The sequence below is a fragment of the Pantherophis guttatus genome, chromosome 2, assembly GCF_059756535.1.
Source record: "Pantherophis guttatus breed Tessera chromosome 2, ASM5975653v1, whole genome shotgun sequence".
In the NCBI taxonomy this organism is placed as follows: Eukaryota; Metazoa; Chordata; class Lepidosauria; order Squamata; family Colubridae; genus Pantherophis; species Pantherophis guttatus.
Genome location: NC_142064.1, coordinates 101,674,517 through 101,809,252, shown reverse-complemented (window position 1 = coordinate 101,809,252; position 134,736 = coordinate 101,674,517). Strand labels below are relative to the sequence as shown.

Below are 134,736 nucleotides of genomic sequence, written 5' to 3'. Positions count from 1 at the left end.
TACTATATGTCAATGTCCTGTTTAATTTATTTCATTAAAATAACTTGAAAAATCAGATGAGACATGAAGTCTAAGGAAATCAATAAGTTATTTTGAAACATATTGCTCCCTCTGGGCACTCTTTGACCAATCCCTAATTTAAATGGAGAAAAACAGGCCAGAGTGAGGAAACTTTTCCCCCATAGCTTTTTTAAAATTTCAAAAGCAGAGTCTCTCATCAGTTTGGGCCTTTTGGCTTGATGTTTCATTTTTGGATTGGCTTCTCCATCACAGTTTAAGAGTTTATATGAGTGCTGGATTACTCCAATCACCAAGCCTACATGGTCTGTGCTAGTTCTATGCAGAATTTTATAGTTCAATATGTATGTTGAGTGCTACATTGGGAAAGGACACTATAGTGTGTGGTATTTAAACTGAATTTAATGAGTTTAAATGTTTGCAGACATACATTTTGAATGTGGATTCTATCTTATTTAAGAGTGAATGGGTTTAAATAATTTTCAGCTTTTCGAGTTTTCCTTTCCTTTTTATTCAACTGCAAAAAGCAAAATAGCTTAAAAAATTAAAGCAAAATTAAAGCAAAATTAAAGCAAAAATAACAGGTAGAGCCTCAGAAAGATCATTTAATGCAAGTAACAATAACTCAATCATCAAATGCCTTCCAGAATTTTTTTTAAAAAAATCATTACACATATCAACATGGGCAGGATAAGCTCCTGGGTAATTTCCCAAAGGAGACAACAATTCCACATTCTGGTGTTACTATTAAAAAGGCACATTTCTAGTGTTTGCCAATTTGATTTGTGTAAATAATGGACCATTAAGCAGAATCTGCCCTATCATTCTTCAGTTTCAAATAGATTCGTATTAACACGGTCTTTCAGATAATCTAATTCTAAGTCATTTAGGCTTTCTAATAAAAATCAGTACTTTAAACTGAGCTTCCATCACTATTCTACTTAGTCACCTTTCATCAAGTTTAGTTTCTGATCTCTCTTTCAAGACAGTTCATATAATAATCAAAAGATGAGAAGATAATGGAAAAATACTGCCAGATGTTTTCAAAGCTTTTTACCTATCCACTTCCTTTACAGATTGTGAAAAATAATGTCTGGGTTAATATCATTTAGTTACAGTGGCTGAGTTCTATGCCTTACAACTCCTGATTTTTCTCTTTCTCTCCTCCTCTCTTGGAATTCTCATATGAGAAGGTTGGAGTAGTTGTGAAGTGGCCTCCATCTTTCCCTTTGTAGATATGCCCCAGTGGGTCTCCATCCTGATGCTTCCCTGCATGTCTTGGATTGGAAATGCCATTACCCATCATTATCGAGATCCATCATGGTTTCCCCATTCTGGCTCTGCCTTTCAAAGGAATAAGGTAACAAACTTTTGGGAGCTCCGTAGGGATTGTGTAGTCTCAGACCACTATTAACTCCTCTTTTTTTGTTTTACTTTATATTTATCCCAGGACTGCACACACCCCATCCCCTAGCAAAACAAAATAGAAGAACTGGATTCATACTCTTTTAAAAACAGAATGATATTTGAAAGAGGATTTCTGGATGCCATAAATCTTGACTATTATAAACCTTGCATTGGCAAGCAATTGATACACACGGGGTGAGATGGCTTATTGTTTATGAAAAACATAGCTATTTTAACGTGTCATTCAAATAGTGCCTTGTGGGACTTCGAAGATTATATCAGGATGAATAAATAACCAAAAGGTCTTATGAAAAACATAAAAGGAAACATTTCCAAAAAACAGATTCAGGCAGGATAGACCAATTTTTGTTCAGTGATTCATACAATTTGTCAGCCAAAAGCTTGAGATAATACCAGCCCACAGAATCTCCATTAAGCATTGGAATATGATGAAAATGAAGAAAAAGAACAGCGTGCCTCCCACTGACCTAGCAGTCTGCAGTGCCAGAATTGTTAAATATTCTAATTTTAGAGATGTTATATCCTAGCATCATGTAATCTCCATAGGAGTGGTGCAAGAAGGCCATTGTACAGTTGTGGTTTCAGATAGAACAAGTGTTACAGTTCCAATGGATAAAAGTAATAAGGAAAACTGAGATTCAGGGTCTGATAGTGACAACCTCGTCTAGCCTAATGTTCTCACATTGTTTCTAACATACCTTGGAAAAATGCTATCCATGTTAATATCCTTAATAGGAATCAGTAATTAGGCCATAATTCTATTGGTAAGAATTTTTAAATTTTTATTGTTCTACAGTTTGACCATTGTAATTTGTTTTATTTGCTTTTGTCTGTAACTTCCTCAAAGAGACTACAATAAATTTCCAGTCTCTGACAAGCAAACAAGAAGATTCTTATCATAATACTACTTCTACTCTTCTGTCCTTGAAAACCTGACCTCATTCCCGTTTCAGAATGGAATATGATAGAAAGACAAAAGGGGTCTACACAGAGGTGAGCGTCACATACTGTAACAATCGGTTCGTCCGGAACCGAAAATGCAAGCGTGTGCCCGCACACACTCGTTTCACTCGCGCACATGCCTTCCACACATATGTGCGGCATCGAAAAACTGGTGATTATATAGGATGCGATAGTACCAGGAAAGCTGGGCGGGCCCAGCCACTGGTCGGAACTGCCGTTTCACCCGAACCAGTCCGAACCGGCAGCAGCCCACCACTGGGTCTACAATATATGCAGTTGACTTAGAACTGGATGCTCAATGCAGGGATAGGATCTGCATAGATACCCTTGCTTACTGTCAATCCAACAATTGACACAGAATTTTCCAAAATGAGGAATTTGTCAGTGGGCCAATCATGCTCACATGGCCCTAGGCAGCAGGCAATGGCAACCATTTCCAAAAACTTACCAAGAAAATTGCAGAGACTAGTACAGACAGTTGTCAGGAGTAACTTGAAGGCTTGAAGGCACACAAACATGGTTTGCGAAAGAAAGGTTACCCCACATTCACCAAAGATGCCCTAGCGTATTGCTTTTTCTTTTCTATGAAAGAAACATTACTTCTCAAATAGTGGGGAATTCAGGGCACTTTTTGGAGAATAAATTTCCCGAGAAAGAAATGCTTCCAGATATTTTCAGCTTCTCATTACTAGCATTGGATAACATAAAGTAAAATGTTAATGATTCCCTTTTTCATGAACCTTGGCTGTGTTTTCCGGTGCATAGTTATTCTTTCAGATCCTTCCTCTTCAGCAGTTTTTCTTACCCTTAACAACATTAAGATGCATGAGCTTCAATTCACAGGATAGCTGGCTGCAGAATTTTGGGAGTTGAAGTCCACATCAGTGGTGGGTTGCTCCCGGTTCGCACCGGTTTGGGAAAACTGGTAGTAAAAATCTCTCATCGTTCAGAGAACTGGTAGTAATGGCTGGCTGGCCACGCCCCCGAACCGGTCCCCTGGCCGCCATGTTCATCATTGCCATGTTCTTTGCGCATGCGCATCCCATTGTCTTGCAAGTCCAATGGGATGCGCATGCGCAAAGTACATGGCAACAACGGCAGATGCTTTTTCCGCCGGTACTTTTCGGCAGCCTGTGGAGAAAGTGGCTGGCAAAAAAGCCTTTTCGGAGGCTTCCTGGCCAGCCACTTTTCAGCAGCGGCAGCTGGCTGGGGGCCACTGAAAACTCAGATCAGCTTGCCTTCCCGACTCTGGACCAGCCGTCGTGGAAGGTAAATAGCCAAAAAAAGAAGCAGTGGTGGGGAGGAAGACAGGCAAGCGGGCCTGGCCACGGGGACCACGGGAAGGCAGACAAGCATGTTGGGGCCGCCCAGCTAGCGAGCTCCCTTCCCCATGGCCCTACCATGCTTGCCTGCCTTCTGGCCCAGCCAGTGGGTAGGCAGGCGGCCCTACAGGAAGACGGAGCCGCTGTGCTGGAGGTGAGAGGGGCAGCGGCAGCAGTGGTGCTGGGGGAGGGTGGCCGGATGTCTCTCTCTCTCTCTCTCTCTCTCTCTCACACACACACACACACACACACATGCCATGCCCTGTCGCCTAGACTGTCACTTCTTTTGCATTGGCTTCTCACCTCTAGCCACCAATAGCCTCCCACCGACCAGTTCGCTCCCACAGAGAGGGACTCCTCAGAGTGCCATTGGCCAAATTATGTCAGCTGGCGACACCTAGGGGGAGAGCCTTCTCTGTGGGGGCACCTGCCCTTTGGAATGAACTGCCCCCGGACATACGCAAGATCTCTGACCTCCGAGTTTTCCGCTGTGCTCTTAAGACTCTGCTCTTCCGACAAGCAGGGCTAGCTTCATAATTGAGTTTTAAATTCTGAATTCTTAAATTTTGGGGTTTAATAGCTAATTGGCCTTGAATGTAATACTTTTAATAATTTTTAAATTTAAATTGTGATATTTGTATTGTGTTTTTACCTGGCTGTACACTGCCCCGAGTCCTTCGGGAGAGGGGCAGTATAGAAATAAAATCCTATCCTATCCTATCCTATCTTTTAAAGTTGATTGTGAAGAGCTGGAAGACGTTTCCTTAGATCTCCCCCAAGTCATTGTTGGAGCATCAGAGATCTAAGAAAACATCTTCCAGCTCTTCACAATCAACTTTAAGAGAGGCGAGAAGCCAACGCAAAAGAAGCGGCAGTGGAGGCAACAAGGCAGGGTGTGTGTGTGTGTGTGTGTGTGTGTGTGTGTGTGTGTGTGTCCCTTCGCAAGGACTTGGAGGCAGCCCCTCTGAGGGAAAGAGGAGGCGGCGAAGCCCTGGCTGTCCCCCAGGAGAGGACTGCGGAGGGACAAACACAAACAAGCCCCTGTCGGGTCTGCTGCCGCTTCTTTTGCGTTGGCTTCTTGCCTCTCTTAAAGTTGATTGTGAAGAGCTGGAAAACATTTTCTTAAATCTCTGACGCTCCAACAATGACTTAGGGGAGATCTAAGGAAACATCTTCCAGCTCCTCATGATCAGCTTTAAGAGCCACGAGAAGCCAACGCAAAAGAAGAGGCGGCGAGGGCAATGGACGTGTGAGGTATCCCTCCACAGTCCTCTCCCGGGTGACAGGGCTTCACTGCTGCCTCTTTCCCTCTGAGGTTGCAGCCGTCGAGCAGGGAGGAAACGGCGTCCAGTTCCACTGCCGGGACAGGAGAGGCGAGGAGCAGCAGCAGCTGCAAAGTTGGAGGCTCTTGGAAATGTGGGGGAGGGGGGGGGCGAGAGGGAAGTGAATCTCTTCTTGGTCTTGGAGGGGAAGTTTGTCAAAATCCCACCCCTTTTTTACATGCATCCACATAAAGGGGGCTTTGTCCCTCTCTCCTTTAGTCGCTTCCCCGCTCTTCGTCCGACCCATTATTCAGAGACCGAAGCCCTGATCGGAAGAGTTTGTGGTTTGATGAGATTAAAAGAAAGGCTGTTTTTCTAGACATTTCTTCCCATTTTTTCCCATTCTCAGAAAAGTATGTTGACATAATTTATACCTCCATCTCCCCACAGCTGAGCTTTGAGGTGCCTCAGCAAGGAAGCCAGAGAGAGGAACTGCCTGTAAAGATTTAAGGGCAGGATGGATTGATGCCTTGGACAAATTCCTTATGTGTCCAATTACACTTGGCCAATAAAGAATTCTATTCTATTCTGTTCTATTCGATTCGATTCCTTTACCTTCCCACTCTGTATTATCTTCCAACAAGAAACTATAAGTTATTCTCCATAATATGAGGCCAGACAGGGTTAAGAAGTCTCTGGGCATTCCCTTCTAGATCATCCTGCCTAAAAGGGTAGATGGACATTTACCTGTCTATGTTTCCATGAGTCTCCTGATGGAGTAATGATCCTGTATTAAATAAACAAACTCCATAAGCCATCATTTGGGCCATTGCTCACATGCACATTAAAACTATCTCCCACTTAAATCTAGTCAAGTCATATGCCCCAATGACTAGTCAATCAGTGCTTTTGGGGTGGGGCGGTTGAATATTTCCCCCACATCACTTTATAGGACTATTGATCTTCTGAGAAATTGAAAATCTACTGGCAAAATAAAAAGAAAGAAAAAACCTTACTTTGCACAAGTTTCTTTTGCAGCCCAAGCCAAAATAGATGGACATTGCTCAGTGATGTCAGATTTTGGCTGACTCTCATAGGTGAGAGGATAAGAAATCAATATTCCTTTGTTAAAAGACTGCAATTTTCCCATGATGAAACAAACAACAAAGAATGCTGTGGAATCCAGGTAATCTGCACCATTTTAGATAAAATAGACCATAAAGGGCAGTGCCCAACAATTGGGTGGTGAGGAAGCCTGCACAGGAACTGGATGTAAGGGGTGCAATAAGTTGTGATGTCCTAACATTTTTCATTATTTGACAAAAGCTTCTGCATATGTTGATGCTCTGAAGGTCAAGAATTCTGAGTTTGCGACTCAACCATTAAGTGGGTGGCAAGTCCCTAGATCAGGAGTGTCAAACTCAAGGCCTGAGGGCTGGATCTGGCCTGTGGGGGGTTTTAGATCTGGCCCAGAGGGCTGCCCTAGAAACAGCAAAGGACCAGCTTGCGGTGCCTCTGCCAGCGAAAATGGAGCTCGAGAGGGCCACGTGCGGCCATCCTGAGCTCCATTTTCACTGGCAGAGGGTTGCAGGAGGGCTTCACAGCCAAAAACAGGCCTCACAAGCTCTGTTTTCTCTGGCAGAAGGTTGCAGGAAACAGTTGCAGCCGAAAATGGAGCTTGGGAGCCCATTTTTGCTGGCAGAGCACTCGGGCCATCACAGCCCCCCCAACACAAGTGATACCAAGCTGCCCACACCCACCCGGCCATGCCCCCCCCCAAAGTCAAACACAACCCTGATGTGGCCCTCAATTAAACCAAGTTTGAAACCCCTGCCCTAGATGGACCTAGGTCTGTGTCAGGGTTCTCAGTCTAGCTTCTCTTCGGGAAATGGTCTCAAATTATACTGGAAGCTACTGGTTGAAGCCAAAGACACTTTTATACCAACTGGAAAAGATTCTTCCAAGATGATGAAATATCAACAAAAAATCTCAATAGTTTGTAGTCACATATTGTGTTGACTGCAACTTACTGCTTTTATTGTACTTTGTTTTCCTATGTTTCTTCTTACCTTGCATCTACTGTAGGTAATATCTCCTGTTATATCTTTCTTGTCAATGACTAATAAAAGATTTTATTTATACACATTTACATACATATAATCTTACGTCACTATGTGAACTTTGAAGAAGCAGGATAGGAAGTGGCAATGGGAATATCATTGAAAGACCTAAAAAATCCAGGTTAGGGATAGATCATCATGGGGAAAAATCTGTGTGGTTGCTAGGAGTCAAAATCAATCAATCATGTCCCTAGGTATTCACTAAATGGTATAATAATTCAACAGATACAATTCTAGTATTTTTTAAATTTATTTTTATTAATTAACTTAGTCATTTTGAACTTAGCACTTGGATTCTATTTTTAATATTCTGTTATTCATATTTATTGTACTTCAACAAATATATTCATTCTTACTGAATTGAAATAAATGTTTCAGACTTTAAGGCATTTTATTGTTTTTCTAGGGAGCCAGTTTGGGGCAGTGGTTAAAGTTAAAAACTAGGAGACTGAGAGTTCTAGCCCTCCCTTAGGCACAAAGCCAGTTGGGTGTCCTTGTTAGGAAGTTAGCACCCACCCTTCTCCTAGAAGAATGAAATATTCTAGGAAATATTAAAAAGGCAGAATATTATACCTCCCTGGATGAGAAAAGGAGAAACATGCTCTCGGAAAGCAGCCCCCACCTTTGTTAATAGCCCCAGAAAGACTGCTGCTAACCTATCTACAAGACAAAAGGCTGGACCATCTTATCTACAAAAGACCTTCAACTCCAGGGTGATAGGATTAGCCCTCACTAAACCAATCCAAACCAGGACAAAGCCATTAAGCCATAATAGGAATTGCCCAAAGCCCCTTCATTACATCACCCAGCAAGATTCAACCAAGCCTGGGGCTCGAGACAACCTACAAAGTTACCCCTACATGGCCCCATGGGAGTCTGACAACCAATCAGAATACATTTCTTACACAGGAACAGGAAGCTCCAAGGTGGGGTCCAAGAGAGGGTATAAAACTCTCTCTCTCACACCCATGTGCTCGATTGCCCAGGACCTGAAACCATGTGGTCCTGTCCACCATTAAATCATCTTCCCAAACAGCTTCTATGTTTCCAGTGTCTTTCTCCCCACTTAGAACTGAATCCAGATGGACATTTCTTCCAATACTTGGACTGTTCACTCTCCCTCAGCCCCAGGAAGCAGGCAATGGCAAACTGCAGTACTTCTGAAAAGCTTGCCACGAAAATTGCAGGGACTTGTCCGGGCAGGTGCCAGAAGTCACAACTGATGCAAAGACACACACACATAAAATTGTTTTCCTAGACCATGTCTATGGTTTCTTCCCTGTGTTATGGGTTCCCACACTTTCTTTTTATGCTTTTATTATGTTGACTTTAATTTGTTTTTCAGTGGTCATAATAAAGACAAAGCTATTTGCTTTGAGGGAAGGGGTGGGGCTTATACTTCTGTCATTTAAACCAGATCATTCGTAAAACATTACTGTGAAGAATATGCTTTTCTTCAGTGTACATTCAAACAGATTTAGGGAACTGAGATCACTATTTAAGACTTTCCAGTTGTGCCATTTTTGTAATATTTTTATTACACAAAAAAATTAAAGAGTAAAAAGAATGGAGAAAAAAGAATAATATGGAAAAACTGAAAATAAATGAAAGAATATAGCAAAGAAAAAGAAAATATGTATACAAAAATAGTGACTTCATCTTTGTCACAACAAGTATAAACAATTTAGTAACTTATCACCTTCTCTTAAAATACAAGAAATTATTTCTTCATCTTATCTTTTATCTATAAACAAATCCTTAAAGCTTGTCATCCGGTTCTGGTCAGCAAAAGTCCGTTAACTTCAATCAAATAAATCCAATATCTATTTGTTCCTTTTATTTTTAATAATCTTAATCTTTAATCCCTTCAAATAATGTCTTAGAGGTTATTTTCTTTCATTTTTTTTTGTACCTTCCCATAAAATCCTTCAGAACTTTAACAAGTGTCTTTTGTAAATTCAATATAAGAAAGTTATGCAAATTGCTCTTTTGGTTTGCCATGTTGGAACAAAAATCTGGTTCGGTTCCAAGCCAGGAGAAAGACGCAGGAGAAATCAATTTGGAGGCAAGCTACAGGAAAGGAGGTCTTCATTTATTTAGGAATCAAAAGCAAAGAGACACAGCAATCAGACAGCTGACAGTCTGATTAGTGGATGTCTTTTTACCAGTGGTTGGTTCTAGGGCTTTGTGTTTTAAATGCCCAGATTCCTTGTGAAATGTATTTTAATCTGTTTGAGTGTGCCCTTTTAGTATTCTAATTATTGTTGCCTGACTCCCATTGTGGCTGGGAGGTCGTGCCCTGTCCTTGGAGCTGGGTGGGGAATGTAGATTTTAGGTGTCTTTGTCTCTCTGCTTTTTTAATCTGATCAATTCCAACCTTCTGTGGAGGCTGTAGCTGAAGGTATTTTGTTTGTGAATGGAATAGTTTGTGAAACTAAATATCCATTCACAGGGGCCAGCTGCTTGAGTGATTTTACTTCAGGGAAGCCTTTTTTGGGAGGGCATTTTCTTGGGGGGGGGCATTCCTTTGCTAATATGGGGGCTTTCTTATATTAAAAGGGGAAATTCTCCCTACAGGCATTTTTATCTCCCTTTTAATAATTAAGGCATCAGCCAGTTCCAGTCGTATATTCAATGTAATACCTTTTCCATATCATTTTCTTTGCTATATTCATTTTTAAGTCCATTTTCAGATCAATTCCAATCTTATCCAGTAAACCTTGTTCCTCTTCCAAAACATCTTTTAAAGACTGTCTATAAAGGCAGACACTTTTAAGATTAACCTCTGAATCCATTGCTCACAAATTACTTTCAGTGATAAAGTATTTTGTTCCATGTTGTGTTAATAAGTCAAATGTAAATGGTTTTCTCCTTTAAATGTAATCTCTAGTTCCTATAATTCCCTCTAATATCCAACGTTCAAATTGCCATCCTAACACAAGAATCCAAAACAACAGCATTTTCCCATGGGAAGTTTTCTTATAATTAATTTCAAAATCTCATTTCAAATCCATCTGGACCTTAGCCTATTTATAACTTTCCAAAATCAATGTTCTAATAATCATTTTGCTGCTTATTCCCAAAAAAGAAATGTTTCTATGTCCTTAAATTTATCTTTAAAACTTCTTTCACTAAGGATTAAAAGAAACTCACCCAGTGTATTTTAGAAAGCATTTTGATTGAAATTTTTTAATAATTGAAAAGCAATTAAGAAGCAAAGTGACTAAGACATGAGGCTCAACAGATCTTTGTGTGCATAAGGCTACATTGCAGCTATGAGCTTTGGTGGAAATCTCTCAACTCTCAGCCACTCAACTCACCAGCTGGCGGCAGAAACCTTAGTTGCTGCAGTTTACTCCTGAGGAGCAGCTGTCAATATGATATAAGTAGGCAATCGCACAACCTCTCCTTTTTTGGAGAGATTTGGCTTGCCCGAAAATCCCATCTGGCTGCTGCTTTTCCCACAATGCTCTCTGCTCCTTTGGAGACATTTAGTTTGCCATGAATCCTCACCAGAAGTCCCGCTGAGGTACCATTTCCAAAATAGGGCAGTGAGAATTTGGAGAAGCCATGTTTTAAAAGAAGATATGATACGGTTGATTTTCATGCTTCATATCAGCTATTTATCAGTGCAAAACAACTTGTTTGTTTTACATGTGACCCATTGAATTTATTTGTAGTGATAAGCCAATTCCATTTTATTGCCAAGAAAGCTACATGGACATATTCAAAGTTGCCCTATGATTGTAGTATTTGAACAGCATTATTTGGGTCATGTAACAGAAACATAAATATCTTTATACACTAAAGCACACTTTTCTTAAGAGGACAGTGCAGCTTGTGATCAAGCTGGGATATGAACAGATTACTGAATCAACTCCTAATAGAATTAGATTAAGTTAAACCCCAAATCCCTTGAAATACAACAGCCATCCTAAGCTTAGATATACAATATGCTAAGCAGCACAGGGACCTGTCTTTTAGCTCTCTGTCATTTCCCCAAATCTCCAGATGGCGCTTTGACTGGTCTGGTGTGCAATAGAAGAACAGGAAACAGCATTGATGCAGAGCATTTATGTCCTGAAGGATACAAATGCAAGGATGGGAGCTTAACAAAGAGAAAACGAGAGAGGGGGCAGTGTTAAAATCTGGAAAATTTCACTGCAGCATCTCTATTGTCATGAAAGTGAACCGTATGAATTGAGAACGTCAAAAAGCAGCTTTCTCTAATGTACCGGGAGTATTAATGATAAAGACAGAAGCAAACATGGCCACGTATTGTTCTTTGATTCCTCAAAATTTCAAAGGAAGCAAGAGAAATGACAGCTGAGCTTACTCAGAACCAATGATAATACCATAGTCTTTCAAGCAAATTGATTTAAAACAACTATAATTAATAGCCCAAACCTCAGGCAAGAGGAGGGAACGATGGATATTTTGCATTCATGTTTCTTGATAATCCATCATGTTGGGTCTGTGACCTCTAATAAAGTAACTGGACTGAAGTGAAATCTTAGTCATCCACATGTGCATTCACCAGCAGGCAAGGATTTTCCTCAGAACAAGCCCCACGTTCACACGGTACATAATACTAGAGAAATGGATAGTTGGGAAGCCCCCTATTTCAGTGTAACCAAGGGTATAAACATTAGGCCTTTCACACCTGGACTGTGAACATCTAGATGTCCATTAGATGATGAAGTTGAACTCTCTCTTTTCTAAATTCCCAGGCCATTCTGACATAGGCAGTGAGGTCTGCTCTTCCTAGTGGTGTTGCTGGATACTGCCTGCCCGCCAGGGAGATGCTGAGCTGAACGCAGACCAATCAGGTCCAGGGTTGTTGTTGGGTTTTTTTTAATGGTTCTATATCCATCAAAATGCAGATACGAAGTGAATGCTATGTTTGATAGTGCAAGATGGCATTAATTGATCCAAAAAGTGGACCCTGCACCTACAGGAATAATGCTAAGATGAATGACGATTCTGATTTATTTTGTTTATATTAACTACTAAGCAAAGACAATTCTGTGTTTCTTTTGATTAAGAACGTGTGTCCTTTGTTGTCATGAATTCTGCCTGCTGAACTCAGATCCCCCCCCCCTTATTCTACCTCTCTGGCTTTAAAGTCTTCTGCTATCTAATTGGACTGGCCATGAAACTAGATAAACCAATGTCAACTAGGTCCTGTGTTTTAAAAATGTAATGTGTATTTTTAAAGTAATGGATTAGGAGATTTGCCTTTTTTTTTTTTTTTTTGCTTTAATTTATATGCCACCCTTCTCCGGAGACTCAGGGCGGCTTACAATGCGTTTAGCAATAGCCTTCATACTTTTGTATATTTATACAAAGTCAGCTTATTGCCCCCACAATCTGGGTCCTCATTTCACCTACCTTTGAAAGGATGGAAGGCTGAGTCAACCTTGAGCCTAGTGAGATTTGAACTTGCAGTAATTGCAAGCAGCAGATATTAATAACAGTGCTTCAGTCCACTGTACTACAGGCTCTTCTTGGTATGCTTGCTCACTTACTTTATTAAATAAATAGGCCAGGCATCTTTCTCTCTCACTAATGCCACAGAGACATGCATACTGCCTGGAATTCAAAGTAGCTGTTAATAAGAGGAAGTTTTTAGCAAGAGTGGTTCCAAAAGATAAGACTGTCACTATAACACATTGCTTTGAATCTTTTACAGCAGAATCCCGGTTGAATAATGGTATGTTTTGTGAATGCTCTCCAATCAGGTACAAGGATCTCCTTTGCTTCTGGAGAAAATTGTATTTCCTGGAGACTCTCAATTCTGTGGATATAATTAAACTGCTTGCCTCCTATGTTAAAACTGGATGGATATGAAGCTGGTTTTAAAAAAATGCTACTGGATTTCAGTCTATGCTTTAGGATTAGCAATGATACTGGCCAGGTATTCTGTCCCGGGTATCAAAGCCTCTAATCAGTGGGTTCCTCTGTTTCTATGTGCCTTCCACTCATGCTGGGAAAACAATCCTTCTAGTTTTCGCAAACCTTGGGAACTTTTAAGATACATCCCAGAATACCCTAACCACCCATGCTGGATGAGGAATTCTGGGAATTGAAGTCCACAAATCTTAAAGTTGCTATGGTTGAGAAAAACTGCTCTTCTAGGCAGTTCTTTCAGGACATGTGATTTCCACTGATCATGATCCCCTACCCCATTGATTCTCGCCTGTACCTTCCCATCCAGTGTATCCATCCATCCACTAGTACAGCATTTATTTTATTTATTAAATTTATATGTTACCCATCTCACTATCCAAAGTGACTATGGGCTTCTAATAATAAATTCTCCCCAGCATTTACTTTTCTTCTCATCACTGTAGCTGAAAGATGAAAGTGGTAGAACTCTTGTCAATTTCAGGTTTTAAACAAAGCTGGGGGTGGGGGTGGGGGTAGAAATAAAAAGAAAGTTCCACTACTTCACTGGTGCAGGTGAGCCAATACTTCGGACGCCCATCTGTTAAGAGAGATAGAAGCAACTCACCCAGATAAACCTTAAGATCTTTTTTGCAAAGCATTGTGGGATGCAGGCTTTATACAGGTATAATCCTTTCCCCAGTAGCCATAGTGAAAATGAGCATCAGGAAAGGGACATAATGGTAGATCCATAGAGTGATCAATTGGAGCACGGACATTGTCTAGATCAGGAATCTCCAACCTTGGCAACTTTAAGACTTGTGGACTTCAACTCCCAGAGTTCCTTAGCCAGCTCTAGACCCCTGGTCTAGATCAAATGAAAGCCTGCCCAGAGAAACTGCACAGCCAGGCTTGTGTTGACACACCTTGGGGAGGGGGACACTTTTGAAGTGCAGCAAAAAAAGGACATCTGCCAATCTTATCCACTGCCAGGATAGGGACAAATCAAGGGGGATGTCCTCTGTTCAAGCTATCTCAATGTGATTGTTGAAACATTGTTCTCCCAGTTAGTGGGTAATCTATGTGGAAGGCGCTTACACCGAAGCCGAGGGGCAGGGCATTTTCTCTTTAATCTGTTGGGCTGGATAGCCATGCGTATTACTCAAGGTATACCACGTTAGAAGGTTTCTAGCCTATGTTTAAATAGAAGGTATTTTTAAAGCCAGTTTGACTTAGGATCAGAATGTATCTAAAGGACTATCTTCTCCCTCCTAACATGTGAGCTTTAGACTACTGGCCCGCCACAGGTAGAATTCCCTTCCCTTCCTCACATGCACCAGGCACCCACATTAGATCTGAAGAAAAGGTCCTCTTCCATTATTTTAATAGTTGCTCCCTCATTTTTCCTGCAAATTCTCTACTACTGTTATAACTTTTGTCTCTCTACTGCAAGCTGCCTTTGGGCAATGGATGATAAAGCAGAGTGAAAAACTTGTAAGTAAAAATAAATACACTAATGAATAAATAAAACCAGCAAGACACAGAATCATTATTTTGTTTTGCCCTTACACCAGTCCTTTGAGAACATTAGGCTAAGAGAGTTATTGAATAGCCGAAGGTCATCTAGTGCCTGGGAGTGAATAGGAATTTGATCTTATTTCTTTTTTAACACACTGCTTCCTTTTGTGCTATAAGTTGCTTACCAGAAAGAAATACCTACATCTGTTTTCAGAAAAGACTGGTTTTCCCTGGCACTTTTCCTAACAGTTCAGATTCAAGTGATCAAACGGTTAATGTAAGATTAACGCTCCATTTTTACCAACCAACCGCACAAATATAGCCCCTATCATGGTTGTTGTAACATGAAGACATCTTATTATTTATTTGCCAAAAACGTGTCCTCCCAACAGATTAGCAATCTCATTGCTAGCTGGGCCACACTGAAGTTGTGCAAAAGTGTTTCCATTCTATGCTGGCAGCTGGGCTCCAGTTATCCTGCTGCAGGACCATCCCTTCCCATCTGGTTGCTGGGTACAGCCATTTCCATGGCCAGTTTTTCCATGGCTTCCAGAGGGACTGGACACATCACCAGTGCAACTTGTATATGTGAGCATAGTGCATTTATGGGCTAACATCTCAACCTAATCTAATCAAGCTAATGGAACATTTAGTCTTCATGAGATCAATATTCCCATTGAGAAAGGTGGCAACCCCCATTCTCAGTCAGTGGTGGGATTCAAGTAATTTAACAACCGATTCTCTGCCCTAATGATTTATTTCAACAACCAGTTTGCCAAACTGCTCAGAAAGTTAACAACCGGTTCTCCCAAAGTGTTGTGAACTGGCTGAATCCCACCACTGTTCCTCCCCCCCCCCCCCAAATGTTTTAAAGATTATCTGGAGTAGTGCTTTTCCTTTAAAACATTCCGATCTTTTTACATAACTTGTTGTTGGAGAGAGACTGGTGCTCCTTGATTTTTAATGTTGAGGAAAGGGTACTGCCTCACCCATTTGTGACAAATAACAAGGAAGAATTACCAGTGCTTGAAAGAATCTAAACTATTTTGACTCTTGGGCTGTACACTTTTTGGTGGGACATTATTTCTGCCTCCTCTTTGCAAAGCCTTGAAGGACCTATAGTTGCAGTCCGGCCAAGAGTTCCTATTGGTTGTAACCAATGGTGAAATCTAAAATTTGTTACTACCAGTTCTGTGGGAGTGGCTTGGGGGGGTAATGTGACTGGGTGGGCGTGGCCAACTTTTTTTCCTTTTAAAACCATTTTTTCTACATTTTTTCGGCAAAGAGGTTGTAGAAAAAATGCTTTTAAAAGCCTCTGACAATCCCAGCTGAGCCGCGAGATCATCAGAGGCTTTTTTTTTTACTTTTAAAAGCATTTTTTCTGCTGAAGAGGTTGTAGAAAAAATGCTTTTAAAAATAAAATAAAAAAAGCCTCTGATGATCGCGCGGCTCAGCTGGGAATGGGGGGGCAGGGATTTTTGCTACCGGTTCTCCGAACCACCCGCCTCCATTGCTACTGGATTGGGCGATCCGGTCCGAACCAGGAGCATTTCACCCCTGGTTGTAACTCAGTCTATCCCAGCATACTGCAGAACAACCTGGGATAAATTAACCCACCAACTGACCAGGGGTGGATTCTACTTACCTTTACTACTGGTTCACAACAGGGCCGCGCACATGCACAGAAGCATTTTGATGACATCGGGGTCGGTGGGTGGAGCCTCCCACCGGTTTTACTACCGGTTCTATAGAACCGGTGCGAACCAGGGGCAACCCACCCCTGCAACTGACCCTTCGTCTTCCCCACAATAGCTTTAGCATTCCCAAGAGACCACAAAGGTTTAGCACTTCTTCTATACATGTCAATTTTTCCACATCTTACCTTCTTAGCAGCTGCCTAGCCTTCTTTAGATAATCTTTCTATCATTGCCTGCCCTGAACCAAGTCACCAAATGACCACTCAGCCCAGAAAATACAGATTCTGAGCTATTCCCACCCATCCAAAAAAATCAGAGGTACATGGCTTGATGTGAGGGGTAAGGACTTCAGGGATGCCTTAAAACCTCCCCATGTTCCAATGTGTGCAGGCTAGAACACTGACCAGTCCTGTTTTTGAAGCATAGTAAAGACAGATTCTAGAAACAGTGTTTTTCATAACAACGTATTTTCCTCCTGAGTCAAAGAAGGGAAGAATGATCTGAGGAAGTTAACCTCAGGTCTGTCTTAGTAGGCTTAGCCCAGCTTTGATATATATGCAAATCTTTCTGATCTTGTTCCTGTGCAGTTTGTTGGGGCTCTTTTTCATATTTCTTTACAATTTCTAAAAACAAAGATTACAGCTGAAACAATTTCATATATTTTTCTCATTGTCATTGCTGCCCACCTCTATTTCTCTTTCTTTCATTCTTACAATACTGCCTCCTCCCACACCTTCTACCTTTCTTAGGGGGAAAAAAGAAAATATAGCCACATATTAGTTGGGCAGCATTTAAGCTAGTAGAAGAGAAGGCTGTCTTCCAAAGACAGTTAGGAAAGCCCACGCCTCTAAAATAATTTTTTTCTCTACATTTTTAACAGTTGCAGACACTAGTTGACTTCCAGTGCTTCAGAAATTGCCATTTTGCTACCCTTCTTACCCAATAAACAAAATGGCTAACAGAAGCTTTTACACTGGATTCAAGCCAAAGGAAACTATGCTTCCTACTTTTGTACTGAGTCCCACTGATTTGAATGTCTTAGTCCCAGAGAAGTATGCTTAGGATTTCCAATCCTGTTTCATCAGCAGGCTAACTCTAGATCGCCTTCGTAAGCCCAGCATGAATCAGGGTCTGGCATACACAGGAACTCTGCTTGGATGGAAAATTCCGATTTTCCAGAGTCCCATTAAACTAGCTGGCCTGTAATTTCCAGGAACCTTTTTTTTAAAAAAAGGTTTCCATTTAGCTGTTAGCTCTGAGGATGTATTACAATTTTTATTTGACCAAGTTTCTCATTACAGTTCTTTGCTAATAATAATCTTGTATAGTATTTCTCCTACTATTTTCCCTCTACAAGAAAGTCCCACCAAAGCTGTAACCTAAAAAAACCAAGCTATCATATATTCAGTTACCAAAACATCCAGAACAAACCAGCATGGCACCAAAGTGAAGATACTCCTGGAAATAGTCTGTACTTTTTTATTTGCTTTATATATTTATACTATTTTTAAAAACAATCCACTCAAACACTCACACAAACACTCCTCCCTTTCACTGATCCCAGTAAAGCAGGAAACCGAGATGTCAAACTGTATGCCCCAGAGCAAATGTCCCAGAATCTCTTCAGAGAATTTAAGCGGCCATTTGATGCCAGATTTGCTTCCACACAGGCTACCACAACCATCTGTTGGTGCAAATGTAATTTAAACATCAGCCATTTCATGGCTCCTTAAAAATGCATTCAAGAAAAGAAAAGTAAGGAGAGAGGGAGAGGGAGGGAGGGAGGGAGGGAGGGAGAGAGAGAGAGAGAGAGAGAGAGAGAGAGGGAGAGAGAGAGAGAGAGAGAGAGAGAGAGAGAGAGAGAAGAGGGGGGGAAAAGTAGCGTTCAAAATAGAGAAGGTATAAACAAAATTACCAGAGAGGAGAAGGGGAAAGGAGCTGTAAGAAACACAAGAAGAAAATAATGGGAAGGCAGAACCATTTACACAGGGACAAGGTTGCACAGAAATACATCTGGATTGAAGAAGAAAGCACCAGACGTGGGACACCTGTTTCAACTCCCCAGCCAGCAGTTCTGTCAGTTTGATTTAGACCAGATCTTTGCACTGCCTCGGAGCCTGCAGAGAAGAAGAAAGCCTTGGAATGAGGACCAGCAGAAGTTTAACCCAAATGCTCAAGACAAGGGCTTTATAGACTCTATAGGTAAATTGCTAGAGCCCCAATGTAAGGGACTGATGAAACAGCTCAGGCAATGTTCTGCTTTTCTGTCCCATCTGCAGAAAAGCAATAGCCAGCCTTCACTGGAATGCTATCTCACCCTTTGCCCTTGGAGGCCTTCTTGCTAGCCTGGCGCTGGTTGGTACCCGGTGCGGGCTCCCGGAGTTCTGACAAATGCTGCTCAGGGTCTTGGGAGGTTGCTGCTGCTGCAGCTGCTGTTGTCACCTTAATTGTCTTCTTCAGATTTGCCACCTGCCGGGTGAAAAGAAAATGAGGGAAAAGAAACAAGGAACAGTTCCAGCTCCAAAGACAGGAAGGGTTCCCTAACACAATCATCCTGGAAAAATCTCACTAGGCATTCTCCATCCAGGTCTTAATTTAAAAATCCCATCTGGGGGCCCGTTTTGCCAAGGTTTCAGTGGATGCCTTCCAATGTGCTGCATTCAACTGGAGAGTTGAGGATGTGATTATGAAAACCACACTGTTGAGATTTCTCTCCCCTCCTGCTGACTCATACAGTTTATTAACAATACTTGTAGATCACCCCAGTGCTAATAGATTCTGGGTGTGAACAACAAAGCACAGAACCAAAGAAGAAATTATAAACTGTACATAATATAAGCAACAAATGAATGAAATGTATGAGCCAGGAAGTTACAGATATCTAGAATAATATTTTTCTCACATTGTTCATTAGTCTAAATAATTAATTTCTCCAGCAAAATAAGGATAGGCACTTGATTGTATAAAAGCTTTGCTGACTATGCTATAGATTGATTTGGAGAATAAAATATTGCTCAGATGAAATGTATTTTTTATTTTTAATATTAGTAGAGTTGTATTATGCTCAGTTTTCTGAACAAATAATAGTCACAAACTTTATCCCATAGCTCCCAGACCTCTAATAATTAAAGTATATTTGTGGAGAATTAAACTGGAGCATTTTCTCTTTTCCTACGTGACAAGAACTTTATCAGAGCATGTAAAGCAGACAAGGACCACTTTCATTGGCTCAAGGCCAGCTCTGGGTTTTATATGCCTTGTCAAGCATTAATACTCCAAAAATGGCAGGTTCTGGGAAGAGGTTTTAGGTGCTTTAATGGCCAAGCAAAATAAATACCTTAAATATCTGAAAGCTCCACATACACACTTTGCCCTCTTAAAACCTCCTAAATTCTGAAAACACACCTCTGCTTATTCTTTCAGTGTTTTCTAAGCCTGGAATAACGATGCACATCAAAATGCAACAACTAGCAAAATGGATAATTTGGTAATGCTTGGTAATAATTAAAGGTTCACCCACATTCAATATAGAATTAAATGGCTAAAAGGCAAATTAACCATGTAAAAATGAAAGAATCGTCTCCATGGAGAGGTGGACAAAGGTTTTTTTAAACAATAAATCTAATCATGTCTGTCATCCAGGTTAAAATTGCTATGATTAGCTAATAAAACATAATTCTGAATGGAGCTAATGTGACCATATTTTAAGAGTACCTTTCTGCATCTCACTTCCAAAAATGTTATGTTAAATATTTTTGGTAAGATTTGAATGATGATCATAGAATAAGTATTATAATCATCTCTTTAAAGACAATATTCACAGGTTAGTTTTAGATCCAGTTTTACTATTTGTGAGAATTGACTTTTATCAAGTTATATCTTGGAACTTAACAGAAACAAGAAAATGCCTTACATGGAGTCAGAAGTGGTATTACTGTATCTATTCAGCAGCAAGTAAGAAATGTCAGATACAGAAAACATGGAATTGACATTTTCAGTCTATTGTTGCACGAATTAATCTCATCTAAAGTAAGCAAGATAAGTCTACTGGAAGCATATTTATTAATTACACTTGCCTCAATTTCAAAGACTGTAAACACAGTACAAGAGCAATAGCAAGAAAATGACATAGCAATTGAACAAATAAAACTTTAAAAAATAATATAACCACAAGTATAATAGTAACATACATAGTAGGACTTAATGAATATAATAATGAAATCCAAAGCCCTTCCAGAACAGCCAAGGTTTTTACAACCTTCTGGAAAGCAAAGGGGGCACAAGCTATCCTTCCTTGGGGGGAGGAGGGGGGCAAACTATTGCAAAGGAGTGGAGCTACCCAAAGAATGCCTATTTTGGGGGGCCCTCCCACTTTACCTCCCAGAAGGAGGTGACTTACAACAGGTCTTCTCTGTCCATTTAGGGGTTTATAGGCAATAACCCAAAACATTTGAATTGAACTTGGCAAGTTGCTGGTAGGGTTTATGTTCCTACATCAGCTTGATAGAAAATTGCCTTGCTGAGGCAATCAGGGGCAATCTTAATGAGTCTCTGGAGGCTACAGGTGGCCACAAGTTGCCTACTTGAGCTAGACCAGAAATGTAGAAAACCAGCAGAGGCTGTCAGGTGTAATGGTGAAGTCAGTTGGAAACTGGGAGGGAGGGGGGAGAAAGCTGTGCATTGATTGCAGCCCTGCCCCTCACCTCACTCTCAATCTGCTGCTTCAGGCCCAGCTGCTGCTCTTTGTGTTGATTGGCTCGGCTAACTTGTTCTTCAATGCTTGAAAGGACAACTTCGCAGCCCTGGCACCTGGGAAGGACCAGTAAAAGTTGAACAAGCAGGAGACCAACAAAGCAACTAAGAGAGCAAACAGCATTTAGGAGAAGCTCATAAATCTTAAGACTGGGAGATCTGAAAGAAAGACTGGCTCATGGGCATCCAAGGATGGGAGAACCAACAAGGAAAGGTGCATGATAAATGTCGTGCAAATCTCATGACTTAAGTGCTTGCATCAGATGTTGAGACCCAAGCACTTAATGGCAGCATCCACTTGATGATGATGTCTCTCTCTGTGTATTTTAGCATTGTTGTATTTTGTGCTGTAGACCCCATTGGAGAGACTTCAATTGAAAAAGGGTGTACAAAGTGTTCTCATAGCAAGGGAAGAAGTGAGAGGGGTAGGAGAAATAGTCCTGGGAAAACGAATCCACAGGCATCTGTACTTTGGCAAGATTACCGCACAGGCATACAACTCTCTTCCCACCAGTGAAAAGTGTTTTTCTAAAAGTAGGATCAAATTGAATGTATACCAAGATTTTAGAGATACAGAAAAAATGTAAAGAATCTTGGCTTTCACTTTTAAAAGAAAAAAAGTGGTTGGCCCTAAAAGCAAATTTCTAGTTTATGGAAACATTTATTTACAATGTTTTGCGACATTTGATAAAACTCATACATGATGTAGGGGAGGTATATTTTTTATCAACAGAGAATATCTCTTCAAAGTTCCCGATTGCCTCTTATCCTAGTTTTAAGGTTCATAAAAGTAGAATAAATTGTGTTAGTTGGTGTAACCTATTGACCAATTCATGGGGCACAAAATTCTGGTACCGGTATTAATACTGCATACAGGTAGTCCTCACTTAACCACCTTTTGTTCAGCGATCATTTGAACTTACAACAGAACTGAATTAAGGGCCCATCTAGATTTACAACTGTCCCCCTTGCCACCAATTTCCCCCCCCTTCCTCCCCACAGCTGATCTTCATCATTGCCTTTGCCTGCCTCTCCTCTGCTGGGTTGACTATCCTGGCATGGACAGGGGATTGTGCTGTGGAACTGTTCCACAGACTGGTGGGTGAGTGCTACAGGCAGACAGGTCTGTGCTGTGCCTCATGCCACTGCTAGCAGGGTCCTTCTTTTGGGAACTGGCCAGGGCTTCCCTTTGAGGAGGAAAGACTTGGCCAGCATGTAGAAGGTGGCCAGTGCAAAAGAAGGATCTGGCTGATGCACGAAAACTTGCCCTGGCTGGTTCATGAAAGGAGAACCCAGCCAGCAGTGGTGCAGTGTATACTGTGACAAGCAGGGTTGGGCAGTGGGAGGCAGCTAGTGACAGCTGTCAAAAGGGCAGAGCTGGAGAAGAGCTGGGTGGATGGAGGAAGCTGAAGGGGAGGCAATCACTTATCATCTTCCAAAATTGGCTAGGATCTATGTGCAATTTGGTCAACAACAGGTGGGATTGCTAGAACTGCTGTCAACAAGCAGAGGGGGCCCCTTGAGGTTTTGCTTAATGACAGAGTTGCCAATCCCAATTAGGGTTATTAAATGAGGACTATTTTATATAAGTGATAAAAAGCGCTTTGTTCATCCTTGCCAAATGGTGTGATGCTGATTAGGGGATTGCAGTCCCGAATGGGGCCCCACGATCAGCACCCATTTGACTTCTTTCCACATATGCAGCAGAGCCTAAGGTCGTCTGTTGGACTTCTTTGACTTTGTTAAGAAGTATCCTCCCCAGTTTTCATAGGATCAAAGTCTTCCTTACCATTCTTGGAGCGTGCGGGTAATGATACTGAGCTCCTCCCTGCGGATGTCCCGGCCAATGCTATAATCCACCTCTAACCGCTGGTTGCGCTGGTCTAGGCTCCCTCGGAGAACATCGGCATACACTGCCTCAATCACCAAATCCTCCAGTTGCCGCACATTCTTCAGTTGGAGCTGCTCCAACAGTACAGAATAGGGGATGCACTGTGGAGGCACACAAGCTGGTGTTAAGTACAACATTCGTTTGTTTGTTTGCATTCATTAGCCACCCAATTCCAGAGGACTTCTAAACCAGGGGTCTCCAACCCTGGCAATTTTAAGCCTGGCGGACTTCCAGAAGCAAAGCTGGCTGCGGAATTCTGGGAGTTGAAGTCCACCAGGCTTAAAGTTGCCAAGGTTGGAGACCCCTGTTCTAAACAATGAGCAGAATAGGTAAGAAAAGGATAGGTAGGCTACCTTCAGCTTGGAAGCCAAGGTGACCACAGACAGGTGGCGCAGTTTGTTCTTCTGAGCTTCTGTCAAGGGAGGCAGATTCCCAGCTTCAGCTGTTCACAGACCAAAACAAAAAGGAATATTCCTTCAAATTCCCACTAGCATCACTGGATAAGATCCCATCCATTTTTTATACAATTAATCATTCCTCCAATTTTTTCCTACTTCTCATGACAGATTCAGACACCCTATATCCAGCCCCATTTTTTTCTCCTCCTTAAATAGAATAGAAACTTTTAAGTCAAACAGTCAAAATTTACTTAGACAACATGCACAGCGTTTACACAAATGTCTAGTAATCTTATACAATTTCTTCCTTCTTTGGGGGGGTCTAGAGTTTAAACATACAAATTAGCCACTTAGACATTTTCAAAACCAATGGACTGATTCCGAGACCACACTCTCCCAGTAAAAATAAAAATTTGGTGCCAACCGCAGGGTGGCCCTCTCCTTATGCAGCACAAATACTCTCCATCCATTGGGACATCCTCCAAAGATCATGGATAACAAACAGAAGACTACAGAAAGCAGGATAAAGGAGTAAGGCACATTATAGGCCACCCTCAGTCTTCTTTTAATGTCCAGCAGTTATTTCTCAACTCCATGAAATTTTTAGTCCATAACTCCTGATCCTAGAGAGGAGGGCTTCAGCATTGAATGACTTCATATTATCCAAACCCTGCTATGAAGCATTGCTTCATTTCTGTTTTCTTGGCTCTTCCATCTCTATTGGCAATTTTCTCTACCATTCCTGTTTCTTAAGGAGAAAATAAGACATACCCAGGTAATCTGAATACGTCCCATATGCAAAGACTGTAAGCAGGCGAAAAATAGGTGAGAACTCACTTTCAGCTAGCTGTAGAGGGAGAGGAAATAACAACAGTTATTTGAGAAACGACTAAAAAAACCTTTTTTTTTTTTGTTCATGGAATCTTTCACACTGGAATAATTTTACTTGGTTATTAAAGAAACTTACTTTTCTCTTTGTTTTTCCCACACACAGAAAACACAAACCCATAGCGAGCAAGAAGTAAATGTTAATTGCCCACTTTGTGAACACGTACACCCCAGGTAAACAATAGATCTGACTTTCACCAATATGATGAGCCTCTGCCCACTCTGTACCACTCAAGAAAATTATGGAGGAATTGATATAATGTACTATTTTGCCTCAGATTAAAAATCCCTGACAGAAAAATATTGGATAGGGAGAAATGTTCTAGCTAGCCTATTTGCTCTTAGACATACAGCACTAGTTTTATGTATGGAGAGTTGTTATTGTTAGGTCTATTTAATGTTATGAGCCTCCATCTGTCATCCCAAATGGTATAATCATGTATAATTTTAGTACAAACAATTTCATGGAAAATCTTTAAAACAGCCTGTTTGTTTCCTTCCGTGCAGTGCTCTTGTGGTGGGAATGCTGCAGTTTACAGATGTTCAAAATCCAACATAAATATCTAAGAAAAAAAAATGTATCTCAGACATAAAGGAAGGTTACTGGGTAATTTTGCAGCACATTTACCAATCCATCTAGCTTCTCTCACAAAAATGTGTTATAGAAAAAAGGTAGGAATTTTATAAACATCACCAAAATCTGTCTATTATTCAGGTCATTGACACTCAGAGGTTTGGCAGACTTCACAAAAGCCAAGATTGCATGCTGGATTTAAAAAATTAACCCTTTTAAATTCCCATATTCCACTGAATAAATCACCTACCATAAGTGAAATACAGGGTTATTTTCCTCCATAAATCCACTTGGACTGCTATAGTTTGGGAACCACAGATTTCAAACCACTATGTTTCATGACAGAAGGAAGAGATAAGGTTTTTCTTATTTTTAGTAAAGTTGAGGGCCCCACACTATTTCCTTCTTTATTGTCATTCTAAGCCTTTCTTTACTTATAGAAAAATTGGCCTATGAACCAAAAATTAGAGGAATTCCGTGCAAGGGCCTATGACATTACTTTTCTTTCTACACTTTTTTCCATCGTGTAATCACCAAATATTTTAATTAAAGGTATACATTTTTAGGGAGATTCATGCCTTTATGAAGGATTGGGAAGCATTCAAAGAGACACATCCCATTTAAAGGTGGTACTGGGTAGATCTATTACAAAATATATATTTACCTGGAATAAATACTGGCGTTTTAAAATTCAGCATAAAGAAAGATCAGGCAATTTGTTAGCCTGAGCAATTAAATCCCAGAAAAATCCTAAATGACTTTAGAAAACCAGTGGATTACCAAATTCAGTATGAAAAGCATTCACTTAAAAGCAATTTTATTCAGAGCTTCAATAGAAAGAAGACTAATCTCCATTCAGTACTGCTACACAAGAATTTGTCAAAGGAAGTCAGACAGAAACCTGAAGCTGCTCATCTATAGAGCAGAAATACATGTTTCAAAGGATGGGTGAACTGATGGTTCCGCTTTAAAGCATAATCTGTGACTTAAAATTATCCTAAAGTAATTATAATAGCAAAGCAGTGCTAAGAAAGGCTGCCTTGCAGAACAGAGGCACCAGAGGTCATATAAACCTAGAGAGGATGAGGACCTGCTATTTTCCATCCGGGAAGGCTGTACCATACAACTGAGGGCTTCACCCCATGAGTCTCAGTGCTCACCTCTTGAACATTTGGCATATCAAGCAGCTCTCCAAAAACATAAATACCGGGGGCTTCCAGCACTTGATGAATGAGGCTGGCCAGAGCAGCTCCACGGGCAGATCTTGCCAGCAGCAGAAACTGCTCCTGATTCTGCCCAGACACCTTCACTTCAGCTGCCATTGGGCTAGCAATCAGAATGGTTCAGGACTTGCAGCCCCCACCACCTAAAGGAATAAACAAGTGTAACAACTGGAGCTTCTCATATGATCCTGGAGCAATAGAAAACTATTGTATCACTGGGATATTTATTTATATTATTTATACATCATGTAGGACCAAACAAACAAACAAATAAAGGATTTGGGCAACTCATAAAATCAAAAAGCCCCACTACTACAATAAAATACAGTACAATGAAATGCAGTGGTGAACTTAACAGACTAGGAATACACATTCACACATATATTTAAAATATGAATACATATATATTCAGAATATGAAAATACACAGAAATATACGACACTTTGGAGCAGCCAATTCCTGATATACCTGCTCGGTGTCTAACGCACTATCAGTTCCAGGACACAACTTAGTGTCGATAATTTAAGACAGCAGAAAGCGTCCCTTCTCCGGCTACTTTTTAAGTAACTCTCTCCTAAAAAAAATCAAAGTTGTTTAACTCTTGGTTCAGATGAACGTCTCTGGGCACACTCAAGGCTGGGCATGAATGTAGCAAGTGTAATTCTACCTAACTGTCAGGGTGAGCAGGGCCCGGGACACGGGCCAGAAAAGAAGAAGTAACAGAGAGCAACGAAGCGTTTTATGGACCAAACAAGGGGAGAAAAAGGATCAGCTTCAGCGGAAAAGAAGCTGCGGCAGGGAAGAAGAGAGAAGCGCGGGAGAGCCGGTCCCAGGAAAGCAGACCCATCTTCAGGTCACGTTGGCAAAAAAGCGAGAGTGATTGAGAGCAAGGGAAAGTGCCTCTGCTGCTGCTGCTGCTGAGTCTCCCCACCAGGGACGCCCATCAGATCCAACCGGGCTCCATCAGTGCCCCAGAGCAGCCCTGCCTGCCTGCCTGCCTGCCTGCCTGCCTTCCTGGCTGCCTACCTGAGGGTCCCCTTCCCGCTGGGAGCGGCTGCTGGGAAAACCTCCAGCCAAGAGCTCTCGACCACTTCCGGGTTGGTGGCGTCACAGCTGCCCCTCAAACCCCGCCCCTTTGACCTCTCATTGGCCAGCTCCCTCCTAGGAGGGCGGGACCTCACGGCGAAAGCTTTCTAAGCGGGTGCTGGGCTCTCCGGGCCGGTCTTAGCGCTTCCCTCGGGCCGAGGATCGCTGACGGTGCCAGCCGTGCGGCGGCCACGGGCCACTCTCCCCCTTTTCAAAACTCTCCCCTGATCTCCCCGAGGTCCAAGCCTCTCTGACTGCTGCACGCCCGCAATAGTCAGAAGCCTTACTTCTGTGTGCCTGGCCGTCACCGACGTTATACGACGTCAACTTTGATTCATCGTCTCCGACAAGATCAATCAATCTTCTGAAATCACACCGTGGTCTCTTATCCCCGGGGCGGGCGATTGTAAAAAGAAAGAAGCAAGCTTGCTTCGGAACAAAACCCACACCTCCATGACCATAATAAAGAGGTTTTTTGCCTCTGGCTTCCAATTAAAACGAAGAGCTTGGTTCGAGAGAAGAATCTCGTGGAAGGGATGCGACATACGGTTCTGCCACAGGCGCCCTCCGGCCCACCTCTGGGGAGGGGTTTTGAAAACAAAGCTGAATAACTCAGAAGGGATGGATGGGTTGCATTTTTTTCAGGAGATCCTGACATGAAGAGGTTTTTTTTTTTAATGTTACTCATTGAATTTATATCATCGTTTTAGGTGCACACTGCCTTCTACGCCAGAAAGTCAGAGAAACGTGAGCAAGGATGGAAAGCACAGAAAGATCATGTGATTATTTTATTTACCTGTGTTTTGTTTTACCGGTAGCCTTTCCAGTAGGAAAAATGGAGAGGGTGGGGAGGCTGGGGAATAGAGGCATCCAGTGAGGAAGGCCTGCATCTTTTGAAACAGTGAGAAAAAGATAGGAAGTTTTGAAAAGAATGGGAGCATCGTCTCACCCCTTTTTATCTTGGATTTCCCAAATACAATACAATATTTCAGCATTCATGGAACTGATTGCAACAATTATTTTAGCAGTTGAGGTGATTCCAGGTAAAATTGGGGGGGGGGGGGGAGGAACCTCAAGAAAGTAGTAGTTGCAACTAAAACTATAATTGTGCATACTGTGTTTCTAATCATGCCTGATGGGTAGATGTTGCAGCAGAGATCATTCCCCACTGTCAGCCTTAATGGTATCAAACATTTGCTGCCTGAGGCTGCTTGTCTTGATCTGCTGAGTGGTCAGGCAATCTTTGACCGTCTTTGCGCATGCATGGGTATGCCCACTGTCCTCTTGAGAAGATATATTTGGCATAAACACCCAAATCAAATGTGAATTCAAATGAATGACTCCTTGATTTCTCTCCCAACATGGCAGTCTCTTGCTAATTCTGGTGCCATCTCAAATACCAGCATATCTAGTCTAGCATGAGGTTTCAAGAGCTGGTTTCATCAGGGAGGCCAAAAGGCCATAGCAATGCAAGAGACTGCAATATATTTCTCACATTACTACATAGACACAAATGAGGAACCTTTCAGAGGAATAAGAGGTTCCAATAGAGCAAGCATCAATTTTTATTGCCTTTGGGTGGGTGGGTTGGTTTATTATTTCAGCTGGGGTGTAATTGGGGGGGATTGCTTATCACTTACTGTCATCTAATTCTAATGGGATTGTACCCATTTCATTGTTACGATTGCAACTTGCTGAAATAAATAATCCAATCAAAGTGGCTGTGACCTATGTAAATGTGGGCGGCATTCACAGACAGAAGAATAAAGACATCATTTTACTGTGGTGAGGCAGCCTTTCTCAGTCTAAAGTTAAACGAAGACCAAGTTATCCATTCTGTAAGAAATCCAACTCAGTTGCTTCGCTCTGGCATTTTCATTAGAAATTTGTTCTGGAAGCATGATAGCTTTATGATACACTCTGCTTGATTTAAGAAACAAAGTTTTCCATACTATTTTTAAATGCTACCATTTTTTTAAAAAAAATTCTTTGCTTGTACCAAAATAAATCATTCTTTCACTTTTCACATTTCAGTAATCCTTAAAGGAGGCACCTTGCAAAACCAGCAGCTTTGTAAAGGAAATTTGGAAAGTCATACCAAATAAAACATACTTTGAAAGCTGGGCCTTTTCCAAGTGGTCATATGCATGGCTACTTTGCATTCAAACATCTATTTGGGAGAGGGGGGATAACATATGACTTAATAATGGACTTAGCTATTTGCAAGTAGATGTAAAATTGCCCCAGGAAATTTAGAATTTATTATGCTAGAATATTGCTAAATCAGGATAAAGCAAAATCAAAGTGGTTTGATGAATACTCAGAAGGACTTTTTGTGATACTGTAATCACTGCATCTTCCTTAGCCATGGGAAATTCATCCAGTGGCTTGAACAAGTCATCATCCTGCCTTCTATATGACTTGACATAAAGCTATATTTTGTGGAAGGCAAAGTACAGATGTGATGACCAGAGCTGGCGCTGCCACGCAGCAGGAGAAAATGACTTGTTTTCTGAGTGATATAAGCTGTAATGGGGCATACGTTTTGATCATCATTTCAGGCAGCAAAATAATTTGCTCACTATGGATAGCCAGATACCAGAGAGTGTTGTTACTATTTTTCACAAGCCTTTTATTTGCAGACAAGAATAAGGCATAGTGATACTGAAGATCAGAGATTTCTGTCTAGTTGGATGGAAATATTTGCCAGAAAGCAGCCTTCTGTAATACAGCTGGTCTTTGGCTAACAACAGTTTGTTTAGGAACCATTCAAAGTTACAATGGCACTGAAAAAAAGTGGCTTATGACCATTTTTCATACTTACGACCATTGCAGCATCCCCATGGTCAAATCCCCATGATTTATATTCAGATGCTTGGCAACTGACTCATATTTATGATGGTTGAAGTGTCCTAGGGTCATGTGATCACCTTTTGCAACCTTCTGACTAGCAAAGTCAGTGGGGAAGCCAGATTCACTTTACAACTGTGTCACTAACTTAACAACTGCAGTGATTCACTTAACAACTGTGGCAAGAAAGGTCATAAAACGGAGTTAAAAACTCACTTAACAAGTTTCTCACTTAGCCACACAAATTTTGGGCTCCATTATGGTTGTAAATTGAGGACTACCTGTTTGTCAGAGACAGTGATAGGGTCATAAAGTCTTTCTTTCTTCACTGAAGTATGAATTTATGCTGCTATCCACTTATCTTTCGATCTGTAGGAACTATACTGGCATGGAATCTGTGGTTCCCAGATACTATTATGTCTGTTCCCAGGACTTGCTAGTCACCTAGCTTCCCTCCAAAGCAACAGGTGACAAAATTTAACAAATTGGACATTGCCTTGGGACAATGTCAGAATAAGAAAATGTGTGCTATGGTACTTATAGTACTACAATGCTGGGACAGCTAAGGAGGATTTAAGCCTGTTTCCGCCAGGACTGTGATTGTGCCATGGTTAGGTATTGGAGACACACCTATATAATCTATGAAGAAGATAGATTTGCTTCCTATCAAATAAGGCAGCGGTTCTCAACCTGGGGTCGCGACCCCTTTGGGGGTCGAACGGCCATTTCACAGGGGTCGCCAAAGCCCTCTCCCCCCCCACGCCTTCACTCACCCTCACTCTCTGCCTCTGTTGGATCGCCAGCCGTTCGCTTACCCTGCCCACTCCCAATCTATTGCTGCCTCCTGAGTCCCAGCTGATGGCTAGAGGGAAAAAAAGGGCCACCCTACAGCTGATCAGTGTTAAAAGAAAACAAATGAGTAGACCGGTGCCTGCAAAAATAGAAAAAAACAGCCCCTTTCAGCTTCAGGATAGGTTAATTAGCACAAGTTGATTAGATCAGCCTCGACTCTCAGCTGATTTGCTCTCAGCTGTTTTGCGGAGGGCTCTGTTGCTAGCTGCAAAAAAATCTCGAGCAGATTTTTTCCTCCCTAGCTATGCTGAAAAAATGAAACTGAAAGTAAAACAGGGTCTTTGCTGCAACGTGACAAAATGAGGCAGAGAGAGATTTCTTTTTCTTTTTCCTCAACAAAAAAAGGTAGGTGCAAAACTGCAAACAATGGGAAATTTAGGGCAAAAAGGAGGTTCAAGATTTTAAAACACAAAAGAAAAAAAGCTCTATTTAACTAGAGAATTGTAATAATTGAGATACTATTAATTGTATATTGGGTTGAAAGCAGAAATAACCATTCCTCCAAACCACAACCAATAAGTTGTGGTTTGGAGGAATATATGGGGGAAATTATTTGGTTTATTATTATTGGTAAATATAATTAATTGATTTGTAAGAAATTGGATTGCATGGAAATAATTGGAATATTCATGTTCATATTGATTAATATACAAAAAAGATAGTTATATAACTAATTGATTTATATTAAAATGTTGAATTTGTATTAAACAACTGTATTACATAATTACATAATTAACCAATGTGAGGATGGATATAAAAATAGTTGACAATGCGAAGGGGTATCATATAGAATAGAAGGGAAAAATTGAATTTGATTAAGATTAGAGATGAGAATGAAGGGTAATATTGGTTTTTTAAAAAAATAGATGAGGAATAAATATGGCAAAAAGGAAATATAGAAATTGTAAATTTAATTGAAATGACTAAACACTGTTTAAATTTGTGAACCGGCCAAATACTCTGTTCAAAGTAAATACATTGTATGTTTATATGTGTGTTTCTAATTATTGCTATTTATTCATATTTGTTCTCTTTTATTCTTTAAAGTTTAAAGAACATTCTTTATCTTAATATCTTCATATTTGTTTGGGGTTGGTTTTCTTCCCTTTCATCTTTTTTATTGTACAGCAATCTTTCTCCTCAAACCTACCACCTCTCTCTTTTCTTTCCTTCTTACTTTCTCTTCCCCCCTTCTCCTCCCTACTTCCTCTTCCTTTCTCCTTCTCCTCCTCTCTTCCTCCCTCTCTTACCCTCAATCCTACTCTAATTTCCCTTCCCTTCCTTCATCCCTCTCTATTGCTGTATCCTTTTATGCATATGGACTACTCAGAGGGCTGAAAAAGTTATTTTTGACTGGTCCTCGCACTTTTGACCAGTCCTTGAACTTACCACTGTCCTCACATTTTACGTTTTTGCCCTATCTTGTCACCATGGTGAAGAGAAGCAGTTGAGAAATGAGTGACACGGTTGTTAAGAATGCTACAATGGGCATAAATGATGACCAGTCATAAGTGCGAAGACCGGTCAAAAGTGCGAGGACCTGTCAGAAATCACTTTTTTCAGCCCTCTGGGTAGTCCTTTTGTGCACATGGACTACTCAGAGGGCTGAAAAAGTTATTTTTGACTGGTCCTCGCACTTTTGACCAGTTCTCGAATTTACGACTGTCTTCACATTTTACGTTTTTTGCCCTATCTTATCACCATGGTGAAAAGAAGCAGTTGTGAAATGAGTAAGATGGTTGCTAAGAATGCTGCACGAGCATAAATGTGAGGATGGTCATAAGTGTGAGGACCAGTCAAAAGTGCGAGGACCTGTCAGAAATGACTTTTTTCAGCCCTCTGAGTAGTCCCTATACACATAGCCATGGTCACCCGGTCACATGACCAGCTAGCCACGCCCACCCAGTCACATGACCTCCAAGTTATGCCCACAAAATAAGCCACGCCCACAGAACCGGTAGTAAAAAAAATTAGAACCCACCCCTGGTTGGGAGTCACCACAACATGAGGAACTGTATTAAAGGGTCACGGCATTAGGAAGATTGAGAACCACTGAAATAAGGGAAATGTCTTTCCTTTTCACTCAAGGGCTGATCTAAAAAACACTGTTAACTAGAACAACTACCTCCACCAGATTTTGGAGGATTATGTATTCTCAACCAAGAAATAGCTAGCCTTGTTTTTCTTCTGCTGAAATAAATCTCGGCTTGTACTTCTCTTATAAACCAAATCCCATTAATCCCAAGATTTAAGAAAGTATGAAATACATTTGTACCAGAGTCGTGTTCCAGTGGTCTAGCTTTTTCCCTAGCAGCTGGGAGGCTCAGTCATTTTAGCGTCTCCACCTGAGGCACAACATTCAGGTGGCACCTCAGCCAGACAATAGGGGCACAAATAGGCAGGACACGTCTCTGCAGGAATCCCGATACAAAGAATGGAAACAGTGCAAAGGTATTGTGCTTGCACATATTTGATCTTCTACTAATTCGCCCTCAGTGGATTAGAGCTGAGATGTCGTGAGCCCCATTATTACAGCCCTGCAGAATTAATAGGCCTTTGTCTGTTTGGAGTGCCTGACTCATACAATTCTTTCTACCCTATTATAAAGAATGTGCAAAATCACCATTAACACATGTGCACCCAAAATTGCCAGAGAGCACAATGCCAAACTCCAGGTCTTGCCAGGCCCCTTTCCCTTCCTCTCTCTCTACCCTTCTCCCTCCAAGCCTGCTTAGTCTGAGGTTTTATCTCACCATCGATCCACAGTGCTCACATTCTCCGACACGCTTGCTGCTTTTCATTAGTCAGATAACACTAAGACCGTCTCAACATCCATCTCAAGCTGCCTTTCCTCTTCTCTCTTGATTGGCTGCTTGCCCAGACACATTGCTCCTGTCTTCACCTGCACCTGAAGTTCCTTTCTGACTCCTCTGGAGCTTCCCAAACCTTCTATTCCCAGCTGAGCTACCAAAGCTGCTTGGGTTATTGTTTATTTTTCAGTTTCATGACAGACCACATTTGCTCTCATCATCATCTGTTATGTAACCCTCCTCCCACTTAGACCTGAAATCCTTTACTGTAGTGGTCAAGGCCTATACTGAACGCTTATGAGGTAGTTGCAGGTTTCCAAGCATGGCGGAGGGTGGGGAGGAGAGGGCGAGGGGTTGTTATTATATATGTGGGTCAGCTTGGATTCATTTTATTTCACTGTAGTTACTACTCTAGTTTCCTTCTGTTGGTCTTATACCATATAAAAACCAACATCTAGGTTTTTAACCTAGTATTAACAGTATTTCCCAAAGTACCTGATATGTTAGTGCTATGCTGAGTGGTTTGAATGAATGGAATCCATCCTTTGTTTTGTGTGTGTCTGTGTACACACAACACTCGTCTCCCATTTATGCAAAGGCACAAGTGGTGAAAAGTGTGCCTTTATCATCTCATCAATGGTCATTAGGAAAGAGGCTTTAGTCACTAGATGAATTCTAATTCACTGACTCCATTCAGGATATCAGCCATGAAACATTTTCTTTGAATACGGCAAAGCAACAACTGGACTTCCCAAACAGGCTGGCTTCCGCTTACCATCTACCTCCTTTACAGCTGAGCTTAGTGCTTAAGAAAGATGGGGAAAAAGAGCAAAATTTAGGACGCTCTTACCTATCAGCACCCAAGCAGGAATTCTAGTTGATTTCTCTTCAACTATCCTCTCTGCAGTGAACCTTCAACATGTGCTAAAAGGGTCTTATTCAAGGATGTAATAAGTAACATTGAGCAAAGCTGACTTCTTCGAGGTTATTTGGAATTATTGGCATGTATTGTTGCATTCTCTTGTTTTACTTTAGGTACCTTTTCTCAGTAAATTCTTATATCTTATGTTCAGTATTTTCATTGACTTAATAAGAAAATTCCTGATTAAGGCATTCTCCACATTCAGGAATGCTTTATAATACAACTATCTCTTATGTTTCAGGACTGGTGGAAGGATTTTTAATTTTGTATTAAAATTGGCTTGGGACAGGATCCAGAGCCTTCCTTTCCCTTCTCGTAGAGCTGAACTAAAGGAAGAAATCTTGGGGGAAAGGGAAAGGGATTTCCCAGCCAAGGAATCACAAGGTGGCATGAGACTCTGTAACTGATGGCAGCCTATCCTAAATATGTTTCCCTTTGGGAAAAGGGATCTGCCAGTGAGGCTTTAAATTACCCCATGATTTATTATACAGGGTCAGGGGTGCTTGAAAAACTTTAAAAGGATATTTAGTCATAGTGGGTGAACAGGGACTCAACTTTAAGGATGAGGTTTTGTGATGAGTCTATCAGTTCTGCAATCCTGCCTCCATAAAGGATCATTGCAATAAAGCTACCAGTAACACAAGCTACCCAGAATTTGCTATAAGATGAGCAGCTATATAAAAAACACAGCACGGCACATATTCCTATTGTTAGGATATGGTTTGAGCCTAACAAGTTGTCCAGGCAATATATGTGTTCTGTGACTTTAATATGAATATGTATTGTGTGACTTTAAAGTTTTCCTGCTGATTCATTGTAATGCTGAGTCATGCTGTAATTAGATAATCACTAGCTGTAAACGTATTTAAGAAAGGTACTGTAACGTATTCAGTTGATGATATGCTACCATAGTGTGTGGAGTTGCTATAATTGTGCTATCATCATTGGATGGATCTGCTACCATCGTGGTTTCTGAACCAGAGTGAGTTTGTTATTCTAACCAACTACTGTTTGTGTGGTAACAAGATATCTGTATCACTGGACTGATTTAACTGGCAAAGACTTGGATTGATTTAAAAGACTACGAGATTGTTTTTTCACTATAAAATAAGCTTTTGATAAACCAGTTTGCACATCTCTTATTCATTGCTCTCAGCAACGTTTCTCTGTGCTCTACACTCTGCTGGTTGGTAACACAACAACAATATCCTTAACACCTACATACTTCCTGTAAATAATAATAGCCATTTCTACAAATGTTTTTGTGACACTTTGCAGAGAAATACATCTAGTATGGTCTATATTCTTGTCACCAACTGCAGTCCACTTTATTAGATATACAAAGAGAGATGCAGCATAAGGTGCTGCCCAGCCCTGCCCTTGCAAAGAAGGATCTTGTCCTTGAGCCTGTCTCTCACACTGGGCGGTTCTCTGAGGCCCTACTCAGCACATGTGTGCTGCCTCATTCTGAGAACAGTCAGTCATTCAGGAGCCACATGCCTCATTCTAAGTTAAAGAGATTGTGAAACTGGAAGCTCAGGTATAACCTTGTGGCTTCCGCCCTCACAATGTTTTCCTTCCCCAGAATATGGCACTCAAGAGGCAGGCAGTTCAGTTACTCTGTATACAGTAAGTGAGACTTCTTGAACTGCATGAAATAGACATTTGTGGATGGGTAGGGGCAAATTATAAAGAGGATCAGATGAAAATTAGATGCATAATATATAGACCATGAGGATTAGTGATGCTTGCTTCTAAAAGTCCATGACTGATCTTGGAAAAGCTAAATGGAATTAGTCCTGGTTAGCATTCAGATAGCAGATCCCTAGAAAGTTCCAGGGTTGTAGTCTGGGAAGTTGAAAAACATCGCAGAAGAAGCCAGTGGCAAATTACTTCCTTATTATTGTCAAGAAAATGCCATGGATGTGATCATGCAAGCATCAAACTCAGGCCTGCATCCTTATTAACATAAGTAGTGTAACAAATATGTTTGCTTATCTTCAGAGCACTGGAAACAGGACCACTTAATGATAAATTGCCTTCAACCACTCAACTGTTTCCTGATGAGATAAAGGTTTTTTTTTAGTAGGATGGCCATCTAGAGGTCAGTGACAATGCCTTGAAGAATTGAAATATTTCCTGCTGGTTAGGTATATTGTCATTGTCAATGGCAAATTTGTCTGCATTTATTTGCTTGCTTAATGACTGGCTATTCTGGTGGCAGATAATGCTCAAAAGTAAAGATCTATTGTTGTACTGGTGGCAGATAATGCTCAAAAGTAAATGAAAGATGAGCTGATGGTGCAGATTATCCCTTAACTGCATTGCAAGAGGAAATAGAGAATAAAATTAGCATCTGGCTTTGCCACAGATTTTCTGTGGTAGTGTAACTTTTTGTTGGGAAAAATGTCATATTATTCTGCCTGAAAGTGAACTGGATGCAGGAAAGAGTTCCTGGGTGATGCCATCACATTATCCATTCTGCTTCCTCACAACTTGGTCCTGATACATAACTGGGTGATCTTAACCTAATCATCAATTCCAGCCTCACTTCCTTTGTAATACAAATCTTAGGTGAATGTCAAAAAATCCAGTGGATTAATAGGCCCTACCTTCACCCACTCCTCAGTGGCAGACTTGGCTCTTAGTCGCTCCAATTTCTCATTATCTGCCTATGCAGGTTTTCCTCAAGATTTTTACTCTTTGGCTTTTTCTACTTTGAAGTGGAGAGATTCTGAAGGCTTCTTGGTGTTTGTAATTGTATAATTTGGATCCTTGCTCTTTTATTGACCTTTTCTATGGTTGAGTTTTTTCAGCTCTGTGCATTTATAAATTGTAATGAACACACTCAGAAGAACCTGAAAAGGACTGAAGGCACTTGAAGGTTGAAGCTCCCCAAAAAAGAAAAAGGTCAAACACTGAAAAAAGATCATTACATTCTTTGATATGCATGATAAGATACAGTTGCGGCATCAAGTCTGTCAATTGCAAAGACAAAAGATCCATTGAAATGGTTTGCTGAAAGATTAAGCACTGCATATGGACTAATAGTGTATGGTTTATTCATAAAATAAAACTTTTGGACATATTTTTAAATAGTAATTTAATTAAAAATAATAATTACAACATTTTAAAGTTTTGGACATATCACAAGAGACCTGATGTTGAAAATACAGGCAAAAGAGAACCCTAGAATTTATAGTATATAATTCTAAAAAAATGGGTACTGTCCTTCAGGTCTATTTCCTCCACTCATCCTGCCTCCATGGGGATCCCAGAAAGCAAAAATAGTAATCTCCCATTTTCAGGCTATTAGGGAATGGGGGTACTTCTCCTGAAATCCAATCAGTTCCTATTTTGTTAGGTGGCAGCAATTAATAAAAAGAGAACTGTTTAAGTGGTCTTTGAGTATTAATGCTCCTGTTATTTTTGCTTTTGATTCGTTGTTTTATGATTCTGTCTGTACTTCAATCATTACTTACAGTTATGTAGAATTATTTATACTATGGATAGTTCATTTTTGAGACTGTAATCCACCAGGCATATCTTAATTGTGGATAAAATAATTGAACAACAACAAAAAAAACCCAACTCCCAAATAAAACATGAGCTCCCCATAACATAAACTTTTGAGATCAAAAGAGTCAAAGGTACATGTTACATACACCCTACATAAAGTGCAAAAATGCTGGCATGAGAGATAATTATACACATACACCGACATAGAATTACTCAAGTTTCACACCAGTATGTAGCCATCATTCTGCAGATATCCAAAACAAGAAACATTTAGCCAATTGAGCTTCCTGGGGATTTTGTCTTCTCTTGCTTTAAAGCAAGTTTTTAGGCAAAGTAAGTAGCATGAACATCAACTACCAATATTTTGAAAGCTAGAGAAATGAATTTGTGGGGAAGAAAATATTGCCAAAATGGGGGCAGGAGGGGTGGGGCTTGGATTCATACCACAGGTAATCAGAACAGTCGTACTATCTGGTACAAACATATTGTATTTAAGGTGCCTCATTTTGAAAGAGGCTTACATCCTGTCCTCTAAATCTCTACATTCAGGAAAACTTCTGGATAACACACGATTAAAGCATGATGGAGATTAATAAAATAAAAGCACGGCAGATTGGAGATTACTGAAAAAAGTATTGCTTCGTGTGTTGCTTCTTCTGTTTCCATCCCCATCTTTGCTTAAGGCGATGTGCAGGGGGCTCTGAAGCAGTCATTTGTCCTCTTTCTAAGTAGATACAAACTTGCTTTGCTGTAACAAATTCCTCAGAATATTAAGCTGTTTTCTAATTCTATCCCTGTGCCACTGTCATCTCACAGCTATGAAGAAAAGCATCTAGCAACATCTCCACAACCATTTCTCAGAGCAGCAACAGTAATCTATGCCAGGCTGTCTTGCTTCAGATTATAAGGAAGGGTTTATGGGACTTCATAGTAAAAAGCATGATTGCCAGGAAGAAAGCAGCCCCAAGAATTGGTTCCCAAGTTGATAAGGATTCAGGAGATTGCATTGTAAAGAGTCCGTGAAAAGACCTGAAAAGGTTGTTGAAAAGAAAATTAAAAAGACAGCAACCAACTGGAAGAGTGCTTGATTGGTGGAATTCCTGTTCCCCATCTCTTTCTTGGAACCAGTAACAACAACAGCCTTGGATTGGATCACGCCTGTTTTGATTAGCTTTCAGGAAACAAAACAATGCCAGACACACTTAGAGTATGTTTCTCAACCTTAGCAATTTTAAGATGTACGGACTTAAGCACCCACAATTTCCCAACCCAGTATGGGGACATTAAGATCTGGCCCAAAATGGGACAGTCTTCCTATAGAGGCAGCCTACCTCCATCTGTGGAGCTTTTTAAAAAGAAGCTAGACACCTGTACCTATTCTAGTTTAATTGGTTTTCATTCACATTACAGAGATATGGACTAGATGATCCTTCTTTCTGTGATTCTATATGTTTCGGATAACAGCTTCAGGGATAAGAGCAGCAAGGGAAGAAGAATGACGTAATTAATAAGAACTTTCTGAAGAAGGATGGAACAGCAGCAACAGAAAGGGATGTTCATGCAGAGATATAAGGAAATGGAAGGTATTTGATAAGATGAAAGATAAAGTTAAGGACCTTGTACTGAGTCTGAGATTAGAGAAGCAACTGAAATGGCCATTTCCCTGCTGCTTTGCTTGTAATTTTCTCAGGAGCATAAGTCTGGAACAAATGGCCAAAACCTTATTTTGCTATTACTGTTGTAATGATTTTTTAAATGCATCTTTCATTTATATTTTAAAATCTTCTTGTAAGTCACCAGATGCAGACAGAAAGATGGGATGCAAAAATTAACAGTGAATTTTATGCTAGTTTCAGGGAACCTTTGATTTATGCTGGAAAGGAACATTATATCAGAGAGATGCAAAAATGGCTTTCACAGAATTGATTTCAGTTTAGGTACATCACAAATATCTGTGGTTATTCTGCTCACATAGTCCAAATGGCATATTTGCAACATGCCTAAGGATGCAATTCTGTACTGAAGAGCAACTGTCTGAATGATCTTGGGAAGCAGCAAAAGGGTCATTCTGTTCGTGTAGACAGAGCTATGCTGGCACATATTGCCAATGAAATTGCCCTGAAGGTCCCCAGATCATTGCCCCCATGTAGCTATTCTTCCAACACGATGCCCCAGAAATGCCACGAATATGTTACAAATATACCTCTAGATATATCAACAGACCTTTTACTCTCAGTGAGGCCAAAAGAAGAAACAAGTCTAAAGACACTGCTTCATTAGAACATTATACTATTGTTGCGAGTATCAGCAGCAATATACTACATATACTACAGCAACTGGTGACATTGAGCTATGGGCAGCCATCTTAGTGAGTAAATGAGGACATGAGTGGAAACTCATCAAATGGCTGATGTATGGTCAGAACCGTCTGCTCAGCAGCTGTGGATAATAAAACCAAAGTCACCTCTACACAGCAACTAAATAAATGCCAAGGCAGGAAAAGAAATGCCTTTGTAGATGAAAGAGAAGCCAGTATTGCATCTGACTATTGTGTGAAACTCTTCCACCTGGAATGGGCAAAGACAAATTATGAGGCGAATAACAACATTCTCATTATAATTTTTTCCCACCTGCCATCTATTATCCATACATGCAGGAGATGGCATTTCTGAAGCAAAGATTTATCTAGATCAGTGTTCCTTAAACTTCTTTCTCCCTCTCAGGACCCTTTCCCACTTTTAAAAAATTATAGAGGACCCCAAAAGAGCTTTTGTTTCTATGGGTTATGTTTATTGATATTTACCATTAAAATGATTATTAAAAATTGTTTAAAATGATACGTAATATTGTGTTATACCTTAATGTAAGCTGGTAAATAATTTTGATTTCATAGACCCCTGAGAGGTTCTTGGGAGACCCCCAGGGATTCTAGGACCACATTTTAGGAAACACTGGTCTAGATCAACACCATATTCCTGGAAATCAGCCGATCATCTTACGGACGTGAAAAAGGAAGAAGACAGTGATCCGATCTCCTTATCCGGGATGCAAATGTACTAACATCTTGCTGTATAATGGACAAGATCAGAGAATGGACATTTAGATCTTAAAACATCAGACAGCTGGACATAACAGAAGCTCCTTCTCTAAGAATAACCATCTTGGCAGCTAACTTAACCCAAGAGAGACTAAAAGACTCTATCGATTCGGTAACCATGAGACAACCTGTGTAATTTCCCATCTTCTCCATTAACACTCACCTCCTTTTTGGGCTATTGATCAAAAGCGTTATGAAGTAGAATGAAGGGACTGGTTGAAGGAATTAAAAACAGATTAAACTTTATTCATGCACCATGTTTTGTATTGTCTCTCTCGTCTCCTGCAAAAATACAATAGTTTATTAATATATTTAGGTGATTTGTTATTTGATAGGATAGGACCGGGGCATGAGTTCTGTACTGCTTCTGAACATTTTCTCACCCTTCACAAATACTGTGTCCATAACAGGCGCTTCTCCAGATGTTCTGTATCTCTTGACTTGTATACTTCTAGAAAATATTTCCATATTGCTTGTCATGTATTCCATATCCAAGTGGTGTAGAATACAAGTAGTCCTTCACTTATGACTACAATTGAGCCCAAAATTTCTATTGCTAAGTGAGACAGTTGTTAGGTGAGTTTTACCCTATTTTATGGTCTTTCTTGCTACAGTTGTTAAATGAATCATCACAGTTGTTAATTTAATAACATGGTTCTTTTGTGAATCTGGCTTCTCCGTTGACTTTGCTTGTCAGAAGGTCACAAAAAGTGGGATCACATAATCCCAGAACACTGCAATCTTTATAAATATGAGTCAGTTGCCAAGCATCTGAAGTTTGATCATGTGACATAGGAATGTTGCAATGGTCATAAGTGTGAAAATGGTCATAAGTCATTTTTTTCAGTGCTGTTATAAGTTTGAATAGTCACTAAATGAACTGTTGTAAGTCACGGACTGCCTGTAATAAGATTCCCAATATCAACATGCATTATAAATAAAAACAAGTGTAACTATATAGCATAATAAGTAGCCATAAATTAAAGCATTAATCTTCACAAATTTCTAGCAGCTGAATTTTTAAAAAGCTTTCTGCATATGTCTGAACTGCAGCTGAGTCAGCAGTTATTCTGTTTCTGGGGAAAGCTATTCTAGAAAGTGGACATGACAAGAGTAGAACTATATCCCACAGTAGGATCTGGGCTGTTCTGTATGGGAGGATGGAAAATCTTAAACATTCTGGTCCAAATTTTTTTAGGTAATCTCAGTTTTATATGAGAGCAAAGCAGCAGTTCTCTCAGGGGTGGTTTATATGGTTGCAGCAAGGCAAAATACAATCTCATCTCTGCAGCTTGCACCAGCTGCAGCTTCCAGATTTTACATAAAAGCAGTCTTATCTAGAGCACCTTGCAACAACAGAGCTGAGAGGTTACCATCTGTCAACCTTCTGAGGTAGCCAGGTTTGGAAACAGAGCAAGAATTTCAGGAACATCATTTTACTATGCTAGGGTATAACAACAAAATCTTGAAAGCCTACCAGAATATTTCTCTACCCCTCTGATGCCAAACAGATTCAAAACAAAGTTATTTCAAGTTTCTTTCTCATACCTTTGCCTGTCTCAGGACTGAGTTGTCATTTAGTTTCTGCTGATGGTTTTTGTCTTCCTTTGTCAAGGTTGCATCTTCACTTCTCTATATCAACACACAGACCATAGAGCCTAAGATATTCCTGATTGGACCAAAGCCAATGTTACCAACCAGAAGTAATAAAAGTTCTGCTTGTCAACACAGATCCCTGAACCTTCAGTTCACCTCAGCTTCCTACCTGACCCTTTAGAGGGAATCTGACAGGCTTTGAGGGTGTCCAGATCAGGGAAGGGACTCCACAAGACCAGAACTAAGCTTTATTGAGATTATTTAAGATACTCTTGATTGTATTTTTCCTCCCCTCCCTCTTATAATCCAGTGAGTCAGGGAGCAGCAGCCTGAATCCCTTCCTAATGCTACCTCCTTTCCTAGGGCTCAAGGCATGCTTCTGCTATTTTTGTTTTTGTAACAGCTTCTGAATACTTCCTTCAAGGCCATATCCATGGCTCTCTACAGAACTGTATGATTATGGAACAAGCTGTTCCATCCCAATTTCTTCTCTATTTGTCAGTGAATAATTTTACTGACACATTTTAATTAGGGTTTTATGAGGTCCGTTATACTGAGCTGGCATTCGCATGAGTTGTCAATTATTTGCCAGTGATTAAGGCAAATCATCAATCATCAAGACCGGTGCTTCTGGATTTATCCATAGTATTTGATCCAAAAATTTTACTACGTCCTTTTAGTTCATTAAGCACTGTTGATCCAGTTTCTCATTGGTTTCTATTCTACATTTCCTGTTGCATAAGTTTAGTTTCATGGGGAGTTCTTTGTTCTTCCATTTATCTGTGGTTGTTTGGGTAACTGCACCTTGCCCCATTCTTACTGACCTGTGTGGATGCAAGCTGGATCCTAAATTCATTTAGAAATTTTCCGTGCAAATTTGGATGCTTGGTTAGGGTTGGGGTTGGGGTTAGGGTTAGGGTTAGGGTTAGGCAGCTGGTGAAGTGTTCAGTCAGGCTGGGCTACAGAATGCCTCAGGCTTCTATTGGACAAAACAGTTGTACCTTCCCATCCCTGGAGCATCTCCACTGTAGGCAGGCATGTGAGGATTACTATTTGCAAGGATATTTCTTTTCCTTTCCTTTTTCTAGCAGCCTCTTTCTCTCTTCTGCAGCCTCTGGGATAAACTGCAAGGCTGGGGGCAAGATGGCACTTAAGAGCAGAAGGGTGGTGGCTTGTAAAACAGCTGACTTCTCTTCCTTCCAAACTTCTGGGGGCCAAGAGAAAAATTGCTACAAGACAATAGATCTCTATTCCAAAAGAGAAGATCTAGAACTCAATATTCCGTTAGATCTCATCTTCCATGTTTGCACATCATCCTTTTCCCTCTGCCTCCTTCCACCTAAGACTTAAAAAGTTCCATCTAATTTGAATATTATAAATTCCAATGTGTAAAGAGCAGAGATTACGCCCTTGAACATAATCTGTTTGCCTCTTTCTCTCTCTCCCTCTTTCTTCTTTTAAACTTCCCTTCAACCTTTCAAGAAAAGAGAGAAAGAAAAACCGATTGATTGATCCTTCTCTCTGACATTCACATCATTAAAAAGGGGGTGAGAGGGAAAGTGTTTCATTGTTCTGCTTGTGAACTTGTAAAAAGAGAAAGAAGCTCATTTGTGAAGCAAGAGTAAACTAGAGAATCAATAGCCCAGGTCCAAAAGACCCTGCAGGGCAATGATTATTGGCCTAGGAGTGTAAGGGGGGAGGGGGCGGGTTCTGGCACTGCTTCACACAGCAGCCAATCGAAGTGCAGGGGGTTGCCTATAAGGAAATAAGCCACAGCAGGCAAAATAGACTGCGTCACTTGGGCAGAGAATCCGACTTTGGACAGAACAATAGTATGTGGGCAGATGTTGCACTTATGGTGGGCTGGGAAAAAAGTGAGGTCATACATGTTGGATCTTGCCCTCTAGAAACAGTTGTTGTTATCCTGCAGATACAATGGAATAGATTGGCTGTGTGGACCAGTACTCAGTATACATGCCACTAGGTTCTTTAATTTCTTTTCTTTTTTTTCTTTTCTCTCTCTCCAATTTCAGTCAGTTTTTACTGTTACACCTTCACTGACAGTATCCATGTATATTCTTCTGTCCTGGTTTTGGATAAGAGGTATGTTTTCCTCCCCAACAGGATGTCTTTAACACCTCCTTAAATTTGAGTAAGGCTGAGCTTTGTTTGTTTGTTTGTTTGTTTGTTTATTAGTTTGTCAAACATGTACAAGATAGCAGGTATAAATATGAACATGGACATGAACGAAGGAAATGAATACAAATAAATGGGGACAGTAAGACAGGATGGTAGGCATGCTGGAGCGCTTATGCACGCCCCCTTTTATGGACCTCTTAGGAATGGGGTGAGGTCCATGGTAGACAGTTTAAGGTTACTGCTTTTCATCCAAAACAATCTCCTTCCCCCACTTCTATTGCCTCTTTTTCTTTTTGAGACCATTAGATGTGGACATCTTCCATGATAGAGACTGACTGACTTACCTATTACTTGCTTACTTATTTACTCCATTCTATAGCTACCCAACTCAACCAAGTGGGCTGCTTACAATTCTAAAATCATAAAATAATTTTAAAAAAATTAAAAAGCAGTAAAAGAATAAAAACATCTACAAATTTTAAAAAAATCAGTACTCCTCATCAATAAAGATTTTTAAAAAGTCTTTAATCAATAAAAAACCCAGGATCCTGTAATTTTCATCTTCTAAATATTGGAAAATCTTTTTAAACAGCTAAGCAGTCAGTTAGGAAACATTTGCCTCTTAATGCTCCTAAGGGATGCCTCACCTGGTCTCCTGCAATAGCTTTTTGGTAGAAATATCTGACTCTGCACTGTGTCTTTTCGTTTTATGGTCCTGGATCTTCTTCCAATTCACCTCTACTTATTTCTATCAACCCATACATCGGTTGAGTCTTCAGAAGCATTACTTTTTTAAATTGTTGCCACTGATCTCCTGGGTCAGGCATTTGAATAATTTTATAAAATGTATGCTTCTGTGTGCTCAGCTCATGTGTGCAATCAAGTGTCAGGGTTCCAAGTAGCATGCCCAACAAAAGAAAACTCCGAGGCGTGAGTTTCCTCAAAGTTACATTTTATTAGAGATGTCATATTGGCACATCTGGGAAAACCCGAATCTGAAAGTTTCCAGGTATTCCCCAGCCAAAGAAAATTTCAAGTCCCTGCCCAACATCCACATGTCCATCACATGATCCAATCAAAGCACTGTCCCAACTGGAGATGCCTCCCAGGTCCAGCCTTCCAGGTGCAGGGCGAAATGGCCTTGACTTTCTGAGAAAGGAATGTTATTATGACTATATATCACCCATGCTCGATACAATCCCCCTGCCAATTTCCCACAGCAGTAAATTTGGCAGGCCTGAAGGCCCAATTCAAAAGATGGCTTCCAGGTCTGATATCAAGGCCATTTCAGAATGGCACTTCCTATCTAGTTCCTACCCTATGGAATGGATGCCCCTACAATCGGAGTCTGATCTCCTGAGATTTAGAAAAGACATCTCTGAAATTGTGACTGAATTTGATATAGATTTAAATTATGGTTCTCTGGGATTAGCAAATGTTTTAGATTGATTATTATATTATAATAGTGTTGGTACCAATCAATACTGTGTTATATTTTTATTGCCTTTTTCATATTGCTCTTAGGTACCATATTGCACTTGATATAAGTGCCATACATCAAATACTAATACTAGCTCATCTAGGCCAGGAAAATTCCTTATTTCCTGGACTGCGAAGTCAACCATCTGCAGCACCTCCATAGAAACCAGCCTCAGAAAGCCCACCCCCACCCAGCTCACCAGGCATGTCCACAATCTCCTCTAATTCAGCTATTACACAAACATTTTACAAGGAATCTCTGGAATATTGATGTTCTCTATCTTCAAATGACAATTCCAGGGATTTCATGTAAATGTTAAAAGATATTACAGATATGCTATTTCCTATTATTGTCACCACTTTAGTTGCAATCAATGCTGCAAGCAAGAATGATGCTAATGGAAAATAATATTTCTGATCCTAACTCTTAGTGATGATCCAATAAGGAACCATGGTTAATGGCATTACTAAGAAATCAATCAAAAGAATCAGATTGCTTTCCTCTCTCTCTCTATCCCTCCCTCCCTCTCCTAATAAAGGTCAGTGATTTAAAAAGACATCAATAAATTAAAAAAAAACAGTAGTACATGTTCATGCTGTTAAAATTATCTATCTGATTAGAACTACCATGGTGACTTAGCCCAGATCTGAAACTACACTGAATAAGGTCTAGAAGCTGTGTGTGACAAACCCCTAGTTTTAGTATGGCACAACATCCCTAAACCATTTGATATACTGACCTCGTGCCAGAGGCCAAAATAGATGAAATATAACTTTTGTATTCTAAAGGACCCTCTCCCATTGTAATCACATTTACACAAACAAAGAGTTGGTGAAACCTAGAATATGACTTTATCATTCTACTAAGTATTTCTAAGAAGGTTAGTTGACACCTAATGAACTTCAGATTTGCTGGCTAGTATCCTTGAATATTCCAATTCCAAGAAAAGGACAATGCCAAAGAATGTTCCAACTACCACACTATTGCACTCATTTCGCATGCTAGCAAAGTTATGCTCAAAATCCTACTAGTTAGGCTCCAGCAGTATGTGAACCGGGAACTACCAGAAGTACAGGTAGGATTTTGAAGAGGCAGAGGAACTAGAGATCAAATTGCCAACATATGCTGGATCATGGAGAAAGCTAGGGAGTTCCAGAAAAAAAATCTACTTCTGCATCATTGACTATGCTAAAGCCTTTGATTGTGTGGATCACAACAAATTGTGGCAAAGAGATGGGAGTACCTGTCAGCCTCAGCTTGGCCTGCTTCAGCTGCCATAAGAAACGGGGGAGGGATTAGTTATGGGGCGAAGGGGGGGAAGATGCAGGAGGTGTTTTTTCCTTTCCATTGTAGGACGTGGCTTCCAAGGAATCGAAAGTGGATCTTCAAAGGGAACGGCTGACCAACTGCCCTACATTCCTGATGAATGACGCTGCCAGACGTGATGCCACCTGACCTTTGGGAGACCTTTGGATTGGCTGATGACAAATGGACACGGGGGGGGCTGAAGCTTCCCAAACCAAAAATTTACCCCATGACACCTCGAGAATTGGGGGAATTGCAAAATTTTATTGACAAAAACTTAGAACGGGGATTCATCAAACGAGCCAAACCCAAGGTGGTGGCACCAGTAATGTTCCGCGAAAAGAAAGATGGATCCTTCTGTTTAGTAGTTGATTATAGGAACATGAACGCGATTTGTGTAGAAAATGTCTATCCCCTCCCACTCATGAAGGACATGTTAGCCCATTTAGGGAAGGGAAAAATTTTCACCAAACTTGATTTAAGAGAGGCATACTACCGAGTGAGAATAAAAGAGGGAGATGAATGGAAGACAGCATTTAATTGCCCACTGGGATGTTTCCAGTTTAGAGTACTCCCTTTTGGACTACAGGGAGCCCCGCCTGTATTCATGCAGTTGATCAACGAAGTATTGCACGAGCACCTGTATAAGGGGGTGTTGGTCTATTTGGATGACATTCTGATTTATTCTGACAACATGGCCAACCATGTGAGATTGGTTCGAGCGGTCTTGAAGAAACTCAGAGCAGCTGAACTCTATGCCAAACTTTCTAAATGTGAATTTCACCAAGACAAAATCGACTATCTTGGATATCGTATATCGCATGAGGGAATAGAGATGGACCCTGAAAAGGTCCGGGCAGTATTGGAATGGGCCGCACCGCGCACCCGTAAACAGTTACAGAGTTTCTTAGGGTTTGCTAACTTTTATAGACAATTTATCCCCTCCTTTGCGAAAATCGCACTACCAATTATAGACTTGCTAAAAATCAAAGGGGAAGTAAGCCCCAAACCTTCGAAACTACTAGAATGGACTATGGACTGTCAAGCTGCTTTCGAAAAATTAAAACGGCTGTTCGCAGCTGAACCTGTCCTCAAACACCCCGACATGGAACAACCTTTTGTAGTACAAGCTGACGCTAGTGACGTAGCTGTAGGAGCAATACTCTTGCAAAAGAATGAAAACGAGATATTACAACCCTGTGCTTACACGTCCCGTAAACTATCAGACACGGAAAGGAGATGGGCCATATGGGAGAAAGAGGCATTTGCAGTTAGATGGGCACTGTTAACATGGAGACAGTTTTTAGAAGGGGCGAAACATCCTTTTGAAGTGTGGACTGATCATAAGAATCTAGAAGCATTAAAAACACCACGCAAACTATCACCAAAACAGGCTCGTTGGGCCCAACATTTCAAGCGTTTCAATTTCACTTTACGTTACCTTCCTGGTGGGAAAAACTTCATGGCGGACGCACTTTCCAGATTGCCGCAGTACAACAGCATCAAGAAGGAAGTGGTTCAACCAATGATCCCCTTGACACAATTGGCAACACCTGTCACTACCAGAGTGCAGCGTAAAGCCGAACCAGAACTCTCGGGGGATTTACTCGGAAAATTGCGAGAAGCGCTAAAAACTGACGAGTGGTTTAAGAACCACTCGAATGAATGCACACTTCGTGACGGACTAGCTTGGGTTGGATCGAAATTGTATGTTCCAACCACTTTAAGGACAACCGTATTGACATATGCTCATGATGCTAAGGCCGCAGGACACTTTGCGTTTGTCAAGACTCTACATCTTGTTAAGAGACAATTTTGGTGGCTTGCACTTAAAAAGGACATAGAGGCATATGTGGCTAGCTGTCCAGTATGTGCCTCGGCTAAAAGACCTCCAGGAAAATCCCCTGGATTACTGCAAAGTGTGGCTAGACCGAACGCCCCATGGAAGGAAATATCTATGGATTTTATTGTGGACTTACCAGACAGTGAGGGCTGCACTGTCATTTGGGTAGTAACTGATTTGTTTTCCAAACAAGTACATTTCATCCCTTGCTCAAAGATCCCTTCAGCAAAAACCCTCGCAAAACTGTTTATTCAGCAGACTTACCGACTACATGGATCTCCGAAAAGAATAATTTCTGACAGGGGTGTGCAATTTACTTCCAGCTTCTGGAAGGAGTTTTTGAAACTGATAGGCTCTGCACAGGGGTTAAGTTCCAGTCACCACCCTCAGACAAATGGGGCCTGTGAAAGAACCAATGGGGTGCTCAAACAATACCTAAGGTGTTACGTAAATTACCAGCAAGACAATTGGGTAGAATTGTTGCCATTTGCAGAAGTGGCATATAACAATTCTGTACACAGTAGCACCGGATTCACCCCTTTTAAGGTGGCATCGGGCCAGGATTTTATACCCATTCCCGAGCTACCACAAGATGATCCCCAAAATCCCTCCTTGATGGATTGGATTGAACAATTAAAGAGCACATGGGCAGTGACTCGTAAGGCATTAGATGAGGCACACCGGGCTCATAAGGCGCAAGCCGATAAGAAAAGGTCCCCAGCTCACATTTATAAAGTGGGGGATAAAGTCTATTTATCTACCAAATACTTACAGACCACCCAGAAGTCCAAAGAGCTGGGGCCTAAGTATGTGGGACCATTCCATGTGATTAGACTGATTAATCCAGTAACAGTTGAATTGGAATTGCCAAAAACGTTGAGACGTATACATCCTGTATTTCATGTTAGTTTATTGAAACCTGAACACTCATCTCCCCTAAGGGCTGACCAAAGCACCCCTCCCATTCCCATTCTCATAGAGGGGGAGCAACATTTTGAAGTTAAAGAAATCTTGGACTCTAGAAAACACCATGGTAAAGTCCAATATCTGATTGCCTGGAAACATTTCCCTTTGTCTCAAGCTGAATGGGTGAATAAACGGGATGTCCGAGCTCCCAAGAAAGTACAGCAATTCTATACTAAATATCCAGACAAACCTTAATTATTGTATATATTCTGTTTCTCTCTCTTTTCTTTCCTCTTATTTAGGAATAACGTCTCTTCTGCAAGAGGGGCCGAATGTCAGCCTCAGCTTGGCCTGCTTCAGCTGCCATAAGAAACGGGGGAGGGATTAGTTATGGGGCGAAGGGGGGGGATGATGCAGGAGGTGTTTTTTTCTTTCCATTGTAGGACGTGTCTTCCAAGGAATTGAAAGTGGATCTTCAAAGGGAACGGCTGACCAACTGCCCTACATTCCTGATGAATGACGCTGCCAGACATGATGCCACCTGACCTTTGGGAGACCTTTGGATTGGCTGATGACAAATGGACACGGGGGGGGGGGGAGAAGCTTAGTAGATGCTATTTCGCGCGTTTTGCTCACTTCCAGCTTTACCTGGGTTGCGATCATTTCATATTCAGTAAAAGTACTAAACTCTTCAAAATGTTTGAGTTTGGGTTTTTCTTTCCTGGATATTGAAGGAAGCATACCTGACAGTACCAGACTATCTTATTTGTCTCTTGAGAAACCTATATGTGGGTTCAGAAGCAACAGTGAGAACTGGACACAGAACCACTGATTGGTTCAAAATTGAGAAAGGAGTTCAGCAAGGCTATATACTGTCACCCTACCTATTTAACTTATATGCAAAGTACATCATGAGAAAGGTGGGGTTAGATGAATCACAGGTTGGAATTAAGATTGCTGGGAGAAATATCAAGAACCTCAGATATGCAGATGATACCACTCTTAATGGCAGAAAGTGACTGCTCTTTAGAAGGCCAGATCCTGAAGATGAAACTCAAATACTTTGGCCACCTAATGAGAAGGAAGGACTCACTGGAGAAGAGCCTAATGCTGGGAACGATTGAGGACAAAAGAAGAATGGGATGACAGAGAATGAGGTTGCTGGATGGAGTCACTGAAGCAGTCAGCGAGAGCTTAAATGGTCTCCGGGGGATGGTAGAGGACAGGATGGCCTGGAGGAACATTTTCCATGGGATGGCGATGGGTCAGACATGACTTCGCAACTAACAACAACAATCCTCGAATAACGATCAGAGTCAACAGAGGCTGGCTTTCACTTATTGCCTATATTCTGTACTACTGGGGAGAATCTTTTTTTCTTAATAGAGTTTGGAGATGGATGGCTATTTCCATCAAAATGAGGGGTGAACAAACAGAGATGGACAAGTTTGCATCTACTGAATAGTCTTCTTCAGGAGAGGTTATATAGGTCTCCTTTATGATGCCCCAGACTTTCATGCAATGATGTGTTCATCACAATCTGAACACACTGGGCCACCTGCCCTTCTGCTCATTCAATTGCCTATGGTTGTAAAGGACCAGGATTGAGACAATATATTTACAAGAACCTTGTCTAATTTTTATTTTGAAACAACTGAACTGATTTGACAAATGGAACAGTTGGTGAATTGGATTCAGCAAATTTGTTACTCTCAGGCCAAGGATTGGGGCACCCAATTACTTGGGCAAATGTTAACAAATGCCAAACCAACTAAATAATTATGATGAATGACTACTTGAAGATGCAAGGCATGTCTTCACCATCATCTGTTCTGTTTCATATCCTGCAATTCTTCTGAATACAAGGATGTAATGCAGACTCTGTATGATCAGAAAGTCACTCAGGGATTACTATTACAATAGCCTATGACAAATGCCATAATTACCTTTATTGCTCTTTCTTTGTACCCTTTCCCTTGTTTTTCATAGGCTGCTATCCCAGAGGTAGATGCTAAGCATGAATTTTGGAACCTTCATACAAAATTTTAAACATTCTGACATACACATAAGGATCCCATCTCATTATTTTCATGTCTCAAAAGTAATCATTGTACTTTCATTCTGAAAATATACTGTATTTTGTACATTTTTCAAATTACCAGCATCAACACTAGAACTAGTCCATAGCAAAAATGCCATTTTAATCTATTTTGGTTTATTGTAGAACTGACCCTGAAGTTCAACATTTAATTATTATTTTGCAGCATTCTCGGTTTTGTTTTTTATTTTATTTTTCATTCTAATTATGTGATGTGGTTGCAAACATATAAATAAACCTGTTCATTTAAAACATAATTGTTTTGTTCTTTTCATTAAAAATAATGAATAATCTCCCCAAAGTCAATTTCTATTGCAATTCACATTTGATAAACAAAAGAGCTGAGCGCTAGGTTAATTACTCTCCTCCCAGAGTAGAATGCCTACAAGATTTGGTGAGAAATTTCTTTCATCTTCTTGACAGCATACAATAAAACTATCTGATTATCTACTGAAAATCTGTTACAATTTTTAGGAAAAGCAATTTCTACATTTATTGTTGAATAGAAACCCCTTCTGGACTTTTTGTGTGAAACAGGAAAAATGAACTTATGATTTGATGGTTAGACAGAATAATTATAAAGAGACTTATTTTGTAACCATAGAGTAAAGGGTAAATTTATAATTGTAAGAAGACCTGAAGCTTTTTTTCTTTTCTTTCCTATTTTCTTTTACCTTTTTTCTTTTCTTGCGTTTTTAGCCTTATCTTTGATTTCTTTCTCATTTCATTTTTCTCACTCTATATTATTACTTCTTTAGAAAGAAAACAATATCAAAATAATCTGCAGGATATTTCTGAAACAGAAGCTTCGTGTAGTTCCACCCACTGGTGATATAAATTGTAGAAAACAAATCTGAGGATGAAGTCATAGACAAAAGTATCCAAAGCTGTATCGTAAAAAAAAAACCCCGTTCCTTCTGAATAAAGATCAAGGTACCTTTTCTGAGGTACAGAATATCGTTCCTATGAACAAGATACATCAATAGAGGGAAGTAAATTTCCATAAATATTCTGAAGGACGACCTATGATTCAATCTTTTCTTTTTTGTTCCACATAGAAATTAAAATATCATTTGACTTGGTCCCTCTTGAAAATCCCAACCTTAATACGCTGCACTGCTTCCTATCTGATGCACCCACACCTATCCTACTCCTACAATTTGTTTCTGTCCACAGACCCAGGAAGACGTTCTCAGCTGCATTCCTTGCAAATAACAAGGAAAAGGAGGGTCTTCTTGCTGGCAACTGTGCTGAGCATTTCAAACAGTTCGCCTTGAATTATTTTTAAATTGCTTCTTCCAACTGCAGAGTTATATTTCTTTGCCTGTTCCACATGGTAGACAGTTACCATGGGGTTGATTCCTCAACAGGACCCAACATTTGCAATACCATTGTCTGTTAGTGCAGAGAAGTTTTACAGAAGGCATTACTATGCCTGTGTTCCCAACAAAAACTGCTCTCTTTACAAAGATACTAACTGTATTGTCCTGACAATGTACAGATTCATAAGAGAAAATGATACTTGAAATGAATTAGACGAAAACCAAAGTTTCTGAGTACCAAAAAAAATCAATTCAGCAAAAACAGAAACATTACCATTTTATTTAACTCAAGGAGAAATTATGTGTGTTTAATATACTACAGGGTTTTTTTAAAATTAAGATTTGTCCATGGCTACGTAACACTAAGCTGAGTTTGATCTATCCTCCACAATCAGACTTAGTATTTAGAAGGAGCACTTTCAGGAAATCTGGCCTGCAAACTATGGTAAAGAATGAAGCTTTAAAAAATCCTGGAAGAAGACAGAGAAGAATCACTTCTATATTGCTGCCAAGAAAACTCTAGAAATGGCTCAATAGAATAATCAGGATCAAGCACAAGTCAACTTGATTTTAAACTTCACCTTTTCTTCCTTGCCATTCCTTCTCTAGGTGTCAAGTTCTTGCATCAAGTTCAAACAATGAAACAAGATGATCTTTTTATAAGAGAGAGTGAAAGAGAGAGGGGGAGGGAGGGGGAGAGGGAGGGAGGGAGAGAGAGAGAGGCTGAATTAAATAGACAGCTATTATTAAATAGTAGCTACATTTACAAATAAATTACACTCTTTACAGTTTTAAGACCCACTTCCATGATAGTGATTTACAATGCCTTCTAGCATCATCCCATCATTTTTGCACTGGTTAATAGGATTAATATTGTCATAGTAATGTCCTATCTGAAATAATCTTGGAAGCAACACTTAAAGCTGTACAATGCTTCTGCTTTTGTGTCCAGAAGATGCTTTGAAGTATACAGCAATCAGACGCAACATCTGTCTGCAGCTCCTTAAAGCAGCTGCATCATTTCCCAAGGATGACATAAATGTCTATATATTCCAAGGTTGTTCCTGAATGAAAAGCATTGCATAATTCTAGTACTTAAATCACAACCACACGTTTGAATTCAAGAGGGATTCAACTGCATCTTAAATGAGAAAATTCTCAGTTATTTTAATAACTATTGTAATATAACGTGACTTCTATGCATCTCCGCTAACTTCCCTAATTCTTTATTACAAAACTATTTACAGACATAGCACTCATTCATGATTGACTGACGTTACAGTACTTTTCCATTTCCTAATTGTATATTCAACACAGTGAGCAACTTAACTTAAAAAAGAATAAGAAAAACCATAAACTTTGACAAATAATGTATAAGGGAAAAATATCTTGCATTGTATGAATCCAACCCCTGGCAAATACTAAGGCCTTTCACAGGTGCTGAGTTAAACAGCTGTCCACCTATCCTTCAGCGGATAGAAAACTATACCAATTATGGAATAAAATTTGCTATTGCTATTGTTAATCCCTATTTTGCCTCTCCCATTTGTTCTGACTCACTGCTGAATGGCATTGTCCTGATCATATGTGCGCAACTTGTGATAAGTAAAGTGATTGACTGAGCCGCACATCTTTGTTGTCCTCCCTTTTCTGCACCCCAGCAGGCAGGAAAAACATCCATCAATCACAGTGAATAGGAGGAAGGGGGTGGATTAGAGTCCAAAGGTCTGTCCATCATCTGAAGCTGTTTCCCATGGCCATCACCCAATTTTATCATAACTCAAATTGAATACAAGTTTTAAAAATACACAAGTATTTTTAAAATACTCTCTCTCTCTCTCTCTCTCTCTCTCTCTCTCTCTCTTTCCCTCCCTCCCTCCCTCCCTCCCTCCCTCCCTTTTCCTTCCTTTCCTGGCTTTTCCCCTCTCCCACCAGTGCCAACTTGCAGTGAGAAAACTACCACCAACATACAGAACCTCAAATAAAGTAAACAAAATCCATCTAGCTTGTATTAATTGCTTCAATACCGGTAGGATTTCCAGAGCATGTGCTGACTTTATTTCAGAATTGATGGTTTGAAAGAGGACATTCATCTGTTTTTCTCCTTTTAGAGCAATTGTTACATACATTTTGTTCAAAAAAGCAAGGTAGGTGAAAACCAGCATGCTTTGTCCAGGCAAGTATTACATTCCTTCTTTAATGTTGGAGATCTAGCTAAAAATCAGAAAATTTTCTAGCACTTCCAACCACCTCCCCAATGATCCTGCTATTAAATGACTAACATAACACAACAGAGTCAACCTGTTCTAACTGAATAAATGTGTGAAAAGAGCTTTTTGTCTAAGATGCATGCTTGGACACTTTTTGGACTCTTCTGGTTCCAACATAGGGCCAAACAAGTTAGAAGGCCTTGCCATGCCATATTAACGTATAAAAGATGGATCACATATTGTAATCAAATTCACGGACAAGTGGCTTCCTCACCAGTTTGCCCGGTGGGCACTTCAAGGGTTTAATTGCTAACAATGTGGCTCAAATGCCCAAATGCCCCCTCAGTATTCCATCCCTGCATCCCAATCCAGCATGCAATTCATTTTCCAATATGGATCAGAAGAATTGTAAAATAGGAGCTTTTGGCCTTGTCTGAGACACCTATACAGGGCTCTAATCCTCCACAGCGGATGTGAAATCCCACCGCGGTACATAATGAACCAAGCCACCACTGCACCATTATCCTTCCTTCTTGAAGCAGCACATATGACATAACTCTCGAATTCCTCCAGGAAGGGCTTGGCCGTGCAGCTGAAAAAATGCAACAGCTTTTACTCACAATTATTTTCTCTGCCAAGCCTTATTCTGCCCCAATTATTTCTCACTTTTTCCCCCCAATACGCAATGTAGAAAGGAGGCAGAACAACGGAAGCCAAGTCGACTAAATTGGTAGCTGTTTCACTTTTGCAGTGATCTGAAGTGTAACAAATACTGTAATGTAACAGCTGTGGCTTGGTGCTGGTGAGTAAAAAGTAATTAGCTGCCTATCCTCCAGTAAAGGGGAATATCATGTGACTGGCTGCATAGTATTGCTCAGTTGGTGTGATTCTATGCAGGTTGGAGAGAGTGCAGAAACCTTGACTAGGTGCTGACCTTATTCCTGAGATTTCATTTTCTGAAAAAAGTTTCTAGCCCCTATGATTTTCCTGTGTGTTAGTTTTGGTGAGATGGCATGGTGTGTTTCTAAAGGTAACATAGTCACCGGGTTTTTTAAATGGTTAAGAAAGCAAGGTTTAAGTCAGCTGGAGGGCTGCCACTGCTTCCAGGTATCTAACAGAAGCAGAGTAAATTATAATTAGCACTGTTTGCTTTCTGCAAAGAATTTAGGGGAAATTAATTCAAAATGCACACGGAGAATAAAAAAAACATTGTAAAGTTGTGATAAGGTGTATTAACAAACAAAGTAGGCGTTGAAAGATTTGATAAGTCTTCTACCCCCAACATAGCAAATACAGGGAAGGTTGGAGGGGGGAAAAAGCAGCAAAACAAAACATTACAAAGGCTCAGCTTCCTGCTGTATAATCCCCCAGAATGCTTTTGGGTCTGCTGTGGGCTTCAAAGCAAGCCCTGCCAGATGCATACATTTTTTAAAATACAGATATTCACCATCATCGCAAACATTTTTAAAAAGCATGGCCACTCTGCAAATGGAAGAGAAGCACAGCACAGTACTAACTGGGCAGAGGCAGAAATCAATGATCCACAGATAGAAGAAGGAGAATGGGCAAACTGGCAGTAGTGGGGTGAATTGGGGCACACAAAAAAAGCAGAAAATTTAACAAGAAGCTAAGAAAGAGGAATAGTAAAGCATTATACAAACACACAAGTAAAAAGTGGATGCAGTAATATTGGACTAGCCATGCTTTTAGTATTTTAAGAGAATCTTTTTAAAAGCACTGTATCACAGCTTCTCTCTGCTTAGTATAGATCTACCCCTTGTTATTGGCATCATTATACAAAAACATGGATTTTTGTTTACAACTTTCAAGTCACAGACCATCCCTGTGTTTGGAGAGAGGGTTGTGATGTGATGATGGACTTGATCCTTTGATCCTTAATCATAAAGTTAAGGTTTGCAGTTTTCATCATGGACAGCAAAGTTGTCCAGCAGACAGTACTTCCATGCGTGCACAAGTGTTTAGAAGTAAAATCAGATATGATTAAGCTGCAAGTGCTCAAAAGACTAGGTAAGCCGCAAGTTTCCCAAACAATACCCCCCAAAGGCCATCTGTTCACTTTTCCTGTTTTTAACCCCATGCCTTAACCATTAGATGAAACTGGCTCGACTAATGGTATAACTAACAACATACTGCAGTGGTTCATCATTCCTTAAATACTAATGGCCCGGGGGTTTGTAAACACGTGTTTGGCACTTTTACACTGCATTTTTAATACATATCTGAAGGCTCCATTAGGGACAAAGTAAAGCGATCCAACTACTTCTCACTCTCCAAGAATGACATAGCCTCCCTCAAGTCCTGGTGATTTCAATTTTTCGTGGCCTCAGTACCTTGTTTGTTTTTCTACTTTGCGGGCTCTAATAGCCCCTTGAGATCTCCCGTCCAAGAAGGAGCCAGGCCAAACCCCACTTGATTTCTGAACCCAGAAGCTCCAGCTAGGTAGCGTGAAAGCCTTGCAAAGTCTTCCAATAACAAGTTCACGAAGATGCTCATACCGGTATTTTAGGGGAACAAAACCCAGGATCGGAATCCTTCCAGCATAGGCGCAGGGACCGGGTCCATTCAGACTTCGGCCTCGCGTTGCAGGTTTCTTGCTCGCTGCTGGCGCCCCCTCGCTCCGGCATTTCTTCCCACGGGGAAGGCTTGAAACAGCGGGTTACGAGGGCTTGGCAAGGAAACCAGGGAGGGATGCTTTGGGGGAAAATATTCCCTCCCCCGGCCAGGCGCTTGGGAGATGCTTCTGGACAAGTGAGGGTGGGGTGGAGGCGAAAGGCGAGGTTGGAGATTCGGAACTCAGCGGAGGAGCAGAGGAGAAACGATTAGCATTTGTTGCGCAAAGAAAATCGGAACGGCGGAGGGACGGGAGTCGAAGAAAGCGCAAGGAAGAGCCGGACGGTCGAGCTCGCTCTTCCGTTTAATTGCTGCCTCGCCTGCCCCCCTCCGCCCGTTCTGGGTCTCTTCTTCCCTTGGCGAGAGGAGGGGGCTTCAGCTCCAACCCTTCCCAAGCGGAGGAGCTGGCTTGGAGGCTGAACCGAGACAGTTTCAGCCACAGGTGCTGCCTGGTATGTCCCTTGGAGACGCCTCGCTCCATAGCAACGCAAGAGAAAGAGGCTGGACTGCCGGGGAGGATCGGAGCGAGAGCAGGGAGGGCGCCGAAAGGAATCTGCGAGACTAGCTCGGGGGAGTTGGCGGCGGGAGGAGTGGGGGGGGGGAAGAGACCCAGGGCAGGATCGCTACAGGCGGATCCTCCCGCCAGAAGTCCCGTCCGCGGCTGAAGTCAGCCTGCAGCCTGGGAAAGGGGGATGCGCGGCCCCTTGGCCCTGGACGGAGGGCGGGAGGGGGAGGACGTCTTCATCGTCCCCAGAGCGAAGGGGGCTCTCTGGCGTGCGGAGAGGAGGCTGCTCACTTTGCTCTGGGTGCTCTGAAGAATCCGCCTCTGCTTGAACAAACAAGCGGTCCTCTAGCAGGGATGAACGGGGAGGGAGGGTTGTTCTCCGGGGGGGAAAGGAACGTTGCTCGCAAAGGTATTAGCCCGCCACACGGGCATGGGCGTCCACCGCCGTCCAAGGGAACTTCGAGCGGCGGGAGGGCGGCTCCCCCGCAAGCGCTACTCCGCGCCCTTTCCTCAAAGGTGGGACCCACGTGCTCCGTGCCCCGCACCCGAGGGTCTCCCCCGCCCCCGTAACCCCGCCTGCCCCCGCGCCCTGCCGCTCGCCCCGCTCTGCCCGCCGCTGCGCCGCCCGTTCGGTCTCTCGGCAGCAGCCAGAGCAGCAGCCACCCCACGCGCAAGGCAGGCGCTCGAGGGGGCGGCCTCTCGTGGCGCGCAGAGCGGGGCTTAGCCAGCAGGCGGAGGGTTAACGGGGACCGAGGTGTGAGCGAACCAGACAGAGAGACGGACAGACGAGGCAGCCGCTGCGAGGGAAGAGGCTGGAGCAGCCGGCCCGCCGCCGCCGCCTCTGCCTCCTGAGCCCGCCTGGCCATGAAAGGCGACGCCAGCTGGGAGAAGGAGAGCGGCAGCTGGACTCTTCCGCGGCTAGCCGGGTCCCTCGGCTCGCCCGCCAAGGTGAGTTGGTGGCTGGCTCGCTCCTCCGGGCTTGGAGGAGGGGAAGGCAGAGCTCGCCCGCCCGCCCGCCACTGCCCGGAGACTGCGAGCCACTCGCTCGCGGCTCTTCGCCTGCTCCGTCGGCTTCCTTCCGCGAGCCGCCGCCGCCGCCGCCGCCTCCTGTTTGCACAGGAGCCGCCGCCGCTCCTCGCAGGTCAGCGTTTCCCAAGCGGGGCTGGGCGGCGTCCTCGGGGGCCAGGGGAGTGGGGAGAGCCGGGGGACTTGGGTCGGGGGGCTCCGGTCCGGCGCAAGAGCTCCGTGAGGAGCCGCGGGGAAGGGAGGTTGGAGGGAAAGGCGGCTGAGTGTGGGCGCCCGGGCTCCTCGGTGGGCTCCGCGGCTGGCTTCTGCGGGCTTTTCTGGTGGGAAGAGATGTCAAGGGAAGGCTGACCGTGCGGGGGGGGAGAACGCGGGGCGTCTTATCGGGGGCTCTTGACGGGCTGAAGAGGAGGGACGTTCTGTTGTGTAGCGTGTGTGCGTGTGTGTTGTGAAAACTGGCAGAAATCGAGGATGTTCTCTGCGATAGGGGAAAACGTGTCCCTTAAAGAACGGCAACGATTTGGCAACCCTTTGGGCGGTGATACTTAGCAGTCTCTTCTAGCCTTTTCCAGCAGCCCTTGCCAATCGTGCCCTGAGCCTATTCGGCTCCATCCGTTGTGCACAGACGCCCAAGATCTGCTGTGCCCAGGAGCAATTGTGGTAAGCCAGAAGACAAACAGACACAACACAGGGGCGTGAGGCAATTACTTCACCACCTCCGCCCCAGTACCCGAGAGAATGTGCCACATAGGTCCTGTCCACCTGGCCGTCCTTTGGGGACATCTCAAAAAGCTTCATAGCTTGTGGACGCAGATGGAAATTCAGACATCATGCAGGTTTAATCCTCACATTTAACAATTCGGGGGGTTTTTTTAAGGAAAAGAAAATGCTTTAGGCTTCCAGGATTTTCACTAGACTCTAGGTATGTTTGCTTAGCAGACCTACATTACTCCCAAGCAGTTAACATGGAACTTATTTGCCCAAGGAGATTGCAGTGCAGTGGGTTACAACTTTTTTCCTCCAAATCTCTGGAAGAACAAAACCTGTCTGGTATTTTTTAAATCAAGTTCACATATTTCTACAGTCTGCCGCCCTACAATCTCCTGATCCCGAACTCCCTGGAGGGCTCTGGATTGGAGAAGGCTATTCTAAGCCATCTGATTCACTCTGGACCACTCTTGTCAGTCCTTGAAAAACATACTGTTTTCCCCACTGGGATTAAAACACTTTCCTGCTTCTCACAGCAGCAGCAGCAGCAACACCATTGTAGGGTGAGAGACCACCAGACTCTCACTATTCCAGCTAGAAAATATTGCTGAATTTCTCTAAACAGCATATTAACTACTACCACCATGAAATCACAGCCTGGCTTGGAATATAGCAGGGCCGTACTTTGAATAACACAAACAATTTTATTCCTAGGCTAAGATCCCCAAGCCTCTTTAAGCCTCTGTAAGAATTGCCTGCCTGGTTCAAAGCAAGACTCCATTGTTTCCAGAACTGGCTAGCAAACGCCTGGGAACCTCTAACTGTGGAGGTTCTCAATGGCTTGTCTTAGCTACACTTGCTTTCTGTTCTTTATTAAACAAAGACTAGATTAAAGATGATTGCTTGCATGTGGCGGTGGTGATGACTCCTGCAACTTTATTATGTGTTAGTTAAAGAATTCCTTTCCATTTCTGCCCCAGACTTACTGCCAATCAATTTTATGGAGGGAAAGAAATTTTAAAGAAGTTTCCCAATTACACCCACATCTCCAAGCAACATCATCTTAGGCATCTTTTTATATTATTATGTTTATCTCCTTTGCTACACGGCAGGATCTGTTGCAGCAAACCTCACTCACATATTTTGGCAACTGGCTTTTAGTGCTCATACTAGTCTTGGTGAAAAGTAACCGTTTGCCCGATGTGGGATTTGGAATACTGAAACTTGCTTGTCTTTTCTTGGCTTCAGAGATAGTTTTGTTTCTGCCCATAATAATGTATTTGTGTAACAATTGAGCATCCGAGCATCCCATGGAAAAAGCAGAAGGGAGCTGAAATGGAACTCAAGTGGTTTCCTCTGACTGAGCTTACAGGGACAATGCTCTCCCTCAGACATTTTGATATCTGAAGCAGAACATCCAAATGGCACACTTCTCCCCTCTATTAAGTAATATGGGAGATCATTTGCTAGAGATTTTCCTGCAGAAGAACTGTTAAAAAGGATGAAAGGAGTTGTCCTTACACCAGGAACATGCTGGTTAACTGGTCTCCTACAGGTCAGAATTCTTCCTTGTTTTGTCAGTCTTGACAGTGACAAAAATCCCATGGAGGCTGAATTCTGAAAGTAGCTCTGTTGGAATAAAAATTTAGCATGCACAGATTATTTTAAATATTCAAAATGCAAATCCCAACACATTCCTGTATAAATCACCAAGTGAATAACTGTAAGGTTTTTTTTTTCCAATATACCTTTTGTCTCCAGCTGAATTTTTTGCCTGGCGTTGAATTTTACATCTTTATCTACTAAATTAAATATCTGTTTTTCCTTGAAAATGCAGAGAAATTCTGAAGCCTAGACAAAAACACAAAACGTATAGATAAATGTTGTTATGTCAGGAAACTGTCAATTCTGGGATTAATAAGGGAAAGTGACACCTCACTCATCTCCCCAGATTCTCGGAGGATGTTCAGGCAGCCTGTAAAAGAAGGTGCTCTAGTTGATTCTATACAAATGGATTTTCAGAAGCCTTTCAGAAAACCATTCTTCAAAGTCTCTTAAGAAAACAAAGTCATCCTAGAATAAGAGGGACTCTTGTTTTGTCAGTTACTAATGGGGAGAGGTTTGGTTGAGTTGAGGATCCAAGCAACTATATTCCAGAGCATTGGGCTGACCTCCCCCCCCCCCCAGTTATGTTTTGATCAGGGTCAACTTTAGCATTTGGCAAAATCTGGAGTACTTAAAAAAAAAAAAGCAGATTCTGTCTCCCCAACCCAGCCCCACACATAATTGCTTTTTGGATTTTCTGCTTAATGGACCAGTATGCCTCCAACTCCTTCTCTGTTTGTTAGGACTGCTATGCTGAAGAGCAGAGTGACAAATGAGTAAGAAATCAAGTGGGATTCTAAAAATATGAATAGGAGAGTAGAAAGGAAAGCACTGAACAAAACAAAGAAGGGGAGAGAAGGAAGGAAGGAAGGAAGGAAGGAAGGAAGGAAGGAAGGAAGGAAGGAATATTGAACTGGAAACACAATAGGCAAAGCTTTGCACTTGAAAACAGATTGCTGTCTCTGGAAGGTCATTACACAACTGGGTGACTTTAGCAATAAAATGGCAGATGAAACTCAGTGTTAGGCATTGCAAAATGCTGGGGGAACTGTGAGGAAAGAATCCTTATTGTAAGTATTTTCAGAGTAAAAAGATGCATATGATTTGCGGATGCTATAATCATATGCTGCAAATGTAGAATTTGATTTGTAGAAAATGGGAACAAAGATATAAAGAAAGGCAGCAAAAATAGTTTCCATAAGGTTTGAGACTAAAAAGATATTTTCATTGGGCTAAATGATCAAAAGAGTGCAATGGATATTATGAAGTTAACAAGAAGCAGTTGTTAATTTTGCTTTGTTTGTAATATGAAATAAAACAAGGCAATGCCTGTCAAAGCACTGAGAGGCTTTCAGTTCAGTTGGATTTGTGAATGAGTTGTTGCCACAAAGTATGATTGTATTGTGGGAGAAATTTAAAAAAAAGAGAATTGGCAGCACAATCTTGTATTCATCTACTCGGAAAGAAGACCCTTTATATTGAAGCTTGTACCTAGCAAAATGGGAATAGGATTGTAGTTTCAATAAAAAAAAATAGAGAAAAATAGTATCAGTAGAAATTAGCTAATCTAATTCTAAGTCTAATGTTTTTTTTTTTAACCTTGGCAACTGTTAAGATATGTGGATTTCAACTCCCAGAATTTCCTAGCCAGCACATAGTTCATACATTATATTAAGATGGTGTGCCCAAAACCTTCCATCTCAACAAGGATTATTTGATGTTGCAATATATCCCTGTTTCTGATTGGCCTACCTGATCCAGACTAATCAATTTAGACTAAAACATATGAAGAACAGTTACAGGAACTGGGCATGGCTAGTCTAGTGAAGAGAAGGATCAGGGGAGACATGATAGCAGTGTACCAATATTTGAGGGGCTGCCACAGAGAGGAAGGGGTCAAGCTATTTACTAATCACCTGAAGGCCAAACAAGGAATAATGGATGGAAACTGAACGAGGAGAGATTCAACCTGGAAATGAGAAATTTTCTGACAGAACAATCAACCAATGGAACAGCTTGCCTTTGAAAGTTGTGGGAGCTTCATCACTTGAGACTTTCAAGAAGAGATTGGACTGCCATTTGTCAGAAATGGTGTAGGGTCTCCTGCTTGGGCAGAGGGCTGGACTAGATGACCTACAAGGTCTCTTCCAACTCTGTTAATCTGTTAATACAGACAACTAGGAGCAGCTGCCATCCATAAAAAGTTGGCAAAGCCCACTCATTTGTCTCAAAGCATTGATAATGGTACCTAATCCGATAAATTGCTAATTTGGAAAAAGGTGACCAAGCAAAGATCCTAATGCAATACTTTATAAAACTTCAAAAAGGTAAGTTTTTCATATATGATGAACAGTTTACTTCTTAAAATGCCTTTGGAAAGGTGCAATAGAACTGTTTTCAGTGACTTAAACTAGTAATCTAGTTTGTTTGTAACTCTTTTCAGCCAGGCTGGCAGCAACACCCAGGTCTATGGACCTGTGTATGTGGATGGGTGTTTTTGAGTTAGTCTCGACTCCAGTCAACCACCTGGAGAAGTCTCTGCAGTTTGCTTGGCAACATTTTGAAAAGTGGTTTGTCCTTGCCTGCTTCCTACGGCTGAGGGAGAATGACTGGCCCAAGAGCTCCTAGCTGGCTTTGTGCCCAAGACAGGATTAGAACTCATGGTCTATCAGCCTAGTGGCTGAACCACTGCGCCAAACTGTCTCCCTTCTAGGAATTACACTTAGATTTTTGTACTGAATAGCACTTCTGAATACTCATATTACCTGTAAAACCCCTTTTTGGAGAGCCAATTTGGCCTAATGATAAAGGCAGAAGGCTAGAAACCAGGAGTTCTAGTCAGCCATGAAAGCAGGGGTGAAATCCAGTAGGTTCTAACAGATTCTGGAGAACTGGCAGCAGAAATTTTGAGTTGTTCAGAGAACCGGCAAATACCACCTCTGGCTGGGCCCAGAGTGGAGTGGGAATGGAGATTTTGCAATATCCTTCCCCCAGGAGGGGAGGGAATGGAGATTTTGCAGTATCTTTTCCCCAGGAGGGGAGGGAATGGAGATTTTGCAGTATCCTTCTCCTGGAGTGGGGTGGGAATGGAGATTTTGCAATATCCTTTCTGTGCCACACACCCACCAAGCCACGCCTACAGAACCAGTAGGGAAAATTTTTGGATTTCACCCCTGCATGAAAGCCAGCCGAGTGACCTTGAGCCAATCACTCCCTCTCAGCCCACTCTACCCCACAGGGTTCCTGTTGAGGGGAAAATAGGAGGTAGAGGAATGTGTGTTGGATATGTTTGCTGAGAAATATGATGGTGGTTCTCAAATTGTGGGGACGGTCCTGAGGCAAAACGAGAACTTGTTGATTTTTAGTTCAGTTCCTGAAATGGAACCTTTTTCCAGTTGAACTTTTCCTGGTGACTTCATGTACATGTCCCCATAGTTTTCTTGTCAAAAATAATAATAATAAAGTAATTTGTCTTGTCCTTTTCTAGGATGCCTTTCAACCTCCTAGTCAATGTCTATATCTTGGGAATTTCCTGGACATTTGACATCTAAATATTAGATCTGATTCTGTTTAACTTCCCAGCCTAGGTCGATTCCGGTATTGCTGAAATTCTGTTTTTAAAGCTGCAGTCCCAAACCAGTGTGATTGGGAATAAACATGCCTGCTTAACAGAGCTTAGAGAAGGCACATGGTGACTAATTCTTATGTCCCGCTGGATTTCACCCGCTAGACTGAGATGTAGGGCAAGGTTCACCCTCCTCTATTTCCTCTCACCTACAGGCCTTGGACAAATTTAATCTAGGAACCGAGGCCAAATGTTTTATTCCAGTGACTCATCCAACAAAGAAAATGAATGAGTTCATCAGTTACCTCTCTGAAAGACATGAAAAAGGGATGGGGAATTAAATAAATAATAAATAACCTGAATTTATCCCAGTTACCTTTGAAGAATGTTTGGTTATCCTACAAAGAAGAACACATGAAATTAATTGAGATGGAGAAAATAAGATGGAGAGAGAACACTAGTTTAGTTGCTTTTTGAAGGAGTATTAGAGAAATTAATGGTAATCCTAGTCTTGGCTGCTATGGTAGCTAAATGGAACTTCCATGAGAAAGGTCAGTTGCTAAAGGCACCAGGCTGGCCCTCTGTTAGGTAATAAATTAAAATGTGATGGGGTGAAAGCCAGGTCACAGGTTAACATGATTTGCACAAACCATTCAGTCCAGTCTGCGGATACCCTAAAGTGCCAGTAGAAAGAAGTCTCCATGTCTATGATTCATTTTTTGTTTCCTTTTTTAAGGAGATAGGTTGGGGTAGGTCTTGAAGCAGATTTTAGGAAGAATCCCATATTTATTGCATATTCTGAAAATTTCTGGAGCAAATACTACATGGACATGGGCATAAAAAAGAGGGCATTTTAAAATGATCCCAATTCTGAAAACAGTAAGCAGAACTGACTTTCTCTTGTATGCCCTCAGGGCTGCCTCAGATCACATTCATACTACTTTTTAAAAGCTTGGAATGGAGAAAAACTTTCTTTGGTAATTAAATCCTGGATTCTTATACAACAGGGTGAATGTTTGTTCCCACAGTAGCTATTCAATGTGGTATTATCATAGGTGGTTCATTCAGGTTAATTTCATTCAGGTTAATTCCACAGTTTTCACCTCTAAGTCACCCAAAAGAATATTGGAATGCTTTATAGAAACATTCAACCAACATTCTCCCAAATGTTGGAATGAAGGGAACCAGCAAGGAACGGCAAGAGACCAAATATGGGTCTTTTGGAAATGGAAAGATGGGTAACCAAACCTTCACCCATCCTTGAGTTATGGCAGCTTCTGGGACATCAAAAATCCCCTTGTTTTTGTTTCATTCAGGAGGGTGGGGGAAAGCATTGCTACCTCAGAAAACAGTTTGGGCCCTGTAGCTCAGATGCTGTTGTGTATCCCTTGAAAGTATCTCTCCAGCACTTTCTGCACAAGTGGTGTTCATTTGGCCGTTTAAGAAAAATCTGAATTACTGGCTGTCAAGTTATCATACTTCCTGTTTATAAATACCCAGTGAGAGCTGTGAAGGTGGCATAACATCATAGTTGTCAACACACGCTTTTCTTTCAACAGCCACAACCATTGTAAGTTGCAGTGTAGAGCCTCTGTGTGTGTATGTGTTGTTGTTGTTGATGGTGGTGGTAGTGGGGAAGGATTACTAGCTCGCTTGAGCCTGAAGCGACATAAGGCAAAAGAGGTATTTATTTTGAGATAGCATCGAAGTCTGACACCCTGCTTATATTAGCTGGGAAAATCAATCTAAGCAGTTTGAAAGGAGGATTGTGAGACTGACCAAAAAGTTATCCAATACTTCCTCCAGGTCCCCAATGGCAATATTCAAAAATCAGTTCAGCTGCCCAAGAAGGATGAATACAGTGGCTGAGCATTCATGAGCAAAGGCCAAAGCTGGTGATTCTCAGGCCAAACAAATCTGTTTTATAAATATTGAGCAGATATCTGCAGTTCTCAAGGCCAAGAAAAAGAACAGTCAGGAGTCCATGAATGTGAACAGACAAAAGGAAAAGACCTGAAATGTAAACTTTAGAGCAGACCTATGCTGCACATTGGGCTTGCTTTCTGCTTACTGCAGTAGGCAGATTTTCTGTGCATATATTACTTCTTTCTTATCTGCAATAAAGCAACTTACTCAGCCATGTCATGTCTGTGAAGCTTCTGTGGTTAGCAAATTCCTGAATAAAAGGTTGAATGTCGGGAGTGCTGAGATTTATTACCATGCCTGGTGTGAAGCCTGACACAACGCCAGATTGGTTCAAATGCTATGTGCAGAGGGGCTGTCCATTTTTATGGAGCATCTACACTGAGATTGAAAAAAAAGTTTATGGATGCCAGAAGACGGTAATTTACGTTTTTTGGAGAGCTGTAGCTGCAAAGTTGCCACACGTGTGGTTTGCATTAAAATGTCTAGTTTGTTTGGTTTTTTCCCTAAGTGCCTTGAGAAAATTTGGGGAAATTTTCTTGTTTTGTAAACTGATATTATTGAAGCTATTTTAAGATTTACATTATAATTTTCATGTGCTAACAGAAAATTATGAGGATCTATTGCTCACCTTTAGTAACTATAGCTGCAGGAGTTTCTGTGTTTGCCTATCTGTAATTTACATTATTGATTACCATTCCTTTATGTTTCCCTTGGTTTTTAAAATTTATATTAAAAGTTCACAGAATCCTTTTAATTAAAAGAATGGAACAGAGACATAATTTCACTTTAGCATCTGTGTTTCATCTTTTTCAGTTAGAAGACTGACATTTTAGGTAATTGATACTACTATATCTCTATAAATTGCCTTATCTGTCAGGTCTGTTGTGTTTATGGTTGGTTGCACAGTCAACCAACTGTTTAGACTGGATTTGACATTTTTATCCACCTATCGAGTATTATTTTTATTGTGGTTCGTCCCACAGTCAGCTAGATGTTTAGATTGAATTTGGCATTTTTATCTGCCTATTGTGTCCTTCCCAAGGATCTGGGGTAGGCAGATGTTGTTGTTTGATGTTGTTAAAGGTATTGTCGCAGCATGTAAGCTATTCCAAGGGAAGCTGTAATTGACTGATGATGATTGTGTGAATGGTGATAGTGTTAAGGTAGTTTATTATTTCAATTTGCACAGCTCAACTCTATAGCAGTTCTGAGCTACAACATTTGTGGCAACAAAGGTAAGATTGTAGCAATGGGATTCATGTTTCAAGTCAAAATCCAAATTTGTGCTAATTAATTTATAGGACAAAATTTAAAATACTTGCATGCTTAAATGAAGCAGCAGCAATTTGGCACAAACTATAAAAATTAGTGTGTTTTCCAATTTTGGCACCAAGTGTATTTTCTAAACATATATATTCAATGGCCATGCTTTCTTTTAATATATATATTAAATTTTAAATATTTATTCAGTAGCACTTTAAATAAAATAGCACTTTAGCCCATGTTTTGAATTAATTGTTTAAAAATAAACATGTTCCAAATATGTTTTAGAAACATTCTGTCTTTCCTAGTCACGCAGTCACAACAGTTCCTAGTACAGCAGAACATAATACAATACATGGGCATTTCTGAGTTTGTACCATAAAAAAATAATTGGAATCTGACAATATCTTCTCAACTTTAAGAAATTTTGGGGGGAAATTAGTTTATATTGATAAGCTGCATAGTGCAATTCCCTTTTTTTGGAAAAGCTGAAGCAGGCATGGGAAAATCAGCACATCTGGGCAGAAATAGCATAATTTATTTCAAATGTATTTATTTATGTATGTCTCAGGATTCAAGTAGAGTAAAAATTAACTACTGTACTTTCTTTCATTGGCAGAGTGATAAATCTAGGTAAAAGCTGAGGCAGTCAGAAAGCATTTCAGAAAACTTCATTTGATACGGCCAAGCCAGAAAAATCTACTCTAGGTTATCAATTGACAATTCATTATGCTCAGCGCACAATTGACTCACCAATAATATGGGATAGTGAAGCCATAATTTGCTTCACACGTCTGACTAATAAATGATTGGTTTAACCATAGTTTACTGAATAAATCACAAATGGTTACATTTGCATGTTATCACCTACGGAAGTTTTATTTGCTTAAATTAATAGCCGAGAATATAGATTGAGCAGCTTGTCCCATTCTAATTCTATCAGCTAGGAACCCAAACTTATGATAGCTGGCAAAGCACCTATCTTCTATCAAGAAAGTGCTGCTTTTAGTTCTCCGTTCTCTACACATTCACATATTAGGAAACATAAATTTCACACGAATCCATGCTTTATATAACCATGGTGTAACTGGAAAAAAAAATCCATTGGCTGACTTTGAACATAAACTAAGTAGATTTGCATAACCTGCTAAGCCAAAGCCACAATTTTGGCTTAACATTTCATATGAATTCATGTTTGAGCTTAACCAATGTGTGAATCCATCTACTTTGTGCAAGTTGTACAGAACATTTATCAATAATGTTATGTACTTAATGCATATAAAGTACAGAATTATTATGTTCTTTAAAACACGATTGCCACTTAACTGGATACGGGACTTCATTAAGTTTATGATCTAATACAGGTCCTATAAACTGTCTTCAGTTCCACAGATGACTGGCACAGATTTCATCTCTTGTTTTGCTCTTTAAGAACCACATTTTTACCCTTTGTGGTCATAAAGAGAGGCTTGTAAAATCTGTGCTGGAAATGAAACCATAAGAGAGAGTAAGATTTGGTGTTAGTTTTCCTTCCAGAATTTCTTGCCATTTCTTATGACATGAAAGAGGAAGAAGTTATAACCTGGGTGAATTATGAAGCCATGTGTAAAATCTATTGTAAAATACAGTGTTAGGATGTCAAAATACAATATATACAGCTCTGTAGAGAGAACAACACTCCAACTGACACACTAAGCCTCTCATATATCAATATATTTTAATGTGTTAAACTACATTATTAAACAAATAATAGCATGTTTATGATTTTAAAAAGGGACATGGAATATTTTTCTTATAAGAATTACACCTCTCCCCAAAGTGAGATGTCTTTTGCAGTAGAAAATTATAGCATCATCAAATCATGGCTGGGACACTAACATAGAAGCATACTGCAGGCAGGTTTTTACGTTGCTACAGTGATGACTGAGCGATGCTATAAATTCTTAGTGTGGACTGACTCTGAGCATGTTGGACCCAGCCAGGCCTAAGAAACCTGAAGGGAATTTCTATGTGCAATTTTCCTGTAATTTAACAGGGTATGATTTAAAATCCGTAAGCAGAACAAAAACTTATTTCTTTAGGTCATCAGAGGGCAATGAGAAAAGGATAGATGATGTATGTAAGGTAAAATAATGAAGGTAATAAATAAAACATGGCAGAAAATGCACATATTCATGTATTTTGGATCGATGAAACAGAAGAAGCCATTGACAGACAAAAAGGTTGCATCCAGGCAGGAAGGGAATGGCTCAGAGTTCATTAGAGCAGGGGTCTCCAACCCTGACAACTTTAAGCCTGGCTGGGGAATTCTGGGAGTTGAAGTCCGCCAGGCTTAAATTTGCCAAGATTGGAGATCCCTGCATTAGAGGGCCAGCTTGGTATACTGGAGACTGTGAGTTCTAGGCTTCCATCAGGCATGAAGGCCATTGGGTGACTGTGGGCCAGTCATTCTCTCTCTCTCAGCCCATCCCATCCCACAGGGTTGTCATTGTCGGAAAATAGGAAGAAGGAATATTGTTTGCTATACTTTGGGTCATATATATTAAAAAGGCAGGATAAAATATCATAATAAAATAAGTACAAGGAGACAGCAGAAAGGAAGAGAAAGAACTGCTCGTCCCAGTGGCATACTGCCTGCGATACCAAAAAAATCTTCATTTCCACAATATTTGCATCAGTAAGTTACAAAACGCCACACTTCTTGGAGCTGCACATATACTTTATGACATTCTAGGTTCCTGGAAAGAACTCAATGCATTTGGCCAACACTGGCTAAAGAACTGGTAGCTGTGACATTTTTGTGTATATAGTAATAATAATAATAACAACACTAAGGAACAACAATATTTACCTATTCCAGTTCCTTGTGAAGGTCTCGATAGATGGATAAAAATGCCAATTCTAGTCTAAACATCGGGCTGGCTGTGTGACCAGCCATAGTAAGACCACAAAGTAACAAGGTCTGAAAACCAAAATTGAAAGACTATGACATAAGATGACTGTGGTGGTTCCAGGCACACTGGAGGTCATACCAAAAAATCTTGGATAGAAATTAGAAACTATGCATTGACAAAATTTCCATCCATCAGTTATAAAAGGCCATGCTGCTTGTATCCACACATATATTATGTGGATACATTACACCAGGGCAGTGGTGAAATCCGACCGGTTTGCTACTGGTTTGCTGGCTGTGCATGCGTGCCAAATCCACACTGTGTGCGCATGCACAGTGCGCACCAAAAGAAGGCTTGGGAAGGTAAGTAGAAGTGAGGGAGGGATCAGCTGTGGTGCGTGATTTAAACCCCGCTGCATAGCTGATTGTTGGAAATACCGGTTTGGAAGAACCTGTAGCGTTTTTTAACTACCAGTTTGTCCGAACTGTTAGCTAAACAGAACCAAAACCAGTTTTTTTTGTTTTTGGTTTTTTTACTACCAGTTCATCTGAACCAGTAGTTTTATCACTACCGGTTCACCTGAGCCGTAGCAAACCATTAGCATTTCACCCCTGCACCAAGAGTGTTAAACTCAAGGCCTGGGGGCTAGATCCAGGCCGTGGGTGATTAGATCTGGCTCTTGGAGCCACCCTGGAAATGGCGAAGGACTGGCCCACGATGCCTCTGCCAGCCAAAAAGGGAGCTCACATGGACCATGTACGGCCCCTCTGAGTTCCGCTTTCACTGGCAGAAGGTTGTAGGAGGACGTCGCTGCCAAAAATGGAGCTTGGGAGCCTTTTTTTGCTGGCAGACCATTTGGGCCACAACTGGTGCCCCCCAACACAAGTGATGTCATGCTGGCCACACCTACCCTGACCACACCCACCCCAGCCCCCCTGTGTTTGAGGTCAAACACAAACCTGATGTGGCCCTCAATGAAATTGAGTTTGACACTCCTGCATTACACTATCCTAGGTTCTTGGGAATAACTCAATGTCCATGAAGACCAACATCATCTGGAATCCGGAAGCGGCACAGCGGTACTGGCTGGGAAAAATGTCGGGCTCCGACAAGGTCGGCAAAATCCAGCCAGACGAACTGTCACTGGAGGGTCTTCAGACTGAAGCTGTCCTGTAGGGACAGCGAAGAAAGAGAGGCAGCTCGGTGTCTAAAGAGGGACAGGCAAGTCCCTTGGATATCCCGAGAAACTCACTCCAAGCCGGTGATGGGGGGCGGCGATCAGAGTGAATCGCCATGAAGCTGGAGCCTCTGGAGCAAGCGATGTGCAGGAGGGAAGATTTGGACAGAGTGCTGGTGTTGGGTGAGTGATCGGTTAACCCACAGACAATAAAAAGGAAATTCTAAATATTTTCAACTACTAAACAATTACTAAAATTACCCCGGCATGGAAATTACAGCTAAATAGCGGTGGGGGGAGATGGCGGATGGAAAGAGAAAGTGAGAATGACAAGCGCGCCATAGAAGAACCCAAATAAAGAATTAAAAGTGATTGACAAATGGAAATGTAAATCTGGAACTTGGATTCAATTTGGATTGGATTATAAACTGATTGGTGATATATAAAGGTGAAAGAAGATGTGAAAACTGTATTTTTTCTCTTTTATGACTCGGTAAACACGGATGTGGATTACAAATAAAATGGCAATTTGTTAATTAGACAAGTGAAACTGTGGATTATAGAGAGATTTGCAGGAGAAGGAAGAGCATGACATGGAATTGTTTTACTTTTAAAACCTTGAACTTTTTAAAAAAGATAACTGGTGAGAACTAAGGAGGATACGTTTTGCCTACAAGAGGACAGACTTTGATGATTATAAAAGAAGGACCTTAATGCGATTTAAAACTAGAAGAATTCAACCCAGAAAGAATAAAATGGAACAGGAACTTAATGAACTGATAAAGACGATGTGTTTGGAAATAAAAGAAATGATTATAAATTTGCATGGAAAATCGAAATCTGAGGAGGCAAAGACAGAACTAGAATGCACTAAAGATGAAAAGGAAATGACTAACGAGAAACAAGAAAGAGAGATGGATAATGAAGAAGACAAAGACAAAGAGACTGATTATGGAAAATTAAACAATTGTAATATTAAATATGGACAAAAAGAAAAGAAACAAAGACCAACATCATCTAAAGAACTGGATGTGACTTCACATTCTTGTGTAAATAATAAGAATAGAAGAAGGAGGAGGAGGAGGAGGAGGAGGAGGAGGAGGAGGAGGAGGAAGAAGAAGAAGAAGAAGAAGAAGAAGAAGAAGAAGAAGAAGAAGAAGAAGAAGAAGAAGATCACATACTCAGCCCATGCAACAAGATTGTACAAGCTAATTATAAACAGTGATATAACATAGTTGCCAAAATTATTCATGAATGTCTGTAAAAATTATCATGTGCTAGTAATAAAAAACTGGGGGAATATGTCATTAAAAAATAGTTGAAAATGAGCAGGCAAAAATATTGTGGGATTTCTGAATACATGCTAACAAATCTTGGCTCATAACACACCAGATTTAACTGTGGCTGAAAATAAGAAAGTGTTGATAATTGATGTTGCAATGCCAGGAAATAATAGAATACAAGACAGAAAATTGGAGAAGTTCACACATTATCAAGATCTAAAAATAAAAATTGAAAGATTATGGCATAACCCGTCCTTAGAATGCCAGTGGTTATTGACAGTGGATGCCATACCAAAAAAATATTGGACATTACTTAGAAAATCTTTGCATTAATACAGTTGGCCACCCTGCGTGGATCCACACATATACTATGCCAATACATTATGAGATCCCAGGTTCTTGGGAAGAATTTGATGTCTATGAAGACCAAGATCAGCTAAAGAACTGGCAGCTGTGATCTCATATTGTTGTCCTTATATACAGTAGTAGTCTATGTGCAATGGAACATAATAATAACTCATGAAAAAGGTATTATCTGACCAGTACATAAAAAATAGCAGGCAAATAGATAACAATAAGGTTAGAAGCATGAAAATTGAAGAATGAGACAGAGGGGCTGCACAAGACCAAGCCTTAAGAATAAACACATGCAAAACCAATATTGAGAAGACTACAACAGAGAGCAAATGCCACCTCTGCCAGGAAGCTGAAGAAACAGCAAACCATCTAGTTTGCTGCTGCAAGAAGATCACACAGATTGACTATAGAAAACAGCATGACAAAGTAGCAACAATGGTGCATTGGAATACTGTACTGTATCTGCAAGAAATATCATTTGCCTACAGGCAAGAACTAATGGGACCACAAAATAGACAAAAGTAATAGAAAATGAAGAAGCTGAAGTGCTCTGGGACTTTAGAATTCAAACAAGCAAGCATCTGCCACATAACACTTCAGACTTAATTACTATTGATAAGAAAGTCAAAAAAGAATGGATAGTGGTTATGTTAATACCTGGAGACAGTAGAGGATAAGAAAAAGAACTGGAGAAAATCACAAAATACTGTACAAAGACCTGCACATAGAAGTAGAATGACTGTGGCAAGAGAAGACAAAGATAGTACAAGTAATAATAAATGCCTTGGGTGCAATCCCAGAAACATCTGGAGCATCACTTGAACACCATCAGCATTGACAGAATCACCATCTGTCAATTGCAAAAGGCAGCTTTATTTGGAACAGCTTACATCCTGTGATGATGATTATATCATCAAACAACATCTCCCTATCCCAGGTCTTTGGGAAGGATTCAAAAGGTGGATAAAAATGGCTGATTGTAGGACAAACCATAATAATAATTGGCTGTTTGATCAATGGCTGCAGCAAAATTTCACAAATTGACTATAAGCAACTTCATGACCAAGTTGCCAGAATTATTTATTGGAAGCTTTGCCAGAGGTTTGGATTTGAATATAGTTAAAGCTACTGGGACTATCAAGTTGAGATGTTTCTGGAAAATGAGTGGGTTAAGATCTTAAGGGACTTTAAGATCCATATAGATAGACCTTCTTTGTAACATGCCTGATATAACAGCTTTTGAAAAGAAGAAAATCTGTTTCATCAATGTTGCTATTCTGGGTGATGCTAGGATTGAGGAAAAACAATTGGATAAAATTACAAGATACCGGAACTTGCAGATCAAAATCAAATGCTAACGGGGAGCGGGGGGGGGGGGGGGCGGGATCCATTGTTATCCCTGTCATGATTGGAGCCTTCAGAACAATACTTAAAGGACTTCCTCAACATCTCAAAATATTGAATTTATCAGCTTTGAACATCCTAATTTTACAAAAAACAAAACCAAAAAAAACCCCTCCATCCTGCTTGGAATCGCCTATATTTTTAGTTGCTGCCTTAATAATTTTTAGGTCTTTTTTTTAATTTATAAACTTTATTAAAACACATATAAAACACATATAAAAACACATATAAAAACATTTACACAACAAACAACATGTAAATAAATTAAACTTTTGAAGCATTTGTTTCGTATTAATTTTCCAATTAGTATGGTTATAGTTATTCCCCTTAATCTTACTCTAATAATTTTCTTTTTCATTTCCCCCCCTTACTTTCATCCCCTAAAAATTCCCCCCTTAGTAATCTATATAATATATATTGAGATTATATCTTTCTTTTTAAATTTCCCTCTATAAATTTATCCGCCCGTAGGGAATTATTTGTATACATATTTACATTTCTATTCTATCTTTCTTCTAATTGTGTTTCTTCAATAGTGACGTCGTACCATTGGTACCATTTATCCCATATTTTATAGTACTCTGTCTAAATATTTTATTTTCTTCATTATTTGGATTTGTATGCTATTCTCCAGTTCTGTCTCCTGAGTTTTCGTAAGATTTTTAACTATTAGTTTCTATTTATTTCTATTTATTTTTAGGCCAGCCACCTCTCCAAATTCCTCTATTTTCTTAAACAGTTTTGGCACTACTTCCAATGGCTCTTCTGTTATAAATACAAGGTCATCGGCAAAAGCCTGGACCTTGTATTCCTCTCATCTTATTTTTAACCCTTTAATTTCTTGGTGTTCTCTAATTTTTTTTAACAGGATCTCCAGTGTTAAAATAAACAATAGTGGAGAAAGTGGACAGCCTTGCCTAACCTCTTTTGTTATATCGAATTGATCTGTCATATCGTCACTTAGTATTATTTTTGCTGTTTGCTTTGTGTATATTTCTCCTATAATTTTTTCAAGATTTGATCCGAATTGCATAATCTCTAATTGCCCTTTTAAAAATTTCCAATTTAAGTTATCGAATGCTTTTTGGGCATCGAGGAAAACCAGTGAAGCTTGTTTCTCTGGGTGTGCTTCATAATATTCGAGTGCATTTATTATTACTCTCATATTGTTCTTGATTTGGCGGCCTGGCAGAAATCCATTTTGGTCCCGGTGAATGTAGTTATTCAGTAATTTTCTGATTCTTTCTGCTATAATTATTGCAAATACTTTATAATCCGTATTCAGTAGAGATATTGGTCTATAATTTTGAATTAATTGGTGATCAGTGTCATCTTTGGGTATGATTGTAATTATTGCTTCCGTCCAGGATAGTGGGATTTTTGTCTTCTCTAGTGCTAAATAGTGGTGGGGGGAGATGGCGGATGGAAAGAGAAAGTGAGAATGACAAGCGCGCCATAGAAGAACTCAAATAAAGAATTAAAAGTGATTGACAAATGTAAATGTAAATCTGGAACTTGGATTCAATTTGGATTGGATTATAAACTGATTGGTGATATATAAAGGTGAAAAAAGATGTGAAAACTGGATTTTTTCTCTTTTATGACTCGGTAAACACGGATGTGGATTACATATAAAATGGCGATTTGTTAATTAGACAAGTGAAACTGTGGATTATAGAGAGACATTTGCAGGAGAAGGAAGACATGGAATTGTTTTACTTTTAAAACCTTGAACTTTTAAAAAAAGATAACTGGTGAGAACTAAGGAGGATACGTTTTGCCTACAAGAGGATAGACTTTGATGATTATAAAAGAAGGTTAATGCGATTTAAAGCTAGAAGAATTCAACCCGGAAAGAATAAAATGGAACAGGAACTTAATGAACTGATAAAGACGATGTGTTTGGAAATAAAAGAAATGATTATAAATTTGCATGGAAAATCGAAATCTGAGGAGGCAAAGACAGAACTAGAATGCACTAAAGATGAAAAGGAAATGACTAACGAGAAACAAGAAAGAGAGATGGATAATGAAGAAGACAAAGACAAAGAGACTGATTATGGAAAATTAAACAATTGTAATATTAAATATGGACAAAAAGAAAAGAAACAAAGTCCAACATCATCTAAAGAACTGGATGTGACTTCACATTCTTGTGTAAATAATAAGAAAAGAAGAAGAAGAAGAAGAAGGAGAAGGAGAAGGAGAAGGAGAAGGAGAAGGAGAAGGAGAAGAAGATGATCACATACTCAGCCCATGCAAGAAGATTGTACAAGCTAATTATAAACAGTGATATAACATAGTTGCCAAAATTATTCATGAACGTCTGTAAAAATTATCATGTGGTAGTAATAAAAAACTGGGGGAATATGTCATTAAAAATAGTTGAAAATGAGCAGGTAAAAATATTGTGGGGTTTCTGAATGCATACTAACAAATCTTCTTGCATGGAATATTGAATTTATCAGCTTTGAACATCCTAATTTTACAAAAAACAAAACCAAAAAACCCCTCTCCATCCTGCTTGGAATCGCCTATATTTTTAGTTCCTGCCTTAATAATTTTTAGGTCTATATTTAGGACTTGTATTAAGTTTCCACCAGCCTTAGACAGGGGAAGGTGGGTAGGAGGAGGAGGAGGTTGAGAAAATGATTCTTACTGGGAGATTGTTGCAGTAAATGAGATGTGAGATATAAACTCTATGTCCAGTTACATGACTTGCTGTAACAGACTGATGACAACCACTGAAGTAAGTCAGAAATACGGAATGATGACAGCTGTCAAGCGTAGCCCAAGAACAATGTATCACAATCCAGCCAAAAGTCTTTATTTGCCCAAACTGGATAGATAGAATCTTGCCAGACTAAACCTAGACTACCCTAACTTAATAGACGTACCCTGGAAGATTCTAGGGCAGTGATGGTTAACTTTTTTGGTGCCGAGTGCCCAAAGCGAGCATGCACGAATGCACATATGTGTGCCTGAACCCCCAAAATGCAATGCAAGTCCCCCCCTACGCATGTGCCCCCCGTGCATGAACCCCTCGCCTCCCATGCATGCGCCCTGGCTCTCCCATGCCCCGTTTTGGCTTCTAGAATGATGCAGGAGGCTCTATTTTGGGCCTGGAAAGCCTCCTACATCAACCTGCACTCCCCTGTGCATGTGCCCCGCCCCTGTGCATGCGCAGCAGAGACCCGAAGACCAACTGACCGGTGGGAGGCATGCACACATGCACGGTGGAGCTGGGCTGGAGCAACAGCTGGCGTGCCCACAGAGAAGGCTCTGCATGCCACCTGTGGCACGCGTGCCATAGGTTCGCCATCAGGTTCTAGGGAGTGGCTATCCTAAATCCCTTCATGTTCTCAATATCTAGTTCTGAACTATGCTGTCCCTTGTCTAACCCTCTTCCTTGGAATGTGCTTCCTCCTTCCTGGGAACCTGCTGCATTATTGGAGTCCATGACATCACTTCCCCCTTTGTTGACACACTCGTCACTTGAATGACAGTAGACTTCAAACAGTGTAAGAATTATGCCCCACTAGTGCAACTGATAATACATTATGCTCTGATAATGCATAGGAACTTGAAAGTGTTCTATGAAAGTTGCATGCTCTTTTTAAATTTTTAACCTGTTAAAATATTGATGCTTTTTTTTTTTAAGGAAGAAATGATAAAAACACAAAAGCAGAGAATATGAACAACTGCGCACAACTGATTACCCCACATTCTCCATCCTACCAAACTCATTGCTATATAAATCAAGACAAACGCAACATCTTCAAAACCCCCAATTCAGCATCCTATAAGGGATAGCTGGAAAATGCAACCTGCCTCTTTCTGAGCTCAGGAGGTACCAAACACTGACTTCTTCATTTGATGTTCCTGCCATGTGTGGGAGTTGGAAAACTATTAGTAGATGCAGGAACAATTTCTTTCTTACAGAATCCTGTTTAATCATTCAGCCTATAAATAAGCCCACAAAGCTTTAAATGTGAGGCATGTACTTTGTTCTAATGGTGATTATTTTTCTACCAGCCATGCAACCTGAGAATGGATTGGAAACAGAAGACACTTCTCCCAAAGGTTGGAAGAAATGGAGGGGTTTTATTTTCTCAACCTTATTAAAATTCATCCAGTTTAGAGGCTACCTCAGTGACTGCAGCACTGCTGGGTGACATACAACTCTACAATCAGAAGCCAAAGGAAAAAATATCACTATTAATGATATCAGCTTTAACAGCTCACATTAGAGTAACTGTAACCATCGCCATCAATCAAATTGAAAAAAGGTCACAAATCACCCTGCCCTACTAGAATTAATTAAGCAGCAGTATATAATTTAGAAGGCTCTAATAGCAGTATAGAGTTATGGCTATTTTGTCTGCATTAACAGCAGGTATAGGGTTAAAAGTCTTTCTGGCTTTTATGGGAAATCCCCAATGCTACTGATGGAATCCAATGAATAGTCCAAATCACTATGGTAGTCCTCATCTAGTGACCATTCACAGTTGCAGTGGTGATAAAAAAAAGCTACTTTACAATCAATCCTTGCATTTTTGACCTTTACGGGTCTGTAAAGGAAAGCTGAAGTAAGATCATGAGCACAGTTATGGTTTCACTTGGCAATCACTTTGCTTAACAACTGAGTTGCTGGTCCCTATTGTCTCTAAGCAAGGACTTCCTGTATTTCAATGTTTCTCAACCCTGCCAATTGTAAGATGTGGGGACTTCAATTCCCAGAATCCCCCAGCGAGTATGGGGAATTCTGGGATTTGAAGTCCCCACATCTTAAAATTGTGAAGGTTGAGAAACACTGTGCAACTTTATTTATGATTACTATCTAAATAATTCTGTATCATTGCCTCCCTCCCCACTGCAAAAATTCTTCCTTATCACTCCTTTCCCTCACCCTTCTCATGGGAATTTACCGATATTTTTGATGAAATGTATGTGATTCACGAAAGCTTACATTTTAGCCTTTAAGTTGCCATAAGATTCCAGGTTAGTCTTTTTGATCTCTCTGTGGAGATAAACTTTTATCCAAGCAATCTCACATCTAAAGCTTGAAATGAGGAGCATATATTTTCTGAAGAGTCTTTTCTCAAACACTGTTATTCCACCTTCACCTCAAATATTAATGTAGGTAAAAGGATATACGTCTGCCCAGATTCTTTTTTCCCCCTTTCCCTTGTCTTGTGCATTCTTCCCCTTCTCTGTTTTTTGCAGTTTACTGATCTGAAAAGCAGAATCCAGAATGAAAAGTGGCTGAATGTCTTGATGCAGACGGATGCTTGTAGGTTTCCATACAGGGCCATTCATGATGTATTATTAAAACTAAATCTTAGTCAGAGGTTTTAGCTACAAATCTCTTCAGGCAAGGAGCAGAGATCTGTTTTTTTTGGGTTAATCTATTATACACATACCAATAATATGTTTTATTTACACTGGAGTATTTTATTGAATGCAGCATTGTGAACACCATTGTTATAGCAGAATATCATTGGCATTTCTGGGAAGTGGTGCATTTTTCCTTCTCTCTCTAAGCTCTGCCATTGAAATTTTATTTTCCCCTTTTTCCTTTTTATGAGTACCTTTTTAAAAATTTCTGCAGAGAGAAAATGCTTCTCCTGCTACACTGCTCAGATAGGTAGTGTGCACTCATGCATCTTTTCGTCATGGCAAAACAACTCCCTAAGAAAACCAACAAACCGGAGAAGTCTGAACAAGCTTTTATTAGTCTGAAAGAGATTCCAGGGAGTCTCTTGTCTTTTGCACTCAGGTGAGAGAACAGCAAGAACCACAAGGTGAAATAGATATTATATGAAATGTTGATCAGAGAGAGTGAGAAGGTGAGCACAGTCCCAGAAGATGGGAAGCAGTCTACAGAAAGAATTGGTTTGCCACTGATAAAAGAAACAAGATAACCACAAAAGTTGAACTTCGATATCTTTCATGGCGTGAAAAGATTACAGGTGCATTCCTTGAAATGCAACATAACAGCTTTGATATACAACTTATTCCAAGTCTCTAATTGTTATTCCAACAAGCAATCCTTGCATTTCACTGCAGGAGGAAGAATGATAAGGAAACACTTTGAAGGCCTCCTCTCAAGGTGTTAACTCTCAGTTAGGGGGTTCTGAATGGCCCATAATAAAAAATTCATTTGGGATGATATTACATGACAAATGACTTCTATGAGCCTAAAGAAACATATGGCAGCATTACACATGTGCATGAGCAAGATTACATACGGTAATTCAACCACAGTTCTACAGAAAGACAGCAAGATCATTCCTTCATAGCAGCAATGCCCCCAAAAGCCATTTTTGCCATATGTCTTCCCATTGTCTACATTGCTTCACCTTCTGCTTTGCATGCAGCATAGAACATAAGTAACCCTATAGATGTAGATAGAATGATGAGAGATCAGGAGAAGCAGAAAGGATTGGCACCCATGCGACTTATATCATCTTAGGTTAATCCTTTCCTCAAGTCAGTTTGCCTCTTTTCAAGCATAAAACACACCTTTTTTTCCAAAACAACGATGAAGCTCTCTCAGCCTCTGTATATGCACTCTCTCTCCCTGTCCTCTCTCTCTCCCTCCCTCCCTCCCTCCCCCATCTCTCTCACATACACACACATACACCTCCCTTTGCACAACATTATGACTTATAAGACATTGCATTGATATTTCAGCTAGTACAGCACTAAAAATAAAACCCTGTCCACAATATATTAGGAATCTGAAGGTGATTTTTGCCCATTAAGAAAAGCAAGAAAACCAAAACAGAATTAAGAAGTGAATAATCGGTAGATTAAATCAGACCATGCCATCACAAGGCACTAGAGTTGTGGGAAGCTTTGTCTTTGAAGCTTTTAGCTAATATTGGGGAAAACAGTCTGTGTTAAATCAGTGGAAAGTAATTGCCTAGAAAGGATGCTAAAAGTCTACACTTGGGAAAAATAAATGAGGGGACGAGAAAGGAGAATTAATATTCCTTCTTTGCATATTGGGATGGGCAGATGAAACTAGAGTGGGACCCTCTGATAGATTTCTGCGCTATTCTGCAGAGGGTTTTGATTCTCAAATATCTAAAATAGCATATGCATTATGCTATTCCCTTTCAAGTCCAGCAATGTTATGGAAAGCACAAAAAAAAGGAGTGAGAGTAAGAAAAAAAAATAGCAGCAGGAGATAAAAGACATTAAATCTAGTTTGCACAACACATTTCCCTACACTCCTCCTTTCCAAGCCATGCAAAACATCCTTGCTTCCACCATGTTGATGCGCCAATTCATAGGTTGCCTTTTGTTCTTTAAACGCATCACTCTTTTTCTCACTTTCTTCCCTTTCTATCAAATAATTCACTCTTGCTCTTTATATTAATTTTGTGATTTGATCTTCACTTATTCCCAATAGCATCAAATCCCTTGCATATTTATTTCTTACACATTTTTTGTATTCAAACCACATTCATTCATCACTCGTTCACTCTTGACCCTATCTCTCCTTGCTTTATTACACTTTTTAAAAATAATCCATTCTCATTACATGCAACTTATATTTTCTCCTGACATACCCAGCTATCATCTGCATGTAACAAAATAGGCAGACATATCCTATTACATAGAGCTATTGTCACTTATTTTAAGACACATTCATTATTCAAAATAGATTAGCATTTACATGTCTTACATTTTATTTCTCCATTGGACAATCTTTGACCTGTTGAATGATTTCAGAGGAAAAAAATCAGCGGGAGCCAATATAACTTTCAAGTTCCTGTCAACCTCGCTATTGAGATTCCTTGTGGGAACTGGCAGGGACCATCAGAAATCTTCCATCTTTTCCTCCTTGTTCCTTCCTTCCTTCCTACTTTCATCCCTTCTACCCTCTCTCTTCTTTACTTCCTGTTCCTGTCTTCCTCCCTCCATTTCTCCCTCCTCCTTTCCTCCCTCTTTCCTTTCTTCCCTCCACTCATCCTTTCCTTCTCTCTCTCTCCCTCCCTCCCTTTAATTGGGTTCACTTTGCTAGAGGTTCCTTGTTTTGCCATATTTACTCAATTCCCCCCCCGAAAACCTTTTGTTTCCATTAAAAGCAGTCTTCATTTTCTTTGCCAATTTTAATCTTAACAGTTCCTAATGAACTTTGATTACATTCCTTGCAACTATCTTTGTATTTGTACACATAATAATACACTCTATCATTTATTATTTTTGCTATGATGATTCTGTTATATGCATTTTTCTCATCCACAGCCTCTTTCACTTCATCTTTTCAGGAGGCCGTCAAATTTCCTTTTAATAAAATGTCACGTTTGTCTGGCACTTTGTAACATAATTCTTTTTGGTCTGTTTCTAGCAACTTTCATATCCTTTCTTTGTATTCCATTCATTCATTTATTCTGTTGAATGATTAATGTTTTCTTCTAATATTACACAAAACTCATTCTTTGTCATTCTATTTGCACTCTAATTTCTTTTACTTCCTTGTTTTTCCTTCATATCCATTTTTCCCTAGATCAAGTCATGATATTACCAAAATAAGTCTGTTCCACATTCAGAAAAGTTTCATCATTGGTGTATCTTCACTAGTTCTCAGACTTTCAGTATAGACAACCAAATCAACCAAACTTTTAGCATGAATCATCTTTTGCTTAAATCACGCATTTGAAACATTTTTCTAAGCAGATGCCAAACAAACACTATTTTCATTCATTCTCAAAAAGACCGAATTATTTTTCTCTATTGTCTCACCTCATTCCCATCTGTTGTTCAATTCATGTAACAATAAATATTTTCCCCCTGAATTCCATCCATCTAGAATGTTGTACAATTTCCCCCCAAAACCATTCCAGGTTCTTCTATTATCATAGTCACTGAACTGTAACCTGCAATTATAACCAAACTATGACTTCATACTTTCATATCCACTTAGAACAATCATATCTATTATATCCTTCTCTGCATTTTTCAAACACCAAGTGTATTCAATTTTCTTTCTTTTCTTTCATTAGTAAATTAATATTGTTTGCCATATATTCTTCTTACTTTATAAGTCACAAACTACCATTTGCCATATTTATCACCACATGGGCCACTTAGAATTGACTTTCACTTCCCATAAATGGTTTTTTTTTTAAAAAAAAAATCTTTATTTACATTTATCATTAAAAAAGAAGACAACACACCAGATAAATGACAAACAGAACAACAAAACAAATAACATACATGCCTATAAGTAGTACCTTAATAACTTAATATTCGGTACAATATATCTATGTTACATTCCGGGGGAGGCAGAACAACCTAATTTACATTTGTAAATCAATTAGGTCTATCCAACCTCACTTTACTTGTATAATATACATTTTTCAATAAATACAACTCCTAATTTGGTTTGGGTTATAATTTTCTCTTTGATAGCCAAATATATAGTTTTTCCCAAGATAAACATGTTTGTGTTTGGTCTCTATCTTTCAGTTTTTTAGTCAATTTATCTGCTTCCACACAATCCAAAATCTTCTTTATAATTGCTTCCTCTGATGGGGTATTTTTATCTTTCCAGAATTGAGCATATGTTAATCTCACTGCTGTGATAATATGTAATGCAAGGTACCATGAATCTTTTTTAATATTTTCCGGTTTGGAGCCGAGCAAGCATGTCTCTGGTCGCCATTCAATCTCTTGGTTTAAGATCTCGTTAAGCCACTTTTTTATTTTTCCCCAAAATTTTACTGCTTCTGGGCATGCCCACCATTGGTGATAGTAAGTGCCACGCTCAAACCCACACTTCCAGCATTCAGCGGACTGTCCAGTAAACATTTTGGCCAATCTACCGGGGGAGAGATGCCATCTATATAGCATCTTGTAAATATTTTCTTTGTATGCCATAGAAACTACTAGCTTCATATTCCCCCACCAAATCTCTTGCCATTTTTCCAGATGAATTGAGTAACCAAAATTTTTCCCCCAGGCAATCATTGTATCCTTTATTATCTCATCGCCAATCTCTAACCTCATCAACAGTTTATAGCTTTTAGAAATCATGCCTTTTTCCTGGCCCATCAAGATTTTGTCTAACTCCTGCAAGTCAACATTTATACCTTTCCTATCTCTGTCTTTTTTATATTTTGATTGGATCTGTAGATAGGTCCACCAATCCAATTGTAATCCCTGGGAATTCAACTCCTGTTTTGGCTTTAGCTCTCCTCGTGCATTCAGCAAATCTTTGTACATTAATTTTTTCACAGGGTTATATAATTTTGGATATGTCAATGCTTCTAGAGGTGATATCCAGCATGGTGTTTTAATATAGTATTTTTTACTGATCTTCTCTCAGTTTCGAATTAAGGTATTCCTTAATATCCCATAAATGGTTTTGATCAATCAGAGGGTTCAAATAATGGTTTTTTTTAGCAAGATGTGTAGACTGGGTTAGAGCCTTAGTCATGTTACATGCAGCATCCCCTGTTAATAGTAAGAACAATTTGGACAAATTTGGACAGTATGGCACAGAAGCAGCCAAAGCCAGTTTATCTCAACGTGTGCCCATGATATTGTACACAAATTAGGATCTTTTTTTTTTATTGAAAAAGTTTTCAAATACAAATTTTTCCCCCTTTTTTTTCCCCCTCTCCCTCCCCCTCCCTAACCCCCCCTCCCCACCCATCCCCCCCTGTGACTTCTTCATAACAATAAAAAAACCTAATTCATAACAGATTACTTACTCCCTCCTCTAGATATTGACCTTTACTTACTAAAAATATTATTAATATTATAACATCCCCCTTTATCCATACATTTCAGAAAAGAGAAAAGAAAGGAAAAAAAAAAGACATTATACTATGACATTATAAAATAACTTCTCCACTTTAAAACTATACGATAAGTCCTACTTTAACATTTAATCTTCTATATATGTTACTATAACATTTCAAAGCGGCCTTCCCCATAAAATCTAGTTTAACATTTATTCCACTCTATTCATTTCCTCCACTCCCCTAAATATATCACTTAAAAATCCCTTTTCTTAGACTAATCAATCTACTAACTAGCTTATTCACCCACTATCATACAAAATTACCATACACAACATTTCTTAATATCTTTGATTCACTGCCCACACTACTTAAAAATATATGTCTATATTTTCCATTATATCTAAATTAAAAAAAAAGAAAAGACAATGACTTTAAATTTATAATCCATATAGTATCTTCTTTGAGGTCTTTCCACTGGATTGGTAGAACCAACATCCATAATCGGGTAACATAGCTTGCTGGTGCAACAGTTTATTCAGGATCTTCAATCATATCTTCCCCCATCAGTAGTAAATATCTTCTTATATGTATAAAAGTAAAAACAACCACCCGAGTGACATTATAATTATATTCCATATAGTAATGATTGTGGGTTTCATCAGGATTATTAATTCCCATCATCGTAGTGGGTAACAACCCGATCTTCTGCATGCCCCAGCATCATTCTCTTGCCTTATGATTCAAGATAATATAATATGTTTATCAACACAAAAAGAAATTCCAAAATGGATAATTCAAATCCATCAGTTTAAAGCTCGTTTCACGTCCCCAGATTACGGCCATGCAGAGATCTGCCACAATCCTCAGGATGATATTAACCAATACGTCGCCTCTTCTGTGTTTACACATAATCATTCATATTTTAAAGTCACTGGCTTCACTGTTGCCTAATTTAAAAATTTCTATTTTTATGCCACCTATTTCTCTTTTTCTTTTCTTTTTGTGGGTTTGGTTTCCATCCTGGTTTCCTTTCTACAATTTGTGTATCATCTGGTCGGTTTTTATTCTGCTTTGTAGATTGGTCTTGTTGGTTTTGTTTTTGTATCTCATGTTTCTTTTTTATCCCTTGTATATCCCCTAATTGGTTTCCGTGCTTATCCTTGCCTTGATAAGTCATCACATTAAAATTAGATGCCACTTCTCTCAAATTTGTAGATAGTCCAGCTGGGGTATCCAATAAATCCAAAGGCAATTCATCTGGTACAGTCTCTGTAATTCGATATTTTACCTTTATTTCCGGCTCCTTCTGCTTATCCTGTATTATACCTGAAGATGTTAAGTTCATTTTCAACCTATTTTGATAAAATTCTTCCGCTCTTTCAACAGTATTTAGCTGATATCTTTCTCCTTGGTATCTAAATATAATACCAACTGGGGCGTCCCACCTGAATGAGATATTTCTCTTTTTTAACTCATTCACCAAAAAACCAAATTTCTTCCTTTCCATCAATATCTTAGGTGGGAGTTCCTTGTAAATCCAAATCTTTCTTCCATACAATTGCAAATTAGAATTGAAGGAATTTTGCACGATATTATTCCTAATTTCCTTATCTGTAAAATAAATCACCACGTCTCTAGGCAATTGCCGTTGCTTGGCAATCCAGGAGTTGATTCGATAAACTCTGTCAATCCTACAAAACACTTCATCAGGTTGAACCTTTAGAATCCCAGCTAGAAATTCAGAAGATATTTTCCTTAAATCATCTCTATTATTTTCCTGCAAACCTCTTAATCTTATCGCATATTCTGTGAAATTATATTGTACCATTAAAATCTCTTTTTCAATCTTCTGTTGCAGATTTTCTGCATTACCATACTTTTGATCAGCATCCATTTTAGGTTTTTCTTCTAAGCTATTATCCTGAGTGTTTGTCAAATCATTTTCAATTTTTTGAATTCTATTGTCCAATTTATCTTGAATTTCTTCCATTTTAGACTCTAGTACATTAGTATTTGTGTCCAACTGTACCATAAATTCTGTAAAACCATTAGCCACTTTTGAGAATTTTTTCTCCAAAGAATCAAACTTAAATTTCACCAATTCTTTAATTTCTTTAATTTCCTGCTTAAATTTTTCAAGTTGCTGATTCACAATCTCCTCCCTTCTTTCAATCTCCTCTATAAAAAATTCTATTATATTAAAATCAGGTTTCTGAGACTGAAGAGTTAAGACTTGTTCCTTTAAGTTATTGGTGGGGGAATCCCACCCCCCTTCTTGTTTATCTGACTTTATGAGTCTCTGTGCCATATTTCCGCCCAGGCAGGCTTTGTTAAAAAAAAGCAAGAAAGACTTCTTTCCAATCAACAACAATATCAGATCTCCAAGGGAGAAAAAAGAGAAAAAGACACAGGAGCGAAGTTTTGTCTATAAATGTAACCAGTGGCATTTATTCCGCTACATTGTAGTAATAGAAAACGGAAGGACTTTCCCTTTCAGCCTCTCCTCCAGCCAACGCCATTTTAAAAGGCTTTTTTTCCTCTTTCTTTTCCTCCTCTCTCTTAAGTAATTTTTTTTAAAAATCAGTAAAATACTTGCGGTTCAATATTACAGGTCCAGCTCACATTTTCTTTGAGTAGTCTGTTAAATTTGCAGGCTTGCCCTTGACGCCTGGCTCTGCATCAGCAGAGGTCTCCCAAAGCCCGGAGCAGCGGCTGGGGATACGGGGCATCTCATCCGCTCTGTCCCAAAAGTAAAGAAAAAACTTTTGGGACTCCGCAGAGAGTTCTACCCACCCCTGCCGGCTCTATCTCCGTTTCCTCATGGAAACTGAGTTTTTTCGAGCCGCCATTCCGTTGTGAAGGCGGCTCTAACAGGCGATGGAAGCTGACGATCCCAAAGGAACGTCTGGCAGCGACAAACAGCAAACCGGAAGTTCCCACAAATTAGGATCTTAAAGTACGCTGCAATCCAATAAGCCATTGCTGCATCCAGCCAACTAGAAAGTACATACAATGTATCTATACATACATACAGAAAAATAAATGGGAGGACAAGAATCAGGAACAGATTTGTGTGTGAATTGATTTTTGGAGTACATAAGCAGCTCCTTCATTTTAACATTTGGCCTCCCATATAAGCTACTATTTTGCATCTGGCTATGACTGTGGATCCTAGGATATTTTTAAAAAAATAATGGATATCCCAAATTGTCTGTGTTGCCCCAGCTGAGCATTGTAGCCCTCGACTTGCAACAGTTCATTTAATGACCATTCAAAGTTACAATGGCACTGAAACAAGTGACTTATGACCAGTGGTGGGATTCAAGTAATTTAACAACCGGTTCTCTGCCCTAATGATTTCTTCCAACAACCAGTTTTCCAAATTGCTCAGAAAGTTAACAACTGGTTCTCCTGAAGTGGTGCGAACTGGCTGAATCCCATCACTGCTTATGACCATTTGTCACACTCACGACCATTGCCACATCCCCATGGTGATATGATCAAAATTCAGATGCTTGGCAACTGACTCATATTTATGACAGTTGCAGTGTCCCAGGGTCATGTGATCACTTTTTGTGACCTTTTGACCAGCAAAGTCAATGGGGAACCCAGATTCACTTAACAACCAGGTTACTAATTTAACAACTGTGGCAAAAAATTGTTGTAAAATGAAGCAGAACTCACTTAACAACTGTCTCACTCAGCAACAGAAATTTTGGGTTCAAATGTGGTCATAAATTGAGGACTATCTATAGTAATTTTCAATCTAAGTTCAGTGTGTAAATTATGTATCAACCATACAATTGTCTAGTGCACAAAGCCAATTTCCTCAATCTGCTGCCCTCCAAATCTGTTAGCCTCCAACTCCCATAATCCCCAGGCAGCATAATTCTCAGATGTTGCTGACTAGAGATTGTAGGAGCTGAAATTAGGCATACTGAAGAGCAGCAACAGGTGGGGTAAGGCAGCCTAGAGAGAAGAGGCTTTGGAAAAGTATCTTAGTCTTTGAAAAGACCTACAAGCTTGTAATATCCAGTATTTTCTATGGCCAGATAAACTATATCTGAGATTATCCAGAAGGCACAGGCTATAAAAGACTGAACAGTTATGGAATTCTGAAATTTGAGACTATTGTCTAATATCATGTTAGTCTACATGAACAATAGTTCAAAATACAAGTCAGAACATATAATCCACTTGCATTTTATGTGTAGCAGGAAACTATGAAAAAGGCAAAAAGGAATGTTGAAAAGCATTTTAGCCAACCAGAAAGTAAATACTAAATATTTTATGGGCACATTTTTTTCTCTAAATTCTTAAACAGGCTTGGAATCTTTTCTTGCTGATTCATTCCCTTTCACAATCTCCTGTGTTTATCATTCTAAATTTATTCTTATTCCTTGTCTTGTCTGCATGCAGAATTAAAATGGCTCTTTATATGAAGTGGATTACACATTTCATACTATAAATACATGGAGGAACTGTTAAGTTTTTAAGCGCTAAAAAATCCATGACAATACATTTCTTTTTTCAATCTCAGAAGCAGCAATGGTAATGTTAATGATAGTGAGGTTTTCACATACTCATTTTTTCCTCATTTTTATGAGTGCAAATATATGCACAAAATGAGAAACTTAGGTCAAGTTTGCTCTATGTATGAAGCAATAGCCTATGTACGTTTTTAGCACCTTGTATCTTCGTAACAGTTGAAAGAATAACTGGAAAATGTAGGAAGTTTAGAATCACTCTATAATCATAAGGTTCCTGCTCACTACCAGATTTGGATTCTATCAAGCACTGACCTTGCAGAAAGCTAAACTGACTTAATATTTGCTACCTCACCTGGCAAACCTACCCTGCCCCAGCCATGGTTTGAGAAATGGGGATTGTTTTATTTATGCCATACAGGGGACACTACAGGGAAATATTGGAGGATTCCTCCACAATAACTTGTCTTTTTTCCTGCATAACATTTACCTCAAGGGAATGGGCTGAGAGTTGGGCAGGAGACAAATTTTGGCAGATGGCTAAGATGGCATGTTTAGCCATCACTCAGACCTCACTCTAGTTTTGCTGCTCCAGTATTTTGCATGGGTGTATTCAAGGGGAACCCAACTATCAGCTGATCTCATGGGCTTAGCACTCTTCCTGAAAATGAGATTAAAATTCTTTTAGAAAACACAGGTTAGTACTTTTCCAGTAGGACACTAACATCAACTGATAATCAAACTCATTCCAGAAATGCGGTCATTTTTATTCCAGGAGTGTATTAAATCAATGTTCAAAAGCAACATCTGACAGGCACTAGGAAGATTATGCTATGAACCAGCAGAGTTAAGGCCATTTATTTCTCTCTCTTCTCCTCCCAAAGTTCACCATGCGTATCCCTCCTACTATTACTATCGGTCAGCTGTTAAGTCTCTAAAGCAGGAATCACCTTGGAGGCTTGCTGATATATGGGAAGGACCTGGCTTGAAAGTACTAACTCTTTGGAATTAAAGCAGGAGGGAGAGGCATGCCCACATCAGGCTACAGTGGCCAATGAGTGCAAGGATCACCTGACTGTACTCGGAGTAGGAGTCTATTGAATTATATTCACCGGGAAACTGATTTTGGTGTAAAACAGAAAAGTCAGCTTTAACATTGATACTACCATGCGTGGCTTAAGATAGCCCCTATTCTAGTCTTGGGTCAAAAAAAAATATCATGAAGATATAACAGGAAAAAAAAGTTACCAGGGCATGTCTAGTCTAATGAATATCATAAATAATATCCGTCTATGTCTAGTCAAACAAAGAGAAGGACTAGGGGTGACCTGTTAGTAGTGTTCCAATATTTAAGGGACTGACACAGAGAGGAGGGGGCCAAGCTATTCTCCAAAGCATCTGAGGGCAAGCCAAGAAGTAACGGAAGCTTATCAAAGAGAGGCCCAACCTAGAAATCAAGGAGAAGTTTCCTGACAGTGAGAACAGTTAATCAGTAGAACGGCTTGCCTTCAGAAATTGTGGGTGCTCCACCACTGGAGGTTTTAAAGAAGAGATTAGAAGCCCCTTGTCTGGGGTTGTAATAGAAGACCTCCAAAGCCCCTTCCAACTTTGTTATACTGTTACTGTTACATATTTGTGCTGCAGTCAGATGCAAAAGAGGAAAGACCCATGAGAGTGCCTATGGATTTGGAAGTATTGGTGTAGATAACGTCTAACATTTATCCCCCCTTTTTTTCTTATTCCTGGTTTTAGTGAAGAATATGAGACTCATTTACACCTGTGGAAAAACTGTTGCCTCTAGCTATGGAAACTAGTTTCTGGTAAGTCCATAGTATTATTTTAGAATGTAGGATAGCAATGAGAGCCCAACCATGGCATCTAAGGGACTGTTTTGAAAAGGCTAATCTAACAGCTGCAGGATCAGAAAGAGGTGGGATTAAACACATAGCACCAGTAACTTCAGGTGCTATAAAAAGCCTATTCTGTTGGCACCGGGAATGGGTGAAGGAGTGGCTCAACTAAGAATGAAGACGCTTAGGAATCAGTGGTTGAATAGGTTGCAGTTTCACAAAATAAGGCTCCTCCCTTTCCTCTTTCAACCTGCAATGTATTAAGCACAAGTTTCCCATTACACTCAGAGGAGGAGATTCTGGCTTAGTATTGATAATCCAGGATATAAGGATTTCTTCACCAAAGTGGTGGTCCATTAAGAAGGGAAGAGCATATAGCTATGCTCCTTAAATCTTATTCAGTGACATCACAGGTAACTGAATGCAACCACTAGACTTCTTGGGGTGGGGGGGAGAGGGCAGTACCCGCTGAACGACATGAAATTCTAAGACAGACTGAAACAAGGATCTCTATAAAAAGAGAGGAAGGGATAATTGAATCTGAGCTGGAAGGTAGCAAAATCTTTCCTCTTCACTGTTAACCGTGCAACTCCTTCCAGGCATGGCCTTAATTGAAGAAGGTAAAATGATACTTAATTCTGGTTGAGAAATACGCTGCTGCTCCACCTTCATGGTGAACCTAAGGCATATTCATGTCTGAGGCAATAAATTCAAACAGAGACATTCTCTGCTTTTCTACTTGTTAACATGCGGCTCCTCCTAGTTATCTCATGAGGCAATCAGAAACTGAACAAAACCACTAGCTGAAACAGAGCCATCTTGCAACACAGAAAAAGGAGTGGTCCAATGAATAAGGGACATCTCTCTTTCTTCTCAACAGCCATAGGAGGTTCCCCCTGGTCTCCTGCTTCCATTTGCTGCACTTCTGGCTCCTCCTCCTCCTAGCCTCAGCAGTTCCGTTGCACAGCGCCTGGTCTCTTCGGACCCGTGGTCTTCTGGCAGCCCGGCCATTGTGCAGCCACCGGAACCCCACAGCATCCAGATCTTTCTGCATCTGGGATAAGAACCTGCCCACGGAGAAAACAGGATTTCACTCTACCTCACTGCGGCTGCGCCCTCTGGTTTCCAAAGGGGCTGGCCAACGCCATGCCATACGGCTGAGGCGTCAAGCCCAAGGGATTCGGCCTGCTACCCCATCTGGCTTTGAGGATGGTCCCTCCTCATCTCAGTACCCCTGGGCCATTGTTTGGGGCCCTACAGTCTCAGTTGATGAGGGAGGGGATGCCAGCTCTGCCAACCCAGGCTTTCCACTTCTGGATTACGCCTTTGTTTCATCCAACGGAATGGCAACAGCACAACCCAATTCCCACTCACTGTTACACAATGAAGGGCTCAACCTGCGTCAGACCCCAGCCACTCTACCACCCTTCCTCTTTGGACCTCGGGGAGAAGGTAACCATCGGTTGCTTTCCGTTACTCCTTTAGGAACTGCTTTAATGATTCTGTGTAATTAACAGCTTGAGTAACAAGCCGAAATTAGGCAGGGGCTATTTTTGTCATAGCAAAAACTGCCTTCTGTGGCTGCTAGGTTTTTGCCTCTCTGTTTACAGATGTACAGAAATCAATCTAGGAAATAGTTGACCTTCCTAAAAGGATCTTAAAATTTAGTGCTTCTTCTCATAAAATTAGTCCCACTTCTTTTCTTTTCTTTTTTTCTGACTCCACAACCTTTGTCTGTTCCAGGTGTGGACCCCCAACTTTACGTCACCATTACAATTTCTGTCATTATTATCCTTGTTGCCATGGGAATAATACTCAAATTCTGGTAAGTAGATTCTACACAGGTGTAAAGAGTTGTTCCAGACCTTTGCTGAAATCAAAAGTAGTATTATGGGATGTGGCAATGGTCCTGGGAATGGGCTATAATTGCAGATAATGAATTCCAATGCCTTGGAGGTCATTTTTTCAATTATCCATTTAGTTGCCTTGGAAGTGTATTTTGTTGCCCTAATTATCTCACAAGCAGTCAGGCTGTATGAATAAAGTTAGTGCTGTCCAGCAGGAAACATTTTGTATATTATGAAGCCCATAATACGCCTAAGGCTGCAAATGGCAGGTCACTGCCCTGTCAAACTAAAGGAATTGTTAGTAGTTACTCTAATGCCTCGCCCTTTACTACTGTGAGTGGCGTTTAGGATGGAGAAGATTTAAAGGTCAAACTCAGCAACTTTAAAGCAATGGATGCTTTTCATTTTCTCTTTTCAGTTTTCTACAAATGAGCTAATTCTCTGCTGAATATTTGGATCGGATCTATATGCCGTATGGTTTCAAAGTACAGAATAAAACCCTAATAGATTCATTCTAAATATTTTGCCTGATAGATTATTACCGTAGAGGTATATAATAAATGATAAAACGGCTTTATTATTATATGCTATGTTGTAGTGAATGATTAGCGTCTTTCCTTAGTTAAGAGTGGATTTCAATCTCATTCGACATAATGAAAATAACCTCCTGTGTCCTACAATGTTCAGCTTAGGGTGAAGGCAATGCCTGTGTTCGTAATAAGGCTGAGCAGTGATCCAGATTCAGAGGGCAAAATGTGATTTGGTATGTGCATGAACACACATGGCTAAAACTCTGGAGAGGCCCTGCCAGTCTGCATAAAGAATATAAGCTAAATGAACCAAATATCTAATTCAGTTTCATGTAGCTTTTGTTCACTTTTCAAAAGCTATAGCTAGTTTACATGTAACATTAGATCATAATGTTGAGGTTTTTCTGTTTTTGGCTTAGTGGGATGTGCAAAGCTATCCATATGGTTTAATATTATATGCAAAACAGACTGCTTTGGTTGAAAAAATATAGGTTTTTTTAAATATGTATTTATAACATAAAAATAAGCAGCTCACTGATATAATGGAGACACACAAGGCTACAAATTGAACTGGGTTTCTCTTGGATGGATCTGCCATACAATTGTAAAATCAAGAGACAATTGGGTTGGAATGTATACTTTTCTTTAAATATTTGGTCTGTGCTCAGATCCGATGCCATCAAAGTATTCCCAAGGAAGTCACCATGTAAGGGGTTGATGGAGTCTTTTATTCCATTGCCATAATTCAAGCCCCACTGTAAGAGAGTTTTTTTTCTTTTTGCATACAGTGAATTTATATTTTATTTTTCCTTGTTTCCAAAGCCAAAGAACTATTTGAAGAGGTAGCTTTAAAAGTTTTGCTTCAAACCTGTTATCTTCCCTCTGTAGAACAGAGGCAGGCAATGTTTATGTGGTACAACATAAAATGTTTCACTGCTGGAAGCTGTATCTTTTATTTTGGGCACCAAGAGAAACAAAATGTTTCTAAATAGGCAGCACCAGGGTTTTTCTTTTCTTTTCTTTCTTTCTGGAGTATGTTTGGCATATTATTTTTGCAGTTTGATTGACTGTATATTCTAAGTCTTAACCAACATTTCAGTTCCCTGCCAGAAAAATTGTGGAAAACCTGCTTCAGATCTCTGCTGATTTTCACTCTGCAATTGTATGTGGATCTGGGGGTTCCAAAAATATGCTTTTAAAGCTGTATGTTTCTTGTAAATCATGGACTGCCCACGTCTGATCCAGTATGTATAAGAAACAAAATTGATTCTTCTTTCATCCGCCCCCTTAGGAGACAGGAGGAAAGGAGAATCTGCTGTCACCTACACAATACTTAATTCATCCACTACTAGAAGAGTATTTAAACCATAGAGCTTTGTGAACCAATTGGAGTGGAAGGGAAACAAGCAGGCCTGTTATTTTCCTGAATGTTTGGGCTGCTAACCCACATTTGTGGGACTGCAGGAATCAGAAGCAGTCTCTTCACACCTTGTAATCGGAACAGGCATGTAAAGTTGTGGAGTTCAGCCCCAGGACTGAGGATTATGGTTACATGGGTGATCTTCCTCCTTAGTGACTAGCTTTGTCCAAGCTCATAAAGCTCAAAGTAAGCAGATGGGTGGGCGTGCAGGCTGGCTAGCTAACAGGGTAATTCTTTTGTATCAGTTCCTTGCCTTCTTCCTTATCCTGCACCAGAATGCAAGTGTCAACACAATGCACAGTATCAGTCAGCAGCAGTTCCCAGGGAAGCAACAAAGACCTTTTGTTGCTAGCTCAGCTCCTGTTAAAATCCACCACCTGCATTTCTAGCACTAATTCTAGGCCCAGTTCTCTTGACATCAGAATTAAAATTGGCAGCCTTAGCTACATTAGGCAATGCGTGGAAACAAACATGATCTGGAAGCTTTGACAATTGTGTTAACGATCATCTGTGTCACATGATAACCAGTCGAGGCGTTCCTTCAGGCAATACAGTAGCCTCAAGGATTGAAAGTTTCAAGAAAATGCTGCTGAGATATTGACAGATTTTGCCTGACACATAGAAATGAAAATAAAGGATTTGGGTATACGGATGGAAAGGTTTATTCAGTGGCTGTGGATCTCTCTGATGTTGGTTGCTGGTCTGGAGCATGTGTTGAGTAGAAGTTGCCCTTTTTTTTCATAACAATGATGCAATATGAAGCCGTTTAGTTATTACAAAGTGAGTGAAAACTTATTTTGCAATTATAGCATAAAGATTTGATGATTAGTAATTCTGAGCATATATTTCTTGCTGACAGAATACAAGGATTGATTTACAGGCTCAGATAAAAGTAATGTTTTCTGGGATTCCTGACAATAGAGTAACCAGATTGTTTTAGGGATCCATATCATTTATTTTTTCAATGGCGGCAATCTCTAAAATGCCCTCCTAATCTGTTTCATAGGTAGGCAGGTAGGTAGATCCATCCATGTCTGCAATATATGATATTTGCCAAGATTAGTATGGTTTAAGTATTAGATTAAGAGGAAACCCAAGTTCAATTCCCCATTCAGTCCTGAAGCTGATCAGGAAATTACCTTCAGTTTAAATTACATCATAGATTTTGTGAGGCTTAAACAAAGGTAGCAGTCTAAAATTGAGGTAGACAAAGAGAAGTTCTCTGTAGGGACTTTTACATACTAAAGACACTTGGCTATGCTTATTTTAATCCTTCTCTGATAGCAGGAAATATACAAGATACTATTCTTATGAAATAAGAGGGACTGGAGTTGGGGGATAATGGTGTAAAGTGGTGAACCACAAAATTTCCAGATGAGAGAGAAGAATAAATAATTAAGAGGTCCATGAAATAATAATGTACTTTCTACAGAGAAAGGAGCAATCTCTGCTATATTACTGTTACTGTTGTCATTAAGGAAGTAGCCTGAGAGAGTTTTAGAAATACTCATATACTTTTGTTGTACAGTGTTTAAAAAAAAAAAATCTCAGCCTCCCAAATGTATTTGGGAACCACTGTTTCCTTTCTTTGTGGTAAATGCACCCATTTTATTACTTTAAGCTATGAATTCTAACATATTTATTCTTCTTTAATTAACAAAGATAAAATACAAAACAGAAGAACAGGAGAAAAAACAGATTGACAACACTAATAACCAAACACCAATAACAAAAAAAAAGGATCTTATGTACAAAAAAAATGAAAAAGAAAAAAAATCCAAATATCAATTAAATCTAACATTAAACATAAAAAATCCACCCCAGCTGAATGCTGAAAGATACATCCAAAAATAACATGTTCTCCTCCCCTTATATAACAGATCTACAAATAATTATATACTTCTCCATCTGTATTTAACAAAAATGCTGTATTAGGTACACAAATATCCCTGATGTGGAAATCTATTTGTCTAGCGATCAAATCGACCAATACAATCTACATATTAAAAAATAACCAGTCAACGGGTTACCCCAAACATAAAACTAATCTTCAGATCCCTCTGTTAACCACCTGTTATTGTCTTTGACATGTAGAAAATCGACAAACTTTTTCCAGTCTCTTACAAAGTGGTCTAATCTATTGTCTCTAATCAAGGCAGTTAATTTTGCCATCTCTGCTAATTCAGTCATTTTGAAAATCCACTCTTCTTTCCAATGCTTAGCATATACAATCCTCGCAGTGATCAACATATAGGGAAATAGCATTGCAAACTGTTTTTCAATTGGTTTGTCCACCATACCTAAAAGAAAAGCAGAAACTACTGTTTCTATGTTCTAAATTGCTACGCTTGTAAATTGCTGCTGTTGGTGAAATTCATTATTTGTTTTTCTGTTCCAAATATGTAAAGTGCTGTACAGCTCAATAAAAAACAATCAAATATATAAATAAAACTAACAAGATTAACAAAAACAAGAATTAAAAAATAAAACCCAGGTAAAGCTCTCTCTAATGCCTGAGCTTTAATGAAAAATATTTCTAAACGATAGATATGTTGTAAAGAAATAGACAAACTCCTTTAATTGCTATATACCAAATTCTGGTCATGAGTAAAAGGAACCAAGAATGCAGGTAGTCCTCGACTTATGACCACCCGAAATTGCAGACGCTAAATGAGTTTTGCCCCATTTTATGACTTTTCTTGCAACAGTTATTAAGTGAATCGCCGCAGTTAAGTTAGTAACAGGGTTGTTGAGTGAATCCCCATTGACGTTGCTTGTCAGAAGGTCGCAAAAGGTGATCACATGACCCTGGGATACTACAACAATCATAAATATGAGTCAGTTGCCAAGAGTCTAAATTTTGATAATGTGACCATGGGGATCCTGCAACTGTTGTAAGTGTGAAAAACAGTCATAAGTCATTTTTTTCAGTGCCATTGTAACTTTGAACAGTCACTAAATAAACTGTTGTAAGTTGAGGACTACCTGTGTAGTCATTTTCTGTTGAATTTGACCCACATACCATGGTGTGCATTTCATAGGGACTGTTCAATGGATGCCCATTAAACTTCTACAAACAGCAGCCAGTATTGGAACACTCTGAGATTGAGTATTGATGCATTCAAAAAGAGGACAGGTTCTCTGTCAGCTATACAAACGGCCTTTTTATTTTCCCAGTAATCAATAATTTGATTACTATTAGTTTGATTAATAGTTTGAATTAATAGTTTGATTAAAATAGTTTGAACATTGGAAAATATAATGTCCTTGCAAAAGCTATAACATATGGAAGGAAGATAGTGGAATGCCTAAGCAATGAATGACTCCCTGGAAGTTATCTGTGGATGCTGCCTTGATGGTAACCCTCTTCTCCACCTACCTTAGTTGGGACCGGAATCAAAAGCGCCGTCACCATTCTAGTCAGCAAAGCGAATTGCAGCAGCAGGAGAGCCAGCAGCCTTTAACAGACCTGTCACCTGCCACTGTCAGCATCCTGGGGCCCTACAGCGATTCACAGGTTCCGACGCCAGAGATGGTGGAAAGTGGACAAGTACTGGAAGGCTTGGAGAAGCTGGAGGGTCTAGGGAAGTCCAGTGCCTTCCAGCTCAACAGGTAAGAAACAGCATGGACAATAATTGGATGTTGCTTTTGGCAGAAGAAGAAGAGGGAAAACAAGTGAAAATCAAAGCAAAAAAACCAAACAAACCCGGAAGTATGTGAGCAGTTGATTTTGTGTGCAGGGCTAACGAACCTCTATTTGAGCCACATGTCAAAATAGATTCTACATTTCGGTGCTGGTTTTGTTTCCTCTTAATGTTTATACTCTAGGTTTTCTCAGACACGGTGTTTGGAAGAAACCAATGGAAAAGGGACTCTCTTCTAAATGGAGAGTGACTTTGTAAAATTCTTGTCAATTTTATAACGCAATTCTAAAGACTATCATGGGCAATATGCTAATTTCATTCATTCTTTTCAAAATACATAACCATTTTTATCTATTCTTGTTCTCCCCCACCTCCAGCTTTTGTTCCTTAGAAGATAAGCAGTTCTACTTTTCAGTACACATTTATCTACGCCAGGGGTGTCAAACTCAAGGCCTGTGGACTGTATCCAGCCCCTTGGGGTGCTTAAATCTGGCCCGTGGGACCGGCCTGGAAATAGCAACAGATTGGGCCACGGTGCCTCTGGCAGCCAAAACGGGGCATGGAGGAGGTTGTGCGCAGTCCCCACACGGCCTATTTTTCAGCCTGGACAGCATCCTGAAGCCCTTTGCCGGCCAGAATGGGGCATGGAGGGACCTACCCGTCCTGTTTTGGCGGGCAAAGTGCTGCAGGAGCCTGTCCAGGCTGAAAACCGGCTACAAAAATGCCCCCCCTCCAAGCCAGCCCACAGAGAAGAGCTATAATGTTCATCTGGTCCTCAAAAAAATCCAGTTTGACACCCCTGATCTATGCTATGGCTTTTTTCAAGTGGTATGAAAAGTGATCAGTAGTAAAAATTCCTCCTCCATTCCATGATACTAAATGTTTTTTAAATTTTACACAGACATCTCTGTGGTAGCAGTATTTGTCCTCAGAAGGTAATAAAAAAAAGACTAGGAGTAATATCCCTACAGCAGGATTTTTCAAACTATTTTAGGCTGTGGAACCTGTTCGTTAGAAAAAGAAACGCCAGAAACCTTGATCAAAAGGCAACAGTCTACTGGTGGATAATTGGCTGCGCTTGAGTGATATTTCCCACCCACCCCCAGTGTCTCACAGAACCCTGAGGTTGAAAAACTATGCCCTAGAGAGGACAAGTTGTAGATTGAGAGCTTCAATTGTTTAATCTGTACGTACTATGCTTTGTCACTGTGTTCTGGTTTTATTTTCGTTATAAAACATTAGCAAATATCCCTTCAAGAATTAGGGGAGAGGGAAGTTTGACTTTCTAGTTTTGTATTTGTATAACTTTCAGTCCTGTAGGTATAAACCAAAAATAGGGATACAAAGACTTCAGAAACCTCAAGGAAAATAATTGAAAAGCAATTGATTGATTATGTTGCTGCTGATTCTTAGCAGCCATATACATTTTCTTCATTAAGATTCTACCCCTAATTTAGCCTTTCAGGTTTTCCAACAGTGCTCACTGCCACTGTAACTGAGCCTACCTACATAGTGGATGGTGGCCCTCTTCTTCTCTTTCCTCTCACTTTTCAAATGGTCCTGAAATAATGCCTCGCTGTGCTAGGCTTGGGATAGGCCATGTCCCTGGATACTGATGAACTATAGTTCACAGCAGCCTTACACAAGTTGGCAATGATAAAGGGTGCTGGAAGTGTCAGGTCCCATTGTTGATATAGGAAAGTAGTCTCATTGTTGTGGCCTGAGGGCCGCTGGCCCCTTCAGCAGCCGAATTAAAGGAGGAGGAGGAGGAGGAGGAGGAGGAGGAGGAGGCGGCGTGGGAGTCAGAGTCAGCATCAGGGCAACCTGGGAGCTCCAAGGGGGAAGAGGGAATGGAGCTGGCAGAGAGAGAGACAGAGGCAGAGCCTTGGCCATCCGCCAGCCCTCAGATGGAGAGTCAATTGCCCCCAGGTCTGGAGGTGGTTGAGGAAGAAGAAGAACAGCTGGGTCCAGTGCCTGACGCGCGGCTGTGCAAAAGGCAGAGAAGAAGAGTGGAAAGCTGTGAGCCAATCCTGGGGAAGGAAGAGCCACCGCTGCTAGCGAAGCCCCACCCTAGCTCTGGGGATAAAAGGCAGGGGGCGGAGATGAATAGGTGTTGCAGACAACTATTCATCTTCCGGCCGGTCAGACTTATTAGCCTGCGAGATTTAATTTAATTTAATTTAATTTAATTTCCAATTTATATACCGCCCTTCTCCCTGAGGACTCAGGGCGGTGTACAGCCAAGATAAAAAACATAGAATACAAATATTAAAAAAAACATTTAAAAATATATATAAATTTTGGCCCGAAAGTTAAGAAATCACAAACTGATTAAAAGAATTTAAAAATTTCTTCCTAAGCCAACCCGGCTTGCTGGAAAAGATGGGTTTAAGGGAACGACGGAAGGCATTGAGGTCATGGATTCTCCTTATCTCCGGAGGCAACTGATTCCAGAGGGTGGGAGCCCCCACCAAGAAGGCCCTCCCCCTGGGGGTCACCAGCCTACATTGTTTGGCTGATGGCACCCTGAGGAGGCCCTCTCTGTGGGAGCGCACGGGTCGATGGGAGGTCGTCGGTAGCAGCAGGCGGTCTCGCAGATAGCTAGGCCCTATGCCATGGAGCGCTTTAAAGGTGATAACCAACACCTTGAAGCGCACCCGGAAGACCACCGGGAGCCAGTGCAGCTCGCGCAGGAGCGGTGTTACATGGGAGCGCCATGTCGCTCCCATCACTACCCGCGCTGCCATATTCTGGACCAGCTGGAGCCTCCGGGTGCTCTTCAAGGGGAGCCCCATGTAGAGAGCATTGCAGTAGTCAAGGCGAGAGGTGACGAGGGCATGAGTGACTGTGCACAAGGAATCCCGATCGAGAAAGGGCCGCAACTGGCGAATCAGGCGAACCTGATAAAAGGTCCCCCTGGTAACAGCCGTCAGATGTTCCTCCAAAGACAGCTGCCTATCCAGGAGGTCTCCCAGATTGCGAGCCCTTTCAGTGGGGGCCAAAGACTCGCCCCCAATAGTCAGTGATGGAGTCAACTGACTATAACGGGATGCCGGGAGCCACAGCCACTCAGTCTTGGAAGGGTTGAGCTTGAGCCTGTTCCTCCCCATCCAGATCCGCACAGCCTCCAGGCACTGGGACATCACTTCAAGGGCATCGTTGGGGTGGCCTGGGGTGGAGATGTACAGCTGGGTGTCATCAGCATACTGGTGGTATCTCACCCCAAAGCCACGGATGATCTCACCCAGCGGCGTCACATAAATGTTGAACAGAAGGGGCGAGAGGACCGAGCCCTGCGGCACTCCACAGATGAGAGGCCTCGAGGTCGACCTTTGCCCCCCTGCCAACACAAACTGCGACCGGTCGGAGAGAAAGGAGGAGAACCACCGCAACACAGTGCCTCCCACCCCCAACTCTTCCAGCTGGTGCAGCATGATACTGTGGTCGATGGTATCAAAAGCCGCTGAGAGATCTAATAGGACCAGAACAGAGGAACAACCCCTGTCCTGAGCCCTCCAGAGATCATCCACCAACGCGACCAATGCCGTTTCCGTGCTGTGCCCAGACCTGAAACCCGACTGGAACGGATCTAGATAGGATGTTTCCTCCAGGAATTGCGGAAACTGTTGCGCGACCACACTCTCAACAACCTTCGCAATGAAGCGAAGGTTGGAGACAGGACGATAGTTAGCCAATATTGCCGGATCCAGGGACGGCTTCTTGAGGAGAGGCCTCACCACCGCCTCTTTCAGGGCAGCGGGGAAGTGACCCTCACTCAACGAAGCATTAATGACGCCCTGGAGCCAGCCTCGTGTAACCTCCCGGGAAGCCAGTACCAACCAGGAGGGACACGGGTCCAGTAAACATGTGGCCGCACTAAGTCTCCCCAAAATCCTGTCCACATCATCGGGAGTCACAGCATCAAACTCCTCCCAGATAACAGTCTCAAGACTGTTCCTCGTCACCCTGCCCTGATCTACCCAGTCAGAGTCCAAATCCCCCCGGATCTGAGCGATTTTGTCATACAGGTATTGTCCGAAATCCTCCGCCCTGCCTTCTAAACTTTTTGCTGGGACTGCTGGCATTCCTAATAAAGGAATCTTTTGAGTTCATGTCAGAGGGCTTGTCATGTTTGGGTCAGAACACTTATATTACTACTTCTAAAAATGGTCCTTACTAGAAGGAGTAACAAAAAAAAAACTCTTAAAAACAACTATGACCTTTACAATTAATGGAAGAGAAATCTCGCTACTTTTTGTTATTCCTATCACAAGCAGAGTCCAAAATGCCAGGCAAGGCCACAGAGGTAGCAAGAGTTACATTACTTGACTGCATTTCCAACCCACACCCTCACCCCACTTATAATAGTATATAAATAGAATGCATTGGTTTCTGTATCATGGGTTGGGTTCCCAAAGCCAAATCATATATTAACTGCCACCATGCAAATAGGTAGTAGCAAAATTACTTAGACCTCTAATATATATATCAGGCTAAAAGTGATTGAAGGTGAATATCACTAATACTGTAATACATTTGACAACTTCTATGGGGATCTTGGTTCTACCGTGTTTCTCCCAAAATAAGACCCTGTCTTATATTTTTCTGAACCCTGAAATAAGCATTGGCCTTATTGCCATGCACTCAAAAGCCCAATTTGGCTCATTATCAGGGGATGTCTTATTTTGGGGGAAACAGGGGATATAGTAAATATATAACAGCAGCTGGATATTCATCAAAAATTACAGTTAATCAGCAAGATTCAAATATTAATACAGATAGACCACGAGTTACAATCATTCATTTAGTGACTATTTGAAGTTACAATGGCACTGAAAACAGTGACTTGTGACTGTTTTTCACACAACTATGCAGCATCCCTGTAGCCACATGATCAAAATTCAGACACTTGACAAATGCCATGTATTTATGATGGCTGCAGTGTCCCAGGGTCACGTGATCACCTTTTGTGATCTTCTCACAAGCAAAGTCAATGGGGAAGCCAGATTCACTTAACAACTATGGCAAGAAAGGTCGTAAAATGGGGGGGGGGAAATCACTTAGCAATTATCTTGCTTTGCAATGGAAATGTTGGGATCAATTGTGGTCATAAGTCAAGGACTACCTGTAGAATCATGAGTTAAAGGCAGACATCCATATTATCAGCGAGTATTTTTGATAAAAGGATCTTCTGACCACCCATTTCTATGTTACTGTTTTGTTTTGATTTTTCCCTTCCTTGGTGTCTCAGAAATCATTCCTCTAATCAGGATATTCCATTCCTTGCTATTGTCATCAATGGAAAGAGCCCTCCATCCTGATGCCCTGTATCAGAGGTGGTATTCAGCAGGTTCTGACCAGTTCTGGAGAACCAGTAGTGGAAATTTTGAGTAGTTCAGAGAACCGTTAAACACCACCTCTGACTGGCCCTGCCCCCATCTATTCTCTGCCTCTAGAATCCTAGCTGATTGGGAGGAAATGGGGATTTTGCAGTAACCTTCCCTGGATAAGGGAGGGAATGGAGATTTTACAGCATCCTTCCCCTGCCACGCCCACCAAGCCATGCCATGCCTACCAAGATACGCCCACAGAACCGGTAGTAAAAAAATTTGAATCCCACCACTGCCCTGTATGGTGTGCTGGGTTCTTTGGGAATAGTTGGGAATAACATGAGTAGACAGGACTGTGCCCCCTCTCCATGAGAGGGCTCTCTCCTTGTTTTATATCCTTCTTTTTTCTGAAGATCCCTATCTATAGGGGCTTCCTCCAACAAATGGGAAACAATAGGATACAGCAATGAGAAAGCATGAACAGAATGTTGGATAATGTAAATTTATTTAAATATAGTAGTTGATGGAAATACTGTCAACATTCCTAAAATTTATCATTTTGGCATAGTGTAATGAGTTACATGCTATCCCTTTTTATAGAGAACTAAGAAGGCTTTAAGAATAATCTCATCCAGGCTATGTTAGCATTGCAAGAGAGCAGATAAAGCCAATCTATTCTTACCATCTAAGATCTGGGAATACTTTTTATTTATGTCTCTAATTTTCTCCCACTCCATTTCTACTTCTGTCTCCCCCAGGATTCCACTGGTGAACTTGTGACTGAATGCACTAGAAGGAATAAGGCTTGATGTCCTTGTAATGAGCTCAGATGCTGAATCTTCGAGGGAGTCCCACAGAAGCGGCAGCCCTTTCTTTAGTCCCATCCTCCTGCAATGCCACTTCTGGTACAACAGAAGAGCTATTGTGGATCCCTTTGTGTCACGTCCTTCCATCATCACTGCGGACCCGACGGAAACAAGGATGAGCTCAGGTGCAACCTGCCAGGCTGGGCTTTCAAAAGCCCCATGGTGCACGGTGGTTAGGGCAGTGTCGTGCCAACAAAGCCCGGGGGAGGAACAAGTGGATGAAAGCTACTAGTATCATAAAAATTTTAACATGTCTCCCTTGTATCTTGACACAAACAGTTGCATACAGATATTTATTAGTAAGCATGCTTGATACCAAGAGGCAGGATGCTGTGTGTCTTCCCTTCCTTCCCAACTTTTGTTCTCTTCCCCTTCGTGTGATCTGATGGGTCTTCCAAAAGGGCAGTTCTTAATATCATTTGGGGTGGGGTGGGGTGGGGTGATGATGCAGATCTTATTGGGTTATGGGAATCAACATACTATATAGGAAACGAAAGTACGATGAAGGGGAACTAGATACAAAGAGTCAGTAACAAACATATACCACACTCAATTTCCTATGGTGGTTTTCAGATTAACCTTTTCTCTAGAATTGCCATCCCTTGTTCATCTGTTTTAAATTGTGTTCAAGTATTGTACTGAACCTAGGACCTGGTTAATCCAAATGTGCCACTTACAGGCCACCCACTTTCCTCTGAAAACCACTGCTTGTTTATAGTTAGCTGATACAGAACAAAAACCTCTGCCCAGAGATAATCGGAGAACATGGCCGTAAACAAACAAGCCAATGGCTATTTCAGTGAAACAATTGCAAAGACTATGCTGTCTAGTGATGACAGGCTAACCATAACTGAAGCTTTGATAGGGTCTTGTGCCTCCCATCAAATGTTTCCTGGCTGCAGGTGCGGTATGCTTGATTGCTTCATAATGAGAATGAATGGGAGATAAGTGAAAAGCTATTAATGGCCCTCTGAATAGCTTCTCTTCAACCCAATGCAGCCTTTGTTTTGACAGCAGAACAAAAATGCATCGGAGGGGTTTGTTAGTTGCTTTTTTTTTTTTTTTTGTCTTAAAAAAATATTGTGGAATTATATCCCTTCCCTCTGTGGCAGAAAACTAGCTATTGAGGAATTAAAAGAGGAAATTGTTTGTTTATATTGCTAGGAACTTTCACTAAACAGAACCTTTTTGTGCATAAACATAATAAGATTTTCTTGATAGCAGCAAGTGTTGTTCCTTTTGTATATGTAAAATCTCTGATTAATTAAATTTACTGCCAACTGCAGAAAGGTAATTCCTTAGTACCACTAATGCACTGTAGTATGTAAGCAACCCATACCATCTGTCTGTCCTTGAATTTTTAAGCACATTACTTGCTATAGCTATGGTGCCAAGAAGGTACATTTCTTTTATGTCCCCCTTCATTTGCCCTTCTGTAGCATTTCATTCTAGTTCTGAGTTCCCCACTATAATTATTGGATGAGGCTTACCTGTCCTGATGCCCCCAGTGAAAACTTTGGTTTGCAATAAGTGTGGCCTCCGAAAGCATTGTAAAGACAGTGCCAAAAGCATTTCTTCTAGGAAGGGGTTCCAAAATTGAGCTATCACTGTTGACTGTGCTAGGTGGTGTATATAGTGTGTGTTGTGCCCTTCCAAGTAGGGAAGTAGTAGAGATAGAGTTTCAGGTAGAGATTTGAAGATGGGCAAGCCAAAGATTATAAACCACACGTAGCCACTGGAGCCCCTTAAATTTGCATTGCTAAACATTTCAGTCCTAACCTTAGGCTCATCATTAAGCCTTCTGGGGCCTGCTTTTGTTTTAAAGCACAGAGCAGCTACCTGAGCAGTCTGACCCTTCTTAGGATAAAAAGCTACTTCCTTGCAATGCCAACATCATTATCCCTGGGTGTTTCATAATTTCTGCAGTGGATTCTCTAGCTTAGAACAAATAGCAAAGGTATATGTTTATAGTTTTTGTACAGTATCTGCAGAACTGTGTTGTATAAGTGGGACAAAACCAAAATCTGCTTTTTTGAAATACGGGCATCTGTTCCAAAGCCCCAAGGAAGCACTTACGTGTTCTTTTTATTACTTCAGTTTCTGACAAGCACAACTTCTTTATCAAAGGCTCCTCCAGTAATTATATCTGAGCTTCCAACGTAAAGCCGTTTTTCTGTGATAAATCCACAAGGGGCAGATTCCTTTATACCCATCTTCCCAGATACTAGATTGCATAGTTATGAGGTACTCTGTACAAACATTTGTAATGTTTATATCTTGCTCTTTCCCAAGGAAGCTCATTGAATGAGTAGGTGCCACCCTGTCAATTTTAGCCTCACAGCTCTTCTGTGAGGTGAGAAAGAGAAGAGTGGCCCACACTTATCTGAATGGAATCAGAGATTTGAAGCCAGCCTGAATGGAGATCTAGCCAGGTATTTGGAGTTTAACCGGTCCTCTTAAGTTCTGGGGAAAAATGCATAGATAACATTTCATATCTCAAGTCACTTCTATCCTATGAATACTCACACAGAACTAAATTGCACTGTTGCATTTAGAATTCTACTCTCAGAATCACCAAGTAATCAAAGGAGTATAGGGATCCTGTACTATTGAAAATGCGGGATGGGAAGGTGGGAGGGGGGCTGTTGTCATTTTATTTTAATTAAGGAAGAAATGAAGGAAACTTGCCATTGTTATTTGTATTTGATCCCTCTCCTTTCTTTGTAGTATACTTAATATCATTTAAAATGTTTGCATTCTTTCATCTGCTTAAGGATATATGACACACAGAAAATTATTTTAAAGTGCCATTTATTTCAGTATGGAGTTACAACTATTTTTAAATTAAGAATTAATTGTCATAATAATGCCAGCATAAATTTCTTATTCAAGTGAAATAACTTTATAGTTTATTTTTATGTAGTAATATGAAGTTAGTAATCCCTTCTGCTTGTTTGGGGCAAAGGGATCGTCACCTAGTTACTTAAGAACTATAAAGCTCTATATTTTATTAATTGTATCAATAGCACAGAGTTAGAACTTGACTACCAAGATTCCTAGTGGAAACTACAGACTACCCAGGCATGCTTATTAACCAAAAAATAACCCTAACCCCCCACCATAACTGTACCCTGTTTGCCTGAATTTGATACGCCAAAATCAATCAGCTGAACTCTTTTCAGCTTGCTTAAAACTGTCCTATTTTAATGTATGTACACAAAGCTGCTTTTATTTTGGCAATGCTTAAGACCTAATCCCTCCACCGCCATCAAAATGATAGAGAAGTTGGAATGGATGGTGCTGTAGCATGTGAAGTAAAGCAAGAAAAAGGCATGCAGAAATATTACTAAGATTGTCCATCACTGGAAAAAAAGGAATAATGGTGCCGATCTAAACCTTGGGAGGGAAGATGAAAAACTGGTTAGGTGCTTAACTACTTAGATGTTTACCTTTTCTACGTCTGTTATTCTCCTCCCTTGATATGTGTTTGCAGAAGATGAGGATTCTTCCTCAACAAAATTGTGTTCTCTAACCTTTAAAAATATTAATCCTCATGCTGTTAAAACAGAGTGATATCAGCAAGTCTGACTAAAGATGTTTTAGCAAATGAAATGGAAAATGCAAAAATCTTTAGCCCAGGATTCAGTTCTTGGGTAATCCACCAGAGACTTTTCTTCTACACGCCTCATTGTAATTAAGGGCATTTCTGTGCTTACTATCTGAGCTGTTCATGTCCTATGGTCATGCCTGCTTGACTCTAAGCCAGCTTTAAAAAGCCTGGCCAATATATAACTATATACTGTATTTGTTTCTAAGGGCTTTTTGACTCGTTTTTACCAGTACTACAGTTGATATATTTTGTTTGAACGTAACTGGTTCAAAATCCAATGTGTTTTACAATTATATATTTTTTCTTTTCAAAATTCCTTTTTCGCTCTTTGCTTTATTTTCTTGGGTGATAATTGGAATTCCACTGATTCTCCAGTCACCTGAGATAGAAGAATTTTATCCCCAGCTTCCAAGCAGCTCATAGCTTAAAATAGCTCAAGTGTTACTTTTAAGACATTAAACAATCCATGTTAGCATTCAGTGGATTATTTATATGGGGGGGGGGGGGAGAGACTGAGCAGCTACAAAGATCCTAGCCAAGTTGTTCTAAAATAATTTCTCCCAGCAGGAATAGGAGGAGGTAACACTGGAAACTGTCGGGTAGGCAAAGCAGAGATGCCACCAAAAGAAGCAGGCAGGGTAAGGCAAAACTGAAAATTGAAGTGGGTGAGATTGAGGAGAAGCCGTGTTGGGGGCAGCAGCCAGCATTTGTACATTCCTGGTTTGGATTCACACTTCATTTTGGCACATGTCAAAGCTATGCACAAACCCTGGATCTGCTGCTCCAAGGTTTTCCAGGGGAAATGGGTGGTTGAAGCCCTGGTTGGGCGGTCTCATCTTCTCTTCATTATGGTTCCTCCTGCCCTTGCCTTGACACAGCTAAACCAGAGGAACAGAAAGAGACTTCTCCTTCCATAGTTTGTACTTGGAATGGACGGGTAAAGAGATTTTCCCACCTAATAGGAGGGAAAAGAAGCCAACAATGATGACTATGATGGGTTATGAGTGAGGTCTAATGGCTCTGGTCATGAGAGAATGACTCTGTCATAAGCATGCATATTGTCAGGGGTGGGCTGCTGGGGGTTCGCAGTGGTTCAGGAGAACCTCTAGCTAAGATTCTGTGCAGTTCAGAGAACCCCCAAATCCCACTCCTAGCTGGCCCTGACCACCCTGCCCTGCCCCACCAAAGAGTCCCCACGCGGCCCGTTTTGGATGCAGGTAAATGCAGGGCGCACGCAGAGGCTTGGGGGAGGATGAAAAACGGGCCTACCGGAAGATTGTTTCTGGCCTCCAGAGGGCCTCCGGAGCCTGGGGAGGCCATTTTTGCCCTCCTAGAGGCTCGAGGAAAGCCTCCAGAGCCTGGGGAAGGCAAAAACACCCCCCCCACTGCCATGGTGCAAGAGGCCGACTAGGCCACACCCATCATGGCCATGCCCACCCAGCACCTGGGCAGAAAACCCCTTGCTAAAATTTTTGAAGCCCACCCCTGCATATTGTAGGCAGTTCTTCCTCCGTGATGGTATGTACAGCTCCATAAAAAGCTTCTTTAACTTTGCCACATTGGAGCCTTTAGAGCCTTCTGTGTCATTATTTATTTTTGTTGGCCTCTGCATCAGTGATAGTAGATTAAATGCTGGTAATTGTAAGTGTGTAACTACACAGAGCTTCCCAATGGGGGTGGTTATACTGCACAATGAATGTACTTTCTATCCCTGCTCCATGTAATCAGATTTCTTTGTCGGGTGCTAATTCTCTCATTAGCCATTTGCAGGCAAATACCAACTGGGACCCAAACAACCCATGAAACCAAAACCACCTGGATTTTTATTTTCCAAGAAAAAGTTATGACACTGTAATATTTTTCCTGCCTATTTGTTTTCATGCCAATAATTGTTTTCTTTAATAATTTAATTTATCCCAATAAGTATAAACTATTTAGTAACTTATCTCCTTCTTTTAAAATACAACACATGAGCTCTTCTTCCCATAACCCATCTCTCATCTATAAACAAATCCATAAAATGTTGTAATTTCACTCCTGATGTCAGAAAAAGTCCATTAAGTATTGCCAGAAATTTTTAAAAAAATCTATTTTAACCTCGATCAAATGAACTGATTTATATTCCTTTATCTCACCTCCAGCAATCTTCATCTTTAGTCCTTCAAATAATGACCTAGAACTTGATTCCTTTTCATTTTTTCTTTGTCCCTTCTCACAAAATTCTTCAAAGCTTTAACAAACCTCTTTTCTAAATCCAGTATAGGAAAATGATCCAGTTCACCCTTTTGATTTGTTATTTATGTATCTCTTTTAGTTATTAAGGCATTAACTGGTTTCTTTAGTATGTCCAGTGTAACATCTTTTTCAGGGGTGAAATGCTACTGGTTTGCTCCGGTTCAGGCAAACTGGTAGCAGCAGCGGCGCATGGTTTGGTGAACCGGTAGCGGCAGCGGCATGAGGCTCCGCCCACCTACCCAGACATTGTTACTTCCTGGTTTTAACCAGGAAATAATCTGTTTTTTACCCTCTACACATGCGCAAAAGGCTTTGTGCATGTGCAGAAGGTCTAAAATCAGACGTGAAGGTGGCGCGCACACTTCCGAACCGGTAGGGAAGCTAAGTAGATTTCACCTCTGATCTTTTTCCATGTCATTCTTATAACCTGTCATTTTTTAATCCACTTTGAAATCAGTCTCAATCATGCCAAGTAATGCTTGTTCCTGTTCTGTATCATCTTCTAAACACTATCTACAGAGACAAAACTTCTTAAAATTAACTACTGTGTCCATAGTTCAAAAATATCCTTCAATAGGTTCAGAGTTAAAATGCTTCACTTCATTTGCATTAGTAAATTGAGTTTGGGGGTTCATTTTCAATTGTAAACCTTACTTCTTTCTTGTTCCCTCTAGTGCCCAATTTTTAAAGTCTATCCAATTTTTTTAAAGAATTCAAATAAAAACACTTTCCCAGAGGAAATATTCTTTATATTTCATTCCAAAACCTTATTTTAAATTTATCCCTCAGACTGTTTGTAACTTTCAAAAACCAAAGTTTTAATCACCTTTTTCTTTTCATTCCATTAAAAAAGGTCCTTAAACTGTATTTAAAATTTATTCTGCTAAGTATTGAAGGAAACTCAGCCTGAGCTATAAAACATGTGGATCGAAAGATCCTAACAGCTGAAAACCAATTAAGAAGCAATGCCTGAAAGTGATTAGAAAAGGAAGTATACAAACTTAGTGTTTCAAAGGCATTGACTGTGGTTTGAGCAAAATGGCTAGTTCCTCATCCCTCAGAATGCTAAACCCACTAGCACCAGTGTCTTGCAGTCTCCTTGTAGAGGGCAACTGACTGGAGCACTTATTAGTGATCTCAGTTCCTCTCCTTATCCATAGAGGAATTATGAAGAGCTGATTTACTCGCCAGCTCATTCTTCCACTGTGGCCATCAACTCTGCTTTTTGCAGGGCTATCTTCAGTTCACCATTTTTTCCCTTGGAAATCTCCAATAATTGTTTTTTATTTATATATGCACTAGGTCTAAATCTGCACCTGAACAATGAGTCAGTTGAACCGAGAGAAGAAGCTAAAGATCCCATGGATCCCAGATACTCGTTTATGGATTTCTATGCTGCCCTTCCCTATAAATATTTTCACAAATGATAAAACAATAAAGTTTTGTTTCACTCTGACTCTGTCCCAATTGCATCCTCTTATATCTCCCTCGTGGTAAATAATCAATCATTCCAACAATGACAAACTGTCCATTGTTGGGGAAGAGATTGATTGCAGGTTCTTCCTCGTATCATCTTAAAGGGCTATCCTTGGGCCAACAGAAAATTATAATGGCATAACATTTGCTGCCCTACTGGTGATCCCTATCTTCCCAGAAGCACAATGCCAGCCTTTAGATCTACAAATGAAACTGTCCTTTTTTACAATGTACAGAGCTAGTTAAGGACAATGACTGGAGAATTCCTCTAGTTTATTTCTCTCCTCTTCCACCAAAGGTTGTTACCTGGCAAGAAAACATCTGTCATCCACTCTCTTTAACATTGGGGCTGGAAGTAAATTTCAAGGAAATGAATTTTAACAGATATTTGGACCAGTGAATTTAGACATCTATCAAAACTCTCTTGGGTTCTGTGGGTGTATTAAAAAGCTTCCTGATATCAGCTGATGCACAGTTCAGTGTCATTCCAGAAGAGCACTAAACCCAGGTTCAAAAGCAGCCAGAACAATAGCTGAGAGTCATGGGGAGAATTGTGCAATGAAGCAGCAGGGAGCTGATTTCCTCTGTCCCACTTCACCATGCAGCAGCCCCATCACTACTCCTAGATGGTTGCTGTTCGGTGTTCTATGACATAAAGGCCGTATAAAATAGTGTTCAAGGACCAGAGGGGAACATGTCCCCACGCTAGCCAATAAAAGTTGAAAAGGGGGTTGCAGAGCATATTTATGCTGTAACTAATGTCAAATGAGGAAAGGCTTAAAGATATGCAGGTAAATATTTCAGGGAAGGGGAGAAAGCAATATGACAACAGAGGAAGCGTAGTAGAATGTGGTGAAAACTGCTGTTCATCTGCTTTCCTCCTAGTTTTCTTTTATTTAAATTCCTTCATTCCCGTCTCTTGCCCTTTATCTCAGTTGTGACAAATGTCTTGTGTTGCTATCATTTCCATCTAGGAAACTGATGTGAACATCTAAAATAAAAGTGGGCAGGCAAGCATGGGGTACCAGCATGAGATTCAGCATGGGTTCCAGTCAGGAATGAGTTCTGCCATCAGCATTAAGAAGTTTTAATTATTTTTTAATGGCACAATTTTCTCTCAAGCGTGGCACTAGAAATACAGCATCACAGTATAATTGTGAATTTTTGTTTTCTTTTTTTGTGTGTGAAATGGTCTATTCCCTGAAAAACTATGAGATGGCCAAGCACAGGGTGGGGATGGGGGACTAGGAGCAGGCATGGTTAAAGGAAGAGCAGTGTGACTACTACATTAAGGACAACGATGGGCCAGCAATTTCTCTTCTGCCACTGCTTCCATCACTGTCACATGTAACAAATGCCTCCTTTGCTGTATGTGCCATGGAAACCCATCACTACTTGAGGCTACTTGTGGCAGAATAAGTGTGTGTTTTATTTGTAACATGTGACAGTAAACTTGCAGTTTCTCTCATGGAAGTGGAATATTTATGAAACCTTTAGCATGTGTGCAGGGTCACTGTGTCTCTCTTCTTCCTCTTCTGCCCCTTGTGCACTGTATGATATATTTTTGTAGAATTCTTTTCTTCTTGTGGTGAAATTCTTAATACCTGTGGAATGTTAAGTTTCAAGAATTTTAAAATAAAACTGCAAAATGATAAAGAAAATGACTTTTGTGTACGGTACTCTTATTGGCAGAGCTAACCAGTTGTTGTAAATAGACGTATGGCCTTCTCCACCCTGGGTTCCTCCAGATGTGCTAGAGTCTAGCCCAGTATTCCTCAACCTTTTTTCACTTGTGGTCCCCTTCCAACCTTGATTTTCTCCTATGCCTCCCATTATCATATATGGACACGAGACAGTAACTGGTATGTTTTCTGATCAACAAGACGGCATTTGCAATATAATACACTTTGCTTTTCTGGGGCCCACTCAGCATATACCATGGCCCTTGTTACATATTTTTTACCTGTGGCTCCCTTAAAACATCCTAAAGCCCCCAAGAGGCCATATGGTCCCCCAGTTGAAAACTGCTGGTCTAGGAGACAGCTTCCACAGTCCACAAGAAGTGCAGCCACTGGCTGCATAAATGAAATTAGGAGAATTGCATAATTCCCCCCCATCCAGAGAAAGGAGCAATGCTTGGAAAGAGTGAACATCTATGGAGATTCTCAGTCATCCAGGTCATGGTTGTCCCAAAGGGGCTTTTTCAAGAGGCAACTGGACTTTCTGGTTTTTCTTTGAAGACGTTTCACTTCTCATCCAAGAAGCTGCTTCTGCTCATGGTTAAGACTGAGTTTTGGCAAAATAACACTCATGTTTCTTAATATCCCAGCGTGGTCAGTATTCCTAAGAGGATCTAATATAAGATAGTCTTCTGATAGAGGTCTCCGGAAACTTTCAAATGAAGCTATCAAGATATTGGAAAAGAAGACATATTCTATCCCATACCATTAAGGGAAGATTAGTATACTGCATATCAAAAGGAATAATTTGGCAGAGCTGAGCAAAAGATTAGATGAAAGCTGGAGCCTCTTTGTAAAGATGCTTCTCTTTGGTGTTTAAGATGAGATGGTTCATATGCTGCCTGGCATGCATTGGGTACTGTCAAAAATATCAACAGGTTTGGCCCAAGTCATTTTGGCATCTGAGATGAGAAATCTAAATGGCATTTTCTTCCTGCCAATTAATACAAGACAGATTACTTCCACAGAGCTGGTGAAGAAGAAGAGTTGGGTAGCTACAAAAGACTTTGCTGATCATTTGGACTCCATATGTCCTACTCAACAATACAGTATCTTTAACAGCACACAAATCCACCATCGCACTGTTTTCCTTCATTCAACCTCCTGGTTAGAACTGAATTTTCATCCTTGCTTCTATAATTGCTGCTTTGCCTGTAATGTAACATCTCCCATCATAAAAACATTTCGTAACATTGTAATTTCAGGCTGCAGCAGGCAGGGAGGAGGAAGGGGAGACAGAAATAACTAGAAGAAAAGGAAGAACAAGGCAGGGAGCCGAAAGCTTGTTTGCTCAGATTCTCCACCCTTTCTATTTAAGGCTCTCCTGTAGCTTTCTTTTGTGTCAAGGGTGCAGCAGCTGCTAGAGTTCTAGTTTTCTAAGGGGAAAACTAGAACTCCACTCGCCCACCTTCTGCTTTAACACCTTCACTATGCCAAGCAGACAATCAATAATGGGAAATGAGAGTGCAGCATTAAGCGGACACATATTAGACCTTGGTTCTCCAGAGAGTTTGAAGTGGAGGATGGATTAATTAACTCCTTTCAGCTGCAGTGAGGAGTTCTTTCCCAAAATGAATATAGGAAGTGCCAGAATTCTCAAACCTTTTCAGAAATGAGGTTATCCTCGCTTGACATAAAGGAAGACATTACAATGAAAGGTTTTATTCAAACAGAACTTATTCAGGACAGAGCACCACATGGGGGTATATTCTGACTAAACCTCTCTCTTTGCTCTCACCATAAATATGGGTGGCTGTGCACCAAGCTAAGGAGTGGGTGGTTGAATGTAGACTTTACAAAGAAGTGACAAGCAAATTCACCCACCCTTACTGAGATGGAGGAAAATGCTGAGTGGATCTATACATATTAGCAGAACTGAGGCTAGGCCAATTGTAAGCAGGAAAGGGTAAGCAGTAAGGAGAAATAGAATAAGAAATTGTGAAGATTTTTCTGTTTTAGAATGCATTTTATTTCCTTTTATTCTTGCTGCATTAACTTGATAAATTAGACCACAATCTACTACTTGATAAGATAAAAGAATGTGGGTTAGACAGGATTATCACAAGATGGATTAATAATTGGCTGACCAACTGCACTCAACATGTAGTACTTAGAACTGCATCTACATAGAGAGAAGTATTGTATTTTTCAGACTATAAGACGTACCGGAGTATAAGACGCACCAAGATTTCAAAGAGGTAAACAAGAAAAAAAAACTTTTTGCCCTCCCCGGCCCCCAAGAGCACTCTGCAGACCTCCCAAACCCTCTGTGTGGCCCGTTTTTGCCAAAAACAGGCCCGTTTTTCGCAAAAAATGGGGCCTGCAGAGGGTTTGAGAGGCCTGCAGAGTACTCCTGGGGGCTGGGGAGGGCAAAAATGGCCCCGTTTTTGCAAAAAATTGGGCCCATTTTTGGCCTCCCAAACCCCCCCCCCACACACACACACATTGCATTTTTGCCCTCCCCAGTTCCCAAGAGCACTCTGCAGGCCTCCCCAACCCTCTGCACGCCCCATTTTTGCAAAAAACGGGCCTGTTTTTGGCAAAAACGGGACGTATGGGATGGGGTTTCAGGAGGCCAAAAATGGCTGTATTCAGTGTATAAGACACACCAACATTTCCACCCTCTTTTAGGGTGGGGGGAAGTGTGTCTTATACTCCAGAAAGTATGGTATATAGTGGGTTCCTCCAAGGTCCTGTCTTAGGCTCAGTACTTTTCAACATCTTCATAAACAATTTAGATGAGGGGATAGAAGGGAAACTCATACAATTTCCAGAAGAGGCTCAAGATCCAGAATGATCTCAACAGACTTGAACACTGGGCCCTATCTAACAAAATGAAACTCAATGGAAAGAAAAGTAAGACTTTACACTTAGGCAAGAAAATCCAAATGAACAAGTATAAATTACCTGACTCAATAGCAGTAACTGCAAGAGGGATTTAGGAGTCCTAGGAGACAACCACTTAAATATGAGCCAGCAGTGTGATGCAGTTGCCAAAAAAGCAAATATAATCCTAGGCTGCCTTAACAGAGGGATAGAATCAAGATCATGTGAAGTGTTAATACCGTTTTTTACTGCACTAGTAAGACCACACTTGGAATATTGCATCGAGTTTTGGTCACCACAATATAAAAAAGATGTTGAGATTCTCGAAAGAGTGCAGAGAAGAGCAGCAAAGATGATTATGGGATTGGAGACTAAAATGTGAAGAATAGTTCCAGGACTTGGGTATGTCTAGTCTAATAAAAGGAAAGAATAGGGCTGACATGATAGCAGTGTTTCAATATCTAAGGGGCTGCCACAAAGAAAAGGGGGTCAACCTATTCTCTAAAGCACTGAAGGCAGGACAAGAAGCAATGGATAAAAACTAATCAAGGAGAGAAGCAACCTAGAACTAAGGAGAAATTTCCTGACTGTGAGAACAATTAACTAGTGGAATGGCTTGCCTTCATAAGTTATGGGTGCTCCATCACTGGGGCTTTTAAGAAGAGATTGGTCAGTCATTTGTCTGAAATGGTATAGAATCTCCTGCTTGAGCAGGCAGTTGGACTAAAAGAGCTCCAAGGTCCCTTCCAACTCTGTAATTCTATTAATAACATACTTTGACTGCAAAGCCACATCTCATATTTGAGATTAGTAGAGTGCCAAAAGGGAGAATAGCAGGATAGGGTTGGGCAGGGGGGTAATTTGTATCACCTGAATCAAAAATCCTCTTTTCCCAAAACAGAGACCAATGCTAGAACAAACCCTGCAATTCCTGCCATGTAAAGTAGGGTATCTCAAAACAACAGTCAACTTAACTGAAAAAGTACAATGATTATTTCTTTAATCTAAGGGTTTTCCTTTAACTATGGATTGTTGTTTTTGCATTTCTTTCCCCTCTTCCATTTCAAAGATGGAGCTCTCACAAAAATCCATGGATATTAATTTATTTTGGATATCACAGTCTATTAGCAACTATGCTAAAGTCTAAAAGAATTGCTTTCTTCCTCCTCCTCCTCCTCCTCCTCCTCCTCCTCCTCCTCCTCCTCCTCCTCTTCTTCTTCTTCTTCTTCTTCTTCTTCTTCTTCTTCTTCTTTTCTTCTTCAAGCAACTTGTCATAAGGATACAAGCACAAGATTCTAAATTCAACAGACCAGTCAATTCTGATACCATTTCCCCAAAAATAAGACCTATTCTGAAAATAAGCCCTGGCATCTTTTTACGCTTGAGCCTAATATAAGCCCTACCCCCCCTAAATAAACCTACTTAAGAGTTTGTGCAGAGGGCTGCCCACCCATTCTATCTGGTTGCTCGCTGTGCCACGGCCATGTGACAAGGTGGGATGGTGATGGAGCTACAGCACTAGCAGACATGTTCAGTAGGAGCAGGGGTGAAATCCAACCAGTTCTATCTGGATTGGGTGAACCGGTAGCGGTAGCTGCAGGAGGCTCCACCCACCCATGCTGATGTCATGACGTCACTTTTTTGTGACATTTTAAGCCTCTGCACATGCACAGAAGGCTTTGTGCATGCGCAGATGATGGCGTGCACACATTGGTGAACCGGTAGGGAGCCTCCATTGTGGCTGTGAGCAAGCAGAAGAAGTGGGCCGGTGAACACGTGGGTCCTGCTGGATAGGGCTGCTGGAGCTGCCACCCCGAGGTGAGGCAGGTGTCGGGGCGTGGGTGGCCTGGCTGCGGGGACCCTGAGGTAAGCCAGTGCGGGGGCATGTGGGGCAGCTCCACCACCCCTGCCTTGCAGCAGTGATATTGGTGTGCCGCATGGCCTCCTGTACATGGGGGGGGGAAATAAGACACCCCCTGAAAATAAGCCCTAGTGCTTATTTTGGGGCCCAAAAGAAAATAAAACCCGGTCTTATTTTCAGGGGAAACACAGATAGTAAGCAAATCCTGAGGACCTCCTCCTTCTTGATTTAATGTATTTCAGTTGCTTCTGCTTCTCCCCTTGATGTGAAGCTTTTAGGTGAACAAAATGGTGTGGGGTGGCAAAAGACACTTGGTCAGATATCCTGTAGTAGAAGATAGCAGACACCCGAGTTATTCTCTCTATAATGGCAAAAATGCTCTGAATTTGTATCTCACTGAATTCTGTTTCTGCTTCAGCCAAGTCTTGATACTGGAAAAGAAATGTCACCTCCAAGGTTGATTTATCAAACATAGGAATACATTACTTCAAATGAAGAGTGGAAAAGTGCTGAGATAGTCATGAATATTCAGGAGGTAATTCAAATAACCCCAATAAGGAAATTAATTACAAGAATGATTAGGGCTGTCAGTTCCTTTTACTTAGAAGCACCAACAATTGCCTCTACACAATCCAGTTCACTGGAGGGTGTGTGTGTGCTATTTGCTGAAGAATTGAAATTGCACTATAGTTTTTTTTCTAGATTGTTATCCAGACAGTGGGCATAATCACACCTCCATGATATGGGGTTGACTGGAGGCATTCACTTTCTATAAAGTTGGACTTATCTTTACAAGAAGCTAAATGTTAATCATATAGTATACGAGTATCTTGTTTTAATTTATATTTTTGGCATTGTGTAGAGCAGGTGTCAGCAACCTGCGGCTCCCGAGCCACATGTGGCTCTTTCGTCCCCCTGCTGTGGCTCCCTATCGGCTGAACCTACCACTGGCTGGCCTGACCCTTGCCCTTCCCTTCCAGTCACTCCTCGCCTGGCCTGAGAGAGAGGAGAGAGGAAAGAGAGACAGAGATAGAGACAGAGAAAAAGACACACACAGAGAGATACCTGTTTCCCACAGAAAACACTGGGAGCCACAAAACCTGGGTAGGCGTGGCTGGGAGGGTCATGTGACTGGGTGGGAGTGAGTGATGTTGAGTTGGCCACACCCACCCAGGTTTTGTGGCTCCCGGTGTTTTCTTTTCTGTGGGAAATGGGACCAAATGGCTCTTTGAGTGTTTAAGGTTGCAGACCCCTGGTGTAGAGCATAATTTTGATCTTCTGCTTCAAGCACCACAAAATATGATTGGAAAAAATAGAGCAAGAGAAGTATTGCCCTTGAATTCTGCTTTTGTGCTTTCTCCCAAAATCTGTTTCTCCCTCTTGGAAATAGGATACTGGAGTTTATTCAGCAGCCTCTTGTATTTTTATTTCTGCTAGTAGGAAAAGAGGACATGACAATATATGTACATGAAGAATCTTATCACTACACTTCAAAACTATTGATTTTCAAGAACAGCCCATTCCTAATTTTAATTTTTAATCTTAACCAAAAATCAAATATTTGAAGTGCATATTTGTTATGTTATTACATGCTAAACTTATACTTCGCCTGTCAGCAAAAGGCAGAAACAGGGTGGGCTTTGTGAAGGCATAGATGGAAAGTAAGGAAATGGTCAGGACTGGAATGGAAAATGTCCAGGAAATACTTTGGCTGTAAACTAGACTGGGAAGTTGAAAAATACATCCTGAAAAAAGACAGTAGCAAACCACTTTGCTAATGAAGCCAAGAAATCTCCACAGAGGCGTCCATGAAGTTACAAGGAGCTTAGCTTGAGCCAAAGGAGACTTTATCTTTGCTATATCTTGTAATATTGTACATGATATCAATTATAATATTCTCCTTTGGGTTAAGCAATATTTTCGAAAGGATAGGAAACACTGGGCAAAAGAAATTAAAGGCATGAAACAAGAGAAAAGAAAAGGAAAATCTAATTAAATGTAGCTTATACCAATACCACTAATTTTATTTTTCCATATCTTCTTATCTTGCTTTCTCCATATCCATACACTGATTCATAATTGCCTTTTATTTTTTTCACCTATCACTGTCTGAAAATGTCATTAACTTGGTCAGCCACCACCTTTTCAATCTTCATCTTCCCCTCAATTCACTCAGTCCATCTTCGTATATTAATTTTAGTTTCATCCTCATTAATTCCCTTTCTATAACTAATACAAAAAGAGTTAGAGGTGGTTTCACTCATTTTTGTATGTTTATCTATTCATTCTTGAGCCCATCCTTCTTCTTCTACCACGCACATTCATTAAATAGCCCATTCTCATTCCCATTGCATTCAATTTACTTTTACATGTCTTTTTATACTCCCTAGTCTTACTTTCACATAATAAGGTAGACAGAAACACACCCATATGCAGCCACTGTAATTTCTTTCAGCCAAATAGTCATTCCTTGCAATAGATTACCTCTTACCTATCACCTATCAACCAACAGTTGCATATGTTAAAATTTCTCTATTCAGTTTCATACCCTTTAATAAACTACCAAAGTACACAAATTCATTGAATTGCTCTATTTTGTTTTCATTTATGTATAACCTGCAATCATTTATTCCATTTCCCCTGTCAAAATACAACTACCTTGGTCTCTGACACATTAATTTTCAGTTCCTTCCCCTCTGTGCATTATATAATTTACCTAACATTTGCTGGAAATCCTTTATGTTCTTGTGTAACATGGAATCATCTGCATACAAAAATACACACACACACATTCATGTCCCCATCATTACCACAAGCATTCCTTAGACATTTATTCATAAATGGGGTAAACATCACAGATCCTTGTCTTATTCCCTGCTCAATCTTGAACCAATTTCTAAGCAAGCCATTTATTCTCACAATGCTTTACTTCCATTATTTACTGCTCCTACTGCATTTAACATCCATCTTTAACTCCAAATTTGAATGAACATTCCATAATTCAAAGCACTGTTCCTATACATTTTCCTTAAAACAACAAACTTGCTGAAAAGATCCGGTCTGCAACATCTGCTACTCCACATAACCTAAATTGTACTCAAATTGTATTCATTGTTACCTCTTTTACCCTCTCAGGTAGAATTATACCAACTACTTTCCTAGGCATGCATAAACAGATTTCGCTTCCTTTTCTGTATTTATTTCTGCTACCTTTCCTTGGTAGTGAAAGAAGTAATAACAGTGAAAACCTGGCAGAAACTGGTGCAGGTCACATAGGAGGCTTTCCTCCACCAGATATCATTGGATATTCATTTCAGAAGTCGAATAAGAGTTTTGGAATTTCCCAAATCAGAAGCAACCAAACTGCTTGTCATGGTCTGCCATCTTCAGCTTCTTCAGTTTGTTGGCATCCTGCCATAAATCACAAGGAAGGGGGGAGGAATTTGGGGTGGCAACATGTGGGCTTGGGAATCAGAAGACAAATGGCAGGAGGGGTGACATGTTCATGAGAATCAGAGGTGCCAAAGTGGGGTGAACCAGCCTCCAAGGACACCTGGCCTGAGAACTGAATACGTAGCTGTAATGAGAGGCAGCAAACACCCGAGCCATCCCAAAACAAAGAAAAGGCATCCTATTGGACATTGATCGACTGGTCAAAGGAGGGAGGGCTAGGGAAAGTGGGGAAGGGTAACCTTTGCATGGGAATATTCAGATCTAGCTTTACATTCATTGCAACCACTTAACTTTAGTAAAAGAACCTATCATTTCAATCAAATGGAGTTGAGGGTCATTCTTTCCTAAATGTCTAAGCTGGGGCAGGTCTAACAGTGCTTCTCGGTCTGTTCTCATACAAATGGCCACAAATGAACATTGAGAAGGAGCAGAATAAACAAAAACCTGATGGAAAGAAACCTGAACTGTTCTGATATCACTCAGAAACAATATGGTTTGGGCAGTAAACTATATAAAAAGTGAATGAAAGAATGAATAAAATCCAGTCTAAACCACCAGTGTAGAATAAATGCATGTTACAGAGCTCTTCTTTACAGCTGTGTTAATGTGCATTTCTCCATTCCTTGAGATGACCAAAAAAAAAAAAAGATGTGCCAACCTGAATTGTGCTGAAATTCTCACCTGCTCTAATAATGAGGCTGGTGAGTGAAGTCGAGGGAAGCTTTAAGGCTACCAAAAGGAAAAACTAACGATCATTCTAAATCTGGCATGTAGAATGGAGAGGAATCAAGAGTGGTAGATTTAGCAAGGTCCAAAGGCATCTGAAAGCTGGCTGGGCTACTTTGGGCCGATCATTCATTCTCAGCCCAACCTACCTCACAGGGTTGTTTTTGTGGGGAACATAACAGGTAAGCTTATTAGGCATATTCACTGCTTCACATTGATGAAATGTACTGTAAAGCAGGCAGGCAGGCAGGCAGGCAGGCAGGCAGGAAGGAAGGAAGGAAGAAAGGAAGGGCTGCATTCAAAGAGAGTCTGGCTAGCTGATATCCACTGATAGGTCAGGCTTTTTTGCACTTGGGTTTAGTGTAATCCTGGAATAGTATAGTTCTAGAATCATGCTAATTAAAAGCATCCCGAAAAATGACTGATGAGTGAGTAGCTATGATGTGAAGTAGAAAAGAGCTCTCCCACTGCATGGAGTACCACTCCCTGCTCCTGTCAGGTATTTTTAAAGAAGAGTGCTAAACTGATGTCTAAAAGTTGACAAGCACTGCAGAGGTCATACAATGACTCTCTTCTTTCTCTACACTGCTCTTCCCCCTCCCCATCTGTCAGTTGTATTTCAGGCTATTTTTAAACACAGGTTTACAAGAGTGCTAAAACCAACTTTAATAGCAGCCCTCACACAGACGTCTCTTGCCATCCTACCCAGTCCTGGCAGCCTAGAGATCAGCAATCATCAGATTTGGGAAGAGTATTAGGAGAAAGTGAGATATGGTTGTGAGACCTTTTTGCTCCTCATAAAATTAATCCCACTGCCCAGGAAGTTGCAAGGGGTGAGAAGCAGGCATGTATTATAGCAAAGATTTAGTTTGGTGATAATAGCGCTTGTCAACAATATAGCACTTATCTATTACTCAGCGTCACAAACCTTTTTCCTTCTAAATTCCATCTGGGAAAATGGGAGCAGTGTTTAAAGTGATATAGTACTGTACTGGATACACAGTTAGATGGTCCAGAAACACTCCCACCAGGGGTGAAATGCTCTGAAGTCTGCTACTGGTTCACTTTGCTATCAGTTTGCTTTGTGCACGCATGTGCGGTGCACGCCAAACATGCGCTTCATGCACATGCGCACCATAGGCGCTACCGCGCAACACTGAAAAAGGAGGATTAAGAAGCCTTTTCTGAGTCTGCAAAGGTAAGTAGAACAGCGAGGGGGGGAACAGCTGTACTGCGCGATTTAGATTCGCTAGAAAGTAGAATTTCCTGCTTTCTAGCGAATATAAATCATGTAACACAGCTGATCATCGGAAATACAGGTTCACCCGAACCAGTAGCATTTTTTTTACCACCAGTTTGCCTGAACTGGTAGCATTTATTACTACCAGTTTGAGCGAACCAGTCCAAACCAGTAGCATTTCACCCCTGACTCCCACACAAAGACCCTGAACATTTAAGAATTGGCCCTTTCCTTGGTAAGAAGATATCCTTTGCTTCCTTCCCAGCAGAGATGCAATGCCTGACTTAAGCTTGCCCCTGTTTTCCTGCAGGTGAACAAATTGAGTCCTACGTGGCTGTGCAGAATGACTAAATCTGAGTTTAACCAAGTGCTGATTTTGGCGGAGGTTTGCAATGGTTACAGAGAGAACTTGGACTCGGGTGCGTCAGGGGACACCTAGACGCCAGAAGAGAATATGCAGGTTCTGGAAGGAATCCTTCTGAGGCTGCATCTCTTTCCTTCCTTCTCCCCTACCGCCCCCTAAGCAAGATATTTCATATGAGGAGGGATTCCGATTTAACAGGCTGGAAGAGATGCAGAAGCTTTGTGAGCAGTCTTGGTGAGCCCATCCCTACCACCAGCATCTGAACGAACAATCTAATTAAGACTTCTTTACTCTCTGTCCCAAGCCCCACAGAAGGTGGTTATGGAAGCCAGGTGTCCTATCGGTCCTAAGGTTGAGATGGCCATGGAGGACAATTCCATGGGGGGGAAGGGGTGTGACCATAGCACACTCATGTAGCAAATAGATGCTGAGCTCTGTCCTGACTACAATGTTGACAAAGCACATAGCTTTGCATCCAGAGCAAAAATTGTATGGGGACAGGCGGGAAATAGCAGTTTTAAAAGTAATTTATTAAGTTTTAAAAACTGGGACAGCTAAATAGATCTTTAGCTGCAGACTGGGAATGGGGCAAAGCCAACATCATAAGTATGTGTCCTTTAAAATGATTAGCAGAGCTTTGTGCCACATTAGTGGGACATGACAGAAGCCCAAAGAAACACATATTTTACTGTAGTGACATTAAAAAAGATGTGAAATTTCCTTTGGCACAATTCTTCTTTTAATGGAAAGATTAGCTGCTGGAGGAAAATATTTATAGTTACCGAGAATGCAGCAAATGAAGAAATGGATGTTAATCCCACATGTTTCGTATTGCTTTGATGAAAATCATTCATTTGGAGCTTGTATCTGCCTTGGGAGGAAAGCCCCCAAGGGTACCAATTATTCTAAAAGTGAAAATTCCCAGTCAGCTTCTGCAGATCTAAGATGTGACCCTGAGGAGGGGTAAACTGGAAGATGACATTCTTAACCTCTTTTACTTATTTATTGAAATTACCAAGACTTGTTGTCAGTCTAAAGTGAACTAGCCTGGATAAGTTGAAAAGAGACTGCCTTTGTGCAAGTTGGTATCTAGGCAGATAAACAAATCTCAGCCACTGCTGCCTGATGAAAGATATTATAGAGAAATATCCAGTTGGATCATTATGCAGATTTTTACATTTATTTTTGAATGCCACAGAGACAGCAATCAATACAAAACTAATAAAGCAAATTTAATTTACTTAATTGGATACTATCTTCTTAAGCAGAACCTCAGGGTCCATAACATATGCCATATCCTTTGCAGAGAAGGGTTGAAAAAAAGGAGGAGCAGTTCATAGGTATCTTTGGTTTGGAGATTATATGCTATTAGAAAGAGAGAAAAAGGAAAGTCCTGCTTTTATGGAAAACTTCCAGAAGGGTTTAATACAAGTTACTGGTTCTTCTATCTCAGGATTTAACCACGTTGCTTACTTACTTTGTCCAATACTGTCTTATTTTGTTTAATCTTCCATTTCTTATGCCAGCTTGTTTAATTAGCAAGAAAATTACTTAGCAATTGAAATGAACTTCTTAATGATTTCTTACATGCATGATAAAAGGATTAGTTAAGTATAGAAGAGATGTGAGAAAGGGCTTAAGGACAATACATATCAGATATGGATTGCTCAGGTTTTCCAGCATGGTACAACCTCATCATATACTCCATGGAATAACAATGATTCACATGAGAACCAGTTTGCTGTGGTGGCTGAGGAGCTGGCCTACAAATCAGGAGACAGTGAGTTCTAGTCCTACCTTAGAAATGAAAGCTTCCTGGGTGACCTTGAAATGGTCAATCTGTGTTGGCCTAAACTACCCCACAAGACTGTTGTTGTTGTGGAGAAGAGTATTAAGTATGCCCACTGCCTCGAGTTATTTATGAAGTAATAAAAATAGGGTTAATATATGCCACTTCAATGCAACCACAGCTACTTATCCGTTTAGTGGCTGCATTTGCTGAATAAGCCATGTCTCCCTACACATTTGAATAATAAATATGCTACTGAACACACAGCCGTTTTCTTTCCAATTTTCCTAAGGGAGTAAAATTAACAAAATAATAGTTTATTTGAGATCCAGGTTTGTTACCCCAATCACATCAAAACCACAGGCCAGCAATAACTTTGCCTGTGGTCTTTATCTTGTACAGAAGCAACAGCATTTTATTTTCTCGTAATATATTATTGTGTCTTAATTAATTTTATACTAATAAATAGAAAGTATGCATTAGCATACCGCTGTTCACTCTAAGTCAAGTTACATAAAGAATTCAAGTTTATAGTTTTGTGTAAATGGGCCACTCATAATGTTTGGATTTCTCTCTTGCATATACTGATAAGATAGACTGTGTCCATACATGATTAATTGAATAAACCACAGTTGCTTGTGTTTCCACCGCACACCAAATCATAGCAATGTTTTATAAACCACAACTGGATTTCCATGAGACATTAAGCCAAAGTCAAAGATATAGTCCAAGGTTGGGGTTAATCATGATATATGGACTCAATCATTATGCCAGATGGATCTAGTTACCTATTGTAAGAGTTATTCATTCATTCATTCATTCATTCATTCATTCATTGGTTTTGAGGCCACCCAACCTTAGTGATTCTATGTGGCTTACAATTCAAAGTGACTGTAGGCAGGAAGGAACTCTATATCACACAGAAACAAAACAAAGCAAAACAACTGTAGAAACTCAACAACTATCCAATCCCAAAGTCTGGGAGAACAACCATATTTTTAATAGTTTACAGAAAGTATTAGGATATTAAAATAAAATATTAGTTTTAGATTTCCAAGATTGATCTCGGTCCTCTCAGGTAGGCCACAGGAAACATGATCAGATGAACTAATTCTACTTTATTGTAAGGCTACATTAACAAAATCTTGCAAGTCTGAAAGTACAAAACTCCTGCCACCTGATAAATTAGGGAAGTTCTTTCTCAGTTTCTTTGGCTAAATCTCTTCTTATCTGATACTTCCCTAGGCAACATCCCCCCTCCCACATCTCCCAAGGTCATCCCTACGTACCATCATTGTCAGGTATAAATGCCTTGCCTCTGATTCAGGGCTAGAGGCAGAGGGGCTGGACAAGCCAGCCCCCAAGGTCCACCCTAACCCAATAACCCCTCCTTACCTTAGCCACGCCCAGGGGGTACTTAAGGGTCAGCCATGCGGTCCTGCTTCAGTTCCAGACTTGTACCTGTAATGAAAAGATGCTTAATTAATAAACAATATCTGATTTAATGAATACCTGCTTATGGAGTCATTGGGCACGATCCTTGAACACATTTAACAATATGGTAGCAGAGGATGGTTTGACAGCCCAATCCTAATACTCCACAACATGCAAAGGACCATGACAGACAGGGTGAATACCAGGGCATTCACCAAGAAGATGGCAGAACGGCCTGCCCAACCTGAAACCATGCAAGGAGAGGCACCCGAGGCGAGCGGCCTACTCCACCACCCATGCACCCCGGCCAGAAGCGATGAGGGGTGGAAGAAACACAAGACCTCAAAAGGAGAAAAACACGACCTAAAGATAAAACTTCTGGAGCTGATAGATTCGTCACAAAGCAACACTGACCTCATCGCGGAACTCCGAAGCCTGGTCAAAGGCTGCGAAGCAGCGAGTGAGGAAGATGAAGACGAATCCGACTACAGCGACGAAGATGCGGTAAGGGAGGACTTCCCCCACCAGAAACCCACCGAAAAGGCCGAAGGAGACTTCGCGCCCTTTTTACGGCGGCCATCTTGGGAGGCGGCATCATCAAAAATGGCCGACCTCCCACCAATAGATTCCCGAGATTTAAATCTCATGGCGGGAATCGGGGCCTACCCAAAAGTAGCCGACCAAAACTACTACAAAAAATACAAAAAGCAAGAAAGCCCAAAGCCAAAACCTACAGGCTCGCCTACCGAGCCCGAAGTCAACCAGGCCATCGAACTAATCACCGCGGCCCTGGGGGATAAAATGAAACTACTGAACACGCACCCCGGTGCTAGGCCAAAATGCAAAGGGGACCCTAGCACGAAGAGGGCTGACACCGGCACCCACCCTGGGGAACTGACCGCTTCCGCATGGACCCAGGGCCACCCAGAACTCCCAAGGAGTCTTCCCTTAAAAACGGGACACCGAAGGCGATGGGACTACTCACCAGACCGACGACCGGGACCAGATCCATGGCCCACGGGGCCATCCGCAGGCAGGGGACGTCCATCAGCGGGCAGGGGACTCGGCCCGACACCCGGAGGCGACACCCACACAAGGCCGGGCTATCCGGGACCATTCGCAGCCCCAATGAGACTTCCGACATCCACCAACGATCCTCACCGCTTCCCGAGGCTCCAGACGACGATCCGTGACGATCCCGAGCCAGTGAGGCCGACCAAGAAGGAACCATCCGGAAGGTTGGGGCCTTCACCCGGGAGCTGCAGGGACGAGCTCCTCACTCCACGGCAGCTGGGCAGAAATGAACCTCACGCATGCGCAATGCATCCCTGTAAGAGAAACGGAACAAGACATAGAGCTACACCGACGCAAGCACATAGAGACAAGTCAGTTCAGACTTGCCACAGCCGTTCCTCTGCCTTATTGCGAGTACCCTTATGTGAGGAACCATGGACAGCGACATAATGTAAGTAATTTAACTTACAATTCAGGGACTTTGCCAAGTGACTTTCCCAAACTAAGGCTAGATGGGGAGAATTTCCTGGACTGGAACCAGCAACTCCAGGTCACCCTGCTAAAGGAAGATCTATTATCCCTAGTCATAGACCCCCCAGAAAAACCCTGGACTTTTGAATTAGATTGCATCCACCATAAAGCATACTGTATTGTCATTGCCAGCATTACCCCCAGTATTTACCCCAGCATTAACCACCACTTGACTGCCCTGGAGGTGATACAGAGGATGCACAAACTATTTTACTGCCAAAGCGTAGCAAGCACCACCAGGTTATCCAGGGAATTCTACGCCACCAAACTTAAATCAGGGACCCCAATGAGTGAGCATTTATTGTCTCTAAATACGACCAGAGCTCAGCTGACACAAAGGGGGGAGGTCATAAGTGAGAGGACCATGATAAGCATCATTGTAAATTCCTTAGACCCCAGTTGGGACACATTTATCACACAGATAGACAACCTAGGGTCAGGGAAACTCTCACTGGAATTACTAACGAGCAAACTAATAGCTGAAGACAGCATCAGGAAAGACCGCTCACTAAGCCGCAGGGAGCAAAGACCCAGCAGAAAGGCTGAGCCACAGGGTAGGAACTACAGTAACGCAGAGTGTTACCTATGCGGGTCAAAAAATCATTATAAAAGGGACTGCCCTAGAAACACAGGGGATAGGGATAGGTCACATAGAAGGGACAGACCAGAACAAAGGACAAGGCACGCTAGCGGATGCTCACCAGAGGACAGACACAGGCGTAGGGATTCCCCTAGCCCCAGGGACAGGAGAAACCACAGGGACAGTTCCAGGGAGAGCTAGACTGGATCACTATATGGCATAGGAGATCAAGAGCGACACATAGGCCAGGACAGGGAGGAAGGCACATGGCTGCTGGACTCAGGGGCCACAAACCATACCACTTATGACCGTAACTTACTAACCTCATTTACAGAAGAGAGTTTTATAATAAAAGTGGCCAATCAGAACAATGTGCAAGTAACAGGCAAAGGTAACGCACACGTGCCAGGGGTAGGAGTAGTACAAGGAGTGCTATTAGTGCCAAATATACCCTATAACATCCTTGCCACTCTAAAACTAAGCAAGGACAACAATGTCGAGGTGACATTCAAGGAAGGAAAGGCGCAGGTTACCAGAGGGGGCAAAAGAATAGGGAAAGTAGTAATCAGTGGGGAACTGCCATTCTTCCAACCAGTCAGGGACAAGCAGCCAGAAGTAAACAATCACCAGAAGGTCAAACCCGACAACCCAGACTACACAAGTGGAGAAGTAGAGGGGGTTAGTCACGCACACACCACTGATGATACAAGTGAGCAGGGGACTCCCAGGGGAGGAAAGCCAGCAATAGGGAAGCCAATGCATGACAACTGTGCCCACCTGTTACACAGAAGACTAGGACACATTAGTTTCCCTGTGGTGCAGAAAATGATGGAATGCTCTGAAGGTGTAAAAATAAAGGATTGTGAGAACTATCTCGAGTGTTCTATTTGTAAGAGCTCTAAATTGAAAACCAAACCAAGGCCCAAAAAGTCAGTATGCACAAGTAATTCTATCTTCCAACTCATACATATGGACCTAGTGGGACCACTAAGACCCTCCATCAAATATAGGAAGAGGTACTTCCTGACCATAGTGGATGATTTCAGCCGCTATGGCTTCGTATACACGCTAAAACACAAGAGCGAAGTATTCCAAAAATTTAAGGAATTCTATGCAAGAGTGGAGACACAACATGACACCAAGATCAGGCAAATAATGACAGACCGGGGGTCTGAATTTTTATCACGTGACTTCTCGCAATGGCTAAAGACACGCGGGATTGTCCACTACACGACTTCTCCATTTTCCGTCTTTCAAAATGGAGTGGCAGAACGAAAAAACGGAACACTACAGACCATGATGAAGTGCGCACTAGAGGATGCCGGCGTAGGGCAGCATTTCTGGTCCAAAGCACTCATTTATTCAAACTACACTTTGAACAGGTTATGGACCAGCGTACTAAACAAAACTCCATACGAGTTAATGTACCAAAGGAAACCACAGGTGTCACACTTACACATATTCGGGGTCACAGCAGATGTGCACATCCCCAAACAATTGAGACATAAGGGAGACAGGGTATCCAGAAGACTGAGGTTCATGGGGTATGAACCAGGAACGAAGGGATATAGATTCATAGACAGCAATAACAATTTTGTGATATCACGAACAGCTGTCTTTCACGAAAACGCCAACTGGTCCAAGATACACTTCAACGAGGTGTCCCTTAGCAAGGACGGACCAGGGGATGACCAAAGGGGGGAAAAGCACCAAACAGAAAAGGGTACAGAGCAGGGAAAGAGCAAACCCAAGAGACAGGAAATACCTGTGAAGGGATGGAAAGAAAACCACCCACACATCAAAGTGGACTCACTCACCGAGAAAGAAGCTAGGTACATGCATGACACAGAGACACCCCCAGACAGGCCAATCAGGGCAAACAGGGGCAAAAAGCCAGAAAGATTAGGAGACTACGTGTTATCCCTCCACACTAACCAACTAACCCCCAACACATATGAGGACGTATTGAAGTTACCAGATGAGGAAAGAGAAAAATGGGAACAAGCCATGGAGAGGGAAATGGACAGCCTGAGGGAACTAAACGTATACACTCCCTCTAAAGTCCCAATAGGAAAGATGACCATAGGCACCAGTGGGTCTACAAAATTAAAACACTAGAGGGAAACAAAGCACTCTACAAGGCTAGGCTGGTGGCACAGGGGTTCGCCCAAAAATACCCTGATGATTACACGGAAACGTATTCCCCCACAGTCAGGGCTGAAAGTGTAAAATGTGCGTTGGTTATTGCATCACTACTTGGGTTAGAAGTACATCAATTTGACGTGCAAACCGCTTATCTGCACGCCGAGCTCGATAAAGAGATATACGTGAGAGCGCCACCTAGCCAAAACACCAGGAAGGGAGAAATCTGGATCCTAAACCGGAGCTTGTATGGACTCAAACAGTCAGGGAAACGTTGGTACGAGTGCCTATCCAAGACAATGAAGTCCATGGGATTCTCAGCCACCTCGGCCGACAACTGCTTCTTCACCAAGAGCCTTGGTACTACAGTGGTTTAAAGCACCCTGTTATTAACACAGCTGCCTGCAATTTACTGCTGGTTCGAATCTCTCCAAGGCTCAAGGTTGACTCAGCCTTCCATCCTTTCTAAGGTAGGTGAAATGAGGACCCAGATTGTGGGGGCAATAAGCTGACTTTGTATAAATATACAAAAGTATGAAGGCTATTGCTGAACGCACTGTAAGCCGCCCTGAGTCTCCGGAGAAGGGCGGCATATAAATCAAATTAAAAAAAAAAAAAGTCAGACAGTTCCCTCGAGTACGTTTTGATATACGTGGACGATAT

At 40.9% G+C, this 134,736-nt stretch overlaps 2 protein-coding genes and 1 long non-coding RNA gene across 5 annotated transcripts; 2 read left to right on the top strand and 1 right to left on the bottom strand.

Moving 5' to 3' along the window:
- Positions 1-17,679: 17,679 nt before the first annotated feature.
- COPS7A (COP9 signalosome subunit 7A) lies at positions 17,680-27,303 on the bottom strand. Of its 2 annotated transcripts, none has more exons than XM_034410972.3 (8): positions 26,967-27,303; positions 25,878-26,083; positions 24,027-24,102; positions 23,211-23,299; positions 22,756-22,958; positions 20,918-21,023; positions 18,532-18,683; positions 17,680-18,331 (listed from the first exon to the last, which is right to left on the bottom strand). In XM_034410972.3, the coding sequence occupies exons 2-8, from the start codon at positions 26,037-26,039 to the stop codon at positions 18,292-18,294; spliced, it is 828 nt and encodes a 275-aa protein (XP_034266863.1). In that variant the 5' UTR covers positions 26,040-26,083; positions 26,967-27,303; the 3' UTR covers positions 17,680-18,291. The 2 variants fall into 2 exon arrangements, with proteins under 2 accessions (XP_034266863.1, XP_034266864.1); XM_034410973.3 differs by having other exon boundaries at positions 26,409-26,983.
- Positions 27,304-58,942: 31,639 nt separating this feature from the next.
- Positions 58,943-110,159, top strand: PIANP (PILR alpha associated neural protein). 2 transcript variants are annotated; one of them, XM_034410971.3, is made up of 6 exons: positions 58,943-59,058; positions 93,319-93,386; positions 94,297-94,868; positions 95,160-95,241; positions 100,598-100,825; positions 106,946-110,159. In XM_034410971.3, exons 2-6 carry the CDS (start codon positions 93,370-93,372, stop codon positions 106,965-106,967), a joined length of 921 nt encoding a protein of 306 aa, XP_034266862.2. In that variant the 5' UTR covers positions 58,943-59,058; positions 93,319-93,369; the 3' UTR covers positions 106,968-110,159. The 2 variants fall into 2 exon arrangements, with proteins under 2 accessions (XP_034266862.2, XP_034266861.2); XM_034410970.3 differs by lacking the exon at positions 58,943-59,058 and adding an exon at positions 59,667-60,059.
- A 1,042-nt stretch (positions 110,160-111,201) lies between these two features.
- Positions 111,202-116,035, top strand: LOC148115226 (uncharacterized). Its single transcript, XR_015732335.1, has 2 exons — positions 111,202-111,301; positions 114,201-116,035. It is a non-coding gene; the product is annotated as an uncharacterized LOC148115226 (long non-coding RNA).
- Positions 116,036-134,736: the final 18,701 nt, after the last annotated feature.

Bases quoted from the DNA above. Each gene is read 5' to 3' on its own strand.
- PIANP (XM_034410971.3), top strand. The intron at 95,242-100,597 runs GTAAGTAGATTC...CACCTACCTTAG, and splicing joins GGAATAATACTCAAATTCTG to TTGGGACCGGAATCAAAAGC. The intron at 100,826-106,945 runs GTAAGAAACAGC...TGTCTCCCCCAG, and splicing joins AGTGCCTTCCAGCTCAACAG to GATTCCACTGGTGAACTTGT.
- COPS7A (XM_034410972.3), bottom strand. From the start codon at position 26,039: ATGGCAGCTGAAGTGAAGGTGTCTGGGCAGAATCAGGAGCAGTTTCTG. The intron at 23,300-24,026 runs GTATGTCTTATT...GTCTGTGAACAG, and splicing joins GACGTATTCAGATTACCTGG to CTGAAGCTGGGAATCTGCCT. The intron at 21,024-22,755 runs GTAAGGAAGACT...GGTCCTTCCCAG, and splicing joins ACCCGCACGCTCCAAGAATG to GTGCCAGGGCTGCGAAGTTG.